At 37.8% G+C, this 134,957-nt stretch overlaps 6 protein-coding genes across 7 annotated transcripts; 4 read left to right on the top strand and 2 right to left on the bottom strand.

Moving 5' to 3' along the window:
• Positions 1–16,481: 16,481 nt before the first annotated feature.
• LOC123667079 (GDP-fucose protein O-fucosyltransferase 2) lies at positions 16,482–18,388 on the bottom strand. Its single transcript, XM_045601072.1, has one exon. It carries the CDS (start codon positions 18,285–18,287, stop codon positions 17,091–17,093), a length of 1,197 nt encoding a protein of 398 aa, XP_045457028.1. The 5' UTR covers positions 18,288–18,388; the 3' UTR covers positions 16,482–17,090.
• Positions 18,389–30,985: 12,597 nt separating this feature from the next.
• LOC123666716 (beta-centractin) lies at positions 30,986–40,724 on the top strand. Its single transcript, XM_045600780.1, has 9 exons — positions 30,986–31,129; positions 31,377–31,441; positions 32,440–32,614; positions 34,609–34,760; positions 34,868–35,011; positions 35,100–35,265; positions 38,329–38,398; positions 39,546–39,712; positions 40,519–40,724. Exons 1-9 carry the CDS (start codon positions 31,076–31,078, stop codon positions 40,660–40,662), a joined length of 1,137 nt encoding a protein of 378 aa, XP_045456736.1. The 5' UTR covers positions 30,986–31,075; the 3' UTR covers positions 40,663–40,724.
• Positions 40,725–45,756: 5,032 nt separating this feature from the next.
• Positions 45,757–55,657, top strand: LOC123666717 (aldo-keto reductase family 1 member B1-like). 2 transcript variants are annotated; one of them, XM_045600782.1, is made up of 7 exons: positions 45,757–45,878; positions 51,125–51,267; positions 51,680–51,821; positions 52,308–52,502; positions 53,437–53,636; positions 54,458–54,613; positions 55,543–55,657. In XM_045600782.1, exons 1-7 carry the CDS (start codon positions 45,804–45,806, stop codon positions 55,586–55,588), a joined length of 957 nt encoding a protein of 318 aa, XP_045456738.1. In that variant the 5' UTR covers positions 45,757–45,803; the 3' UTR covers positions 55,589–55,657. The 2 variants fall into 2 exon arrangements, with proteins under 2 accessions (XP_045456738.1, XP_045456737.1); XM_045600781.1 differs by lacking the exon at positions 45,757–45,878 and adding an exon at positions 48,308–48,500.
• Positions 55,658–63,624: 7,967 nt separating this feature from the next.
• Positions 63,625–74,468, top strand: LOC123667027 (aldo-keto reductase family 1 member B1-like). The gene is made up of 7 exons (XM_045601036.1): positions 63,625–63,751; positions 70,348–70,490; positions 71,093–71,234; positions 72,185–72,379; positions 73,659–73,858; positions 73,940–74,095; positions 74,329–74,468. Exons 1-7 carry the CDS (start codon positions 63,677–63,679, stop codon positions 74,372–74,374), a joined length of 957 nt encoding a protein of 318 aa, XP_045456992.1. The 5' UTR covers positions 63,625–63,676; the 3' UTR covers positions 74,375–74,468.
• A 4,563-nt stretch (positions 74,469–79,031) lies between these two features.
• On the bottom strand, positions 79,032–120,274 carry LOC123667046 (glycerol-3-phosphate acyltransferase 3). The gene is made up of 11 exons (XM_045601049.1): positions 120,070–120,274; positions 94,550–94,673; positions 92,634–92,761; positions 92,338–92,474; positions 90,818–90,927; positions 89,815–90,047; positions 89,094–89,327; positions 87,272–87,387; positions 85,751–85,891; positions 79,765–79,974; positions 79,032–79,282 (listed from the first exon to the last, which is right to left on the bottom strand). Exons 1-11 carry the CDS (start codon positions 120,220–120,222, stop codon positions 79,195–79,197), a joined length of 1,674 nt encoding a protein of 557 aa, XP_045457005.1. The 5' UTR covers positions 120,223–120,274; the 3' UTR covers positions 79,032–79,194.
• A 270-nt stretch (positions 120,275–120,544) lies between these two features.
• On the top strand, positions 120,545–122,624 carry LOC123667180 (ATP synthase subunit e, mitochondrial). The gene is made up of 3 exons (XM_045601149.1): positions 120,545–120,740; positions 121,381–121,537; positions 122,478–122,624. The coding sequence occupies exons 1-3, from the start codon at positions 120,690–120,692 to the stop codon at positions 122,516–122,518; spliced, it is 249 nt and encodes an 82-aa protein (XP_045457105.1). The 5' UTR covers positions 120,545–120,689; the 3' UTR covers positions 122,519–122,624.
• The last annotated feature ends 12,333 nt before the right edge of the window (positions 122,625–134,957 follow it).

Raw genomic sequence — 134,957 nt, 5'->3', positions numbered from 1 at the left:
TGGGCAGGCCTACGTCCAGAATGGGCTGGCGTGATGATGATGATGATTATGATGAAGATGGAGCTATCATCGACTCAGAATGTAGATTCTGATTAAATTTAAATTTTGCTGTTGTTTTAAGTATTTAACCAAGTTTGTAATCTCGACTGCACCGATCAATTACTTTCGAGTCTTCTTTTCTCTTCTTTCGTTTTAGAATGGTCTATCGAAATCATCTGTGCAAATTTAGAGCCATTGAAAGCCGTTAAAGCAAAATTTAAATTAGGTATTAATAATAATAATAATAATAATAATTTTATTTCAGACAAAGTCCATACAATCAAACAGCATTATACAAACATAATTAATGAAGAAACAAAAGAAAACAAAAATAAACATAGGAAAATAATAACATAGGATATTTATATCAAATTACACACACATATATAATATTCATAACCGATTAAATTAAATTCAAGTCAATAATTTAGAAATGCCAATAATAAGTCAACCTCTTAAATTAAATAACTAATTAACACAACAAAAAAAATATATATTTTTTTTTTTAATACATACAGAAATTATTTGAAACATGCAATGCAATGTCAAATATATAAAAGAACAAGAAATTAAACTAAGTCAATTTTTTTTTTTTTTTTTGTTATTTAAATTATAATTAAAAAAAAATTTGCATGTTAAAACACAGACCGACGGTTATTTTTGTAGTCATTTTGATATATAAAAACGTTTATGTAGAATTTAATCAATAGCCAGATTGCCATGATTATGAATCAAATCAGACGAACATATGGCTACTGCCATATGCAAAAATGCCTCGTTTGTCCAATATCTTCTAAATTAATTTATTTAAAAAATTAATAGATTTTTCTCATACTCTTTAACAATTCTGTGGTAGGCTAACCTGATTACATAAACCTTCAGACCATAATGTAAATATTTACATGGCCTGTAAAAAACAAACATTATTTGCCAGGAATGAACACCACGCCTATCAATAAGTAGTACTATAAAAAACTTAAAACTTAATGAAGTGAGGGCACAGTAGTTAATATCTACAAACCTTTATACTTCTGATGTCGCTTCTTCGGTGCTGAAGGCATCACAATATCAGTTGAAGAGCTCACACTTGAATTCTAAACAAAAATATACATACACATATAAGAATTAATATGTATCTTATAATATATCTTACATATAAAATTCTCGTGTCTCAATGTTAGTTACAATACTCCTCCGAAACGGTTGGACCGACTTTTATAAAATTTTGTGTGCATATTGGGTAGGTCCGAGAATCGACCAACATCTATTTTTCATACCCCTAAGTTATAAGGAAGGGGGGGAAGATTAAGGGGATTAATAACATATATGGCAAAACATTAAGCCGTCGGTCCCGGTTGTTATCATGTACACCTGATAGCAATCGTTACTCATAGTAGGGAATATGTCCGCCAACCCGCATTTGAGCAGCGTGGTGGATCAAAGCTCTGATCCTTCTCCTAGACGAAAATAGTGGGAAATAGGCCTATGCCCAGTAGTGGCATATTACAGGCTGAAGCGTAAGCGTATAGGAAAACATTGTTTGCGGGGTCAGCTAGTCTAATATATAAAATTCTCGTGTCGCAGTGTTTGTTGCCAAACTTAGCTGGACCGATTTTTATGATATTTTGTGTGCATATTGGGTAGGTCTGAAAATCGGCCAAAATTTATTTTTCTACAATATATAATGATCCCCTACATATATATATATATTTTTATTTTTTTGAAAAAATTCTATATTTTTATTTATTATGATTTTCCACTGGAAAATACATAAAAACCTAATTGGGCGTAACACTACAATGAGTAATCTTTTTTTCGTGCATGCAGTCAGCGTTCATCGATTTATTAGACGTTGTCACTTGAAAAAACTTTGGCTGAATTTGACACCCTATGCTCCAACCTACTGGGAAATTTGCTACTATGGAACACACAATACACACACATATACGAAAGAGACGCCGCGTTGGCGCAGCGGTCACAGCTATGGATTGTGTCGGTTGCGCTGGCGGTTGCGGGTTCGATCCCCGCACATGACATACATTTGTATTGGCAATACAGATGTTTGCCATGGTCTGGGTGTTTGTGTAGTCCTTGTGGGTCTCCCCACCGTGCCTCGGAGAGCACGTTAAGCCGTCGGTCCCGGTTGTTATCATGTACACCTGATAGCGATCGTTACTCATAGTAGGGAATATATCCGCCAACCCGCATTAGAGCAGCGTGGTGGATTAAGCTCTGATCCTTCTCCTACATGGGGAAAGAGGCCTATGCCCAACAGTGGGATATTACAGGCTCAAGCGAAATATACGAGAGAAAAGCATTAAATTAAACCACATACACTAAATAGCATTAAACCTAGTAATATTAATATGAAAGTTTGTAAGGATGAACAGATGTCAGTTACCTTCACAAAAAACTATCGAACTGATTTCCCAAAAACATTCCGCGGCCGGTTAATGTTTGTTTTCTTCTTACTTTAGTACCATCTTCTTTTTGTGCTGTCTTAGCTAAGTTTATTAGAATCAATGATATAAAATTATAATTTACCAATAAATTCAAAATAAATAATCATGTCAAATATTTTCAACTAACCGCAGCTTAAGCGGCTTATCCCACTATTGTACGGTCAAATACGGACCGTCTCCGGACTTATACACTTTCAGCACTTGTCATTGGCAAAATCATCGGCGAAAAGCTGATGGAGCCATAGTCTTTAAGGAAGAAGAAGAATTATTGAACTGATTGTAATCAAAGTCAGTACGCATATGATAGCTGGAGATCCATTATAACATACTAGTTTTTGTACCATCATCCTATTATGTTATCCTGGTACCTGACAACGATTGATTTTACTAGTAGTTCGAGTAGCATAAAACTAAGAAAGTAAAGCCGCGAGCTGCAGCTAGTAGTTTTATACGAAAAACTAGTCACGAGAGAGGTTTACCGCTGAACTTGGGACTGACGCTTCTGTTAGGCTGATGTTCTGTATTATCTTATAAATGGTATGTGGTGTGTGGTATAATTTAATGTCTGTCACTTATGGCTACTGAATATGTGGTACATTTATATTTAAATTTATTGTTAATAACGATAAACTGCTTTATAGCCGACGTGTGGACGTAACGGTCACAGACCTGTTGTGGCTGTTGCGCTATCGGTTGCGAGTTCAATCCCTGCACATGACAAATATTTGTATTGGCCATACAGGTGTTTGCTGTGGTCCGGGTGTGCAGTCCTTGTGGGTCTTCCCACGGTGCCTCGGAGAGCACATTAAGCTGTCGGTTCTGGTTGTTATCATGTACACCTAATAGAGATTGTTACTCATAGTAGGGAATATATAAGCCAACCCGCTTTGGAGCAGCGTGGTGGACTACACTCTGATCATTCTCCTACATGGGGAAAGAGACCTCTGCCCAGTAGTGGGATATTAGAGGCTGAAGCGTAAGTTTCTTTAATAAATATAGTTGTCTGCTTCTAAGGTAGTTTAATGTGTTTTAGGTAACCGCCAACTGCTATTTGTATTTATAAATATGTTTTTGAAGAAAATTTAGACACAGTACATATAAGCAATACAATACTCAGAGCAGGAATTTAAGCTGCAGCCCAAGAGCAAGATCATCGTTAATTATATAATATACATATTTATACTAGAGTGAAAAACAATTACTTACCCAGCGTTTTGATATATCTGAAACAAAAATTTATTAAAATTTACATTTATAATTTTAAAATATGGTTTAAGTTTTCAAAAGGTTTTACTTAAACAACACTTCTCATATACAAAAAAAAAAAACAAAAACGAGACGAGAAGATACCCAAGTATGAGAGATTGCCCCTGGAGGCTGGATGAGGCTTGTGGAAAACTGTAACGTTTGGGACAAACTTTGGGAGGCCAATTTCCAGCAGTGGACCGCGATTTTAGTGAGTGCGAATGAAAGAAAAAAGAGGCCTTAGATTAAGAACCGTCATTTTGAAGTTAGAAAGGTTAGGATTATTGTTTCTTTTTTTCGTAACAAAATTATGCCGATAAATGGTCAAATTTTGAGCTTAGATAATTCGATGGTTCTTAATCTAAAGCCTTACCTAAAAAATTTAACATCAATTTACATCTCCAAGTAATATGCACACGTTTTTAGAAAGATCTCATCCAATGGCACCACACAACAAGCACCAGCTTTACATTAAAAAAAAAAGGGATATTGGCCTCCACAAGTTCGCGCCAAAAATGGCGTGAACTTTTATGTGTTGCCCATAGTCACCACGCTGGGCAAGCGGTTTGGTGACCGCAGCGCTGGCTTTCTTGCAACGAAGACGCTGCTGCCCGTCTTCGGCCTGTGTATTTCAAAGCCAACTCTTAGATGATTATCCCGCCATCGATCGGCTTTTTAAGTTCCAAGGTGATAGTGGAACTGTGTTATCCCTTAGTTGCCTCTTACGACACCCACGGGAAGAGAGGCGGTGGCTATATTCTTTACTGCCGTAACCACACAGACGAAAACTAAATAAAGATTAATTTAAATTTACCGTTTTCAGTAAAATCCATATCATATATATCAAACAAGTAGCTCCCGGCTTTTGCTCCTTATCAGAATAACGTGATAATCGAAAACATTTTAACAATGTAGTACTCACTTCACACAAAAGCACTTTTATGATATTATAAACAATATCCTTATTGTTAGTTATTAATTTTAACAGGAATTTGAAATTATAGCACTGCAAATAGCGATAGTAAACAAATCAATGACACTCTTTTTTTTTAATTTACTTTACGCTTCGGATTCCAATATAGAGAAATTAAGAAATATGATTAATTTAAGTAGACAATGTTGCCACTTCTTAAAGATAGTTTATTTTAAAATCTCGAAATATCTTTATATAAACTGTGTACATTTAATTCTAGTGTAAATGTGCGTATACCATGTACGTGCCATAACACCGATGGTTTGTAGTTTTGATGCCTAGTACTTGTAATAAATAAAATTATTAAAAAAAAAAACTACTTGTTTTATTTTAGTTTGGTGTTTGGGCTACTTTGGGCTACAATTCAGCTCAAATTCTGCTACATTAGGTTTTAAGGTGAGAATAGTTTTGTTATATATTTGAGTTTAGGCTACTCAAGCTCTGAAAACGGCGACATAAGGTCCTGAGTTGTTGGCAGGACTGATCTTTAATCGTAGGGATATTACCAACAACTCAGAGTGGTGAGAGTGGAGCAGCGTCGTGAATTAAGCTCCGATCTTTTTTCTACACGGTGAAAGAGACCTATGCCTAGGGCTGGCAGTGGGATATTCACACTTCTTCTTAGTCGAAAAAATAGTCAATGCGTGCGTATTTTACCTATTAGTACCTGGGTGAACGAGCTTCGCTCGGTATTAGTAAATCTTGTTTTTTGGAAATTATATTTAAATACGAATTATATATTGATAAAATATGAATAATATTTTTCAATCTTACATACATACATACATAATAATCACGCCTCTTTCCCGTAGGGGTAGGCAGAGACCACTTCTTTCCACTTGCTACGATCCTTACATACTTGTTTCGCTTCATCCACTTTCATTATTCCCTTCATACATGCTCGTCGGTTTAGGGTACTCTTGACCTGGCCTTTTTTCAAGACGTCCCCGATTTGGTCTTGAAATGTCCGCCTAGGTCTACCCCTTCCAACACTTCCACTCACACTCGCCATATACACTTTTTTCGTCAGTCGTTCTTCATTCATTCTCTCGACATGACCAAACCATCTCAGCATACCTTTCTCAATTTTTGTCACTACATCTTCTTTCAGACCACACCGTTTCTTTATCTCACTATTTCTCATCCTGTCACTCAGTTTAACTCCTATCATACTTCTTAACGCTCTCATCTCAACTGCATTTATTCTGCTTTCATGTCTCTTCTGCCATACCCAACTTTCACTTCCGTACATGAGTGTCGGAAGCAACACCCCCTCATGCACAGCCAAACGAGCCTTTTTAGACACCTTCCGACTGCTCATAAAGGAGTTCAAAGCTCCGTTCACCATGTTTCCTGCATTCACTCTTCTTTCAATATCACTCTCACACTTTCCATCTCTTGTAAACTTCGAACCCAGATACACAAACTCATTCACCTGTTCAATTTGTTCATCTCCAATCACGATATTACAGTCTGTCACTACCTCATCTCTTTCAAACACCATCACTTTCGTCTTCTTTACATTCATCTTCATTCCCTTTCTAACAAAAGCTCCACTCATAGCAGTTACCATCTCCTGCAACTCCTCGGCCGAGGACGCAAGTAGTACTTGGTCATCAGCATAGAGAAGACATTTGACGAGTAACTCACCCATTCTCAACCCACTTTCATTCAAAAAAAAGCGCCCCGCCCGCCGCTAGAAACGGTCGATTGTACACGTGCTCCACGCAATTTAATTCTTTAAAATTCGTAAAAAGTGGGTTTTTGTAAGGCTACAGCCAAGTGCCGCACATCAAAAGTTGCGCCTAAGTGCGCCCTATCCGGCGGTGTTCTCCTTTTCCCTGGAAAACGCCAGAATTAAACAATATTAGTGAAAAAGTGCGAAAAAAGTGTTAAAAACGGCTAAAACCGCAAAAAAATAACTTTGTGTAACATATAAAAATTCTAGATTTTCATTCAAAATTATAGTGCTTTATGTCAAAAGATCTGTTTTAAAGTGTTCTGCATAACAGTGAAAAGAACAATAGTGAAAAGTTAAAATCTCAGCTTTCACTAGTGAAAAACCCCGTTTTTCTTGCAACCGTAAAGTTGTCAAGTGAACGCTGGGTTAATAAGATCGACAAGGTATTGATTTTAATACGTCATCGGACGGGTCTCGGTGAGACCTATCATTTGACACCCATTTCGGATTTTTTCCGCCCAAGCGCGCGGAAAAAACAGGAAAAAACCAGGAATCACGTGTTCACGTGCTTCCACTTCCCGGCGTGTGAGCGTGACGTGCGGCACGTCAAACGACGCGGCGAGTCGAGCCAAATACGGCGACACATCGAGCAAGAAAATCTAGTAAGTACTTCCAGAGATATCCGGTTTTGAAAATTTACCCCTTTTTCAAAATTCTTTATTTCCAAAAATAAAGCGACGACCCCCCCATTATTTTACTAAATTCGATAGATAATTACCAAATCTACATATATTCCAAATTTTATAAATTTCTGTTCAGTAGTTTTGTTTTTATAAATTTTTTAATTTTAAGGGTGAGCACGGGGGGTGCTCCCCGCAGCCCAATATCTCTGGAAGTATTTCCAAAAAATCGGATAAGATAAGATTAGATTATAAGAATTTTTGTAAATTTTTCAAACTAACTTAAGTATTTTTTATTGTATTTTGTCTAAATTTTTTGGTGTTTTTCCACCCTCATAAATCAGGGGTTGGTCTAAAAAATCCCATTTTTGCATGGTCAAATAGTTCTTCGCAAGCCCTTTCCAACGAGCCCAAGAACGGGTATTTTAGAGCGATCGAGGCTGACTCTGGAAATTTCAGACTTCGTGGCGGCCATTTTGACCGCCATTTGTAAAAAGTTTGATAAGCTATATCTCGGCCATTTTTCAAGCTAGAGAGCTGGGGCTTCTTCTAGATACTTTGTTGCTGAGAGGACTGTGACCTTAAGGACAAAACGACTCTACGTAGAGTTGACCCCCCGATCCCATTTTTTGGACCGGGAGAGGATACAGGAGACTGGGCCCATTACGGAGAACCCACGCACGGGACTCTGCGATCGGCGGTTCCCGAAATATCGAATTTCTTTATTTTAAAGAAGTAGCTCGGGTCTTTCGGGTTGATTAAGCCTGAAATTAGAAGATACGATATCTCGGGAACCGCTGATCGTAGAGCGACGCGGTTTTGACTATCGACTGTCCCTCCTCTAGGGCTATCTCTTTGACCAGGACTTGAGACTCTACGTAGAGTCGCACCCAAAAAGTAGAGTTTTCTCTACTTTTTGATAGCTTTAAGTTAGGATTAAGTTAGTTTTAGGACGTGAGCATATTTGCTCGCTATTTTACTTTGAGACAACTAATTAAACCTGCTATTGCAGGAATTATTTGTTTTTTTTTTATCGACAAATTTTACTAAGCGTTATATTTTATTTTATTTATAGACGTGACCCCCCAATATGTCGAGTGCTAGTGGTACGTCCCGATCCCCCGCGACCCAGGGCCGAACACCTAGGCCCCCTCCATCTCCACGGAGCAGCGTTGAATCGCATCTGTCTCCGTTAATTAGAAAAAAAGATTTAGTACCAAAGACCAGTTACTATGAGGAGAAAAGGAAGGTCTTTGCGATGTGGAGGTCAAGCGAGAGGGAAACGGCAGAAATGGCCAGGGAGGCCCTGGGATCTGCGAGAAATTTAAAGAAAGAGTACAGGGAAACTCTAGAAACTGTACTGACAGAATACTCTGTGTTGGTGGGTACAATGTTATTTACATTGGAGGCCCAGCTTGAAGATATCGAAAAATGCCAAAATAAAGTAGTTATTGAAAAAATGGAAGAGCAATCTCGTCTCCTGCTTGAGACACAGGAAATGGTAAAAACTATCCATACCAAAATGGAGAAACAGCAGGAGACGGGAGAAGCTCCCAAAATGTACGCTGAGGCAATCATAGCTGGACCACCACCAAAGCGGCCGGCCGTCCTCCACTCCCTGGTGGTGTCGTCGGAAGACGTTGAGATGACCGGGGAAGAGGTCCTCACCAGGTTGAGGGAGACGGTCAAGGCAAAAGAGGGATGGACGAGAGTGGAAAGAGTGAGGAAGGCGAAAGACAGGAAGGTGGTGATGGCCTTTGCCACCACCGCCGAGAGAACGAAAGTAAGAGAATGTTTGGAAGCGAAAGGGAAGGGTCTTCTGGTCGAGGAAGTCCAGAATAGGGACCCGCTTCTGGTTCTTCGGGGCGTTATCTCAGATAACACCGATGAAGACATACTTAAGGCCCTGAAGAACCAGAACCGACATCTCTTCGACGGCCTCGACCAGAAGACCTGCAGGGTGAAAGTCCGGTATCGCCGTAAGGCGAGGAACCCGCACACGGCTCATGTGGTGTTGGAGACATCGCCACCCCTCTGGACACGGATCACAAGCGCGGGGTACGTGCACATTGACCTCCAGAGGGTAAAGGCCGAGGACCAGTCCCCGCTGGTCCAGTGTTCGCGGTGCCTCGCTTACGGCCATAGCCGAAAATTTTGTACGGAATCGGCAGACGCGTGTAGCCACTGTGGCGGCCCGCATCTCAAGGCACAATGCACGGACTTCGCGGCGCAAATTCCGCCTTCTTGCAGGAATTGTCGGAGGGCGAAGCTCGACGAGGTTGGGCACAATGCCTTCAGCGATTCCTGCCCAGTTAGAAGGAGGTGGGATGAGCTGGCGAGATCGTCCGTTGCGTACTGCTAAGGGCGTGCTGGCGGACACAGTGGCGCAATCAAAAAAAGTCTCCACATCCCTGGCACAGAGTGCGCGAGACAGTCTGCAGGGACTCTGTATCTGGAAGAAACTTAATAGCTTGTTGCAGAACAAAGTTCCTGTAGAACAAGAGGGACATAACGCGCGTCCTCCGAATAATGTTGCAGGAGATTATGAAAGGACGTATGGAAATGACTCTGGCAGAGGAGAATAAAAGGCTCTTGTCTCATTAAAATGGTAGAATTAATAAAAGTCTCAAACTAAAATGGCGAGCAAATATGCTACAATTATATAGTTGTATATAAGGTAGTAGCATAGGTAAATAAGTATATAGAATAAGAGTTTGTTAGACATTTTAAGTAGTTTAAGCTGTAAAACACTAGAATTAAGCTTATAGAATAAGGAAAATTGTAGTAGCTAAGTATATAAAATAAGAAAAAAAAAAAAAAAAAAAAAAAAAAAAAAAATTAATGTATAAAAATAAGCCAGTAAATAGTTGTTTCTTTTACCCTGAGTTAAATAGATATAGTAATAAATAGAAAAATAAAGAGTAGCATTAGGCAAATTAGCAAGGGAACTCACCCTGATCGGCGAAAGATGATGAATGATAGAAGAAATTAGTATGAAGAATGAAAGTACGAGAGGCACGATTGATAGAACTGGTATGAAAGAGAACATTGTAGACACAGGCTCCGACCACAATATCGGGGGTTTAGAATAAAAAAAAAAAAAAAAAAAAAAAAAAAAAAAAAAAAAAAAAAAAAAAAAAAAAAAAACCCACTTTCATTCTCTTTTAACTCTGTCAAGCAATTGTCCATGAACAAGTTAAACAGCCACGGTGACGCTACACATCCCTGTCTAACACCTTTTTCGATATTAAACCATTCAGTGTATGCCCCGTTTATCCTCACACAAGCACTAGAATCCCTATAAAGAGATTGTAGTGCTCGCATGAGTGCGCCGCTCACACCGTACACGGACAATGCTGACCACAATTCATTCCTCACCACTCTATCATAGGCCTTTTCCAGATCCACGAACGCGCAATAGACCTTTTTGTTTTTTGCTAAAAACTTTTCGGCTATGCACCGCAAGGAAAAGACCTGATCCGTACATCCCATTCCCTTTCTAAATCCCGCTTGTGCATCCCATACTTTTTCATCTGTTTCATTCACAACCCTTTCAATCAACACTTTCGCATACAATTTACCGACGACGCTGAGAAGGCTTATACCGCGTTACCGACATAATAATAAAAAAATATGAACTGATTATTTAAATAAAAAATCACGGGTGCAATTAGAAAAAAAAGGGAAAAAAACTGATCTAGACGTGAGGATTTGAACTGGGGTCTTCTCGATCAGTCCCGACCGACCGAATCCCCACCTGAGTTATTTCAACTTTATAAACAATTTCGAAATTTACCTTCGTATTCTAATGATATTGTAGCCATTTATTCTTGTCTAAAAAAGGGATAAAACGACTTTTAAAAAAAATGAATCCTAGCTAGATCGCTTTTTCACCACCGAAATCCCTGGCGTAGTAAATTTCATGAAAATTGTTGGTTGTTTCCGAGATTCAGATTTTATATACTAGTGATGTGCCGGATCGTCAAAAACATATATCCGCGGATACGGATATTTAGTGTCAAGACCCGCGGATACGGATCTTTATTTACTCACTCAATCGGTGTCGGTACGTGACCTGAAAACGATAGTTGATGTCACGCCCGCCGTAACGACGGGTAGGACAGGTTTCTACTTGATTTGCGCGCGTATTTTTCTGTTAACCGACTTTAAAAAAAAGGAGGAGATTCTCTATTCGTCTGTATTTTTTTGCGAGAAACAATAATTTAGCAACCAGGTCCAGGAAACATCGAGCATCTAAAAAGCTTAATAAGCTGCGATAAAATCCGAAAAAATTGTTGCAATAAAGGAGTTATTTGTTTTTCATTTTATTATATTTATAAAAATAAAGTCATAACTTTCTATGTGTAATAGTGATCTTATAAGATATTTGATTTAGTTTAATTGAGTTCTATACTATTAGTATGGTAACTTACTAGAATATATGTTTGGTATTAAAGATGACAAGGGATTTTTATAATTATACTAATTTAAGTTATTATGCAGCATATTTATCCTGTCAATTGAACTTGTAAATTAATAAAAGATCCGTAAAAGATCCCCATGAAAAGTGACGGATACGGATACGGATACGGATCTCATTTTTCCCGCGGATATCCGCGGATACAGATATCCGGAACATCACTAATATATATATATATATATATATATATATATAACGACTCGGCAAACGTTGTCTTTCCGCTAAACGCTATTTAAAAATAGGTGTTGGTGGTAGAAGGGTGAAAATTTAGGGCTGTATGTATTTTTCAACGCCAAATCATAATAAAATAAAAAATAAATAAATTATCTAAAAATAAAAAAAAAAAAGTTGAGGGGTGGACTACCCTTAACATTTGGGGGGATAAAAAATAGATGTTGTTCGATGCTCAGACCTACCCGATATGCACACAAAATTTCATGTGAATCAGTCAAGCCGTTTCAGGGGAGTTTAACTACAAACACCGCGACACGAGAATTTTATATATTAGACAAGGATTGTTCGTTTAAAGATATTAGATTAGGATAAACTAACCATAAAATAATATTTAGCCCTAGCTTTTGATTTAAAAAAAAAACTTAAATCGCTACATCCAGTAAAAAGTTAGGAGGTAACACATATAAAAACATAGTCGAATAGAGAATCTACTACTACTTTTTTTTTAAGTCGGTTAAAATATTTGTCCGTTGTTTATCCAATTCTAACTCATCATTAACATTATCATTATTCATTAAATATAATAGCACTAAGTTGATAAAATGTGCTGCCAATAAAACTTAAAAAGGAGTCTCGGCACGATAAAGGGATTTATATAGTGTGATAGCCCTTTATCCCCCCTCGAACAAGAAAGTTCCTGTTTTAACCTGAAGGACGTGTTTTTAAAGATACTTCAAGGGCTTTCCCAACCCTTCAACTTGGAAATTAAGTGTAGTCGCGCCATCTGTTGTCGAGTATTTGAACTTCGTCAATACTCGAGCGTCATAGAGACCTATTAGGTTACAAAGCTTAGATGATAAGAAGAAAAAAATGTTATATAATATATACCTTTACATCGGTGGGGGAAGCGGCTATAGATTTTTAAATATGCAAAAAAAACTGTTGCATGGACATACTCGAGCGCGTCAGATATTGATAGCATCAATGTCCTACGTATTTTTAATAATCTACGTATGTTAATCTGATCGTTTGCACGATGCGGGTGGTTGTACGTAAGGGTTAAAAATGAAGAAAAAAAACATTTAATCGAGCGCGTCAGATTTTCTAAGGGGCCGTTATGTGCACCAAAAAAAAGCTCTTATTCAATAATCTGACGATTTCGATCTGACGCAAACTCGTGGACATTATTATAATGTGCAAAAAAAAATCGCCATTTTGAAATACTCAAGCGCGTCAGATTAAGATATAGGTACCTATATGGTTCATCTTTATGTTTTAGACGTGCTGTCTCATAATCTGATGATTATCTAGAGGGATCCGCCTAATCTGACATCAAAAAATTTTTTTTTTTTCATTTTTTATAATCATTGAACTTCATTTATTGAAAAGCTTAGGAAATAGCAAGTAAATAAATAAGTGTATGTTTTTTACGTAAAATGCTAAAAAAAGTTAATTTTTTAAAATTGATTGATTGATTAATCATCATCTTCATCTTCATCTTCATCAGTAGTTCCTATTCTGGCTAGATTTCATCCTCAGATTGCGTATTCGTTACAAAAAGTCATTAAATGATTAACTATTTTTTTATGGATAACATGTTTTTTTAATTATTGGAGGAAAGAAATACCTGATTCTGGAGTATCTTCAAGAATATCAGGTGTTATGACTACATCTTCGTGCTATTATACGGGTTCCCAGTGAAGAGTTAAAAAAAAAGATTTTTAGAAACTACAGAATTTATTTATGGGATTGAACAATATTTCTCTTAAATTAATAAAATAAAATAAACGAGAACTGGTATAAAAAAAGATATGTGACCGATATGAGGGATCCGAGCAGACTGATGCGAGGTTCTGTCCCTACTGCTTCGTTGGAGACAAAATGCTGATGCAGCATCTAAGGCTTGCATCACAGCGCAAAGAAGTGCATGTACTAGCTAAAAAAGTACGCTATCGACAATTGATCACCTGCAAACCAGATCATATTGAATTTTCTGTCGACAGCTTTCCATCCATAGTCCGTTGGTAAAAGATCAATAATTTTTACATTATGTGCATTACTGCTAAAACTTGCAATGAATCTTGTGTGTAACACTTGCTGGAGTAACTCCGATTCACAGGGTGGCAAGTTGCACGTATCGTAATTCCGGACACTCGAGGAAAAGGGTTGTGATTTGTTTTTTACCTGTACGTCCTATTGAAGATGACAATCCTGGCTTGATTGACATCGTCTAACTTTTTCAACCCATACAAGTGGTAAGTAAGACCGTATGATGTTAAAAAAATCCTGTACATTATACTCCTTTGATCCCAAATCCAGAAATGCTTCTTGGAAAATTTCAGAATTCATCAGATATTGCAAAGGTTTCTTTTTCTCTCGTCGTTACAATGCTGGGTTGAAATCGCAACCAGTGAACACATGCAAAGCTGAAAGCGCCTTCGAAATTTTCGGGCCTAATTTTTTTGTAGAGAGCGGATACGTCGGTGTAATCTTAGTGCAGTGTATTTAGCTATACTGGTTCTTATTCAGACCCGTCTTTTTTATTTTTATTACAATTTCTGTGATGATTAAAACGTATTTGTGTGAAAAGTTTGTATGGGGTTATATAATTTTTATGGTGTTACTCTGGATATGAATATATTATCTTTCATTTGACACCAAGGCATCCTCGCAGGGTTACTCCTAATAATTAAGATACCTGAAAAACACTGATATTTGTAGAAAAATGTGATAGCGTCCTTACTTTAGCGGCGAATTTTTGTTATATCGGCTTGTGGAAATCGTCAGATTATTTTTCGTTATCCTTGAATTATTTCCTTCAAAATAAAAAATAAAAATTATCTACGCTCGAGAATGTCGAGATAACGTTTTTTTTTTACAACTTTGCTGCCCTCCCCTTTCTTTACGTCACTCTCAAATTGTCAGATTAGTGGAATATACACTTTTTAGCATGTAATTAACTAGCCATGCGAACTTTATATCACTGAAAAGAAAAGAGAGATATATATCATTTTGATCTTAGGATATATATCACTCATTTAGCTCTTCAGCTCATTTAGCTCAGTGAAATAATTTTATAAAGCAACCAAAATGCAAATATCACTCATTTAGCTCTTCAGCTCATTTAGCTCAGTGAAATAATTTTATAAAGCAACCAAAATGCAACCTTATGTGGTTGTAAAAAAAATACTTTTTCGCTTGTTCAAAGCAAGACGGTTGAGTCTATGACCTTGTGAAATATGAATCGAAAAGATACAGAGCCATAACTAACTATCTCTCTCTTTCGCATGATAAACGCCATCGTCCGATCGAGTGGCTCACTAGCTCAGTCTCGTTTACTCCCGCTCAGTACGTCAGTCTCTCGAAAATGAATCATAAGACTAGTGAGCTGGAGATATATTTGAAACGTAAGTGAGCTGATGAGAGACTAGCTCACTTGAAAAGATATGTTTCATTTGTATCACTCACTCATGAGTTACCCAAGTCTATAATTAACTCACCCTACCTTAATCGCGCTCGAGAATTTCTGATGATCAATTTTTTTTTACTAATCTAATCCTTTATTCTACACGTTCGGCCTTATATATGGGACTCATATTTGGTGGAGGTACTGAACCGGGTACAAGGTATCCTCCTGTATATTAATCTGCCGCGCTGTCGTAAATCCCGAAATCCCCGCTTGGGCTCCCCTACTATAACCTGTTATTGGAAAATTTTTGTTAGAGTACAGGCTTACGTGCATATGTGTGAGCATGCATATTTGTACCAGTTAGTCGATTTGAGTTATTTTGTCATTGCACATAATTTAGATTTATTTATATTTGATATGTTGACGCAGTATCACAACTATTTATGCGCTACCAGTCACGGTTTGATTTTTGCATATGCTGTATAGGTCTTACAAATAATACTAATACATAATGTAATTATGTATTTTCTGTTTGTAATATTAAACTAACCGCTTTTTACTAAGTGCATATGGATGTATACACGGTACATGTGCCAAAATAACATTTTTTACAATTTTTGTCTGTCTGTTTGTTTCAGCTCATCTCTGAAACGGTGGACCGATTTTGACAGGACTTTCACTGGCAGATAGCTGATGTAATTAGGAGTAACTTAGGCTACTTTTATTTTAGAAATGTATTAATTTTAGAATAAATAATACTGAGTTTTCGAAATAAATATATTTAAGACTTCCGAACGAGTGCACCATTGTATTATATATTTGACGATTTGTATAAAAGAAAATTAAAAAAAAAAATTGGTTGTCTGCAAAGTTAGTTTACAGACGATAGTATCTAACTTGAAAGGTAGGCTATATTTTATTTCTATCCGGGGCGAGGTGGCGAATGTTAGCGCGACCCCATCTCGCCCCACCCAGGTGGATGACTGCTCACACGTGGAGGTTTTTTAGTCAGTAGGAGTCTGACATAACCCTCTGGCGCCCCCGCACTAGAGGGTATCCATGATGGATTTTCTTCACTTATATATTAATTACATTCAAGAAAAATAAAATAAGCGATACAAAGTTTTAATATATAAAATATTATTATATCAGACTAAATTTGATATCTTTATTATTAAAGTCACACATAATATAAAACCTTGACACATTTAGCTATGTAAATGAAAAAAAAAAAATTATTATATTATTACAAATTAAATATGTTTCCTAAATAAATTAATTACATAATCTTTGGTCTTATATTTAATAATTAATTGTGGCAGAAAATAATTAACATTATTTCTATATTCACTATTTATTTGTTATTATAATTATCTGCCTATCTTATAGGAATGTTATCAACCCTTGACCATGCTTTCTTTTCAGGGTATTGATGGTCCGATTACCGCCAGTATCTGAACGTAAAGTATATTTACATGTATAAGGATACTTATAGCCTTAGCCATTCGTAACTGAAGTAGCAAGTTATACAAATTATATGTGTCTGTAACAACTTACAGGGAAGACTTGGTAATAAACTACAACACTATATATTTTCTATATTATTTATACATTACATTTATTAGAGAAAAATATATTTATAGCACTAGGGTGCACCCAGTTTTACATTGTAGTTGAACATTTATTTATTTAAAAAGATATTTATTTAGTAAGATGACCAGAGGATGGGCTCGGCAAGGCACTTCTGGTGTTGCAGGCATGTATAAGCTACGTTAACCGCTTATTATCAGTTGAACCACACACTTGTTTATCGACCTAGTTGTATAAAAAAAAAACTTAAAACAGGTATTAAATTACCTTAGGCATTTACCACACAGCCATGTGTGTATATTTAATATATTCATTATATATTAATCAATTAGATTAAATTTTAACAAAACTTATAAACTAGCTAACTACCCTCCATTTTGAAGGTTTCTCACATTTACCACTATCTGGACATAGCCTGTTGAACGTGGTTGAACTATCAAAGCCTAAAATCTCTCTCTCTTCCTGAATCCTAAAAGTAAATGTACTTTCATATGTACCAATAAAGTATGCGGCATGAGAACAAATAATTTGATCTATGATAGCTATGCCGCCATCTTTAAAGTCATTCAACTGCGACGGAGTTGGTATAAAGAAATGTACTTTATATCCTATGCTTGTGAGTTGACTTTCAAGTTGTGTCAATTCGGAATTCTGTCCGTCCGACGCGACGAATACATTTTTTGTGTTAGGACTGTGTTTTTTGATAAAACCATCGATTTGTTTAACAGTCCCTTGTACAGATGGTACGTCATTTCTCCGTAATCGAGCAAAATCCTGTCGTCTCCAATGTACGCTGATATATGAAGCACATTTTTCTTCTTTACAATTTAAATGGTCAGCTATAAATTGTTTAGCAGTTTTAATTAGATCTTTGTTAAACTTCATGCTTTTCCGACAATCCCAGAAGGTTTTAGAACCGTAATAATCGTGCAAGGGTATTTCACCATGAGCGAACATAATAAATTTATCAGATGGATGCATGGCGACTAAATCCCATAGATTTGATATTCTACCTTGAAATTTAACACATACAATTTCTGTAACCGTAATGTTACTGTAACCCCAAAATTCGCCATCGTAATCACAATCGCCACCGATCTCCCATTTATCTTTGAACTCACCGTTTTCAAATGGATCTGGGAAATTTTGTAGCACATACAGATGATCTATGTTTAAAATATTTGTTTCCGTTTTGGTAAATATATCGTGTAGTTCAACTACTGGCGCGAAACTTTTTAGAGAATCTACATTGAAAAATTTACTCCAATAAATAGGATAATTCTTTCTTTCTGACTTCCAATGGTACAATTTATACCATGGTGGCAAAACTAATTTCCATTCGTTTTTATTCTTTTTAGCCTCCGCAAACATTATTGCAAACCTCATGTACACATCTCGTCTTAAATTAAACCCTTCCGGTGGATTAACATCGTACAAAATGAACTTTTCTTTAAAGAAATCATTATCACAAGTTTTCGTTTTCAAATCGCAGTAGCCTTCATCATTTGCATTTGTAGACAGTGCGAGAAATAGAAGGAGGAGATTAACAATCATTTTGAGGAACTTTTATAAATAATTTATTTAAACATCAATATTCTTTTTTATAATACCTATATAAAAACAATCCTAAAACTCTTTGCTTAAAACTGCTTAAAACCTGTGTTGCCAGAGTGATTTGGTCGAAAGCAGGAAGCTTGACGAAAGTTACGTTGGCATGCATGAAAAGTTACATTTGTAAACTAAAACTAGTGTTGATTTTGTGAGTGTGAATGTAGCAGCCATCAGCCAAATTTATAATTATTAACAAATGGAGTAAATAAATAATAAAATAAATAAATGCATTTTTTATAAATATTATTTTTTTAATTATTTACTCTATTTATTTGTAGTTTTAAATTTTTTAGATGTTTGCTACATTCACACATAAAATTGCTCATGTAATTTTCAGCTCATAGATCAAAATTATTATTATTTTATATTTTCGTGGACACAATAATTAAAAAAAATAAGTAAATGTATCAATTTATTTATATTACTCTATTGTCTGTGGTTGGAAGTACGCCATATTTTTTTACTAAATAAGACTCTTTCAAAAAAATAGAATATATGTGTAATTTAGTCCTATAAAAATATAAATAAATCATATGTTAACAGGAGTGCCATCTCTATTATGTGACAATCACTAATAGATTGTTGAAAACAGTTAAGTGAGTTTTTTAAATTTTCGAATGCTGCCGTAAATATTGCAATGTTCGTTCGTTTTTTTAATATTTTTTTTTTATTCTTACCTGTTTTGTAATTCTTGAAAAGTTACTTAAATTTAACTAAAATTGTTTCTTACATACATGTTACATGGACTGATCTGGCAACATTGCTTAAAGCTTCCGGTTTAACATCCGAGAATCGAGATAGGCATGGCGATCTGAAATCGATTAATCGAAGAATCGATTCCTCGGATCAAATAAATCGATTTTTAAATCGATATGTTGTACTGAATCGATTTAGTGAATCAATATTTCACCCTTGAAAATTGACATTCGATTTTTCTGTTTTGGTAAAAACCATAAAATTATTTACAATTAGCTGAATGTACTCGTAATATTAAGAATTAACGGTGTTGCCGGTTAAAGGGTTAATTACTCAAAAATTCGCGAAATAATTTTCCTTGTGTCTACTTTCTCAGTTCATTCTCTTTTTATTTGCTATAACTCACTCATCTCTTTCTTTATACACACTCATCTTTTATGACAAAAAAATAAAATAAAACATATATACAAAACAAAAATGTATGTACAAAACAGAATTATTGAACCAATGATTGATTCTAGTCGTCAGAGACTTAAACCTTTTCATTACCTCTTTTATATCTTCAACCGGGGCCGCTAAAGTCAATAACTTGTCGGCACTAGCGCTGTCATACGCAACTAGAAAGGAATTTATAAACAACAGATGCAACGATCGCGCCACCTAGCACATCGTTCGATAGTCACCTACCCTCATTCATTATATTACTCGAGTTAGTATGAAGTGTATAAAACGAACGGTGCAACCTCGGCTAAAGCAGTCTTGGCTCTGGCTCGGCACGATGCACTTGTTGTATTCTGCTAGTAGCTTAACCTAGACTCTTTTAATAATTAATTTGTGCAAACGAATTAATTGTTACATATTAGGGCGGACAACTCGAGCCGTGAAGGTGAGCGTTAATACGTATCTCAAAGGGGGCCTCCTTAAACCTACACCTAGGTCGCAAGTCCTAGGCACTGCTCTGAGTTACTTCCTCTGCCACACGATGGGCTCACCACCCGCACGGTGAACGGTGAATCCATCGGATGCTAAGAAGTTAGTCTTCACCCCCTTAACTAATAACTATCCCGCCTTCCGTGTTGCGTTACCTTTCTGTTAAGTGAATTCTGTTTCAGGATAAATTAGTGATAAATTGTGTTTACTTGTCTGTATCGCTTAGCATTTACAAGTGAAATTACAACACGTAACAAATTACTGCAAAAAATGAAGGTAGGTGTAATTTTGTAACGAAAATACGATCGGAACGATGAATCTGTCGAACGTACGGACGGATCGGATGTGAAACGCTTCAAGTCGCAGTATACACAAGTGCCTTATTTGCGGTAAACCAGGACATAGAGCGGTTGACTGTCGTTTTAAATTCGTCAAACCAACTGTGCCTTCCGCCAATAAGGGACAACCGCCATTTCCGCCTGGAACCAGTAAACAAGTTATTTGTTTTCGTTGCAGCGAAAGCGGGCATAAAGCGTCCAACTGTCACGTGGCAACGCGGGCGCGGGCAACTTAACCTCAGTGGGCCGTACTGGCCATAGCAGTGGAGGCGGCGCTGTAGCGAAGCGACGCGATGTGGATGTGTGAAGAGTGACAGGCGTTTGTGGTAAATTACAACAGCCCGGTGAGTCGTACTATTTTGATTCCGGTGCCGAATGCTCTCTGGTTAACTAAACTGTTAGCCGTAATAGGCAACGTACATTCACGATTATTCATTTACAGGGTATAGGTTAACCTACCCCACCCCAGCCTGCAAAATAATGATACTTGTAATAAAAAAAATACATAAAAGTATAGTTTGGAACAGCTCCACTTTCCTTAATTTTTAAATAAATATATATAGTTTCAACAAATAAAATAATGATATTTGTAAAAAAAAATTGTATATACATATATAGTTTGAAAATATTGATAAATATTTTTTTAACGACTTTATTGATTTTTAATTAAATAGTTTAAGGTGAGCAATTTAAAAGGACAACGTAGTTGAATTGAGCTATTGAAAATCTATCGATTATCATTTTTTTTTTTTACAAATATCATTATTTTATTTATTCAATCTATTTATATTTATTTAAATATTAAGGAAAGTGGATCTGTTCCAAACTATACTTGAGGAACTTGAGCAGTTTTTTAACGCTTTAAGCAATTTAAAATATTGTATACATCAAAAGATATAGGAGTTTTAAATTATTGATAAATGAATATTTTTCAGACTTTTTTAATTTTTAATTAAATAATTTAAGGTGAGCAATTTAAAAGGACAACGTAGTTGAATTGAGCTATTGCAAATTTATTGATTAGTATTTTTTTAATACAAGTATCATTATTTTGCAGGCTGGGGTGGGGTAGGTTATAGGTTATGCTAATGTAGATTGTACTGAACAAGTTCTTTGCGACGTGTTGATTAGTGGTAGTCGTTATTCGATTCTACTTTGTGTTACCCGATGTTTGAAATATAACGTAATTATTGGTCGAGAAATTTCAAAACAAGGGTGTAAAACAAAAATCTGTTCCTACCTATACTTACGGACCGAAATTCATGTACAGTCTTAACGATATGGACACAGATTTTCTGAATAAAGAACCTTTGTTGTCCTTGCTTAAGGAATTTTCTGACGCTTTTATTGATTGTTTACCCCACAAGCGTGTCACACCTAGTGAACTGATAATTAGACTTTATGACCCGAATAGTACCGTTTACCGTACTGTTTATCGTCTTACAGGCTCAGTCTGGACGAAAGGCAGATAGCGCGTTCTAAGGTTGGAGAGCGGCATCATTCGCACCAGTCTGTCTCCGTTTTCGGGTGGGTCCTGTACTACTTGTGAAGAAGCGTGACGGATCTGATCGTGTAGTGGTGGACTGTCGCAAACTGGGCTCTGGCTTGGTGCCCTTGCCCTTGGTGGGTTCCCTTTGCCTCTTATACCGGAGTAGGCGGCTAGGAGCATAGAAAATAGATTTCACATTCGACAAATTTAGATTTGATAAAATAAGGTTAAAATTGTAGAGTTTGAGATTGGTGACTTGGTCTTAATTCAAACGAAGAAAGAAATCAAACAAGCTAGCTTATCCTAAATACAAGGGACCGCTTAAAGTTGTAGAATTGCTTGAAGGCGATCGCTATCTATTAAAATAGTTGTCTGGTAATAGAACCTATAAGTTTGCTTAAGATCGCTTACGAAAGATTCCTCTTACTGATGTACTTGCTGAGCTAGATTTGTTTAATATGGATGATGGTGATGCGGGAACCACTACTAGTATATAGAGCACATACCATGGCTATTTGGTCACACTGCACGCACTAGTCTGTAGTCGTAACTGTAACTCGCTTGGGTTGTTCAGGGCGCGATGGGCAGCTAGTGGTGTGGCGGGGACCGGGGTCTCCTAGGACACTATTGTTGTGTCGGTCACGTATTGACCTGAGACTCGTAGAGTCTAGATAAAGTGTTGATCGTATCACATGAGGTGATGACGATATGGGTGGCAATAGTAGTTGTCACTAGCTGGTGAGCCAGCCGGGCCATGAGCGTTGTATGTGATCTTACTGTATCAATGATAAAACTTTATTTTTTAATGACAGTTAGAGGAACCTTTCGTCTGTGAACGAGTAAGATATATTGGTAGTTTTTTTTTGTGTGATTAATGTTAACTAATAAGTAAACAATGTAATTTCAAGTTACGGTCAGGCTGGCCGAGATTTTAAAGATGCTTCAGTTTGATCGTCTTGTTACAGATAAACACGTCCGTGAGAAACACGAGCGATATGAATTTAACTCTGGCGGAGGTCGTGGTGTATGGAGAGCGTTGTGAAAGAGTAATGTGATTGCTCTTCGGCAACACAATGCTTGAAAACAGTATCATTTAGCTGTGATCTTCTGTAAAGTCGAGGTACTACCCTAGTCAGACTACTGAATATTTTGAGCAGGAAATATCCTTTTTTTTTTTTTTTTTTTTTTTTTTTTTGCAGAGGAACCCATTTACGGATGATATCCAGGACACCCGGGTAGGCAGTCCTAGACCGTCGTAGTGTCAGCTTCAGCACTTGGGGGTGCAGTACCGACCAAACCCCTGTGGGAGCCTTCAGCCGCTTTAATTGGAGGGTCGGCTGATCTTGGCGAAAAGGCTAGACTTCCCCTCTATGGGCACTATCCTGCTCATCTCTGAATAATCCCGACGACGCCGGGTTTAGCAGGACCGGGTTCCCTTCCCGGCCCGACGCGAGCACAGGGGCGTTACTGGAGGCGCATTAAGTAGCGCCTCCTACGCACCCCCGTTCGTCGCTTGCGGACGGAGACTCCGCTCTCTGACATCCGCTCATCGTTCTCCTTCTGGGACATTACTATAGAAGAAGAATAAGAAGAAGAAGAAGAAGAAGAAGAAGAAGATAGAAGAAGAAGAAGAAGAAGAAGAAGATAGAAGAAGAAGAAGAAGAAGAAGAAGATAGAAGAAGAAGAAGAAGAAGAAGATAGAAGAAGAAGAAGAAGATAGAAGAAGAAGAAGAAGATAGAAGAAGAAGAAGAAGATAGAAGAAGAAGAAGAAGAAGATAGAAGAAGAAGATAGAAGAAGATAGAAGAAGAAGATAGAAGAAGATAGAAGAAGAAGATAGAAGAAGAAGATAGAAGAAGAAGATAGAAGAAGAAGATAGAAGAAGAAGATAGAAGAAGAAGATAGAAGAAGAAGATAGAAGAAGAAGATAGAAGAAGAAGATAGAAGAAGAAGATAGAAGAAGAAGATAGAAGAAGAAGATAGAAGAAGAAGATAGAAGAAGAAGATAGAAGAAGAAGATAGAAGAAGAAGATAGAAGAAGAAGATAGAAGAAGAAGATAGAAGAAGAAGATAGAAGAAGAAGATAGAAGAAGAAGATAGAAGAAGAAGATAGAAGAAGAAGATAGAAGAAGAAGATAGAAGAAGAAGATAGAAGAAGAAGATAGAAGAAGAAGATAGAAGAAGAAGATAGAAGAAGAAGATAGAAGAAGAAGATAGAAGAAGAAGATAGAAGAAGAAGATAGAAGAAGAAGATAGAAGAAGAAGATAGAAGAAGAAGATAGAAGAAGAAGATAGAAGAAGAAGAAGATAGAAGAAGAAGAAGATAGAAGAAGAAGAAGATAGAAGAAGAAGAAGATAGAAGAAGAAGAAGAAGATAGAAGAAGAAGAAGAAGATAGAAGAAGAAGAAGATAGAAGAAGAAGAAGATAGAAGAAGAAGAAGATAGAAGAAGAAGAAGATAGAAGAAGAAGAAGAAGATAGAAGAAGAAGAAGAAGATAGAAGAAGAAGAAGAAGATAGAAGAAGAAGAAGATAGAAGAAGAAGAAGAAGATAGAAGAAGAAGAAGATAGAAGAAGAAGAAGAAGATAGAAGAAGAAGAAGATAGAAGAAGAAGAAGAAGATAGAAGAAGAAGAAGATAGAAGAAGAAGAAGATAGAAGAAGAAGAAGATAGAAGAAGAAGAAGATAGAAGAAGAAGAAGATAGAAGAAGAAGAAGATAGAAGAAGAAGAAGATAGAAGAAGAAGAAGATAGAAGAAGAAGAAGATAGAAGAAGAAGAAGATAGAAGAAGAAGAAGATAGAAGAAGAAGAAGATAGAAGAAGAAGAAGATAGAAGAAGAAGAAGATAGAAGAAGAAGAAGATAGAAGAAGAAGAAGATAGAAGAAGAAGAAGATAGAAGAAGAAGAAGATAGAAGAAGAAGATAGAAGAAGAAGATAGAAGAAGAAGATAGAAGAAGAAGATAGAAGAAGAAGATAGAAGAAGAAGATAGAAGAAGAAGAAGAAGATAATGATGATGATTTTAAATGATGTCGAGCAGCAGAAAGTGTTCTTTTAGGAAGGAGTAAAAAAAAATTACGACAGTTAAAAATCATAACTTTGTAGTTCTTTTAAGAATTATTTAATTAACAGCTTCTCACACCCACAAATGTATTTACAAAAATAATTTTAAAAAAAAAAAACCGACTTCAAAAAGGAAACTAAAAAGTGAAAAATAAATTTACTTAGTACAAAGTAATTCGTATTTTGATGTAGTTAATCAGAAATGATTAAATAAATATTTTATAATTTTGAAGTCGGTGCCAAGTAAAACCATAACTACTCTAGTATCTACTCATAAGTTGTATTCAGTTTTCTTTCATAATTTGTTTCATTGACTATTAGGTTGAATACTGTTATTATTCTGTTATTGTTTTGACATATCTAATAATATTTTTTGTACTTGTTTGTTGTGTGTGTGCTGTTTGTATTTGTTATTGTAGCCAGGTTGTTGTAGTATTTACTTGGCACCAACTTCAAAATTATAAAATATTTATTTAATCATTTCTGATTAACTACATCAAAATACGAATTACTTTGTACTAAGTAAATTTATTTTTCACTTTTTAGTTTCCTTTTTGAAGTCGGTTTTTTTTTTGTTAAAAATTATTTTATTTTACAATTTTTAGTGATGGGTAGACCTAACAAGGATGCTTTTTCTCTTATGTCGGGAGTTCGGAAACATACACAATACACAAGCACAAACACCCAGATCATGACAAACATCTTATATGGCCAATACAAATGTCTGTCGTGCGCGGGGATTGAACCCACTAACGCCAGCGCAACAGCCGGCGCTGTGACCGCTGCGCTAACGCGTCGACATACTATGAGTAAAGTTCGCTATCAGGTGTACGTAATAACAACCGGGACTGACAGCCTAGCGTGTTCTCCGAGGCTAGGTTGGGAGAACCACAAGGATTAACAACTAGACCAAAAATAAATATTTATATAAACATAAATATCCACTCCGAGCTGGAATAGAACCCGCGACCGTCGGTGTTTAGGCGCCGCCGACACGGCACATGCACCATTATATCAAAGCGGTCGTCAAACAGCAAAAGGTAACTGCTGTAAATTGTTGAGAAATTCCCTCGAGTGTTTATGGGCTCTATCATCAAACCTGGTCCTGCGAGACAGATGATCACACCGCAGGTAATTGCTATAAATCGTTGAAAAGTTCCCTCGACTATCTTTCGTATCCATCATCAGACTGAAATAGCACTTATAACTCATATATATGCAAAGTTCTCATCAATAGAAACGAATTAAGTTCAAACAGCAGGTAATTGCTATAAGTCGTTGAAGAGTACCCTTGACTATCTTTCGTCTCCATCATCAGACTGAAATGGCACTTATAACTCATATATATGCAAAGTTCTCATCAATAGAAACGAATTAAGTTCAAACAGCAGGTAATTGCTATAAATCGTTAAAGAGTTCCCTCGACTAACTTTTGTCTCCATCATCAGACTGTAATGGCACTTATAACTCATACAGGTGCAAAGTTCTCATCAATAGAAACGAATTAAGTTCAAAAAGCAGGTAATTGCTATAAATTGTTGAAGAGTTCCCTCGACTATCTTTCTTCTCCATCATCAGATCGACTCCAGACCTTTATTAAATAGTAGTGCTTTATAGTACTTAATGAAAACATGATTAAATTTACTAGTCACCCTTACGATTTTTGAAAGTTTCCCTCAATTTCTCTGGGATCCCATCATCAGATCCTGGTTTCCTTATCATGGTACCTGAATATCTCCTTTCCAACAAAAAAAGAATTATCAAAATCGGTTCATAAACGAAGAAGTTATCTCCGAACATACATAAAATATATATATATATATATATATATATATATATATATATATATATATACACGGTCGAATTGAGTAACCTCCTCCTTTTTTTGAAGTCGGTTAAAAAGGATAATTTTCGTGCTTTTGCATTAGCGACATCTTTAACAATGTCACTGACTTCAATTTTGATTTCATGTTCAATACTTATTAACGATAAAGTCAATGTATTTTGCAACAATTGTAGCAACATATTATTTAAGTTCTATAAAATTTGTTTTTTAAAGTATGTTATTTGGTTCTGTAATTTAAAATAATAAGTACACGATTTTATTACGATTTTATTCATCGCTGTAGGCGCCCGCTGCCGTAACTCGTAAGCCGCTGTTGCGCGGGGGGACAATTGGACACTGCCCATCATCCCATCATGTACCGCGCATCGCATGACCATTTTATTGTTTTTTTTTAACCGACTTCCAAAAAAGGAGGAGGTTCTCAATTCGACTGTATTTTTTTTTTTTTTTTTTTTTTTTTTTTTTATGTATGTTACATCAGAACTTTTGACCAGGTAGACCGATTTCGACAAATTTTGTTTTAATCGAAAGGTGGTGTGTGCCGATTGGTCCCATTTAAATTTATTTGAGATCTAACAACTACTTTTCGAATTATATCTAATAATGCGTTTTTACTTGACGCTTTTTTCGTCGACCTACGTTGTATTATACCACATAACTTTCTACTGGGTGTACCAATTTTGATAATTCTTTTTTTGTTGGAAACGGGATATCCCTAGTTTGGTACCATGATAAGGAAACCAGGATCTGATGATAGGATCCCAGAGAAATCGAGAAAAACTCTTGAAAATCCGCAATAACTTTTTACTGGGTGTATCGATTTTGATGATTTTTACTTTAATCGAAAGCTGATGTTTATCATGTGGTCACATATAAATTTTATTGAGATCTGATAACTACTTTTTGATTAATCTTTGATAACGCGTATTTACTTGACATTATTTTCGTCACCTTACGTTGTATTATACCTCATAACTTTTTACTGGGTGCACCGATTTTGACGTTTCTTATATAAATTAAAAGCTACTATTCGTCACGTGGTCCCATTTAAATTTAATTGAGATTTGATTCGTAATTTGTGAGTTATATCTAATATTGCGTATTTACTTGACGGTTTTTTCGTCACCCTACGTTGTATTATACGTTATATCTTTTTACTGGGTGCACTGATTTTGATCTTTTTTGTATAAATCAAAAGCTAATACTTGTCATGTCGTCCGTTTTAAATATGATTGAGATATAATGAGCAATTTTTGAGTAATCTTTGATGACACGTATTTACATGACGATGTTAAGACGACTGTGGTCATGTTCAATACTTTGCCACAACGCCATCTATCAAAATGTAATGAAATTACTTCGTTCACTATCGATCAAATTACAATATTCCACTAGAGTAGAAAGTAGCAGTTTATTCGTTATAAATATATTTGAGCTTTTAATTTTTGAGTTATCGCTAATACTGGGTATTTACTTGGCTATTTTACGTCGACCAACGTTATATTAACCTCATTACTATTTTACTGGGTGGACCGATATCGATGATTCTTTTTTTAATCGATAGGTGGTGCTTGTCATGTGGTCCCATTTAAATATAATTGAGATTTGACTCGAACTTTTTGAGCTATATCTGATATGGCGTATTTACTTGACTGTTTTTGGAGTTTTCTCCTTAAGAATCGATTTTCATTTAAGGCCCCGGAATGAAAAAATTGAACAGTAAAATATACTGAACGAATGACCTTGTTAGAGATGGCGTTCAGACGTTTTCTAATAACGCAATTAGGTTCCGATAGGTGGCGTTATTGCATTCATTTATTTACAATTTGATATAGTAATAATATATTTCTTAGACTAGTAAGCCTTTTTGTGCCTATTTAGACAGTTGATCTGAAGGGGTAAACTCCAGTCGTGCATCGGAGCTGTGTGAAAACATGAACATTACATATTTTTAATAAAAAATACATAAACCGTAATTCAATATAAATCCGCTTCAACTAAAAAACCCGCCGTAATAAGCGATGTCAGCGCTTCGCGCGAATAGACGACGGGCCTTTTATGAAATTTCTGCCTACAATCGCTAACAAAATGTTAGAAATAACAGTAGAACATTATATAATTCTACAATTTTATAATGTCGCGTTATATGGAATACGAACAAAGTATTACTATTTTTTCGTCGATCTACGTTGTATTACTCTTCGATGTAATTGAAGTCGGTTTTTTTTTCGTTTGCGAGCAAACACAATTATCATCTATACGATAGGATGCCGCGCGGCTCACTCGCACCGTCGCGCGTACGGCTCCCTACGTAGCAGACGCCGACGAAATTGAAACACAACATAATTGCATCACAAAAATAATAATTAACGCCCAACGAAGTGGGCACGGGTCGGCTAGTATATATATAATATAGTATATATAGTAGTATAATATATTAATACGCTAAGGTTAAGGTAATGTTTGCCTCCCTTTTTAGAAAAAACCTCACTATTACTCCACATAAATTATATATCATTTTATAGATAGCTAGCTGTGCTCGTGACTTTGTCCGCGTGGAATTTTACAAAACTTATTGCTCATATAAAATAAATCAATTTCTAAAATAGAAGTAGCTTATGTTACTCCTTACTACATCAGATATCTACCAATGAAAGTCCTGTCAAATTGGTCTAGCCGTTTCAGAGATTAGCTGGAACAAGCAGACAGACAGACAGACAAAAATTGTAAACAATTTGGTTCTAGTATATGTATCGTATATACATCCATGTGCATTTAGTAAAAACGGTTATTTTAATATTACAAACAGATAATCCAATTTTATTTATTTGTATAGATTTCTTGATCTACCAATCTCCACAACTAAAATAATAATTAAAATAATTTTTGTAATTTTGTAAAGTGATAATTATTATACTTATTTCGTGCGAATTATTCGCACTGGTATTGGTAATTATTTATTACTAGCTGACCTGGCGACTTCGCACAGCCTTATTTTTTTTATTGAGTATAATAATTCATCATTCATCATCATCATTCCAGCCTATCGCAGTCCACTGCTGGACACGGGCCTCCACACGTTCGCGTCAAAAATGCGTGAACTCATGTGTGTTGCCCATAGTCACCCTGCTGGGCACGCGGGTTGGTGAGCGCAGGGCTGGCTTTGGCGCACCTAAGACGCTGCTGCCCGTCTTCGTCCTTTGTGTTTCAAAGCCAACAGTTAGATGGTTATCCCGCCATTGGTCGGCTTCTTAAGTTCCAAGGTGGTAGTGGAACCTTGTTATCCCTTAGTCGCCTCTTACAACACCCACGGGAAGAGAGGGAGTGGCTATATTCTTTGGTGCCTATACGTAAGTATACTAGTAGGTACATATTAAAGCACTTTAACTTACCGTTGCGTTGTTTGTTCCTCACTGCGCTAGGATAAACAAATCGAAATCTTAGATAGGTATACCTAGGTTAGGTGTTTATCTTCGATATCACTATCACTCGTTGTTTAATACAGCCGAATTAGCTAATAGCAATGATTGTCGGCGTGTTTTCAACGAAGATGATACTTAATTCGATGCATCAAGGCTTATTCAGCAAAACTACGGTGAAGCGGTAAAAAAAATTGCGGCACGCGTACACAAAACCTTTGAAAATGACCACCGCAACGTCCCTGGCAATTTGAATTTGAACTTCATAGTATTCTAATACAGCCGAGTTAGCAATGATTGTCGGCGTGTTTTCAAACGAATCAAAACAGGTGCCGGTTCCTGCCTTCGGTAGCGATGCGATACTACGCCAATATAATCTTTAGTTATCTGTTTTAAGACTGATTTTACGTTGAAACAAAAGTTATTGTGTAGAGTAGGTAAAGACACACCTTGTGGGGGCGCGCTTTGCATTGTTGCCGCGCGCCCGGCATCGGCCGTAACACGGGCGCAGGGTCTTTGAGAGCGCCGGTGCTGCGAGAGACGCATCTTTGGAGGTGTCGCATTAGAGGGCGCTCAGCGACCTAGACCCGGTGCCAGTGTGCGCCGAACACCCAGCACTATAGGTAAAGACGCCTCTGCATGTGGTCTAGATCTCTAAAAGACTAAGCACGCTCGTTTTCATGTTTTTTATTAAAAGAATATTTTTTATTTTTTTTTTAAATTAATAGTTATTGAAAAATATTTATATCAATATATTAAGATTACATAAGCATAAATATAGAGTAATACAGTAATATTAATAAATTGATATTAATATTTTTTCTAAGTACAAATTATTAAGTTATTGCAACACTAAATATCTGATGTCATAGTTGAAAGCAGTCCGGATGAATATTTTAACACAAATTAAATAATAAAGATCTCATATTATTTATTAATTATAAGGTTTTATTGATGAAAATGGAACTCAACGATGTCATCGTGAACCAGCCTGTGGTTATAGACAATGTAAATAAATTATTTAAAACATATTTTTTCTATCGATTTTTTTTGTCGTATTGGCGTTACATTTTTTCATAATTATTCCATTATCATGACTTACAATATTATAAAAAGATTAATAATAGCTTACAATACACTATTATGTGAAATCAAGACAAGAGAATAATAACTATTTAACAGTTTTAACGAATAGTGAGTCATACCTTTAGTGATTTTGAAAAATAGTTTTCTTATACAAGTATGTAATTTTCAGGGTTCAGGAGTGATTAAAGCTGGATTTGCTGGTGATCAAATACCAAAATGCAGGTTTCCGAACTAGTGAGTAACGGTCTATGCTAATTTTTTCATTGTTGTCCTAATTTGGTTTCATAGTAATAAATTTAGTATTTCCCATACCATGAAGCTGGGTAGGCAAATTAATTTCAACACAAATATTATTTTGCTTCAAAACTATGGAAACAATATATGTAGAAAACATCTAAGCTATTCTTTATTTACTATAATTTTGAATACTAAAGTCACACCATTATGACTTACTTGTATGTTTATTATTTAGCTGATAAATATCGTATTTTTTATGTCTACTGTAAAAAAAAAATGTTTTTAAATTGTTACATATAAGTAATACAAGGTTTTATATATATACTAGCTCATCCCGCAAACGTTGTTTATCCATATATGTTGTTAACCCCCCTTTATCCCCCCTCCTTATAACATAGGGGTATGAAAAATTAGTGTCGACCGATTCTCAGATCTACCCGATATGTGTACAAAATTTCATAAAAATCGGTCCACCCGTTTTGGAGGAGTATGGTAACTAACATTGTTACACGAGAATTATAGAAGATATTGTAAGATACCACTAACATTAAAATAAAACTTTTATTTTTGTTTTCTGAATAAAATAGTCACACATACTGACAAAAAGAATGACTACATTATCTGTAGTTAGAATAAAGTTTTACTTAACTCTTTAAAAAAATACCTAATTGTAATGAAAGCTAATTATATGCAAAAGAAACGAAAGTCCATTTCTTACTTTCATTTTGTCTCATACTCTAATTTTTCTAGTAATCTTTAATTGTTACCCATGGATGCATGGAATATGCATTTTTGAATAAGATTATACATTAGTTAATTTCTGTTTTAAATGGTGTATTCAAAATCATAAATGGTTTTAACCACACAATTGGCGACAGTTTTTTTTAATGTGTTGATGATTTATTACAACTTATTTATGTTTTTAATTATCTATATCATATAATTTCAATCTTGATAGATACTTCACAAATAAAAATGTTTCTATTATTTTTTAGTATTGGACGTCCGAAGCACGTCCGTGTTATGGCAGGGGCTTTGGAGGGGGAGTTATTTGTGGGCCCCCGAGCTGAGGAACACAGGGGCCTGCTTAGCATAAAATATCCCATGGAACATGGTATTGTAACGGATTGGAATGACATGGAACGGGTCTGGAATTATATTTATAGTAAAGTGAGTGTACAATATTTAGTGATTTACTTATTAGTTTGTGCACCCTTTAAAATTACAGTGTACTAACTCTCTTTCTTTCTTGAGCACTGGCTACCTTACTACAGGAACACAACACTAGTTAAGCACAGTATTATTTGTCTGTGATATGAAAGTTACTTAAACTTATATTTTACTAAAGTAACTCATACTTTCCCAGTTTTTCTAGTCCGGATTTTGAGTGAGTTTCTTCTTCCCTACGTCGATAAAAAGATAAAAGCCTATAAGTATTCAATATAGATGAAAGAAAATTGTCTGTAACACTGATCCACTGTGGATTAAGGACATCCATAAATTATGTTACACCAATTTCATGATTTTATAACTCCTACCCTTCTCACCGTTGATCACATTTAAAAAAGCCTCTCATCCCTCCTACCTAGTGTATCATCACCACATTTTGAAATTTTACATCTAGAACTTATTAAATTAAAACATCAGTTTCTATCGAATGTGATTACAACAAATTGTAAAAAAAAAAATTAATTTAAAAAAATTAGGATTCCCAACCTCTTTCACCCAATGTCACACTTCGACAATCGCCTACCCTCAACATGTGCCGTAATTTTTGGATGGCCCTTTAGGAATTTTTTCCTACCATTAATAATCAAGATCAACAATATACTTGCCCTCTGAGGTCAGTCAGCCAGCCAGCCAGCCAGCCAGCCAGTCAGTCAGTCAGTCAGTCAGTTAGTCAGTCAGTCAGTCAGTCAGTCAGCCAGTCAGCCAGTCAGTTAGGTCAGTCAGTCAGTCAGTTAGGTCAGTCAGTCAGCCAGTCAGCCAGTCAGTTAGGTCAGTCAGTCAGTCAGTTAGGTCAGTCAATCAGTCAGTCAGTCTTGCCAGATAGCTAATTCTGTGGGCTATGTCGGTTACTTTTGTTCTCTCGCGGATAGTCTAATTTCTAATACTATCTCTGAGAGAAATCCCATGCATACCTCGTTCCATTGCACGTTAATCGTCCTATCGGCCTCCTTCTCGAAGTTGTTGCGCCCTAGTTGGATGGTATGGCCTAGGTAAATATTGTTACGTGTTAGGGTTCGAAGGATTTGGAGAGAAAAACCTGCTGACTCTTTTCAAGACTTTATTCACTAGCACTAGGTTCAAACACTAAGCACTAACGATGTCCTAAGTCGTAGCCAATGTCGTAGGATTGTCGTAGGTCTGTCTTTGTGTGGTTTCAATGGTTGCCGCTAGATGGCGCTAGTTTCTTTGTGTGATCGTAACAATATAATCCTGCACAATTTAGAGAAGGGTACCATCGACCGATACCGGTGTCGGTATGACTTGGTTGTTGAACATAACTTTCGTTTGTTTCGTTGTGGAGGACTCGTTTAGGCCGGCCATCATTAGGCCTAGCTCATCCAACGTTTCCGCAAAGATGACGATATCGTCGGCGAAACGAAGGTGAGAGATGCATTCGCCGTTGACGTTGACGCCTCGTTCCCTTCAATTGAAGGTCTTAAAGACATCCTCCAGCGCAGTGGTAAACAGTTTCGGTGATATTACATCTCCCTGTCTTACCCCACGCCGGAGAAAATTAGGTCTTGTTCTCTGGTCCTGGATAGGAACGGTCATTGTCGCCGCGCCCTGTCCCGCCCTCTGAGGTATGGAGTGTAAATTGCAGACCAATGTATGTGTCTAACCACTATCTATACTGATAAAGCATTGGCTAAAAAGTTTGTTTGTACAAGCTAATCCCAAGAGCTACTGGTTCAAATTGAAATATTCTTTATTTTGGATAGTCCATTTACCGGGGAAGTCTAGGCTATATAATATTTTGCTACGCTTTTTGCTTAAATTAAAGCGGGTGAAATCGCGGGGCACAGCTAGTGCGTATTAATATGTAAAACGTGATATTTATAATATTTGTTGCTGATTATATTGAGTTCCATTCCACTTACTGCATATGGACATTTATTTTATTTTATTCTATTTTATTTATCACCGCCTGTCCCCAGGACCAGCTATCGACATTCTCCGAGGAGCACCCCGTGCTACTAACCGAGGCTCCGCTCAATCCTCGCCGGAACAGAGAGAAGGCTGCCGAAGTCTTCTTCGAGACGTTCAACGTACCAGCCTTGTTCCTGTCGATGCAGGCCGTGCTTAGTTTGTGAGTATTTGTTTACAAAGCCAATTTCATCTGTATTACTTATTTATTTTTTTATAGACACTACATAGATAACTTATATCTTAAAAATAAATAAATTTTCCATTTAGATATGCAACAGGTCGTACAACAGGTGTGGTTCTGGACTCCGGAGACGGTGTCACCCACTCGGTACCAATATACGAAGGCTTTGCGATGCCTCACAGCATCATGAGGGTAGATGTCGCTGGGAGAGATGTCACCAGATACTTGAGGTTAGTTTGCTACGAGGAAATATTGCGGTATTTCATAACCTAAAGCCTCAATAATTGTGATATCTGAGTATTCCGTTACGGTTTCCAGACTGCTGCTCCGCAAGGAGGGCGTGAACCTTCGCACGTCGGCCGAGCTGGAGGTGGTGCGGGCCGTGAAGGAGCGCGCGTGCTACCTGTCGCCCAACCCGCTCAAGGAGGAGGCGCTGGACGGAGAGCGCGCGCACTACGCGCTGCCCGACGGCACGCAGCTGGAGGTGAGGGGGGAGGGGGGGCGCTGGGGGGGTGAAGGAGCGCGCGTGCTACCTGTCGCCCAACCCGCTCAAGGAGGAGGCGCTGGACGGAGAGCGCGCGCACTACGCGCTGCCCGACGGCACGCAGCTGGAGGTGAGGGGGGGGGAGCTGGGGGGGTGAAGGAGCGCGCGTGCTACCTGTCGCCCAACCCGCTCAAGGAGGAGGCGCTGGACGGAGAGCGCGCGCACTACGCGCTGCCCGACGGCACGCAGCTGGAGGTGAGGGGGGGGGAGCTGGGGGGGGTGAAGGAGCGCGCGTGCTACCTGTCGCCCAACCCGCTCAAGGAGGAGGCGCTGGACGGAGAGCGCGCGCACTACGCGCTGCCCGACGGCACGCAGCTGGAGGTGAGGGGGGGGGGAGCTGGGGGGGTGAAGGAGCGCGCGTGCTACCTGTCGCCCAACCCGCTCAAGGAGGAGGCGCTGGACGGAGAGCGCGCGCACTACGCGCTGCCCGACGGCACGCAGCTGGAGGTGAGGGGGGGGGGGGGGGGCGGGGGGGGTGAAGGAGCGCGCGTGCTACCTGTCGCCCAACCCGCTCAAGGAGGAGGCGCTGGACGGAGAGCGCGCGCACTACGCGCTGCCCGACGGCACGCAGCTGGAGGTGAGGGGGGGGGAGCTGGGGGGGTGAAGGAGCGCGCGTGCTACCTGTCGCCCAACCCGCTCAAGGAGGAGGCGCTGGACGGAGAGCGCGCGCACTACGCGCTGCCCGACGGCACGCAGCTGGAGGTGAGGGGGGGGGAGCTGGGGGGGTGAAGGAGCGCGCGTGCTACCTGTCGCCCAACCCGCTCAAGGAGGAGGCGCTGGACGGAGAGCGCGCGCACTACGCGCTGCCCGACGGCACGCAGCTGGAGGTGAGGGGGGGGGGGGGGGGCGGGGGGGGTGAAGGAGCGCGCGTGCTACCTGTCGCCCAACCCGCTCAAGGAGGAGGCGCTGGACGGAGAGCGCGCGCACTACGCGCTGCCCGACGGCACGCAGCTGGAGGTGAGGGGGGGGGAGCTGGGGGGGTGAAGGAGCGCGCGTGCTACCTGTCGCCCAACCCGCTCAAGGAGGAGGCGCTGGACGGAGAGCGCGCGCACTACGCGCTGCCCGACGGCACGCAGCTGGAGGTGAGGGGGGGGGAGCTGGGGGGGTGAAGGAGCGCGCGTGCTACCTGTCGCCCAACCCGCTCAAGGAGGAGGCGCTGGACGGAGAGCGCGCGCACTACGCGCTGCCCGACGGCACGCAGCTGGAGGTGAGGGGGGGGGAGCTGGGGGGGTGAAGGAGCGCGCGTGCTACCTGTCGCCCAACCCGCTCAAGGAGGAGGCGCTGGACGGAGAGCGCGCGCACTACGCGCTGCCCGACGGCACGCAGCTGGAGGTGAGGGGGGAGGGGGGGAGCTGGGGGGGTGAAGGAGCGCGCGTGCTACCTGTCGCCCAACCCGCTCAAGGAGGAGGCGCTGGACGGAGAGCGCGCGCACTACGCGCTGCCCGACGGCACGCAGCTGGAGGTGAGGGGGGGGGAGCTGGGGGGGTGAAGGAGCGCGCGTGCTACCTGTCGCCCAACCCGCTCAAGGAGGAGGCGCTGGACGGAGAGCGCGCGCACTACGCGCTGCCCGACGGCACGCAGCTGGAGGTGAGGGGGGGGGGGCTGGGGGGGTGAAGGAGCGCGCGTGCTACCTGTCGCCCAACCCGCTCAAGGAGGAGGCGCTGGACGGAGAGCGCGCGCACTACGCGCTGCCCGACGGCACGCAGCTGGAGGTGAGGGGGGGGGAGCTGGGGGGGTGAAGGAGCGCGCGTGCTACCTGTCGCCCAACCCGCTCAAGGAGGAGGCGCTGGACGGAGAGCGCGCGCACTACGCGCTGCCCGACGGCACGCAGCTGGAGGTGAGGGGGGAGGGGGGGAGCTGGGGGGTGAAGGAGCGCGCGTGCTACCTGTCGCCCAACCCAGAGCAACCTCAAGTGCTTTCGCGGCCTCTTGAAGCAAATCTGTGTCACTCCCGCCGAGAAAAATATCCCCTTCACGGCCGCACATCCTCTGTGTTCTGGCCTCCAATTCGCTTTCAACCCCACCCATCACTGGAACCCAGCTACTTAGGCGATGGGTTCCGAGCAGTCATCACCAGTTGGTTCAGGGTCAGTCTATTAACTTGTGTGCTTAAGCGCCCCTCGTTCTAACTCCTCACCCTCAACTCAACCCATTAGTATCTATTCCTGTGTGGGGTCAGGAAACACACAAAACACGCACAAACGCCCAAACCACAGCAAACATCTGTATCGCTACACATCTGTACAAATGTATGTCGTGTGCAGAGATCGAATTCGCGACCACCAGCGCAACAGTCATAAGCCAATCAGCCGTTGCGCTAACACGTCGTCAAAGCAATAACAGATTAAGAGTAATATTGTTTGACTGTTTTGTAAAATTTGATGTACTTACTCAGTCGGGCTGCTAAAGATTTTGAGCAAGACATTTCTTCCTGTGCACTTACGCTTCAGCCTGTAATATTACACTGCTGGCCTCTTTCCCTATGTAGTAGAAGGATCAGAGCTTAATCCACACTGCTCCAACGACGGTTGTAGGCTGTATTTCCTACTATGACTAACGACTGCTTATCATGTGTACATGATAACAACCGGAACTAACTGCTTAACGTGCTCTCCGAGGAACGGTGGAGAGACCTACAAGGACTCTGTGCACTACCATATAAGTAAACTATTTTGAGATAGGTGATTGATCAATCTCCAACCCCATTGTATGACTATTAAGGGTACTTAATATAAAATGGAAATTGACTATTGCAACCCCTTCTGTACGCTTGAAATACAATATTTCATCGTTGTTACAATCTTTTATTCCAGTGTTATTGTCCTTCATTCCATTAAACAACTGTTTTTGAGGTTTATCTCGAACTGAAATGGTCATGTGAGTTTTCTTTATTGTTATTATAATCTTTACACTAAAATATTGCACTTTTTTTATCTACCAGTTCCATAAAGAAACGGAAAGAAAATCAAAAATTAAGGCCGAATTTTCATGTTTTTGATTGTAGATTGGACCAGCGAGATTCAGGGCTCCGGAAGTCTTGTTCAGACCTGACCTCATAGGTGAAGAATGTGAAGGTAAATAAATTAAATATAAATAAATGATAAGTGTAATATGTAGCTATGTTAGTTGACTGTAAAAAACAACTAAGTCGGCAAACAAGCGTAAAGTTCACCTGATGGTAAGCGATTACTGTAGCTTATAGACGTCTGTTACACCGGAAGCACCGCAAAACCGTCGCCAACCTATCCCCAATCCCTACCAGGTACTCTGGTCACCCCTACTCACACAGGAACACAACACTGCTTGAAAGCAGTATTATTTAGCTGTGATCTGTAAGGTTTAGGTACTTCCCCAGTCGGGCTGCTCTAAATTTGAGCAGGTTATTTTTCTGTGCCCTACCTCCGTTGTATGTCATCTACCTTAGGAACAGATGAGCGTGTTGTCAGTTATTTATTAAAAAAATTTCCTATTATAATTCTATCAGTGTAAGTTTCTAATCATATTCATTTATTTTTGTTATTTAATTTCCATGTTTCCATGGGCCTTAAGGAACATACAAAAAATAAATTAGCCGAATTGGTCGAGCCATTCTCGAGATATGCGCTTAGCAACATTCATTTTTATTTTTATATAAGATTAAATATTTAAAAAATCTTGTGTATGAGCTAGCGTGTACATTGATCATTTTACTGTCCGCTTTTTTACGCTGACCCCAATTTAGTAAAAAAACCTTATAATTTAAAATCTTTTAAAAATAAATTAAATTACTCATTACTAAATAGTATAAAACAAAGTCGCTTTCCGCTGTATGTATGCTTAGATCTTTAAAACTACGCAACGGATTTTGATGCGGTTTTATTTACTAAATAGAATGATTCCAGAGGAAGGTTTATGTGTATTATACATGCATAATATAGTAGAGGAACACTGATAGTTTTAGAGGTTTCTAATGTAATGTCGTAAATAAACACATTTCTTTGCGCTTACATTGCAAATATTTATTTTATATTTAGTATCAGCATTGCACCCGGGCGAAGCCGGTGCGAGTCGCTAGTTACCAATAAATAAAACTTGATAAAAAACGAGGTTTTACCATATTTTTCGATTGATTCAAACAAATCATGTAAATGATTTTTAACATATCTAGTAAGTTATTATTATTCCTATCCAGAAGATCTTAATTTTATCACAAACATACAAAATTCCTTCTAAAATATCCAGGTCTCCACGAGGTCCTAATGTTCGCCATCCAGAAGTCGGACATGGATCTCCGGAAGGTGCTGTACCAGAACATCGTTCTCAGCGGGGGCTCCACCTTGTTCCGAGGGTTCGGAGACAGGCTCCTGGCCGAGATCAGGAGGCTGGCGCCCAAGGATATGAAGATCAGGGTATGGGACTCCAAGATATCCAATTTTTTACACTTCTGCCTATCGCTGTCCATGTCTGGACATAGGCCTCTCCAAGCCTTCTGTTTACCTGTTCTCTTGCCAAACAACCTGTTTCTCCGCAATCTCACTCTTTTAGCAGTCTTACCAAGATCGTCGGTCCAGCAAGCCGGAGGCCAATTTCTTTACTTCACTTGTAAGTGCAGGGGCGTTCGATAATTGAGATTTCATGGGAAAGTTAAAAGACTCGATAGCACTGTGAGCAATGCTAGAAGTATATTAAATATTCATAAGTATAAACGTGCACCGTCACAAATTTGACCTTAAGGTGCCTGACAAAATATTTAATAATAATGGCAATTCCCTTATTTATTGACTATTATCGCTTCAGCCTGTAATATCCCACTACTGGGCATAGGCCTCTTTCCCCATTTAGGAGAAGGATCAGAGCTTAATCCACCACGCTGCTCCAATGCGGGTGACTATTATCACTGCTTCTAAAATAAAACACCTAAACCCATACTTGAACTCAAGTTAAGCCTGATGCTTCAACAACTAATGATAAATAAGCATACGGCTCACCTGATGGTAGACGGATACCGTAGCCTATAGAGGCCTGCAACACCAGAAGCATCGCAAGCGCGTTGCCGACTCATCACCCAATTCCCTCCAACTCTGAGCTCTGGTCAGTAATCGCCAACAGAAACATAACATTGCTTGAAAGCAGTATTATGTAGCTGTAATCTTCATCAAGGTCGAGGTACTACCCCAGTTCATAAACTTGATAATTTTGTATATTTATATTTCAGATCTCTGCACCCCAAGAGCGTCTCTACTCAACATGGATAGGGGGTTCAATTCTCGCCTCATTGGACACGTTCAGAAAGATGTGGGTCTCGAAACGGGAGTACGACGAGGAAGGTCACAGAGCTGTACATCGCAAGACATTTTAAAATGCATATATATGTATATATAGTTATTACTTTGCTATATTTAAAAGACTTACTAGCTTAAACTGCTGAATCGTTTTTTTTTTTTTTTAATCTGTCATTCCATATTAGCAGTTTTTTTTTGTAAGTGGCAACCCTACTTCACTATATAATAATATAAATTATTCGTTTATAAAGAAACCTTTATAAGTATATTTAAAAGTTACATAAGTTATCTGTGCTTTTTTATACATAATGAGATTAAAAAACTTGAATCTAAATAACAAATGGTGTTGCTATCATACTCACTTAACAATCTTTATTACCAGACTAAAAAAATTAAGTAAATATAAAATGTATTTATATTATCTTTAATTAAGATAAAGACATCTCGTGGCTTTCGCACATTTACCAAAAAAATATTTTGCTATTTAAAAAAACATCCCTTCTATAAAATTAACCCCTTAAATGGGCAGAAAGGGCTATTAGGTTGAAATCTTAATGGACAAGAAATCACCATTAATATGTGATAATGGGTCAGAAGAAGAAATTACAGAAAAAATATCAAAAAATATTTAAAAAAAATAATAACCCAAATCTGCATTTGGTGGTTGGATTTCTATTAAATTCAATAGTATTCTTCAGAGGATTCAGTTGATAGCGAATAGGAACTCAGTTATTGACCGATGCGGCACAAGAGGTATTTTTTGCCATTCTCTTGAAGTACTTCGAAGATTTGGGTCCAACATTCTTCCAGTCAGAGCTATTGACATTTCCTTTGCTTTTCTTTTGAATGGCTTAGGTCCTGTTACTTCTTTATTGTATAAGTCAGTCAGTTCAGCCTATTGCAGTCCGCTGCTGGACATAGGCCTCCCCAAGTTTGCACCAACATCCCGGTTTTCCGCAATCCTCATCCAGCCTACATCGGCGATCTTACGTAGATCGTCGGTCCAGCAGACCGGAGGTCTAACACTTTATTGCAACATTCAAATTATTATGTGGCCACAGTTATTCTCTCCATGAGGCTGTATAACTCCACTTTTGCACCGAGGAAGCTATTTTCGTTACCACCTCCCGATCATAGACCGGACTCATATGTTGGTTTATTGTGTCATTCCAACTTGAGTTTGTAACTTATGATTTTCAGAGTTCTGCGCTTAACAACACGTTTGGCGATTGATTTTTGTTCATATAAATAGAGAATGACATAGCATTTTTCTTATTTAGCTAAATAAATCACTTCGAGTTGATTTCACCGCTTATGTATAAAGTTTATCCAGCACATAGATTACGAATAGACTTTAACAGGGAGGTAGAATAGGACATTAGGACCTGTTTATCCTCAATTCTTAAACTACAACATTTTAATTCACATTTGAGAACAGAAATATCTCAAAGTAGTGGAATTCTATGTTAAATCAGAATAATATATCAAAAAAATTGATCTGTGGGATAACGTCATCCGTTAAATAGCGTTATCTATAACTGGTGGAACAGGCCCCTAAAATTAATAGTACGACAGCCTAAAATCATAGTTATTATTTATTTTGCGTTATAAGGTAACGTGTGAACTTTACATGTTCGATAATATCATAAAACATGCACTTTCATATAATCGGTAACATGTTGGTGGAGACATGCACATTTATTAAGTGCAAACGCATGTTTTAGTTTTAAGTGTAAGCGAGCGAGATAGTATTTAATGTTGAGAGATTTTTTTTTTGTATTCCAATAAATTATTTTTAACTCTTACATGTGTTTTTTTTAACCCTTACAAAAGTATGAAGTTACCAGCTGACTCGGCAAACGTTGTTTTGCCACTAAACGCAACTAAAAACTAGGGTTGGTGGTAGAAGGTTTAAATTTAGGGGTAAATGAAAATTAAAAAAAAAATTGACAAAAAAATAAATTTTTGGGGTGGGCCACCGTTATAATTTAGGCGCATGAAAAACAAATGTTGGCCGATTCTCAGACCTAATGAAATCTCGTTTAAGCCGAGGAGGGGATAATCGAAAAATCTCACATCAACTTCAAAAGATATAAAATCTTACAGTTATTAAAAAAAAATTATTTTGAGTGTTCATTTGCCCGCTAAAATAAATCACATGGCTATTAAAATCATTTAGCTTTGCTTTGAATTTTATTTAATTTAAATAAATTAATTATAGTATACTTGAGCAGTTTATTATTTCCCGTCAATCTCTATTCTACATTGACGTTAATCTCACGTAAGGGGAGGGGGGAGGGCAAGCAAATCTAACTCCGAACTGATCGAAAAATAGCTCACGTAAATAATGGATGTCCCCTAAGTATGTCATTCACTGAAAACATATACTGGTACATGTGTTTTGCCCATTGTCACCACGCTTGGCTGGCGGGTTGGCGACCGCAGGGCTGGCTTTGTCGCACCGAAGACGCTGCTGCCCGTCTTCGGCCTATGTATTTCAAAGCCAGCAGTTGAATGGTTATCCCACCATCGGTCGGCGTTTTAGATTCCAAGGTAGTATAGTCCGGCCGCTGAATACGAAGAATTTCGAACACCGACCCCTTATCTTTTGTCTTTGTCGCTCGCGTATAAACATATTGCCGTTGCGCTCACACAGGTGCAGTGACCGCCGTATTCACAGATTGTCAACCTTTTGTTCATAGACATCACAAAATAAATTAAAAAAAAATGTATAAAAGGTTTAATTTGAATGCACTAAATGAAATAAAAAATTTACTTTAAAACTTTTATTAGCTACTTATAAAGTCATTACATAATTTATATGATATAAAAACTTGTCGCGAAATTTGAATATTCGTAATACCTTAGTTCGAAAATTTTAATAATAAAAATCCATGTTGGATTTAGAATGACGTCATAAAGTGACATGGGTTAGACATAGTTACATGCATTGTCATCCAAATTGAATTGTTAGGATGCGCTCGTGTTTAGTTTTTGTCGGCGACAAGATCCAGAATCAAGTCGATGCATGTCTGAACGAGCAAAGGACATGTCAGGACAATTCAAGCCATGTAAGGAAAAAGTTTTCTCTCTTTTATTTTGCAAACGAGTGAGAAACAAAAACATTGTAAGATTCTTGTAAATAATTACGTAACTTGAAAATGTAAATTTTTGTTTATAGGGATATCATTTTGAAATTAGTCTTAAAAGAAAGGCATTGACTCAAAACTATTTTACAAAAAGATTCACGTCAATAGGGTTTATAGTTTTTTAGATATTCACGGAAATGTCTTAAATTAATAGATTGAGATAGATAGATACTTATAATTAAGATATCGCTTAGCTATTAAGATCTTTTGTTTATGATTATAACTGTCTGTTGTCAGTATACTATCTTGTTGGTGCTAAATAAAAAAATAAATAAATATTAAATGTAAATATGAAATGTGTGTTTATTGGTTTCCTTATATAAAAATTTTGAGAACCACTGACAGTAGGCAAAAAGGTCATTGTACGAAATTCTTCGTGCTCCGCGTCCGTACTATAGTGGAACTGTGTTATCCCTTAGTCACCTCTTACGACACCCACGGGAAGAGAGGGGGTGGCTATATTCTTTAATGCTGTAACCACAGAGCATACAATACAATTACAATATAATATAATTTTATTAGCTTGATCAAATTAATTGTGTGTTTATCTTCAATGTATTGAGATTCTTATCGTTATCGTAAACGTCTCTTCAAAAGTAAGCCAACTTTATCATTATTTACATTAATCAATACATATAATAAAATTATTACGGATCACTGTCTGTACATGGAAGATATATGAGAAAAAATATCATTGGGACCTTTATCAACGCAAATAGCACCCAAAACAATGATAGTTAGAATTTTTTTCTGTTTGTCTGAGCGCTTGTGCACGCTAATCTTAGAAACGGCTTATCCAATTTACATATGGTTTTTACTGCTATATTATAGCATTTAGCATAACATTTAGTATTTGTTTCATGTTAATCGCTTCGAAAATAAAAAAGTGATGCCAATTTAAATAATCACGTTGAATATGTAAATACCCAAACGACGGTGTTTACTCCAAAATAAACCAATAGATAAATAAATAAACATAGGCCCCCACAAGTTCACGCCAAAAATGGTATGAACTCATGTGTGTTACCCATAGTCACGACGCTGGGCAGGCGGATTGGTGACCGCAGGGTTGGCTTTGTCGCACCGAGACGCTGCTGCCCGTCTTCGGCCTCTGTATTTTAAAGCCAGCAGTTGGATGGTTATTCCGCCATCAGTCGGCTTTTTAAGTTCCAAGGTGGTAGTGGAACTGTGTTATCCCTTAGTCACCTCTTACGACACCCACGGGAAGAGAGGGGATGGCTATATTCTTTACTGCCGTAACCACATAGCTTACCATACAGCGTAGTGTTTAAAACAGGGATTCCAAAATGTTCATACCGTTTTCATACAATTTTTATCTGGGATGTCTGGATTCTAAATAGATCAATCTGGATCCAGATAGCTCAGATAAAAACAGATAAAAATTGTATGAAAATTTTGGAATCCCCGTTTCAAACACACAATAGCTTACAATAACTTCTCAAACAAATAATATTGTGATTATTAATTAATGTCCTTGGAATTCCTTATAAATTTTTCAATATTTTGTGATAAATTTTAATGTTAAATTTAATTGTGTTATATTTTTTATGATTTTTATAGTAAATTTTTTTTCTGTGATTTAATTTAATATGAATTTGTTTTATATAACTTTATTTGTATATTGTGCGTCTGTTTTCTTTTTGCGAATTGTGTGTAACACCAATAATTAAGGCAACACTTATACTTAATATAGTAAAAATTTATTCTTTTTCTGTTCTTGTTAGTGTATGTCTGGTTGGTGTTAATGTTAAATAAATAAAAAAAAATCATCTTTTTTTATTTGGAATTTTCAGCATGGCCTTACATGGTCGGTACGTCCATGGTTACATGGTGGCTTTAGCCTATTACTACATGTAATGAACCCCTATACCTTCAAATAATATTTCTATATTACAAAAACTTAAATAAAATATTAATATCAAATAGAGTCACATTAAAACTGTAGTTAAAATAACAGATAAAACTATGAATGCCTAAGTATTACGATAACTTAGCATTTCAAGTTTGTCAAGTGCGGGTGACGGTCGGTTACGCGAAATAATAACAATATGGCAGCTAAAGTTCCGCTCTTAAAATTTAATAATGGAAAAACAATTCCACAGCTCGGCTTGGGAACATGGAGAGTAAGTTTTTGTTTTATAATATTAAATTACATCACTCACTCACTTCAGCCTATTGCTAGTCCACTGCTGGGCATAGGCCTCCCCAAGTTCGCGCCAAAAATGACGTGAACTCATGTGTTTTGCCCATAGTCACCACGCTGGGCAGACGGGTTTGTGATTAATATGTAATAATAAATAATATTAAATTTACTTGACTTTAGCTTTATATTATAACTTACGCGTGATATTTTAGAAAAAAAAAATTGAAACTAATTTTTATTTATTAATGAACATACAGGAGCGTACGACTCTTAACTGCGTTTCTTCAAATGGGGAGATTTGTAGGTGTAGACCGTGGCGTGAAAAAAATTGCCAGGCCATTTTTAAATTTGACTTATTTTTAAAAGACAAGCTTTGATAGGCTCATGCCTTTTGTGAGTGCGTACGTACGGTTATAATTTACAATGAAAAATATGCTACGAGAAAAATAATTCGTTTCTAAGTGCGATTCCTTAGTTGTATGTGGCAGTTAGTGTTAATATTTCATTTCGTCGAAGTTTTTATTATATATTTAAGCACAAATTTAAAACCTGTGTTGCGGTGTTTAATAATATTTTGAATTTCATACCTAAAAGAAGGAAATAAAATTTACATACTTCCAACCTATGCTTCCAACCTACAATAATAACTACATATAAGAAAATCAGCCATGTTGACCGACTTTAAAAAAGGAGGATTTCAATTAGTCTGTATTTTTTTTTGTTTGTTACCAGTTACTTTATAATTTTTTACTGTGTGTACCTATGTATAATTTTTTTTTTATTTGAAAAGGGGTGCGTGTACTCGTGTAGTACATTTCATCGAGATCTGACGTGTCATTTTTCAGCTGTATCTACCATTATACATACATATATTGTACTATACTTGTCGACGTAAATTGAAGTCGGTTTTTTTTAATTTTTTTGATTTCTTTTATGCATACCACTTTAGAAAAAGTCCGGTTCGAATTGATAGTATCACAAATGGGACAATATCAAAGTTTTCTCGCGACCTTATTCGCCGACAGTAAATGGTCTTAGCTCAAATTGTAGCTGCTATGAAATAATAATAAAAAGTTAATAATTACTAAAAATATATAAGGTTCTTAACAGAATAACGATTAGTTATCTATTTTTTGGGTTTTTTTAGCATTAAATGGTCACTTACATGCTGAAGTATAAAAATATTAATTATATATATCTGTACCACGATGAGGACATGTAGGCGTAGTCGTTACAGCAACTAGAGGTAGAGAAGGTATCTAGTCTAGAGCAGAGTTTTAATGTGGAATTATTCAAGGATTGGAGTTCATGAACAAATTGACTCGCAAAATCGGCTGTCGAAAAATCCAGGGACATTTTATTTCTGCCTAGTTTCTTAATACCTCCGATGACAAATCCTTTTATGGAGTTTATGTGAAGGAACAGGCGATATCAAGCAGACGAATAGATGGACCGGGTTTTTGAACAGATTCCAATTTCAAAATATGTACAAAAAATTTTTAATTCCGTTAAAATCTGGATTGGTATATATATCTTGCACAGAGGCAGAGGGAGGAAAGGGGTCAGATTGGGTTGACAAAAGCCTTGTGTTAGGGTCGATGCCACCACTTCTCCCATCAGGAAGAGTTGAGGCGTTCCTCTCAATATTGGAGATTACCTTTAACTACCACTGGCCTTAGTCCGTCTATTGCAGAGGATTTAGACAGTGTCAGATAGACACTGTATCGCCTAGGACACTCTTCAGGAAAACGCAGAGTTGTCTAAGCTCTTCGCCACCATCTCGACCTAACTGGCTGCAAGAGTCTTTCGCATTTTAGAGCTATGCCACGAATGCTTGACGGAGACCCCATTCCGGGTTTCAAATGATATTTTCCTTCTCCAGGACCCTGATGATTTTGAGCTGACAAATAAACCTGGCTCTAACTACATACACAATAAAATCAACATCACGAAACAAAAAAAAAAAAAAACAAAAAAAAAAACAACATAGTACACAAAATATAGCAATAAACACAAAAAGTTCTATCAAATAACAAGAAACATACGTATATAGTAATTTTTATCTCTCACACCCACACCTTTATTGTAAAAAAAAAAATGGTTTTTTCATTTGTTACTGTCATAGTTTGAAACTGAATTAATTTAAGTAGTAACTAAAAGCCATTAAGCAAAGAACCTGAATTTAAGTAGCTTATTATTATTATTCTGTTTTTTTTAACGTTTAAACGTAATAATAACAAGTTATGTTTATGTTCTTGTAGGTTTAGAAGTAATATAAAAAGATTCACAATTTAAAAACTGAAGAAATTTATCGTTTGTATTCTCAATCTCACCAAACAATCTCCATTGGGCCTCTCTACCCCAAAGGACATTGGCCACAGAGTACTTTGTATTATATTGTATAATGTATACTAAGTAATTGACACTGACAGCTTAAATCCATGTAACAACAAAAAACTAAATACTAAATTGAATTATTACGTTTTCGAAGGCCTTGTAACTTCTAATAATATCAATAATAAGAGAAATGGCTCAACAAGTACCTAAAGTAAAGTTTTCAAATGGATTCGAGTGCCCAATACTGGGTATTGGGACTTGGAAGGTAACGTAATTTAATTAATAACTTTTAGGGCCTGATCAGCGGTTGATAAATTTTATCCTGCACATAAGTTATGATTACACTTTAATAGGTGAAATAAGTAATTAGGGTCTGTTTCACCTCATAAACTATAACTTAGATTGATAATTGCGAATAGAAGTATCCAATAAATAAATTGGGCTTCGATGGTGAAAATTCATAAAATTCAACATTAAGTCGTAAGTCAAACATATCTTTAATGGTAACCGGTGAAATAGTTTCTTAAAATTTTATATGTGTATAGGTAAAATGCACATGTTTAATTTATTCTGTATTTTACATTACAAATATATTATTTAACATAGTTTTAAGATAGTTACAGATTGTGTATTACAATGGGCGGATATGTGCCTAGTTAGGCGTTTCTTTCCGACAACTCAAAGCTTTTTTTGATGTTTAACATTATTTAGCTGTCTATTTTTTATTTGTACCCTCAACCTCAGAACAGTAAACAGGGATTGGAGCTTAATCGTGGCTTAATCCACCACACTGCTCCACTCTAATAATTCATTTATTGAAGCCCATTGTATTTTAATTTGTAAAATGACAATTCTAAAGAGCTTTTGAAGCTTAATCAATTGAAGAGATTTTTATTTTGTTTTTGATTTAGAAAAAAAGTATCTATACATTTTTAATAAATAAAACAACACTCAGCAAATATCTATAAACATTTTTTTTAAAACTATATTAGTGGATGTTTATGTAATTAAAAAATTAATATGACCAAGTTTTGTACCGCCTTATCTTTTTTGTTATAGATGTATCTTGTCTTTTTTTAAATTTCCTTTTGTACATATAAGCCCTGTTTTTACAATAATGAGGAAAAAAAGATTTATTCAATGTGGTGCAGTTGTTCTAGAGTTATGTGTATACATTTATTTTGCAGTTGATTTTTAATCATATCATCATTACAGCCTGTACAGTCCACTGCTGGACATAGGCCTCCACAAGTTTACGCCTAAAATAACGTGAACTCATGTGTTTTGCCCATAGTCACCACGCTGGGCAGGCGGGTTGGTGACCGCAGTACTGGCTTTGTCGCACCGAAGACGCTGCTGCCCGTCTTCGACCTGTGTATTTCAAAGTCAGCAGTTAGATGGTTATCCCGCCACCGGTCAGCTTTCTAAGTTCCAAGGTGGTAGCGGAACGGCGTTATCCCTTAGTCGCCTCTTACGACACCCACGGGAAGAGAGGGGGTGGCTATATTCTTTAGTACTGTAGCCACACAGTACATTTTAATCATATAAGTAAAAGTAATTATTAAGATTAAGTTTACACTAATTAGTGTTAAGAATTACTGGTGATCCTAAATAAATTAATAAATAAATAAACTAGCCGTGCCCGCGACTTCGTTCGCGTGGAATTTAACAAAAAAGTTATTCCTACTCCAGAGTTTAAAGTAGCCTAAGTTACTCCTTACTCAGCCTTACCTCTTATTATATCAGCTATCTGCCAGTAAAAGTCCCGTCAAAATCGGTCCAGCCGTTTCAGAGATTATCCGGAACAAACAGACAGACAAAAATTGTAAAAAATGTTATTTTGGTATATTGTACCATGTATACATTTATATGCATTTAGTAAAAAGCAGTTATTTTAATATTACAAACAGACACTCCAATTTTATTTATCTGTATAGATATGTTTTATATCACACAAAAGATAAACACCAAGGCCATATCATAAAACTATAAATGTCAAATGTTATCACTTACAAGTATTATGAAATTAACTTACAATGGCTTATCAGAGATAATATATGAATGTTTATTCCTACAGTTTTATACTTGAGTACATAATTTACAAATAAGAAATTGACTAGTCCGTTGGTGCAGTTTGTAGTGCCCTGCTCTCTGCTCCGCGGGTTACGGTTTCGATCTCGCCTGAGTCTGGGTGTAATATTTGTATTTATATTTGTTTTATTTCTATGTATATTTATATTCATCAAATAATTAAAAAAAAAAACAATTTTTGCTATAACAGTCAGCTGTTACCGATAACACAAGCATTAAGTTGCTTGCTGTAGTAACAGACAACCATGTGTGTATGTTATATTTTTTTCTATTCAGCCTGTAACGTTCCACTGCTGAGCATAGGCCTCTTTAACCGTGTCGGTGAAGGATTAATTCATCACGCGGCTTATCAGAGACAATATCAGCACTTATATTCATACTGTCTCAAGTGTTCTGTTATTTAGGACATTTATTTTATCTTGAATCAATCCACCAGTCCTATCTGCTCACTATAATTAATAAACTTTATTTCACATTTCTACTCCTATGTTATACATTTACAAAGAGAACAAATAAAAAAGATAAATACTCAAGCCCGCTGTAGGATTTTCTCCCTCGTCCTGGGGACAAACAATACACAAGCACAAACGACCAGACAACGACAATCATTACACGTCTTTATTTTTCTTAATGTAATTTTAAATGTGCAGTACAGTGTTAAATCAATAAACATCTATATAGCCGATACAAATGTTTATCATCGAACCCGCGACCGAAAGCGCAACAGCCAGTGTTGTGAACACTGCATAAATGCATCGTCTATCATAGATGTACTTGAATAAATTTGTTTAATTCCAGTCGCAACCCGGTGAAGTAACCCAAGCAGTGAAGGATGCGATCGACATCGGCTACAGACACATTGACTGTGCATTTGTGTACGGCAATGAAAAGGAGGTTGGGGAGGCCATCACTCAGAAAATTGCGGATGGAACTGTTAAGCGGTTTGATAACAATAAGTACTCTAAACTGAACTTAATCAGCCTAAAGCTGTAAATGCTACGTTTTGTCTCTATACTGGACAAAAGGCTTCTGTTTTATCATAAATATGGCAAACAAGCCAGCCTGATAGTAAGTGGTTACCGTAGCCTATAGACGCCTGTAACACCAGAAGCATCGCAGGCGCGTTGCTTTCCCCTGGGCTCATTAGCTTCAGTCTGTCCCGGTCATCACATAGGCCTTCCTAAGTTCGCGCGAAACGTCCAACTTCTCCACAATCCTCATCCTGCCTCCACTGGCAATCTTACGTAGATTGTTGCACAAGCAGGTTGGATGTTATCCCATTTGCATTTGCCAAGTCCCGGTCTCCACTCCAGGACACATAATATAAATTAATCATCAAATATATCTGATCAGAGAGGACCTGTTCATCACCTCCAAACTCTGGAACACCTTCCATCGCCCGGACCTGGTGCGTGGTGCTCTTCAGGAGACCCTGAAAAACCTCAACCTCCAATACCTGGATCTGTACCTCATTCACTGGCCTCAGGCTTACAAGGTATTGTAATGTATTTTTTTTAATCACAATTGTGACAAGCAAACGTACAGTCAACATGTTGGTAAGTGGTTACCGTAGCCTATAGACGCGTGCAACATAAAGAGCATTGCAAGCATGTTGCTGGCTCTAGCCCCCGTCGTCTTGTCGGTCCTGGTTGTTATCATGTACGCCTGATAGTGATCGTTACTCGTAGTAGGAAATATATCCACCAACCTGCATTGGATCAGCCTTGTGGATTAAGCTCTGTTCCTTCTCCTACATAAGGAAAAGAGGATTATGCCCAGCAGTAAGATATTACAGGTTAAAGCATACTCGTATAAAAAAACAATCAACTATTATAAATATAAAAGAAAAATTAACTTATAGTGAAAAAAAACATTTTGCAGAGAAGGTTTCGGCAAGAGACTCTGCAGTTACCCTTAAAAAAAACTATCACATTTTATAAATATAGTTAAGTATTAAAACTGTTTAAAATGATTTTTACAGGAAGGCGGTCCACTCTTCCCCGAAGACGATTCAGGCAAGATCATATTCTCAGATGTGGACTATGTTGACACTTGGAAAGCCATGGAGCCCTTAGTGGGTGAGGGTCTGGTCAAGAGTCTGGGCATCTCCAACTTCAATTCGAAGCAGGTGAAGAGGTTATTGGAACATGTTACCGTGAAGCCCGTTGTGAACCAGGTGAGTTGTGAGCCGGAAGAGTTCTAATGAACCAGAAGTGTGAGTCAAAAGCATTAGGAGCTAACTGTGTTATTATGAGCCATTAGTGTACTTATGAGCCAAGTAGTGTCCTTATGACCTTTACTAGAATTTAATTCAGAACTTAAAAATACTATTTATGTCAAATATCTGTGAGGATTTCAATTTCTTTTTCTGTGCTTGCATAGGAAATTATTATTAAATGTAGTATTTTTGTTCATTTTAATTTTTTCCACCAAAAATGTCATTCTATATTTGTAAAATTGGTAAAAATATCATTTTTTTTTTTTTTTTGGTATATTTAGTGCTTATACTGTTGTCAACGCTTTATCTATATATATATAAACATCATCTCAATCATATCAACTGAAATAGTGCTAGTTCAAAAAGAAAACAATAATGAATTTGCGTGTAACCCTTCTTTTTTATATTTGTTGATTTATGGTAAAATACATCCTCGTGCTAGCATTTCTATTGGATAAAACCCAAGCACAATATTACTATAGATATGCAGTCGTAAAGTATTAGATAGGGCTAAGTCTGATGTTAACTTCATTTTATCTTTATTGTCGAATTTCAATTGTATTTATAAAAAAAAAAAAACAAAAGCAAATAATCTTAAAAATTTCCGTTATTGCGAAAATAAATTATTTAATGAATTAAAAATTTTAAGATATTATTTTTTAAGAAATCTTTATTAATTTATTTTTATCAAAATCTTTATTAAGATTTTCTTTCTCCTACATGGGGACGTGCTCGTGCCATGATGACGATAGACTATATTTTATTTCGATTAATTACCGTGATATTTTTATTGCAAATTATAAAAAAATATGACGTTATGAAGTTCTCCAGATCAGCTAGTATGCATATAAAATTATATCAGTCAAAGTTAGTATCTTTATGTATGTTCCAGGTGGAGTGCCACCCCTACCTGAGCCAGGTCCGCTTGCAAGAGTTCTGCAAGTCCCACGGCATCCTAATCACAGCTTACTCCCCACTCGGCTCCCCGGACAGACCCTGGGCTCGACCCGGAGACCCACAACTCTTGGATGACCCCAAGCTGAAGGCTATCGCGGATAAGATTGGCAAGACTGTCGCTCAGGTGCTTATAAGGTAATGCTGTGATACTGTTAATTTTATTATATTTAAAATAAAAATTGACATATTTTGGAGCCGTTTAACAGATTTTATTTTATTTTATTTTTTTTTTTTTATGTCACTAGGTCGGCAACCAAGCGTACGGCTCACCTGGTGGTAAGCGATTACCGTAGCTTATAGACGCCTGCAACACTAGAAGCATCGCAAGCGCGTTGCCGACCCAATCCCCAATCCCCCCAGGAGCTCTGGTCACCTTACTCACCAACAGGAACACAACACTGCTTGAAAACAGTATTATTTAGCTGTGGTCTTCTGTAAGGTCGAGGTACTACCCCAGTCGGGCTGCTCCATATTTTGAGCAGGAAATTCCTGCTGTGCCCTACCTCAGTTAAAATTTATTTATATTTTATATTTTATTTTATTTAGGAAACATACAGTACAATAATACAGTAAATTAATAAATTCATACAGCCAATACACGAACCAGCAAAGTTTCCAACAGTAAATAATTCATAAATGAGCAAAAAGAACACATTAACAAGAAATAGTCGATAAATCACATACAGAAATATAAAATATAAATAATTCAAGAAACACTAAAGATATCGGTTAGTAGTTCATACTAGTGACGAAAACTTTTCTGACCTTAAAAGATCTGTTGGGGTTGTCGTTCAGGTCAGTTGTCTGGATTAATCCCTTTGGGATAATTTATTTAGACCCGGACAGACAAATCCGTGCATATAATAGACATTGGCGTCTAAGATTGGCGGGTATATTCCCTACCATAAGCAGTCTTTTATATTTTCTATAATATTTCGTCTATTTATATTTTTCAGATATCAAATCGACCGCGGCAACATCGTGATACCGAAATCGGTCAACAAATCTCGCATTGCGTCCAATTTTGATGTTTTTGACTTCAAATTGTCCGCTGATGACCTCAAGCTTATCAACTCGTTCGACTGCAACGGACGTTTCGTGCCGATGACAGCGTGAGTACATGTGACTACATGCACATGCATGTTTAACATGCACTTTTTTATACGACTAGATCGGCAAACAAGCGTACGGCTCACCTGATGGTAAGCGATTACCGTAGCTTATAGACGCCTGCAACACCAGAAGCATCGCAAGCGCGTTGCCGACCCAATCCCCAATCCCCCCAGGAGCTCTGGTCACCTTACTCACCAACAGGAACACAACACTGCTTGAAAGCATTATTATTTAGCTGTGATCTTCTGTAAGCTCGAGGTACCCCAGTCGGGCTGCTCCAGATTTTGAGCTGGATATTTCCTGCTGTGGCCTGCCTCATTAAATTACATGAAATTATTTAACATGTAAGATATGTACTTATTGTGCGATTGTCTACTTAGAATGTCCGTGTTTTATTTCAAATTTGACATATCGCTTTAGCACACTTGAAATGTACATAATAAGTTGTCCCCGTCTTTGCAATATTTTTATTAATCATCATCATCATCATTCCAGCCTATTGCAGTCCACTGCTGAACATAGGCCTCCGCAAGTTTGCCCAAAAATGCGTGAACCCATGTGTGTTGCCCATAGTCCCCACGCTGGGCAGGCGGGTTGGTGACCGCAGGGCTGGCTTTGTCGCACCGAAGACGCTGCTGCCCGTCTTCGGCCTGTGTGTTTCAAAGCCAGTGGTTAGATAGTTATCCCGCCATCGGTTGGCTTCTTAAGTTCCAAGGTGGTAGTGGAACCTTGTTATCCCTTAGTTGCCTCTTACGACATCCACGGTTGTCCACAGATAAATATTTTTATTAATACCCTTCCTTAATCCTTTTCTTATATTATATACCGCAATTAACTATACAAACTCTTTCATTTTACTATGTTTTTGTAAATAATACGTATGTAACAATATATGTGTAGATTATAATAAAAATTATTTTAATTTCAGATCACTCGGCCACAAGTATCACCCGTTTGAAAATGAAGACTTTTAAAATTTTATACATATTTCTATGTAGGTGTTATGAATGAATTTATATGTTTATTGTAAATAAATAAAGTGCTGCATTTTTATTTCATTTGTTTTATTATGAATTTGAGGTTCAAAAATCAAAATCTTTATTCAAGTAATAATAATTATAAAGACGTTTATTCACCAAGCATAAAAAAACAAAAGATTTCTTAGTCTAATTTACAGAGATTTTATAAAAAAATGCTGGTGAAAAGGTCGTAGACTCAGCTTATAGCTGCTTTTCAGTCCGCACCTTTACAAATGCTGCCAGCACAGGACGTTAGATTTACATTTAAAACTATAGCATTAACAAAGTATATGAAAATAGTATTTAATAATAATAAAAAAAACAGGATTAATAAATGAAGTATGTTGCCGAAGGTACAAGTAGACAAAATGGCGGGCCAAGTCAAAGTTACTACAAATCCAGCTCAGAGAGCGTTTCGTACCAACTGTCTGATGAAATGCTATAGTCGTCTATATCAATGTATTGATAGCTTCACTTTTTGCCAATTTGATTCTAATTTTTGCTGCTCAAGGGGGCATCTCTTGGTAAGGTCAGGAAATTTCGAGCGAGTTGCAGCAAATATAATGGGAGGTGGAATGTCGTTCCGACATTTGGAAGCCGCAAAGCGAAAACTACCTCTAAACGCCACTAAACACGGAGGAGGTACAATAAGGTTTGCGATACGCGATGACCGATAATTATCGGTGTCGGATGCGTTTAGCCACCTCAGTTTCTGTGCAAGTATGATGAGTGCTTTCTCAGATCAAATACGATAGTGTTCAATTTAAGAGTACGTCTATGCTTCATATTGAGTACATTAAAACTATTTAGGAAAGGGGTAATATTAGATCCACGAGGAATACTATGGCAAAAACGCATATAGGAATTTTGTACTTTTTAGATCTTCGCGTTCAATTTGTTTTAAAAGACCTGGCCCATAAACTTAACACCAAGATTTTTTACCACTTGAACTTCTGGAATAGTACAGTTATCTACTATGATACTATGATATTACTATGACTGGGGTCAGTCCGATGGATTATATCGATTTGTCTTTTTGTACCAAAAACTGTGTATGAACATTTTTGTGGATTCAAAATAAGGTCATGTTCATGAAACCATTTACTAATGGATGCCAGATCTTTATTTAAGTCATTTAGGTTTTTGCTCAAGTCTACATTAAAACCTGCAATTAATTTCATTAGGATCTGCGTATCATCTGCATATATATGTATGAAAGAATATTTAATGCAATTGACCAAGTCTGATGTATAAACAGAATATAGAAGCGGACACAAAATAGATCCCTGCACCACACCTCTATTCACTGGAATCGGGTTCGACCTAACCACCTTATTACATTTATTCACCTACCTTAAACCTTTTATAAATCTGAAAAAAAAACCTCGAAAAGCCCCGAAAAAAAAGTTTTTTTTTAATGGTTAGCGATTATCGTAGCCTATAAACACCTGCAACACCAGCAGAATCTCAAGCGCGTTGCCGACCCTCACTCCAATCCCCCCTCAGGAGCTCTGGTCACCTTACTCACCAGCAGGAACACAACACTCCTTGAAAGCAGTGTTATTAAGCCGTGGTCTTCTGTAAGGTCGGGGTGCTTCAGTCGGACTGCTCCAGATCCTGAGCAGGTTGCTATACTAGGATATCAGTATCTCAGTATCTCAGTATATGGACAAATGAAAATCCTCTTATAAGTACTTAATTAACGGTATCCATATTACTAATCATTCATCATCATTCATTGGCCTTAGTCCGTCTATTGCAGACGATTTTAGACAGTGTCAGACAAACACTGTGTCGCTTAGGACACTCTTTAGGAAAACGCAGAGTTGCCTAAGCTCTGCGCCACCATCTCGACCTCACTGGCTAGGCCCACAGGAACGACTAGTTGATACGTGTGGAGCCAGTTCGGCTGCAGGAGTCTTTCGCATTTTAGAGCTATGCCACGAATGCTTGACGGAGACCCCTTTCCGGGTTTTAAATGAAGTTTTCCTTCTTCAGGGCCCTGATGATTTTGGGCCAAGTATCCTTCGGTCGCATTTACGACCCCCACGGGAAGAAAGAGGGTGGTGCTATTCTATTCGGCCGACACCACACGACAAACTAAACTAATCATTACACAGTATAAAACAAAGTGGCTTCACAGTGGCTTACTTAGATCTTTAAAACTACGCAACAGATTTTGATGCGGTTTTCTTCAGTAAATAGAGTGATTCCAGAGGAAGGTTTATATTTATTTGTATAATACATGCATAATATAATAGAGGAACACTGATAGTTTTTGCAACCGTGCGAAACCGGGGCGGGTCGCTAGTAGTTTAATGTGATTACAATTTTAGTAATTTTACAGACGACGATGGTAAACGTTCTATTCCACGAACTGTCAGACGCATTAAAATTTGAAATTATCGTTATGTTTTTCGGAAAGAGTACATTTTTCTGGGCAGTTTCCTCCATACGATGCAAAATATTAGAAACTTTAAAACAGGCAAGAATTGGTCCAGCCGCTTGCGAGTTTTTTTTCGAACGCTTAGCAACACATTCAACTATTGTTTAAGTAAATTTAGCTGGGATCTTGTGTAATATTGTGGTACTTGCCAACTAATATTATTTTAATCGATAAAAATAAAAGATATATATATTTAATTGACTAGCCCGCCGGCGCAGTTTGTAGTGGCCCTGTTTTCTGTTCTGCGGGTTGCGGGTTCGATTCCCGCCTGAGTCTAGGTGTAATATAATAGTTGTTATTTAATTTTTTCTATGTACATATGTTTATTAAAAAAAATAGTTATAACAGTCGGCTGTTACTTGTAACACAAGCATTAAGTTGCTTACCATAGGAACAGACGACCGTGTGTGTATGTTATAAAATATTTATTTATACTTTATGTTTTATTTCAAACGCGCTTCAGCCTGTAATATCCCACTGCTAGGCATAGGCCCCTTTTCCCATTTAAGAGAAGGATCAGAGCTTAATCCACCATGCTGCTCCAATGCGGGTTGGCGGATATATTCCCTACTATGAGTAACGATCGCTATCAGGTGTACATGATAACAACCAGGACCGACGGCTTGACGTGCTCTCTGAAGCACGGTGGGGAGACCCACAAGGACTGTACAAATACCCAGAATACGGCAAACATCTGTAGATCTGTATGGCCAATACAAATGTATTTCATGTGCGGGGAACGAAACCCGTAACCGCCAGCGCAACAGGTACAAAACAGTTCCGTGACCGTTGCGCCGACGCGTCGTATGTTATAAAATAATTATTTATTACTTTATGTTTCATTTCAAACATACAACAAATATTTGTATATATCGAAAAGGTCTATGCGTGTGTACTTCTGTACAGTGTATTGTTCCAGAATCCCGATACAGGATTCACATCTTAGTAGAGGCTGATGAGTAAAATTGTTTATAAAATGTACTATATCTATCTGCCATTAATGAACTTAAAAAAATTGCAAAAAGTTTGGCTTAAGTCTAACGCCGTCATATTTGGCCCTTCACTGGGTGACTTTAGCCCATGTAGCGAAATGAAAAGTTATCCGAAGATAACGAGCGCCTATCTGGATCCAGATAGAATATATCATATCCATATCTCGAATTTAGATATCATTATCATCATTACAGCCTATACAGTCCACTGCTGGACATAGGCCTCCACAAGTTTACGCTAAAAATAACGTGAACTCATGTGTTTTGCCCATAGTCACCACGCTGGGCAGGCGGGTTGGTGACCGCCGAATTTAGATAGCCCAGATAAAAACAGATAAAAATTCTATGAAGATTTTGGAGTCCCTGTTTCAAACACACTATTGTTTACAATAACTTCACGTACAAATCATCGTTTCTTATAGGGAATTTTCAGCAGGGTGGCTTCAATTTGTAAAATTACAATACTGAACTTGTGCCCTTTCGCAATGCTCTCGGTGCTCCTTAACACCTCACACTCGGGTAGTGTAGACACTAGCACGCAGTAAAGTCGCCCCTAACTCTTCAAAATATTATTTCTTTATTATTTACTAGCGACTCGCCCCGGCTTCGCACGGTTGCAAAAACTATCAGTGTTCCTCTACTATATTATGCACGTTTTGTACGTGGGTCAAACACAAATTGCGTAATCCATAATTTCCTAAAATTAAAACATCGAATTTCGTTTTGAAAATCAGCCCTTAGTTACATTGTACTCTTTGATCATTGTTAATAATATGGATACAGATCAGTCTTACACACTTTCGCTAAGAATCACAGTTTTATTTTTATCTGTCCACAGAAAAGACTTACTTGTCTACAGTTGATAACATAAACCTTATTTAAGCACTTACATTATTACGATTCATTTGAAAAGTCTAATTAAATGTGCTCAAAACAATATTCGCTATCATCACTAAATAGTTAACATTTGATAATACGTGTATTTTAGATATTAAAAAATAATCAAAAGTTAACCACAGAAGGGACCTGTCCTTTCCTGTCGAAATTATACAGAAAAATCTAATTTTCTAAAAATAAACGTTTCATAATAATAATGTTATCGTGCGCTTGAAAACAAATGTTCAAAATAAAGTCATTGCCCATAGTAAAGAAAATAATATTATAAAATTGGTATATATTAGAAGATAATGAATAATCATCACATGTCATGTCATCACAAAGGACAAATTCCGGTAAAAATTAAAGAAAAAAATATATATTTTTATCGTCAGAATCATCTGATATGATAGGCTGGCGTCGTTTCTTTGGTTTTATTTCTACGGAAGAATTGGAAGTCTCTGAAACGAAGAGACGTACTATATTTAGGGGTCTTTGGCTTGGTAAATTTAAGTTTTGAATTAAGTTATCAGGTGTTAATCTTTCAAAGTAACCGGGTGTTATTGACTCAGTAGTAGCTTTACTAGTTCCTGGGCTACCAGAATACTGAATAGAGTGAGCTCCAGCAGGACTATTGTGATGATTCAGGGTCCTGCTTGAGAAGAAACAGGCGAAAAATTGGCCAAATGAGGCTCAGATAACACAGAATTAGTAAGGGAATTTGGGACTTTAAACTGTATTTGAATTTATCCTAGTTCGTAATGCGAACATTCTTCATGGGCTGTGCAGTTTAAACAGCTTAGTCATCTAGCACGGATAATATTTGAGTTCTGCTGCACAAAGTTTGATGTATTTCGAGCGTGCCTTTAAAAGCAGGACTATTGTGATGATTCAGGGTCCTGCTTGAGAAGAAACAGGCGAAAAATTGGCCAAATGAGGCTCAGATAACACAGAATTAGTAAGGGAATTTGGGACTTTAAGCTGTATTTGAATTTATCCTAGTTCGTAATGCGAACATTCTTCATGGGCTGTGCAGTTTAAACAGCTTAGTCATCTAGCACGGATAATATTTGAGTTCTGCTGCACAAAGTTTGATGTATTTCGAGCGTGCCTTTAAAAGGACGTGTAAGCAATCTCATACAAAACCTAATCGATTTCAGGAAACTTCGACTCTTCGGTGTTATAAGTTTCTATACCTCTACAATTTAAACTTAAACATGCCATCAAATCATCTAAATTCGATACGTCATTTCTCTTTGCAACACGACTGTCACAAATGCGCTTGATACACCTACCAACACCATCAGGTGCACCTTTTCCATGACCTCGCTTAGTAAAATGCCAATTAATAGTTGTAACGCAAAACTCTTTACTTAATAATGTAGCAAGTTAAAAAAAACATAGACTTGTTGCGGAGTTAAGGGACCATCGCTTAAAATGTGCAAAATTTATCTACAGGAAATATGTCTACAGGAAAGAAAATTGTAAATATATTAAAGATGGCGTGTTACATATTGAAGTTAGAATAAAAACAATTTAGATTTTGTAATCAGTTACTTAATATGCATAGAAGCTTAGGTCTAGTTTATTTTTAAAGAGTCTACTTACTAACATACACGCAGTACAGGAAAGACTCATCAAACATGACCAAAATCCTGTGTAACTCCTTAAATAAATATTCTTCATCGATACCAAAATCGTTTATCAGAGTTACGAAGAAATGAATACTGGAGAAGACAGTAATGCCAATACGATAAAAAAATAAATATCGGATGGGTTCCAAATTTTTAAAACATTGTCTATTTTACGTGTCTACAGAAGAAGACTATAAATATCAGAACAAATGTTTATATGTTTTTATTCGTAATTTAGGAACGATGATTTTTTAAAGAACACATATTTAAATTATTGCTTAGTTTCCAAATGTTTCTTTAATTCAAATAAGATACTAATCGATCCTTAAATATTTTTAAATCACTGTCAAACTGAAGGACGTCTTATCCGAACAGTCCACAGAAGGGGACATTTTCGCTCTAAAGAGATCCTTAAATTAATATTTTAGTTATTAGATCTGAAAAACTTTAGAAATCAAATCGTTCAAAGTTTTGCCTTGAATTTAAAAAATGCCTGCACGATAAAATAATTAATATCTATAGTTTATGTAGCCTGAACACTTTTTTTAACGTTTTTGTGTTTGACCCACATATAAAGTTTCATCTGGAATCACACTATTTACTAAAAACAGCCGCATCAAAATCCGTTGCGTAGTTTTAAAGATCTAAGCATACAGCCAGCGGGAAGCGACTTTGTTTTATACTGTGTAGTGATAAAAAACTTAAATAAAAGATAAATATCAAACAAAGTCACATCAAACACTGTAGTTAAAACAGATATAATTGTGTTTGCTCGCAAACGAAAAAAAAAACCGACTTCAATTACATCGACGTAATACAACGTAGATCGACGAAAAAATAGTCAAGTAACTACGCGTTATCAAAGATTACTCAAAAAGTAGTTATCAGATCTCAATGGAATTTATATGTGACCACATGACAAACATCAGCTTTCGATTAAATTAAAAATTATTAAAATCGGTACACCCAGTAAAAAGTTATTGCGGATTTTCAAGAAGTTCCCTCGATTTCTCTGGAATCCCATCATCAGATCCTGGTTTCCTTATCATGGTACTAAACTAGGGATATCTCCTTTCCAACAAAAAAAGAATTATCAAAATCGGTACACCCAGTAAAAAGTTATTGCGGATTTTCAAGAGTTTCCTTCGATTTCTCTGGGATCCCATTATCAGATCCCGGTTTCCTTATCATGGTACTAAGCTTGGAATATTTTCTTTCTAACAAAAAAAGAATTATCAAAATCGGTACATCCAGTTGAAAGTTATGCAGTATAATACAACGTAGGTCGACGAAAAAAGCGTCAAGTAAAAACGCATTATTAGATATAACTCGAAAAGTAGTTGTTAGATCTCAAATAAATTTAAATGGGACCAATTGGCACACACCACCTTTCGATTAAAAAAAATTTGTCGAAATCGGTCCACACGGTCAAAAGTTCTGATGTAACATACATAAAAAAAATACAGTCGAATTGAGAACCTCCTCCTTTTTTGGAAGTCGGTTAAAAAGTATAAATGAAATTAAATGAAAACGTTTATTTCGTCAAGCAATAAAATAAAAATTTATATCATAACATTGGGTACATTACAAACTTAGTTAATATTCCCAATGTTATGTGCAACCTTAACTTTGTCAAAATAATCAAAATGTTAAGTTACTTTAAATTTCTAATATCTCTGTAGTCATTACCTTTCTATTATGTCCTCGGCTTTATTAAATATTACAATAAATAAGATAAACTAATGTCCCTAGGGACCTACTCTCTACCGCTCTCGGCTTACACTAGGTCCTAGTGTAGGCCGAGAAAAAAAAACCGGAGGAAAAAACTCTCGGTACTCTTTAAAAAATTTAAAGACATATAAAAGACAAAAAATAACAGTATGCCATGAAATGGTCAGGACAAACACGAGACTGCCAATCGTGTGTGCCAAAACCACCATATGTAACCTGCTCACAATATTTTAACTATATCTATTTACAGATTGATATAATGTTAGGTATTACGATAGGTCGATAGGAATGATTTACGATAACTTCACATTTCAAGGTTGTCAAGTGCGAGTGACGGTCGTTTTTTATGTGATATAATAACAGAATGGCCGCTAAAGTTCCGCTTTTAAAATTAAATAATGGAAAAACAATTCCACAGCTCGGCTTGGGAACATGGAAAGTAAGTTTTTAAGTGCCATTTACTTTATATTACGGATGGATCCGAAACTTGTAAAATTGGTGAAGGTGGAACATTATACTTAGGATCCTTATCGACACTAGGTCGGCCTTCAGACATGACTAAATGAAAACTTCAGTAATGACAAACACCAGTTCAATTTAAGGTTGATTAATTACAGTAATCTTAGTTCAAAATCAAAATATTATGTAATCACGATAATTATAACCAATAACAGTAATAACTGTGACTCAGATGTGACTCCCGCTACGCGGTGTACGTGTTTATAGCGATCTGTTCCCACCTCTCGCCTGACTCACGGATAGCAGCGGAAATGGCGTATCGCTGCACGTGCGTACGTTTGTAAACAACATTGTTCCTTTGCGCCGACATATACTATAACTCTAAGGTGATATTTAGGAAGGGTTTTTTAATTATTAATTTTTATTTATTGATTATTAATGTTCTGAATTTCATTCCTAAAAGAAAAAAAAATTACATCCTTCCAATCTACATTAAACTACAATTAAAAAAAAAACTGTTATTTTAACAGCCTTCAATAAAAGGAGTATGCTCTCAATTCAACTGTATATTATTGTTAATGTGTGTTACCTCATAACTTTTTATTTTATTACTGTGTGTACCGATTTTGATGAATTTTTTTAATCAATAAGTGGTGCGTGTGGTCCCACTTATATTTGATCGAAATTCGACAACTAATTGTAAGTTGTCCCTAATATTGAATATTTTACTATACTTGACGATGTAGATTGTTATCGTTTTTTAAAAAGATTTTTTTTAAAAGATCACAACAAAGTCCGATCGAGTGATCCGATCGATATACCAAGATCTCTTACGGTGGCAGTAAGGCAGACTAATACCGTTAAATAAGATAGTAGGTAGTGTTGAGCTATCAACCCTTGCAATCAAACTTAGACTACCAATAATTATGACCTGTGATTTGCTTGGGTTAACGTTAAGTCGTAGCGTCTGCTCCACTCAGAAATGTTAGCTAAATCTCTGTTGATTAAATCAATTGTACTATGAAAATCTTGAAGCGTTCTGTGACGATAAATTTGGACATCGTCTGCATACATATGGTAGAGACAAAAAATTGATTGAGTAATCGAATTGATGAAGATTTTGAAGAGCAATGGACCTAGACCACAGCCTTGAGGTACCCCGACTTGAACATCATAGCATCAAAATGTGGCATCATCATAGCGTATATGCTGTCGTCGCCCCTTGAGGAAGCTCAGAAACCAGCCTGTCACCGATTGAGAGATGTTAAAAACGAGCAAGACATTCAATAGAATGTCGTGATCAATACAGTTGAACGCGTTACTAAAATCCAAAAGTATCAAAACAGTGAGTTGTTTACTGTCCATAGCCAGTCGGATGTTGTCGGTAACTTTGACTAGAGCTGAAACCGTACTATGACTAGAACGGAATCCAGACTGAAGAGGATTTAGGAGGGAATGTTTGTAGAGGAAACTATTTAATTGTTGGAAAATTAACTCTTCTAGGATTTTTGAGAGGAAAGGAAGAATAGAAATCGGTCAGAAATCGGATACAGGTAGCATTAGTTTTTTTTAGGAATCGGGATAATATGTGCATCTTTCCAGGTTTTGGGAAACTTACTACATGTGAAAGAGTAATTAAGGATGTGTAACAAAATCGGAATAATTATATCTGGGATAGGGATGATCATATTAAGGCTTAAGCAGTCTGCTCTGACGGCATTCGAAGCCACAGACAGTGCAACTCTTCTAACATCGCTTTCGGTGACAGAGGAGAAAGTAAACGAACGAAATGTTAGAAGTTGGTAGTGATGAAAGATAATTTAAAGTTTGATGTTTATCAACATCATTGAGTATCGTAGTAAAGAAGAAATGCTCATAAGCATGCTGCTATTAAGCTCAATGTCAATAGTTAAAGAGTTTTTACGAGAAGATTTACCAACTCCTAGTGTTTCGAGAAATTTCCATGTTCTAGCAATGTGGATGGATGTGGCGACGTTGAGCATCTCTACATAATTTATTGCAGCGGTTACGGATTTTTTTTATATGTATTTATCGCAGTTACGGTCAGTTTTATATTTATACTTGACTTTGTTTTTATCAGCAATTAAAGTTTTAAGCTCCTCAGACAGCCAGGGAGCCGGATGGTGCTTTAATCTCACAGGCCTCATAGGTGTATGTGTGTCATATAGCTGGATTATTCGCATATTAAACAGCTCCACCTTTTTATCATAGAGTCAGCATCTTATCAGTCTGTTTGACGAGCATCGTAACAAATATGGTCTTTATCAATTCCGCCAAAATTACGTTGCAGAAGAATTTTTGATTTGAATTTGGTGGGACGAATTTTGTATGAGAGAAAGATCAAGTCATGATAAGAAAATATATCAGCGGAATGCTGCCTATATTTGAAAACTGAATCTGGTGATGACACTATAATAAGGTCAAGAAGCGAGGGGGTACAGCCAGGAGAATGGTGTGTAGCTGATAGGGGCAGAATATGCAAATTACATGATTCTGTTATCTTTAACAGTTTTTTACTGTTTGTGTCGCCTTTCAGTGAGCAGGTGTTAAAATCTCCCATTATAACCACGTGGCTGTAGCTATGAACGAGGTTTGCTAAGATATCTTCAAAATTTGTGAATTAGTTAAAAAGAGATGAAGGGTTGTAGAACACACCCAGAAGTAATTTAGAGTTAGAAAGAATTACTACTATTTTAATTACTTCAATAAGTAAATGCTCGGCCGTATCGGGTTGAGTAGGTTGACTAGACGAACTTATGATGGTGAAAGGAATGTGGGTAACGTAATTGAAGTCGGTTTTTTTGTTTGCGAGCATTTCCTATCAACTCAAAAATAAGCTATATATATTAGAAATGTATGTTAGAAAGGAGATATTTTAAGTATGGTACCATAATAAGGAAACCAGAGTCTTTTGATGGGATCCCAGACACATCGAGGGAAACCCTCAAAATCCGCATAACTTTTTACTGGGTGTACCGATTTTGATGATATTGAATTTAATCGAAAGCCGATGTTTGTCTGTCCGTCATGTGGTCGCGTTTAAATTTCATCGCGATTTGATAACAACTTTTGGAGTAATCTTAGATAATGCGTATTTACTTGACTATTTTTTCGTCACCTACGTTGTATTACTTGTCGATGTAATTGAAGTCGGTTTTTTTTCGTTTGCCAGCATACACAATTATGTTAGTTTGTAATGGATACACTCAAAAACTACCCAACTGATTTTGAAAATTCTATTACCAGTAGAACGCTTTATTATTGCTGAATGACATAGTCTCAATCTTAACTGGAGAAAAAGTAACAATCAAAAACGATTGCTCCACGCAAATGATATCGTGGTGAAGAGTTGCTTGCCCATTTATTTATTCTTTTTTGCACGTACCAACCTCGTGATTAAACGGTCTGATTTAAAAATTCTTAGAGCAAAAAGCATGGTTACTTTGTGTACAGAGCAATTTACATTTTGGACAACAGCAGTTGAAAAACAGTTGAACCTCAGTTCAACTGTCAGTTCAGCCATTCAGGGAGACGTAGAGTGAGTTTTGAGAGATTGTATAAACAAGCTAAAGAGTATAAAGTTTATTGAAAAAGGGTACAGCAGGTCTTGTTCAATATTTGGAACAGCCCGATTGAGGAAGTACGGGTTAGGGTTGGCAACGTGTTTGAAATGCTCCTAACCGGCGTACATAGGCTACTTTTTGTCTACTTTATAGGGTATTTTTTTTTTTGAAAATTGCTTTATTATCCAAAAATTAAAATAATTAGGGTTATTTAGGAAGCTAAAAAAACATTTCGACTTCGTCACAATTCACATCTTAGACTCTATTGCCCTTTGTTTTAATTATTTCCATTGTCTTGAAAAATTTGATAAATGAAAATTGTCTCTTGAATTTTGTTATTTTATAGCAATATTGGAATCCCATATTTTGAATGTAAACTGTTCTAAATTATTAAACAGTATCTGAAGAGTTACCTGAAGAGCTACCTGCGGAGCTACCTGAAGAGCTACCTGAAGAGCTACCTGAAGAGCTACCTGTAGAACTATCTGCAAAGCTAGCTGAAGAGCCACCTAAAAAGCTAGCTGAAGAGCCACCTAAAAAGCTAGCTGAAGAGCCACCTAAAAAGCTAGCTGAAAAGCTACTTGAAGAGCCAGCTGAAGAGCCAGCTGAAGAACCCGCTCCAGATCCAGCGACAGCTGAAATTATACCAAATGAAGAGACTATTATAGAAATTGCTCTCAATAACAAAACCCTCGGAATAGAAATACTCGGTGGCAGCGATACGTTTATTAAAGTATGTTCATAACACCCACGTACAATGAAGAATGTTATTTTATTCATTTTAATTGTACAATAGTTAGATTCTTAGTAAAGTTTGAAACAAATTTAAATTTTATTACTAACTTAAAATAATATACGTTAAGGCCATGTTTCACTGGTTTTTTAAGATAGTTTTATACCATCTCACGCAAATCTAGGAAATAAAGAATCTAATTACGGTTTTATAATAAAGAAATTTAAGTAACATAAATTTTATTGGTCACAAGCATTATTTTTTTATTTTTTTATTAATTTTAGGGACTTTTGTTCTACATGGACACGCCAGTCCCACTGTAACTTATACAAAATAATCGCAGCAAGCAAAAAAAAAATTAAGACAAACAAGGGATAATTTATAAAAATCAAAAATCATTCTAGCAGATTCTGATAAGGGATCCGACATAAAATAAAATAGAACAATATTCAACAACAATATCTTAAATCAATCTATTAAATTACAAAGCTATATATATATAAAAAAAAAAAATGAACTTGTGATGTCACCAATCGGATGCCCACTCAGTAGCGTCGAGACATCATTGCCCCAGCACAGATTTTCAATGAGCGCCGTTTAGAACTTCTTCTCTATATACTCGTAAACTATTAGCTGCCCGGACAGACTTCGTTCTGTGAATAGTTAATAGTAACAATTAAAATTGTCCACGCAGTTATTGTTGTTGTTTTATTTTTTTAATTTTTATTTTATTAAATTCTTCCGTGGGCCTTAAGGAATATACAAAAGAATCATCACATCCACACACACAGTCTACTACTGGACATAGGCCTCCACAAGTTCACGCCAAAAATGGCGTGAACTCATGTGTTTTGCCCATAGTCACCACGCTGGGCAGGCTGGTTGGTGACCGCAGGGCTGGCTTTGTCACACCGAAGACGCTGCTGCCCGTCTTCGGGCTGTGTATTTCAAAGCCAGCAGTTGGATGGTTATCCTGCCATCGGTCGGCTTTTTAAGTTTCAAGGTAGTAGTGGAACTGTGTTATCCCTTAGTCGCCTCTTACGACACCCATGTGAAGAGAGGGGGTGGCTATATTCTTTGATGCCGTAACCAAACAGCATATATACAAAATAATAAATTAGCCAAATTGGTCGAGCCATTCTCGCATTATGATGCGCTTAGCAACATTCATTTTTAACCGACTTCCAAAAAAGGAGGAGGTTCTCAATTCGACTGTATTTTTTAATTTTTTTTATGTATGTTACATCAGAACTTTTGACCGGGTGGACCGATTTCGACAAAAAATTTTTTTAATCGAAAGGTGGTGTGTGTCAATTGGTCCCATTTAAATTTATTTGCGATCTGACAACTACTTTTCGAGTTATATCTAATAATGCGTTTTTACTTGACGCTTTTCTCGTCGACCTACGTTGTATTATACCGCATAACTTTCTACTGGATTTACCGATTTTGATAATTCTTTTTTTGTTAGAAAGGGAATATCCCTAGTTTGGTACCATGATAAGGAAACCAGGATCTGATGATGGGATCCCAGAGAAATCGAGGAAAACTCTCGAAAATCCACAATAACTTTTTACTGGGTTTACCGATTTTGATAATTTTTAATTTAATCGAAAGCTGATGTTTATCATGTGGTCACATATAAATTTTATCGAGATTTGATAACTACTTTTTGAGTAATCTTTGATAACGCGTAGTTACTTGACTATTTTTGATGTAATTGAAGTCGTTTTTTTTCGTTTGCGAGCAAACATAATTATTATTTATATAGATAGAGAAAAGTGTACGAAATGTCATACTCCTCCGTCCACGCAATTTTCGTAAAAAGGGGTACAAAGTTTTTGCTTCACGTTTTAATATAGAGAGATTCTGACCTTTAAGCACTGATTCAAAGTTATAACATTACTTGTATGATTTTTATTTATAAATTAATATTTCAATTTTTGAAAATTTTGTTTTTATACAAACCTCGACCTAAATATAATGAACAACGAAAAAAAAAAATACAATCTGGTGTAGAAATTTTGGCGACTGAATTTAATTCAAATAAAAGGTCAGGTGTAACGGTGCGTGTGCCGTGTCAGCGGCGCATAAACACCGACGGTCGCGTTCGATTCTCGCTCGGAGTGGATATTTGTAATTATGCAAATATTTATTTCCGGTCTGGTTGTTAGTCCTCGTGGGTCTCCCCACTGTGCCTCATAGAGCACGTTTAGCTGTCTGTCCCGGTCTCCCGGAAATAAATTTATTTAATTCCAGTCAAGACCCAACGAAGTAACCCAAGCAGTGAAGGATGCGATCGACATCGGCTACAGACACATTGACTGTGCATTTGTGTATGGTAATGAAAAGGAAGTTGGGAAGGCCATCACTCAGAAAATTGCGGATGGAACTGTTAAGAGGTTTGATAACAATAAGTACTCTAAACTGAACTTAATCAGCCTAAAACTGTAAATGTTGCGTTTTGTCTCTATACTGGACAAAAGACTTCTGTTTTATTACAAAGATGGCAAACAAGCCAGCCTGATGGTAAGCTGTTACCTTACCCTATAGACGCCTGCAACACCAAAAGCATTGCAAGCGCGTTGCTTTCCTCTGGGCTCGTTTATTTCAGTCTATCGCGGCCCACTTATGGACATTGCCTTCCAAAGCCCCAAATGTACCAGTTCTCCGTAATCCTCATACAGCTACCGGCTACCAGGCCATTTTACGTAGGTCATCATTCCAGCGACCGGAGGACATCGCTGTGTTTATCAATACGCGGTCGCCACTCACTGACACGTCGTTGTCTAAATATATAAAAATGAATGTCTTTCTGTGTGTCTTTTATTGAATCGTAAAGTGTGCATTTGATCATGTCATGATCTTCAGCAAAGTGTTTTGCGTGAACCCACAAAAATTTCTGAGTTGGTTAACGACCAAAAAAATAAATAAATAAAGCGTTGCAACACGCCCAGGGTACGGCTAGTTAATAATAAATTAACTATTAAATATGTCTGATCAGAGACGACCTGTTCATCACCTCCAAGCTCTGGAACACCTTCCATCGCCCGGACCTGGTGCGTGGTGCTCTGAAGCAGACCCTGAAGAACCTTAACCTCCAATATCTGGATTTGTACCTCATTCACTGTCCTCAGGCTTACAAGGTATCGTAATGTATTTTTTATATCGCTATTGTGACAAGCAAACGTACATCCCATTTGATGGTAAGCAGTTACCGTAGCCTATAGACGTCTGTACCAGCACCTCCCCAGAAACTCTGGCCACCATATTCACTACAGGAACACAGCACTACTTGAGAGCAATGTTGTTAGTTGTGCTCTTTTGTAAGGTTGAGGTAAATCCCTAGTGTGTTTACGGCAATGAAGAATATAGCCACCCCCTCTCTTCCCGTGGGTATCATAAGAGGCGACTAAGGGATAACACAGTTCCACTACCACCTTGGAACTTAAAAAGCCGACCGATGGCGGAATTACCATCCAACTACTGGCAACACAGGCCGTAGACGGGCAGCAGCGTCTTCGGTGCGACAAAGCCAGCCCTTCGGTCACCAACCCACCTGCCCAGCGAGGTGACTATGGGTAACACACATGAGTTCACACCATTTTTGGGGTGAACTTGTGGAGGCCTATGTCCAGCAGTGGACTTTGATAGGCTGAAATGATGACATCCCTAGTTGGGATAGTCAAAATTTTGAGTAAGGTGCACTGCGTATATAGTATAAGTATATACCTAGTGTTTATGGCAAAATGTCGAAGCAAGAAACTAGATTTTATCAACCCCGCTACACAATTGCGGGTTGGCGGATATATTTCCTACTACGAGCAACGATCGCTATCAGCCATATAGATAACAACCTCGACCGGCGGTTTAACGTGCACTCCGAGGCACGGTGAGTCTCCCCACAAGGACAAACATCGAAACCAGAAAAAAATATTTCTACAAATACAAATTTCCATCCCAAACGGCAATCGAACCCGCGAATTTTCGGTATTTTAGGTGATTACTCGCACTACTACAGCAAAACGGTTGTGAAAAACTATCATTTTTATAAATATGGTTACGTATTAAAACTGGTTTATGTGAATGTTTACAGGAAGACGGTTCAATCTTCCCCGAAAATGAGTCAGGCAAGATCATATTCTCCGATGTGGACTATGTTGACACTTGGAAAGCCATGGAGCCCTTAGTGGGTGAGGGTCTGGTCAAAAGTCTGGGTATTTCCAACTTCAACTCGAAGCAGGTGAAGAGGTTATTGGAACACGCTACCGTGAAGCCCGTTGTGAACCAGGTAAGTTTTTGGTAGTTTGGTAGTAGTAGTGTTATTATGAGCCAAAAGTGACTTTATGAGCCAGAAGTGATTTTATGAGCTAACAATATTTGTGTGAGCCAGCGGTTTTATTATGAGTCAGTATAGTTTTTGCCAGAAGTAATGTTATGAGTCATAAGTGTTTGTATGAGCCAACAGTGTTCGTATGAGTTTCCAGTTTTTTTCTTAGCCAGAAGTGTTCTTATGAGCGAGTATCATTTTTATGAGCCAGTATTGTTGTTATTAGCCAAATTTTTTATTACAAGCCAGAAGTGATGTTATGAGTACCTAAATAGTGTTGTTTTGAGCCAATATTATTCTCATGAGCCGGATTTCGGCATAAAAACTAAATATAATTTTTGTACGAAATTTTGTGAGAATTTACAAAGGAAAATTATAAGATAACATTTTATTTTATAATTTTTTCTAAAATATCATGTTTTGGTAACTATTTATTAAAGTTTTTATTGTACATCACAAATACATTAATTCCAGAACTTAAAATTGTTATAAATTAGAATAGAATAGAATATACTTTATTGCACACCACTCGGAAAAAAAATAAAAAAATTATATAAAACAGTTATTTACACATAGAGATAGTAATGTATAAGGGCAGTCTTATCGCTTAGTAGCGATCTCTTCCAGACAACCTTTAGATATAGGATAAAATGAATTGAAAAGGTAGCAGCGCAATTATCTGTATAATCTGTAAATTCAACATTATGCATGCAAACATGATGCATTTTCGTGTTATGTGTATAATGGGCGGACTTATGGCTAATTAGCCATTTCTTCCAGAAAACCCAGTTATTTATGTATTATTATTATAAAACATTAAATTATACTATATGTATAGAATCGTATTAGTCGAAGTTAGTAACTTCAGCCTGTACGGCCCACAGCTGGGCATAGGCCTCTTTCGCCCATGTAGGAGAAGAATCAGAGCTTAATCCACCACGCTGCCACAATGCGGGTTAGTTGATATGTATTATGTGTAACGATCGCTATCAGTTGTATATGCTAACAATCGGGACCGACGGCTTAACGTGCTCTGCGAGGCACGGCGGGGAGACCCACAAGAACTGCACAAACACTTAGACCACGGCAAACATCTGTATGGCCTATACAAATATTTGATAAGTGCGGGGTTTATCGACCTGCAACCGCCAGCGCAACAGCCACAAACCAGTGCTGTGACAGATGCGCCAAGACGTCGTAAAGTTAAAGTTAGTGCTATTTAATAAATATATGTTTCCAGGTGGAGTGCCACCCCTACCTAACCCAGGTCCGCCTGAAAGAGTTCTGCGAGTCCCACGGCATCCTAATCACAGCTTACTCCCCACTCGGCTCTCCGGACAGACCCTGGGCTCAACCCGGAGACCCACATCTCTTGGATGACCCCAAGCTGAAGGCTATCGCGGATAAGATTGGCAAAACTGTCGCTCAGGTGCTCATAAGGTATATCACTGAATATGGAAAATTCTCACCTTGAGAGGTCTTTTACACTTTTTTAATATTTCATGCATTTATATTTTTCAGATATCAAATCGACCGCGGCAACATCGTGATACCAAAATCAGTCGCCAAATCCCGCATTGCGTCCAATTTTGATGTTTTTGATTTCAAATTGTCCGCTGAGGATATCAAGCTTATCAATTCGTTCAACTGCAATGAACGCTTCATGCCGATGAAAACGTGAGTACATCAATCTACTTGACACGTGCATGGTAACACTTATCGTCTGCTTGTCTACTTAACATGACCATTTTGTATTTAAGATTGACGTATTTATCCAACACACGACATTCCCGTTTTTGCAATATTTTATTAATAGGGGACATAATTCCCCTCCTATTAGTGCATGCAGTAGCGTCATCTTATAAAGCCTATACTTTCATTTTATTATATATTTTTTCATTTGATTTCAGATCTCTCGGCCACAAGTATCATCCGTTTGAAAATGACGAGTTTTAGATTTCATCACCGTCATCATCATCATTCCAGCCTATTGCAGTCCACTGCTGGACATAGGCCTCCGCAAGTTCGCGTCAAAAATGCGGGAACTCATGTGTGTTGCACATAGTCACCACGCTGGGTTTTAGATTTAATGAATATAAATTATTTTCAAGGTATTACGTGTGGTATTAAATGTTTAAATGCACGATAAGAGGTACCAATTGTACGACAATCCCACTTCTTCACATTATCTTGTATCAGCATTCAATATCTGACTACCTCAGTGACGTAGCGAGTTTAACTCGCGCCCGGGGCACAATACCTTTTTAGCGCTTTCCCATTCGAAAACCATGTAATATGACCAGTAATTTTTTGTTTTGCGGTCCATTTGGCGCCACTTTGTGACTAACGTCCGGGGCATGATGATCCCCCCTTGCCCTCCTGCCCTCGCTACGGCACTGGACTACCTTCGTCAAAATCGAGGAGATAGTCGACGAAAATATTTGATTTTTAAAGTAGCCGAACTTAATATAAGTTTTTCGCGCCGATTTCTTTGCTATTAGGGTCTTTCATCATTACATAGTATAAAACAAAGTCGCTTCTCGCGGCCTGTATGCTTAGATCTTTAAAACTACGCAACGGATTTTGATGTGGTTATCTTTAGTAAATAGAGTGATTCCAGAGGAAGATTTATATGCATAATATACTAGAAGAACACTGATAGTTTTTGCAACTGTGCGAAGTCGGGGCGGGTCGCTAGTTATACAATAAAATATAATTTATCATTTAACCAAAAAGGCCGGAAAACGTTAAATTATCATCAAACAGAGAAAATAATCAAACTTCGATTGTTAAAATATAATCAAAACAAAAAATTTAAATTTGGAAATAAACACGCACACAACTTAAATACACACAAACACACCTTTTTTGACACAGACGTTCACACCTGCACGTCGTACATTGTGTTGTATGATTCTGGAATACATGGAGTGAGTGAGGAGTCACAGAGGCCAGTTTCTCACGAAACGATTTAACTTGAGTTTATGCATTTGGTAATTGTAAGTCAATTTGTGATGATCATTTGTGAGTTATTAAATTACTTTTTTCATTTATGAAACAATATGTTTATTGTTAATAAATAAAGCGCTGTGTATATTTAATTTGTTTTATTAATAACTGATAATTATGTAAAGTTAAAAACTGAAAATCGATTTTTTTTCAAGTAGGGGTCACAGATTCGATACTCGCTCGAGAATCGAATGTACTTATACAAATATTTCTCTTCGGGTTGTTGATATCTTGTGGGTCTCCCCAATGTGCCTCGGAGAACACGTAAAACCGTCGGTCCTGGTTGTTATTATAAATATCTGATAGCGATCGTTATTCATAATATGGAATATATCCGCAAAATCCGTGCCGTGTGGTGGGCCGAGTAGAATAGCACCACCTCCTTTCTTCCCGCGGGGGTCGTAAAAGGCGACCGAGGGATACCTGGCCCAAAATCATCAGGGTCATGAAGAAGGAAAACTTCATTTGAAACCCGGAATGGGGTATCCATGGTGGCATAGCTCAAAATGCGAAAGACTCCTGCAGCCGAACTGGCTCCACACTTATCAACTCGTCGTTCCTGTGGGCCTAGCTAGTGAGGTCGAGAGGGTGGCGCAGAGCTTAGGCAACTCTGCGTTTTCCTGAAGAGTGACCTAGGCGACAGTGTCTGTCTGACACTGTCTAAATCGTCTGCAATAGACGAACTAAGGCCATCGATCCGCAAAACCTACAGTGAAGTAGTGAGGTGGGTAGTGTTAAAAAACTTTAAAAAAAAAACAAAAAACAGGCTAAAATTGGTCCAGCCGTTCACGAGTTTTTTTGAACGCTTGGCAACACAGTTAACTGCTGATTCTTATTTATGTAGATTTAGCTGTAATTTTGTGCAAGATTGCGGTACTTCCCCAGTCGGGTTGCTAATATAAGCTAATAGTCGGCTGCTTACATACAAAACTAATATGTGATCATGAAAAAATGAGACAGAAGATCACAGCTAAATAATACAGTTGTCAAGTAGTGTTGTGTTCCTGTGGTAAGGTGACCAGAGCCCAGAGCCCAGGGGGTGAGGCGTGTAGATATTGGGATAGGATCTTGGTGTTGCAGGCTTCCATAAGCAACGGTAACATTGTACCATCGTGAAGTCCGTGTTTCTTTACTACCGTAGTACTAAAAAAGGGGAAGTGGGAAGCTCAATAGTCAAAAATAATAAATAGATCTTTTGTTCGAAACCTTTATTTGTTTACAAAATGTACAATTATTACAATAACCTAAAATTATATAAAAAAAAAACAAGAAGCTTCTTTAAAATCATAAAAGATATGACTATCTACATCTTAATCTAAAACTCCATCAAAATCCATTCAGTCGTGTGATTGATTGAAAACAAATTTTATTTCATATAAAAAAAGAAAATGCATATAATTTGTATTATAAATTAATTTCACAATAAATAATTACAAATAATCCATAAAACGCACAAACACTCGTAAATCACAACAATTATCACCGTTATAACGATCATTACATTTTCTTAACAATTGCAAAAATTCCACAATCATTGCAACTTTACAATTACATAATTATGATTAATAAATTACATAAACGCATTAAATGCTATATTTTCTATTACATATTTTATAAATATGTAATGTTTATTTGATACTGACAGTACGATACTGTTTTGTGTGTTTTATTATTTTTATGACAATATATTAACATAAAGAAATTTGAAATTATATTTCTCAATTTTTTTTAACTCATTCTAAAACTAAAAGAAATTTTAACATTTAACAAACACGTTAATTCTTGGTTAACGATTAATTTTAAAGACAATAATAGATATAATTTTTGGACGAATACAAGGTGTGTCCAGGGATAGACGCTAGTATAGAAAAAATAAAGTGATTTTATTTTTTATTTTTACAGATTTGACTTTCATTATAAAGATAAAGGGCAGTCGAAAATCTGTAAATATTCTTTTTTAACGACGAAAGTACTTTCGTCGGATTTCGTCGCGACATAAATACAGTCTAAACTTTACTTATGTAATATATATTAGAAACATTATGTAGACCAATTGATTACATATTATTAATTACATAATTATAATTACATAAACTACATAATGATTTTATAAAGCTGTAGTCACACTTGCGAGCAGTCTTTATTTAATCCTTTCCTTTAGGTGACTAAAGCTATACAAACGATATCGTTTCGCTAAGTTAAGCCTGTATGATACCTAAAATAATTTTTTATATGAAAATAATGAGCTGCCAATAAAAATATCCTTCTTTTTTTGTAGTTACGATATGCTAGTATGATTTAAGAGTTTTTTATAAATAAGGAAAACCAATTAAAATATTTTTAGACTTTATATAAATAAATAAAAAATATTATATCTATTTACTTAATTAAAAAAAATATTTTGTAATCAAATAAAATTGCTATACACAGATATGACACCCTAATGACACAGGCTCAATCCCCGTTGTGTCAAAATATATTTCATTTAATATTGTGATGTATCCCAACTTAATAAATTAAAATATAATAAATACAAATTTTACACAAATATTTATTACTATATAAATAAAACTATTTTAAAAAAGATTTAAAAAAAACTAGACCACATTTAAAATATTTCTGACAGAAAATTGTCAGATTTGACAAATATTATAAAACCTAAGTTTGTTCGTTAGCCCTTACATCGGGATCGACTGCTCAAATTTCTACGATACTAATACTTTTTACGGTAGAAAACTTATTTATCGAGACGGGTAATAGGCTATATAACAACATGACATAACTACTACTTATAGCATCCCGCGGCTACCTCTAATTCGATGTAACATAATTATAGACACCATTATAATGTTAAAAAAAATATATATAACAGTTTATTTTAGGAGGGGTAAAGGGTGGGGGGGGGGTAATTTTCATTTCAACTAAGTATAGCCTATCTTCATTAGATGATATAAAAGACACATAGCTGACACCCATCATGGCGTCTTTCCTAACTGTATGTGAAAGTATAAAATCTATTCTATTGCAGTCTATAGTAACTCTTCAGTATTCAAGATCTTTCTAGAAACAAGCTTCTAAGATTCTCCTTCTCTAATTATTAGCAATAAAGGTCTTGCGTTACAATGAAAAGTTTTCATATAAAAAAGGGGAAACAAGCCAGTTTAAGTTCGGTTGTAAATCCATCTCGTGTCTAACTACTGCTAGTACTCCTTCTGTTTGACTGATGTTCTGTACGTCTTATAAATGGTATATAATGACAGTGACGTAGCGAGCTTAGCCCCTAACACTCGAAAACCACATATGTCCAGCGATTTTTTGTTTTGTGGATCATTTAGCGCCTCTGCGGTGAGTAGCGTCTGGGATGCCCCCCCCTACTACCCCCCCTCGCTACGCCACTGTGTAATGTGTGCGGTTTAATTAAATGCTTCGCTTGTATCCACTTGCATATAAATTTGATTTAAAACATATTTCTTTGTAATCGAGGACATATTTACGTTTTACATCTAAATACGAAATTGACAAAATATTGCCTCAATTACAAAAAAAATATGTAATTTCTTTATAATAACAAAAAAATTATGATAACAAATAAAATCGAATCGAAAGTCGTTATAAGATATTATATTCGGATCGTTTTCATATTAAAAAAAAAACCAACTTACAAACAGGCCAATGAAACTTTCAACTCCCTCTAACTCTTCCAACTCCCTACATCGGTACAAGACATATTGTTCAGAACTTGACACTTGATAACTCTCACACTCCGTTTACTCCCCTTTCAATCTCTTACTGAACTCCTCTTGCTGTAACTCTCTCCACTCCTTCTTAGCCTTCATGCGTTTCAGTTGGCCGTCCCTGGAAAAAGTATTTTGACTTTATTAATTATATGTAATGGGAACTGTACTAGTGGAGTAGTGTGAGAAATTGACTTATTAATATTATATTAAGCCTGAAACATCCCACTGCTGGGCGTACGCCTCTTTATCCATGTAGGAGAAGTATTGGAGCTTAAGCTCCATTAGTTAAGTATAGCTCATTTGTGTACAGTCTTAGAATTGCAAATAATTTAAGGGCAAATTGTAATGATTTTAAGTATTTTTTAAATACTAAGAATAAAAAAGCATAAAAAATGCATTCCATCATTTTATACAGCTGATATTTTTTTGTAAAAGAATTTTAACTCCATTGAACTGCTTAATCGATTTTTACCCAATTTAGCTAAGAACCACCGCAACGAAACTCTCTTTCATGTAAAGAAAACCACATCAAAATCGATTCACTTATTTCGAGAGCTTCCACAAATTTATAACAACCCACAAAATCTGATAAGTACTCACCACATCAAATCCACCAGCCCTCCACGCCTAGCTATCACCGATTTGACCCTATTAGCAAAATCGACCGCATTTTCTCCCGGCTCCCTGTGCATGGCGGGTAAATACCACACGTCGCAGACTATCGCCCACGATGTCATCATGTTCAGAAGATAGTGGAGCATTCCATAGCGAGAGCTGTTCCAGAATGCATCACCAAAGCGCGGGTCGTATCTGTGGGGATGGGGCACTTTTAGAATCTATTATGGGGCATTTTGTGATAATTAGAATCTGTGGGGCATTTTGTGATAATAGCAAAAAGTAGGGTAGATTTAATTTATTGATTCACTTCAGCCTATCGCAGTCCACTGCTGGACATAGGCCTCCTCAAGTTCGCAGCAAAAATGTCGTGAACTCATGTGTTTTGTCCATAGTCACCACGCTGGGCAGGCGGGTTAGCCTGGTAGCCGCAGGGCTTTGTCGTACCGAAGACGCTGCTGCCCGTCTTCGGCCTGTGTGTTTCAAAGCCGGCAGTTGGATGGTTATCCCACCATTGGTCGGCTTTTTAAGTTCCAAGGTGGTAGTGGAACTGTGTTATCCCTTAGTCTCTTAATTAATTCTTATTGATATTTGACATGATCTCAGGGGCATTATGTAATTAAGTTAATAGGAGACTTTAAACACTTAAAGGACAGAATTTTGCTGCGATGTACGGAAATGATAGTACAGTGTTGTCACATCTATATGTATGAAGTTTTTCGCTTGGTTGAATGGTAATAATTTTATTGATTGCCAAAATGTACTGTACCATTGTCAATCATTTTATACACGCTAAAATATTTCGATGTGTTTGCCAAGTCTCAGAAAAATAAAATGAGTATACATCGAAACGTTATGTTTCATGATCAAAGTTACAAGTCTTCGATACATATAATAAAAATGTAACGGCTCGCTGTCTGTACATGGAAAATACATGAAAAAAATATTATCAGGAGCTTTATCAACGCAAATAGCACCCAAAAAATTATTGTTAGAATCTTTGTGTTTGTCTGTGTGTTTGTGCACGTGATCTCAGAAACGGCTTATCCGGTTTGTATGTGGTTTTCAGTAATATATTGTGGTAAGCGTCACATTTAGTGTTTACGCTTCAGCCTGTAATATTCCACTACTGGGCATAGGCCTCTTTCCCCATGTAGGAGAAGGATCAGAGCTTAATCCACCACACTGCTCCAATGCGGGTTGGCGGATATATTCCCTACTATGAGTAACGATCGCTATAAGGTCATTCAGTGTTTGTTTCGTGTCAAAAGGTTCGTAAATAAAAAAATTATACCAATTTAAAGAATCACGTTGTACATGCCCAATCACGTTGTAAATACCCAAAACGCGGACGAAGTCGCAGGCACAGCTAGTATATAAATTAAGTGTACAAACATTTCTAAGTAACATCATTGCATAACTTGAGAGCAAGGGCTATCAGTACTTTCATTAATATTTACCATATACACTAATGATAGAGAAAACATGTTATTAGAAGTAAGAAAAAAAAAATCCGATAACCTAATGACCTTTATTTGTATACTAGCTGTGCGCGCAACTTTGTCCACGTGGAATTTAACAAAAAAGTTATTGTTTACTTCGCAGAATTATAAAATAAATAAATTTCTTAAATAAAAGTAGCTTATTTACTTCTTATTACATCAGCTATCTGCCAGTGAAAGTCCCGTCAAAATCGTTCGAGCCGTTTCAGAAATTAGCCGAAATAAAGACAGACTGAAAAACTTTATAAAAAATGTTACTTTGGTATATGTACCGTGTAACATCCATATGCATTTAGTAAAAAACGGTTATTTTAATATTACAAACAGACACTCCAATTTAATTTATTTGTATTCAAAGCAAGGCTCGACTGACACATAGACTAGCCAGTTAAGTAGTGTGCCTTGTTTTTTGCTCCGAGATTCTAGATTCGATTCCCGCGCCGTATATTTTTTTAACTAGGAGCTTAAGCGCGTAACTTAGGAGCAGACGACCGTGTGTGTATGTTTAAACTTAGTAGTCTTTTTATCCTGACATATTAACATTCAGTGTTTCTGGTAAAATTACGAGACGCATCACTAGGTCGGCAAACAAGCGTACGGCTCACCTGATGGTAAGCGATTACCGTAGCTTATAGACGCCTGCAACACCAGAAGCATCGCAAGCGCGTTGCCGACCCAATCCCCAATCCCCAGGAGCTCTGGTCACCTTACTCACCAACAGGAACACAATACTGCTTGAAAACAGTATTATTTAGCTGTGATCTTCTGTAAGCTCGAGGTACCCCAGTCGGGCTGCTCCATATTCTGAGCAGGAAATTCCTGCTGTGCCCTACCTTAGTTAAAGTCAGTCAGCTAGTTGCTTGTATAGTCAATAATAACTTGGCTATTATATACATATATGGCAGTTTTATATGTCAAAATGTCTGATACATCAAACTAATACAGTCATATAATCATTAGCATCATTTCATTTAAATATCTATTAAATAGTCAATTTGGAATTTTATTCATTAAATAAATATTAATTTTTTGACGTCAACATGGAAAACCACGATTATTAATTATGGAATTAGGGTTAATTACGCTTACGCTCTTCAGCTTGTAATATCCCACAGCTGGGCATAGGCCTCGTTCCCAATGTAGGAAAAGGATCAGAGCTTAATTCAACACGCGGGTTCCAATGCGGGTTGGATTACACTCAAATTTTTTAACAGAGTCGCTTGTTCCTAAGTTATTTTAATGCCTTTGTTATAGGTAACATTTATCCTAATAATATTATCAAATATTATCAAACTCTTTGAGACAAAAACTACAGAATTTATTGCAATGAAACTCGGTACGTAGATAGCTGGAGATCCATAGTAAAACATAGGATACTTTTTATCTCACGGGATCGAAAAATAATTGCGAATGAAGTCGCGAGGCATGGTTCACTTCAGCCTATCGCAGCCCACTGCTGGACATAGGCCTCCCCAAGTTCGCGCCACACATCCCGGTCTTCCGCAATCCTCATCCAGCCTACACCGGCAATCTTACGTAGATCGTCGGTCCAACGGGCCGGAGGACGTCCCACACTGCGTTTGCCAAGACGCGGTCTCCACTCTAGGACCCGTCTACTCCAACGGCCATCGGTCCTGCGACACAGATGACCAGCCCACTGCCACTTCAACTTGCTAATTCTGTGGGCTATGTCGGTTACTTTCGTTCTCCCGCGGATAGTCTCATTTCTAATCCTGTCTTTCAGAGAGACCCCAAGCATAGCCCGTTCCATTGCACGTTGAGCGACTTTAAACTTGTGGACCAGTCCCTTGGTCAGTGTCCACGTCTCGGCTCCGTATGTTAACACAGGCAGGACGCATTGCTCGAAAACTTTTGTCTTCAAGCATTGCGGAATCTTCGAAGTGAAGACTCGACGGAGTCTGCCAAACGCCGCCCAGCCCAACCGAATCCTCCTATCGGCCTCCTTCTCGAAGTTGTTGCGGCCTAGTTGGATAGTATGGCCTAGGTAAATATAATCCTGAACAACTTCGAGAAGGGTACCATCGACCGATACCGGTATTGGTATGACTTGGTTGTTAAACATAACTTTCGTCTTATCCAAGTTCATACAGAGACCGACACGTCGGGAGGACTCGTTTAGGCCGGCCAGCATTTGGCCTAACTCATCCAGCGTCTCCGCAAAGATGACAATATCGTCGGCGAAACGAAGGTGAGAGATGAATTCACCGTTGACGTTGATGCCCCGTTCCCCCCAATCCAAGGTCTTAAAAACATCCTCCAGCGCAGTGGTAAACAGTTTCGGTGATATTACATCCCCCTGTCTTACCCCGCGCCTGAGGGAAATAGGTCTTGTTCTTTGGTCATTGACATGAACGGTCATCGTCGCCGCGTCGTACATAGATTTTAGTACCTCGATATATCGCCAGTCGATATGACATCTCCGCAGAGAGTCCAGGACAGCCCAGGTCTCGACGGAGTCGAAGGCTTTCTCGTAGTCCACAAATGCCATACACAGCGGTTGATTATATTCTTCCGTCTTTTGGATAATCTGCCGAACAGTATGGATGTGGTCCACGGTGCTGTAGCCATTTCGAAACCCAGCCTGCTCTGGTGGTTGGAATTCGTCGAGTCTTCTGGCGAGACGATTCGTAACGACCCTCGAAAACAGCTTATAGACGTGGCTCAGAAGTGAGATCGGTCTGTAATTCTTTAACAGAGACTTATCGCCTCTCTTAAAGAACAGCACCACCACACTCCTGGACCACGCCTCCGGCGTGGTACCTCGGTGGATGACGGCGTTAAATAGTCTTGCCAAGGCTTTCAGGACAGGTCGCCCTGCGGCTTTAAGGAGTTCAGTGGTAACTCCGTCATCCCCCGGGGCCCTTCCGTTTTTAAGCTGCCCGAGCGCTGCACCAATCTCATCCTCTTCGAAGTCCGGGATACACTCCGAATAATGGCGCAACAATGGTGCCCGTGGATCTTCGGTGTCCCAAGTCGCAGGCTTGCGTGCGCTCGACGAGTACAGCTGTCCATAAAAATTCTCAACCTCTTCTCGGACCTGAGGGCGAGAGCAGACGGTTCTGCCATCTGCCGTTTTAAGCTTCGCAAGAAGGCTTCTCCCCAATGGTCTTTGGAAAACTTTGGACCCCCTATTCTGCTCAATCAGAGTAGCAACCTCTCTCGTATTTGAGCAGCGGAGGTCTCGGCGAATAATTTTCCGTACCCTCTTGGAAAGAGCCCTCTGTTCTGGCGAAGCAGCCGGCAACTCGCGCCTCTGCCGCATCAGATCCAAGGCTTCGGGAGAAAGTTTGGACTGCTTCGTTGGCTTTGTTGGTGGAAAGTGCCTGCGACCCAGTGTACACACCGTCTTCACCACGTTGTCGGTTATCTCGTCCACGTCGCTAGTAGTTTCCAGCGAATCGAATCGGTTTTGGAGTTCCAACTGAAACTGCTCGGAGCCACATAGTATTTGGGGCAGCGTAGGTCGGAGAGTAGATTTCATCAAGCGGGTCCGCTCCTTTCGGAGACATATATTCAGAGTGCCCCGTACTAGCCGGTGGTCGCTGCCGGTGTTAAACCTGTTAACCACTGAGACATCTCTGAATATATGCCTTTTATCCGCTATGATGAAATCTATCTCGTTCCTCGTCACAGTATCGGGGCTTTGCCATGTCCACCTCCTTTGGGGCTTCTTCTCAAAAAATGAGTTCATCAAGAAGAGCCCCTCCGATTCGAGGAAGTTGACAAGCGTCTGCCCCCTGTGATTCCTGTGCCCCAATCCGTGTGGTCCGATGCTCGATCCGTCGCGGCCTTGTACTCCCACTTTAGCGTTGAAGTCTCCCATAACAACGCTGTAGAAGGTCGAAGTAGTGCCATGTATAGCCCTTGTAATATCTTCATACAAGGCTTCGACTTCATCGTCAGAGTGTGCCGAGGCATGGTTAGTAATATTTAATTTAAAAATAGATATTCACAAAATCAATATTAGGGGCGGGAATCTGACCAAAGACCCCTGGGGCAGAAAGGTAACTGTGAAATATACTAATGGATTAGTTAATAATAATATCTAAGTAACATAACAATACACTTTATTGTACACCAAAAACAGAAATAATACATATCAGATTCATTTTATCAGAGTGTCATAAGGTACAAAGTGCGGCCTTATTGCTGAAAAGCGATCTCTTCCAGGCAACCTTGGGGCAGAGGAGATGGTACTGTGTCGGTGTAGGTGTACAAGTTGTGACATAGACGTGTGAATATATTTACTTTACCACATACACATATAAGTACATACATAGATACATACACACACACACACACACATATATATATATATATATATATATATATATATATATATATATATATTATGTATTTGGCGAGGGGTCGATAATCTCAAATATAAATTTTTATCAATTAATCAGAAATTAGTCATTGAGTGTTTTTATTTTTTAATTATTCCTTACTTGATAGCAACTGGGTATATCGTGCCTCCGACTTCGAAGCTACCCTTCTTGAACTGCATCACAGACGTATTGTTGATGCAGGTACCCTCAGGGAAAATTAGGATCGGTGGGTTATCGGCTACCGATATGTGTTCTTTTAATCTGTGGAAATAAATTATTTTTATTATATTTGAGAAACATATAATTTATTATTAAGTTAAGTACTATATATTAGGAGAGATTATAATAATTGAGATCAGTAAAGTTTTCAGTACTATCCCTCTAAATCAAACAGCAGTATAGCAATGTATGAAAAATATTGTTTAATAAAATAAAAAAAAAACAAAAAACAAAAAACAAACAAGAGTGGTTGGAAAATAATTGTGTTTGCTCGTAAACGAAAAAAAACCGACTTCAATTACATCGACAAGTAATACAACTTAAGTTGACGAAAATTAATTAACAAACGCACTAGTCGTCGCACACGATTTCTCTGGGTTGCCATCATCAGATCTTAGTTTCTTATCATGGTACCACCCTTGGGATAGCTCGTTTCCAATAAAAAAAAAAGAATCAGCTAAATAGCGCGGTAATCATAGGCCATATTTTATTCCCCTAGGTCAGGGGTTCCCAAAGTTATTTTGAGCCATATTTTAATTAATATTAGTTGGTGTTCACAAGTTGTAGTCGAGAGTCGAGAGCTCAGTCGATGTCTAAGAGTCCTTATAGATTAAATTACATATCACCCCCAAAAGCATCTACGCAACGCCACTTTGGGGATGTGAGGATCACGTCGGAATAGGGTGTGATCACGTCGGGGTCACCAGTTTGGTGATGTGTGAGGAATCACGTCCGCCATCGAAAAGGGAGGATCCTCCAACCAGACGGGTGTTGTGTCTGGTGGGCTACTGGCCCAACGGTTGTTATCGGGATCTTGTATTGATATACTCAATCACTTTTGATAACTTTGATAGCGCGATGTAGGATACGTCAGTTTTCTCTAGTTTTTGTATGCCGCGCGATAGATGGCACCACACCACTATTTTTTTTCTCTTACTCTCTTTCCCTTTAATACTGCAGCGCCCACAAGGGGGCGTATCGATCACTTTGGGAAAGGCTGCCCTAGGTGATATCCGTATGGCAGAAAAACTTTTGCCGGATCAGCTAGTGAATAAGTGCATAACTTTGGTAATAAACTCAAAAACTAAAAAACGATTTAAAAAATTCTGTTACAAGTAAAATGCTACATAATCAGTAAGTGACATAGAATCATTACATAGTATAAAACAAAGTCGCATCCCGCTGTCTGTTTGCTTAGATCTTTAAAACTACGCAACGGATTTTGATGCGGTTTTCTTTAGTAAATAGTGATTCCAGACCATAATATATATAGTAGAGGAATACTGATAGTTTTTGTACCCGTGCGAAGTCGGGGCGGGTCGCTAGTATATTTTAAAAGGAGAAAACGTAACAGATAAAGTCTTGTTATCTACGCAGGCGAAACTAGTTTTATAAATTATACATAAAAACTGTTTTTCTCACCTCCTCGCCACCGCGTGCCTGTCCTTAACCTCGGACCTCTCAAACCAGATATGGGGCGAAGCCCGAGCGAGGGCCCTCTGTAGGAGCCCTAGAAAACCATTGTGTCTCTGGCCGATCTGAAAGCGTTATCCTCATCACTTAACTTACTGACTCATAAACTTCATATAAGAATAGCTAATAATATAAGAATCTTATACTATTAGACGAGCAATTCTTGTATATATATATATATATATATATATATAATCTGAATCTCGGAAACGGCTCAAACGATTTTCATGAGATTTAGTATGCAGGGGATTTCGGGGGAGATAAATAAATCTAGCTAGGATTCATTTTTACAAAATTTCGTTTTATCCCAGTTTTTAGGCAATGAAAAAGTGGCTACAATATCGTTGGAATACGAAGGTAAATTTCGCACTTGTCAATAAAGTTGTAATAGCTCAGGGGAAATCGGCCGGTCGTGATCGACCGAAAAGATCATGGTTCAAATTCTCATGCAACAAGATCATTTTTTTTCTTTTTTCTAATTGCACTCGATATTTTTTATTTAAATAGCCAGTTCATATTTTTCATTATTACGTCGGTAAATTCGAAAAATATTATTCATATTTTATTATGATTTACTAAAATTACCGAGCTAAGCTCGGTAACCCAGGTGCTAGCTAATAATACGAAAAAAAATGATTTCACTACGGACATTTGCCGTATTAACAATGTATTTCACGACTTATTGACAATGTTAACTGGGGTAGGGCACAGCAGGAATTTCCTGCTCAAAATATGGAGCAGCGCGACTGGGGATGTACATTACAGAAGATCACAGTTAAGTAATACTGTTTTCAAGCAGTATTGTGTTCCTGTTGGTGAGTAAGGTGACCAGAGCTCCTGGGGGGATTGGGGATTGGGTCGGCAACGCGCTTGCGATGCTTCTGGTGTTGCAGGCGTCTATAAGCTACGGTAATCGCTTACCATCAAGTGAGCCGTATGCTTGTTCGCCGACCTAGTTGTATATTTAAAAAAAATGTTATTTTCATATGCAAGACTATTTTAACAAACATACATACAACAAACAAGTTGTAAAATTAAATTACTTACGATTACGGTTATTTTCAATAACTCGATAACTTAGTATTTTAAATTAGTTTGTAACATGCATTTTTAGTTTTATCTACTTTCAATTTATTAATAAACTGCCCCGAAATAAAAGTCTTTAAACACATAGTGCCCCAGTTTTTATTATGGATTTATATTACAAATGCACCATGAATGTGTGTGTATGAAAATGAAATTATATAACTTTACATGCATTCTCTAAAAGCTACATAATCTTAGTACAAAATGGACTTCACATTATCCCATTAGTGTTAACAAAACTTACCGTTTAACTTAACCGGTTTAATTTAAAACATTCGTAAACTGCAAGGGAATCGTCGTTTATTTACTTTTATTCAGACATTAATGTTATCGATATATTAATGCTTAACGAGCTTTTTTACGAATTCTTTATCAGAATAAACTCAGTATTTCAGATATAAAATCACACTTTTAATATGCAAATTCATAATACACGGACCAATGAAGTAAAATAAAAGATATGCCTATTGCACCGAATCAAAAGTAATTAGAGTGTATTTGAAAATAAAAGCCTACAATTTTTCTTTTGAATTATAATGGCATGCGGTGGTACCAAATATTGTTTTGTAACAAAAATTTACGACAAAAATTCCTGTAGATCGAAAGAAACCATGATATCAATAAACCCGCTACCGTGCACGCTACTAAGTCTTTCAAAATAAAAAGATTACACACACAAACTCACCAACGAATAGCAGCTATCGCACATCAACACCAAAACGTCGATGGGGCTCGTGTGATTCGCGACACATATCCCGCTACGGGGCTTATGATCGCTGTTGTGATACGTTATCACGGCCGATATGCACCGAGACAAGAAATTGAAGCAAACTAGCGATAGCGCGTTGTTCAGCCTTTGTTTTAACTTCCCGTCCGGTAATGTACCAACGCACGCTGTACATACGATCAACCACCACACCTATGGTAATGAGGATGGAGCATGACATGGGGCTCGTTATCGTTCGAACTTGACGTGGGGCATATTGTGTTTATGGTACAAAATGTGTCACATGGGAATACTTTTGGGGCGTATAGTAACCAGTAGTGGAATTTGTTGTTTTGGTCAAAGTTTCCAATTAAAACTACGGTTACAGATCTGTCAAATCAATTATTGATAGGTATAATACATGGGGCATATTGTGATATGAAGACAAGTTTACGTTAAAAGAGGGTTTATTATAAAAATTGCTTATTGTAGTTGGAAGTCAGTCAGTCTTGCGTTTAAAAACAAACTTTATCAATTTATTTTTGATCGTTTTAAAAAAACTATATTCTTCAATTTAAATAAAAGACACACACATGCCCACATTTCAAGTCCGACATATCAACAGCACAACTTACATACTAAAAACATTTACAAGCACATCAGCCCCAGGCTGGCAACTTTTATAAATAATATATCCTACCAATGAGAAACAGGTGTTGATACTCAAAACGCCGACGTCGATCGGACTCGTGTGGTTGGCAACACAGAAGCCGTTCGCTTGGGGCATATATTGTAAATCGTGGAAATTTGTAACACAGGACATTCCACGCATTAGCGTTCTTATCGATATTTTATATGCGATCGCTCCGAGGAAACGACGTAGCTTGCACTCTGGCAACAGTCCGATTAGCGTCATTGATGTTACCATGAAGACTACCTGTGTTGCCATGTACATACATAGAAACATTTGAGTACACATTACAAAAATACGTAAAAATACAAATTATACATACATCGTGAATAAATGTGTCTTGTAGGATTTATGATTCTGCTAAGAAGAATCTTAAATCTGTTTTCTATAAATTAATTCTAAGAATATTGTAAACACAGATCACTTTGAAAATTATATTTTCGTCAGCTCTGGTCTTGGAAAACTGGTAATTTCGAAATACAAAAAATTTTGCTCAAATCTTTTAGACACTTTTCCAAAGTATTGGGACCAGAGTCGTTAAAAACGATTTAAATTTTGTCCCTGCTTTATGAAATAGTCAATTTCAAATGAGTTTTCTTTCAAACATTGTCGGGAAATTGCAGGAAAGTGGTCTAAACTAGTTTTGAAAATGACATCTTGAATAGTATTATTATTATTATTTGTAAATATTGTAATTATTAATTAAGTATATTTAAAATTGATTTTATTAAAGAAAATTAAAATCTACCAAATTTTTTAATGTTTCAACACATACACTGATGTCCTATAAAAATATAACTACAAATTAATTCTTGAATATTGAAAAAAAAGGTCATAAAATTGTAAAATACCAAAAACAAAATCATTTCGATTGCTGATAAAGAAAATTCTAATAATACTTGTTAATTAACTTCAAAATTAGCCTTTTTCAGCAAAACTTGAGCACTTAACATTGCCCAAATTTTGGGAATTGGCAACACTCGAAAAAAAAGTTAATAAAAAGTTCTTCAACTCACCCCAATAACGAAGATCAGAACCCTCAAGGGCAGCAAAAAGAAGTACCTCACCACGAACCCCATCGCCCATATTATCGTTAAACGCCACGTTAGAAATTCGTATTGTCTGAAATTAAAATGTTTAATATTTTTATAGTCCGCCAACACGCAGTGGAGCAGCGTGGTGGTTAAAGCTCAAATCCTTCTCCTAGATGGAGAAAGAGGCCTATGCCCAGCAGTGAAATGTTACAGGCTGAATCGATATTTTAGTCTATTCGAGTTAAGGAAAAAGTGACACATCATCATCACGTCATCACCATTTACAGAAAATTACTAAAAAAAATTGTTTTTTACTCTTTATTGGGAAACAAACAGCACAAAGAATACAATTAGTTCATGAGACATTAAAAAAAAATAATCAAGCCAACAAAGTTTCCACTTAAAACTATGAACAAATATACTACACAATACAATAAATATAATTGTACATACTACACAATACAATAAAATATAGTTGTACATAGGACGTATATATAACATTAAAAAAAACAAAAACAAATATACATTATAAAAATCGAATACTACTACAAACTGTTTTAAGCATTAATTCATATTTCGATTAGTTTTTTTTTCCCCCCTTTCAATAAGTATTTGTACTTATTGAACCCACTGCTGTGAATTTTTGTCATATTTATCCTGAACGATAACGATTTATTAATAAAGATTATTTTATTATTATATTATATAGTTAAATTAAAATTTTCCTTTCATTTCATCATAAATTAAACTTCAAGTTATCTATACAAATATAAATGAATGTTGCTGAGCGCATAACTCGAGAATGGCTCGACCAATTCGGCTAATTTATTTTTTTTGTATGTTCCTTAAGGCCCAAAGGTTTTAATAAAAAAAAAAAAAAATACTATTAACTTTTGACAGAACGAAGTCTGCCCGGGCAGCTAGTTTATAAAATAAATGTACATTGTACAAAATAACGAATAATGAATTTTTCTTAGTTTATAAAATTACTGTTGATCAAGAAACATAAAACAATGAATCAATAGTACGTATATTATATCGTAATTTCATATTGTAGCCTATTTGTTATTTTAGATCTCCAGTTTTTTTTGTACTGAGTTTCATTAAAATCGGTCGAGTAGTTTTGATGAAAGAGTAAAAAACATACATTTATAATATGAGTGACGACTCGTTGGTGCAACGGTCACGGCACTGGTTTGTCGCTGTTGCGCTGTCGGTTGCGGGTTCGACCCCCGGACGTGGTAAACATTTGTATTGGCCATACAGATGTTTGCCGTGATCTTGGTATTTGTGCAATCCTTGTGGATCACCCCACCGTGCCTCGGAGACGACGTCGAGCTGTCGGTCCCGGTTGTTATTTTTTACACCTGATAGCGCCCCTATTAGAGCAGCGTGGTGGATTAAGCTCTGATCCTTGTCCTACAGTGGGAAAGAGGCCTATACCCAGGAGTGGGATATTACAGGCTGAAGCGTTGGTATAAAAAAATTGATAGCCAACCTGTTAGTCCTGGTCAGTAAGTTCCAACTCCTGAGCTCCTCGGCTTCAAAGACGGATGTCACCTGGTCTTCGATGATAGACTCCATGCCAGCCTTCACCAGATCCATGCAGTGGTGGAGATGGAACTCGAGGTTCGTCTGAAGATACAAAACGTTTATTGTTAATATGGAGCATAAAATTTTATTATCTCTTTCCGTAACCTTGACGATAACACTTGTACTACTCTGCTATGATTAAAAGTCATTTCATCAACAGAACAAGAGAATTAAACAATTGTTGATGGTCAACAAACTCACCTCCAACTTCCCAGTCTGATCTGTTCGATGGTCATTCTGAACTCTTTCCTGACTGGAACTTCTCTTGTAGTTAAGTTCTGGAGACGGTCCCAGGATCTCCTGACGTTCTATCACGCAGGTCTTCGTGCCTGGATCAGACCGAGACGAGGATTTAGTACTAGAAGTCAAGGTCCAAATCTATGATAGTATTATAAAACTGAAAAGTATTTTTGGTTTGTTTGAAGGCACTAATCTAAGACCTACTGGTTCGATTTGGAAAATGATTTTTGTGTTGGATAGTCCATTTACCAAGGAAGGCTAAAGGCTATACCCCAGTTAAGTACTATTTTTCCTCAAATTAACGCTGGCGAGACCGAGGGCACAGCTAGTCTTCTCACCTTCAAAAAAAAAAATGTATGATTGAATGTTTTGGTAAGCACAATACTTGAGAACCACTGGACCCTTTCCGCCAATTTTTTTTTCAAGCTTTTGTTTCACTTTCGGTTTTTACAAAATAAAAAGTTATGAAGCTGTGCAGAAAATATGAAAATTTCAGAAAACGTAACGATGATTTAAGCTGGACGATTTTAAAACTACGCGCTATTGTCTTCTTTTATCGTCTATTTTTTATTTTTATTTTTTTTTTGTTTTTTTATTACTCACATATTGTATTAGACCTAAGACTTATTGTAATGCCTGCCTCTGATGTTATATGTATATGCATATATTGTGTACGTTAGGAACAGTGTGTTTTGCAAATAAAGTTATTATTATTATTAAAAGTTCGCAAAACATGACGTCTGTCAAGTCAACTAGTAGTTAAACAAGATTAAACTGAAAGAGACTAAAACGGCTTGTAAATCAATGATAAGCAATGGGTAACTTTACTACATAGGACAAGAACTAGTTCGTAATCCACAACGCTGCTCAACTGCAGGTTAAGGGACATTTCATCTAATTCCTCTACCAAGAATCGATCGCTATCATGTGTCTGATAATAGCTAAGGACGGTTTTACAAGCTCTTCGAGATACAAACGACAAACACTAAAATCAGAAATAATATCCAAATATCTGCGAATGCTGGGTGGTTACGGCATTAAGAATATAGCCACCCCCTCTCTTCCCGTGCGTGTCGTAAGAGGCGACTAAGGGATAACACAGTTCCACTACCACCTTGGAACTTAAAAAGCCGACCGATGACGGGATAGCCATCTAACTGCTGGGTTTGAAATACACAGGCCGAAGATGGGCAGCAGCGAATTCGGTGCGACATAGCCAGCCCTGCGGTCATCGACCCGCCTGCCCAGTGTGGTAACTATGGGCAAAATACATGAGTTCACTGCATTTTTGGCGCGAACTTGTGGAGGCCTATGTCCAGCAGTGGACTTTATTAGGCTGAAGTGAGTGAGAGTGAGTGATCTGCGAATGGGGATCAAACCCTTGACGCCGTGGTCGGTAATGAAACGTTTCGGACAACTAAACCAGAATGGGTGTCATAGACAAAGAATATATATAGTGGGTAGCATAACAGCGCATCAAGAATTAAATCCTTGTGTTATTCTAATTCTGTTTTTCTTTATTTGAAATATGGGTTCATTGGTATTTTAAGAAATATAACCCGCAGAAGATGTGTAATAAAGATGTGTTGACCTTTCTTTTGAGGTAGGGCATAGCAGGATATATTCTGCTCAAAATTTAAAATAGTCCAACTGGCGAAGTACCTCGACTATACAGAAAAAGACAGCCAAATAAAAAAAGCTTTCAAGAAATGTTGTGTTCCTGTAGTGAGCAAGATCGAGAGCTCCTGGGGAGGATCGGAGGTAGTCGGCAACGCGCTTGCGATGCTCTTGCAGGCGTCTATAAGTTACGGTAAACGCCTATCATCAGGCGGACAGTACATGCTTTCCATCGTATTAGTATAAAAAATCAATATTACCATTGATACCATTTTCTTTGATGATAGCTGATGGTGGCTTATCATCAGGCGTTGGAGTTTCTTCCTCGTCGGAACTATCGCTCCTTTGCAGCTTCTTCGCAACTTCAATGTGTTGCCTTCCATACTGGAAATAAAAGAGACAGATAGTTAGAAATATTATATATAACTTCCTTTAGTTGGGTTGTCTGGAATAAATGGCTAAATAACCATAAGTCCGCCCATCGTACTATACGGTCTGTAACTATCTTTGAATATTTTTAATGTGTATTATGTGGTTGTGATATATAGTACGATTCCCACTGCTGGACATTGCTCTCCATTAAGGAGACGGATTGGAGCGTAGTTCATCACGCTGCTCCAACTCCCAACAATATTTCTTACTATGAGTAACGATCACTATCAGGTATTTCCGAAAACAACCGGAACTGACGGCTTAACATGCTCTCCGAGGCACGGTGAGGAGACCCAAAAGGACAGACATCATCATCATCAAAATATTCATACCGAGCGGGTATCGAACCTGCAAACCGTCGGTGTTTTAGGCGACTACTCTCACCCCTACACCAGAGCGGTTGTTGTAGCGGATGTCTGTACGTAATATAATATTAATTAACATTAATAAAAATTTATTGCTTCGTCATCGCTTAGTATTGAAATCAAAATATTTAATTTTATGTACATAATTATGGTTTTACTTTGTTTTTGCTTTCTCGTATTATACTGTTTTAAATTTTTTTTTTTTTTTACTTGCACTTAACTTTTTCTCTGATTACTGTAAAATACTGTTAATACTGTTTTGCTTTTCAAAAGAGTAACTGCAGAGTTTCTTGTCGATTCTTCTCAGCGGAATCTACATTCCGAATCGGTGGTAGCGTCACTATTAAAAATAATAATCACTTTTTGTAAAACGACGATACAAAAGTGCTTTTGAAGCCTATTTGAATAAATTTATTTTAATATGATTTGAGAATTTTGTAACTCGAAAATCACGTGTATTATTACCTTTAAATACGGGTATAATCTGATTACATTTCGTTTTTTTTTTATATATACAGGCTTGCGTTTGACTGCTATTTCACGATGATATCAAGTGAGAATGCGCTCTACGGTGGAGCACGCTTTAGGTAAGCATGTAATCTATTCACTCGCGACTTAAAGATCCCCAGGATATAGTTTTCCGGAAACACAAAAAAAAATTAGGGTCGTGACAAAAATGTCCAGACATTAAGGTTGCAGGGTGTTTATAGCTTTTTCGTTTGGTTTAAAAATCTCAAGTTCAACGAAAAATAATTACACCCCTTACCACCTCGTGATATTTCGTGATTTCTCCGAAAACGCAACCCCGCCCCGCTTTCGATACTCACGCGATTAATGGACGAACCCTAACACGAATGTCATACGTGAAGTATCAGAGCTTAATCCACCACGCTGTTCCAATGCGGGTCGGCGGATATATTCCCCACTATGAGTAACGATCGCTATCTGGTGTACATGATAACAACCGGGACCGACGGCTTAACGTGCTTTCCGAGGCACGGTACGAATGTCATAAAGCGAGTATATCAACGCTGATCGCTTAGTGTTTATATAACGCGTATTTAATAGGTAAATAACGGAATTATTCCACGACATTGGCTTATAAATGTATGTATGTACCTTTAATCTTTTATGTGTAATGTGTATGACTCGGTATAAACTGCGTCTTAGATTTTAACGATTCATTTTATCGAAGTAAAACTTCTTTAAGCACGCTCGACTCGAGGAGTAAGCTGGTGAATGCGTGACGAGAGCGTTACGAAAACTGTGATCGAGTGAGGCGAACGGAAGTTAAAAAGGAGATATATGTTAGATGGAGCTAAAGAAGTTTTACTTGAATCGTGTGGTTCTAAGGCACACTTGTTTTTTTTATTTATGAACTGTTTTAAATGGTGTATCAAACCTGCAGTAAAGGAAAACGATGGATTATGTGTTATTAAATAATTGTGTTTGCTCGCAAACGAAAAAAACCGACTTCAATTACATGTGGTCACATTTAAATTTCATCGAGATCTGATTACAGCTTTTGGAGTAATCTTTGTTAATGCGTATTTACTTGACAATTTTTCGTCTACCTACCCGACTAGAAAAAAGGTCAGGCTCAACCAGATCATGTATCTGGACCGGATCAGGATAGAATGAGGCATGCCAGATCCGGCAAGCTCTATAATATAATCAAGTATGGTAAGGTATACTGGATCAGGATAGCCTGATGTAAAATATAATCAAGTATGGTAAGGCACACTGGATAAGGACCCTTTTTTTTTGGTATCGCAGGGTAACCCATTTACGGGTGATATCCAGGATGCCCGGGTAGGCATTCCTAGACCGTATGTCGGCTTAGCACTTGGTGTACTACCGACCAAAACCCCTGCGGGAGCCTTCAGCCGCTTTAATTGGAGGGTCCCGGATCTGCAGGCAACAGGATCCCTCCAGCGACAGGCTGGCCTCGGCGAAAAGACCAGACTTCTCCTCCATGGGGACTGTCCGGCTCACCTCTGAACAATCCCGACGACATACTGGATAAGGACCCGGTCCGGTCCAGATCAGGATAGCCTGATGTAAAATATAATCAAGTATGGTATTAGGGTCGGCAACGCGGTGCAATGCTTCTGGTGTTACAGACGTTTATAAGCTACGGTAATCGCTTACCATCAGGTGAGCCGTACGCTTGTTTGCCGACCTAATTGTATTTAAAAAAAAAAAACAATCTAGTCGCTCCAGATGTCGAGCGATATAATTACCTCAATGAAAATGTTTTTAACTATACTGTACCACTTTTTGTTCTATCATTTTTTTTTCTATTTATATACAGGTACACTTAAAACCTGTTTTTTCTCTGTTTACTGTTCTAAGTCCTTCAATATTACAGCTATTAAGTCAGCTGATGTTATAAGTGTAGTGACGTAACCAAAAAACGAGGTTCTTTTGCGTTGTTCAATATGTAACCGGTTTTTTATTATACTAAATTTCTTAAATTTATTTTTAATATTGTACCTTCTTCTTGTATGTATCTTCTAATTGTGTGTATCTTCTAATAGTGGTCTTAAAGTTTGCGAATTTGGTTCCCATTTAGGACCTTTTAGGACGTTGATAAAATTTATCCAACACATAAGTTACGAATAGATTTCAACAGCAGGAGGTAGAATAGGCCATTAAGGCCTACTGCGCCTCAATTAAGAAACTAAAGTTTTTATTTTATTTTTTTCATTTTTTAAATAACTTGGTCGGCAAACAAGCGTACGGCTTACTTGATGGTAAGCGATTATCGTAGCTTATAGACCTTTGCAACACCAGAAGCATCGCAAGCGTTACTGACCCTATCCCCACTTCCCCCCAGGAGCTCTGGTCACCTTACTCACCAATAGAAATATTTTGAGCAAATTTCCTGCTGAGCCCTACCTCGGTTAAAATATTATTATTATTAAGTTATTAACAATTGCATGCCATAAGAATAGTGGAATTCGATGGTAAAAAATAATAATAATAAACAAACGCTTCACACTCAAAGAACTCCAGTAGGATTATCTCCTGTGTCGGGGGTCCGGAAACACTCACAATACACAAGCACAAACGCCCAGACCACGGCAAACATCTGTATGGCCAATACAAACGTTTGCCATGTGCGGGGATCGAACCCGCCAACCGCCAGCGCAACAGCCACAAACCAGTGCTGTGACCGTTACGCTAACTCGTCGTCAAGAATAATTGTATATACTATATTTAAGATATTTAGTGCTGCTTGTCGTGTGGTACCATTTAATTTTGATTTTATTATTGGAACGAAGTTCCTTACGGCAGGCTTGACATTTGGCTGGGCGACCGAACTGAAAAAAATGTAATACTAAAACCGTAAGAAAAATATATAACGGAAGTGACGTAATATCAGTCACACGACTGTATGATATGACGTCTGTAAAACTAAAATATTACTAGTAAATTTTTTTTAAATTTTTTATGTAATTTTATACTGTCGACAAAAATAAATAAAAAGAATATGTTTTTTTATTTCACTTAATAGTTTGAATTATTATTTTGTTAATTTTACAGTATTTGTTATTTTCTAAAAAACTAAATTTCCTAAATACTTTTATGTACTTAATTAAAAACCAATCAACAAAATTAAAAAAAAATCAAGAACTAGACAATATATATAAAATTCAAGTTTTTTTTTTCCTAATTGTGTTGCTTCTATACCTACTATCAGAAGGAACTTCGTTCCTACCTAGTGTCCCATGACACCACATAATCTTTTTATTTCTTTATCAACTACATATTTACTATACGAATAGGAACTAGGAATTAGGAACAACAAACGTGAATTAAAGATTTCAATAAAATCTGCGGCCGAAGTGACGATTACGATTACGATACGATTTGATTCAGCCTGTAACATCCCTGGGGGGTTAGGCCTCATTCTCCATTAGGAGACAGGTTCTCGGTTATATTCCCTACAATAAGAAACTATCGCTATCAAGTATTCATGATAACAACCGGGACCGACCGACCGGTGTGATACAATCATATATTTCGACCGCCTCATAATGTGATCCACGTGTATCACGTGATAACTAAGTGAATTTATTTATTTTTAGTGCTACTTCAAATTAATAAGCCTCGAACTTTGCCCTTCCGTCGGACAGCCGTCGTATCAAGTGCACGCAACGCTCGACTTCGGACATTACAATCAGCGTGTCGTAATAAATTAACTTACCCGATATAAATAGTTACTTAGAACTTTAAACGACCTTACAAGTAACTATGTAAACAAATATTTTACGTAGTACAAATGGCGCGGGCAACTGTATATAGTGAAAAAAAAAAAAAAAAAAAAAACAAGCATTTGGCCACCTTACTCAGTCCAGGAGATCAACGCCACTTTGAGAGATCAGATCAGAAATTTCGGCGTAGCCGATGTCCATACATAAAAAAATATCCCTAAAACTGAGAACATCCTTTTTTGACGTCGGTTAAATACAATGTAATGTACGTAATATGTTTATTACGGAAGGTCAAAGATTATAAAAACAACTACGGACCGTATCAAAGCAGTGACCATGATTTATGAACTAATTCAATCAGAGACAAATACGGTAGGAACAGTTGGAAATATTCTGATTAAAATATGGAGCATCCCAACTGGGGTAGTACCTCGACCTTACAGAAGACAACAGCTAAATAATACTGCTTTCAAGCAGTGCTGTGTTCCTGTGGTGAGTAAGGTGACCAGAGCTCCTGGGGGGATTGGGGATTGGGTCGGCAACGCGCTTGCGATGCTTCTGGTGTTACAGACGTCTATAAACAACGGTAATCGCTTACCATCAGGTGAGCCGTACGCTTGTTTGCCGACCTAGTCGTATATAAAAAATAGATACGTATATTACCCATACTGAAAATAAGGGCATGTTTTACCGGTCGCCGTTAAAGATATTTGACTGTATCCAACAGATTAAAGTTGACATAATTCTTTTTTCACCATCAATCTCTAATTTATTTATGGTAAGAAGTAGTTTATTGAAGTGAAAGAGGCCTAATGGCATATTCTACCTCCTGCTGTTAGAATCTATTAGTAACTTATGTGCTGGATAAACTTATCAACTACTACGATGTAAGTTACGATGTCAAGATGGCTATGAAAAAAAAATTATCGAACCAATACAAACCCATCTTAACGACCCAAGCCAGTGGAAGTGGGTTCGATATATAAACAAATATTGGTTTCTGGTAGGTGTATGCCCTTCTCCGGGGCGAGATGGCGAATGCTAGCGCGACACCATCTCGCCCCACCCAGGCGGACGATTGCTCATATGTGGTGGTTTTTAGTCAGTAGGAGTCTGACAAAACCCTCTGGCGCCCTCGCGCTGGAGGGTATAGATATATGATGGATTTTCCCCACGTAAAAAAAAGGTGTATGTCCTTCTGGGACACTTCACTATTCCACGGAGAACACGTACGACCTATGAACGATCGTCGATCCAGGTCATTATGCCGGGCCGGTCAAGCTAAGAGTTTTTTTTTTGGTTTAAACGCGCTAATTTCAGAAACTACTCGTTCGAAATGAATTAATTTCGTGTTCGATAGCCCATTTACATATTAACGCGTACGAAACCGCGGTCACCGCTAGTAGATTTATATATTTAAGCCAATTAAAATGATAACTGCATGAGGGTATCCTGTATAATAATAATAATAATAATAAATATCTACACAATACACACACGGTCGTCTGTCCCTAAAGTAAGCAACTTAATGCTTGTGTTATAGGTAACAGCCGACTGGTATAGCTACATTTTTTTTTTGATAAACATACTTGTAAATAATACATATATAAATATATAAATAAATATATACATTACACCCAGACTCAGAGTGGGAATCGAACCCACAACCCCCGGAGCAGAAAGCAGGGTCACTACAAACTGCGCCAACGGGCTAGTCGATGTATAAATATATATGTATATGTAGGTATATATATCTCTCACGGTCAGTTTTGGACTCACCATCGAATTAGAGAAAATAAGCAATTAAGCTATAGTTCGCAATTTGAAGCATTGTTGAAATTAATACGCCTCAACGTTTTGAAAATTAAAATGTAAATAAAAAAGGCGTGGGCACTCAAGAGCTCATGGATGTTAAAACTTATAAATATATATTTAAAAAAAAAGGGTATCCTGTACTATACGCTATCACTGCGATAATACAGTACATACGACCTCACACCTAATTACAGCGATCAATAAGATATAACACGGTATTACAAAACAACATTGATATATAAATCTAATTTAAGGTTAATCACTTAACCTACTTCAAAATAAGGAAGGGGATCTCAATTTGTTTTTTTTTTCTAATTCAGAATTAATGTCCCTTTTTCTCGACGTTTCCAGACCCCCGACACAGGTGAAAATCCTACTGGGGGCGGTTGGGTTTGAATCGTTTATTTTTTACGTGTCTGTATTCTCAACGCTTTACCGGGTGTACCGATTGGACACCCCCGAGTGCTGAAGCCGACATACGATCTAGGACTGCCTACCCGGGCGTCCTGGATATCACCCGTAAATGGGTTCCCCTGCGATTACAAAAAAAAAAGAGTGTACCGATTTTGTTAATTCTTTGTATATTCAAAGCCGGGTACTATTTGATTGAGACCTGACGAGCAGTTTTGTGATTTATCCATAATAATTAGTATTTAATTGACTATTTTTTCGACTACCCACATTGTAATTACTTGTCGATGTAATTGAAGTCGGATATGAATTGTTCAACTGTGGTTGGAGGGCACAGCAGGAATTGCCTGCTCAAAATCTGGAGCAGCCCGACTAGGGTAGTACCTCGACCTTACAGAAGATCACAGCTAAATAATACTGTTTTCAAGCAGTATTGTGTTCCTGTTGGTGAGTAAGGTGACCAGAGCTCTAGGGGAATTAGGGGTAAGTTCTGCAACGTGCTTGCGATGCTTCTGGTGTTGCAGGCGTCTATAAGCTACGGTAATTTCTTACCATCAGGTGAGCCGTACGCTTGTTTGCCGACCTAGAGATATAAAAAAAAGAACTACTACAATATATACTTTCTAAAACTTTCTAATTTTCTATCTACCTATATGACATACAAACACGTTCGTCTGTTCCTATGTTAAGCAACTTAATGCTTGTGTTATTGGTAACAGCCGACTGGTATAGCTACATATATATATATTTTTTTATTGATAAAGACGCAGAAAGTATGCAAATCAAAATGAAAAATAAATTTATTTAAATAGACTTCAAAAGCACTTTCGAATCGTCATTTTACAAATTAAAATTTTAAAAGTGAAGCTACCACCGATACAGAATGTAGACTCTGCAGAGAAGAATCGGCAAGAAACTCCGCAGTTACTCTTTTGAAAAATAATATATAAACTGTGTTTTAATACAAAATTAGTAATATCTTGCATGAACAGCGTTACTAAGTCGATACATCTTTATCAACTATGTAATCTTGCACCGAATAATACGATTTATCTATTAATCTATTTTTAATAATAACTTTAAATTTATGTTGTCAATCCTAAAAATTTTTGTGGGATTTTATTATACATGCGAATACCATAACCCAGAAAGGAAACGTTTACTTTGCGCAGTCGGAAACTTGGAGTAACAATTTCGTTATTCCTTCTCGTATTTACAATGCGATTATTACTATTTACTTCAAAACAATGAATATTCTAGTGAACATAAATAATACTGTTATAAATATATTGCGACGCAATTTTTAATATTTACCTTTGGAAAAACACCCCGATCGTATCCTAATCGTAAATGCCGTGTATCGTAAAGCCCTTTTTTTACCAAATAAATACAGACTCAATATCTGTATTATTACCTCAAAGACTGTAAAGACGTAAAGACCGTAACACTATGGAAATAGGTAAAATATATAATATACTAGCTGATCTAACGAATCGATTCGTACCATATATATAGAACAATATCAACAAAGACTTGGCGGACGGCGTATCATCCTTAACGCACAGGTACATTATCCGTGATATCAACCTCAATACGTGACACAAAGAAGTTTGTTCGAAACAATGAAACACTTTAAGAGAGAATGGACTTGGTATCTTTGACTGATAACAACGTTAGATTTTCACTATTAAATTATTTTTTACTGCGGTAATCCAGCTCCTAAATCTGACTAGCCCGTTGGCGCAGTTTGTAGTGGCCCTGCTTTCTGTTCCACGGGTTGCGGGTTCGATTCCCGCCTGATTTCGGATATATATGTATTATTTCTATGTATATTTATAAAACAAAATTGCTATAACAGTCGGCTGTTAGCTATAACTCAAGCATTTAGTTGCTTACCGTAGGAATATACGACCGTGTGGGTAAAAAAATCTTCTCTCATATGAAGAACAGGCTCTTGCCCAGCAGTGGGATTGTTAACAAGCTGATTGCTAAAATATTACTCTTTACGACACAAAATAAAACAAAAAAAATGAATGTCCGTTAGACCACACGACTGAAGTAAAACTTACGAAACGTAACTCTCTCTCTTTCTATCTTCACTAACGTATATCTCCCTCTCAACTTCCGTTCGCCTCGTCCGATCACACTTTTCGTAACGCTCTCGTCACGCGTTCACCATACTCCCCAAGGCAAGTGTGCGTAAAGAATTTTTACTTTGAAAAAGAAATATCACAATCACGATTCAGCTTGTAACATCCCACTGATGGGCATCGGGCATCATGATGGACATCTCCATGTAGCAGAAGGGTTAGAGCCACGCTGCTCCAGCGGGTTGACGGATATATTCCCCTTATGTTACGGGACGTCCCACTTAAATGTGGCGGCGCGATTGTTAAATAAATTTCATCTATGTAAATTTAATGTTGGTATAATTAAAAAAACATTTGTCAGATCACACTTCCGCAGTGACCAAGGCAACGTGTGGTAATCTGTCGATATTACTGTAGGGGCTAAGGAAGATTTACTTCAGTCGTGTGGTCTAAAGCGAACTCGTTTTTAATTTACACTATTTAGGTACCTATACTAGTGGTCGAAATTCGGCCATAATTAATTTAATTCTAACATATAAAATTCTCGTGTCATGGTGTTAAACATTGAACTCCTCCGAAACGGCTCGACCGATTTTAATAAAATTTCGTCGGCATATCGGGTAGGTCTGAGAATCGGCCAACATCTATTTTTCATACCCCTAAGATAACTTATAGGGGGGGTTAAGGGGTTAAAAACATATATGGCAAAACAACGTTTGCGGGGTCAACTAGTTACATATATTATTATGCTTTTAATGAATTTATTACGTTTATGTTTGACATTCAGTATACACAAACAATATTAATCTATATTCAATTCTCAATTTGACGTCATACTTTAACAATAACAAAAGATTATATATGCGTGTGTGTGTGTGTGTGTGTGTCAAATACATGGTAGTGTGTGTAATGACTTTTTTTTATTAATTTCTGTATGTATATTTATTGTATAATTAAAAAAAAATATTAGCATTCTGCACTCCTTCTCTATATAAACTATATGTGTGCGAAATTTCACACTCCTCCGTCCGCGGAATTTTCGTAAAAAGGGGTACAAACTTTTTGCTTCACGTATTGATATATAGATAATTTAATTTGTAATGTAAGATAGCTTAGAATACGATGAGCTTGACATGCTAGATGTTTATTAAAATTAATAAAAAATCCTGAAAAATCGATATAAATAGAATAAAAAAAAACCTTAGAATTAACCCCTCCCCCTTAAAGCGTATTTAATGAACGGACGCAAGAGTTCTTTCAACTCGTCTGTTTAATATTATCACCATTTAAAAAGTCAAGGTCAATAAAATGTGACGTACCTGTAGTAAAAAATAATAACAATAGAATAAAAATACATTGTTCACAATTATAGTAAAACATATAAGCAAGAAAAGTTTCGTTCACACACCAACTACTTAAACAAAAAAAAAAAACAAAACAAAAATTAATATGAGAAAAAAAACATAGGAAAAAGCGTGTGTACTTATGATTGTATAATATATATAATAAATTAATTTAATGTATTTTGTATGCTCAATTTATAAATAAATATTAGCATTCTGCACTTCGCTATATAAACTACTAGCTGTACCCGCGACTTCGCTTGGAATTTAAAAATAAGCTATTTTTCAGTTCGCAGAGTTATAAAATAAATAAATTTCTAAAATAAAAGTAGCCTAAGTTATGTTATTACACCAGTTAACTGCCAGTGAAAGTCCCGTCAAAATCGGTCAAGCCATTTCAAAATGTTATTTTGGTATATGTACCGTGTATCCATATATGCTTTTAGTATAAAGCGGTTGCTGCTGTGTGGCTACGGCACTAAAGAATTTAGCCACCCCCTCTCTTCCCGTGGGTGTCGTAAGAGGCGACTAAGGGATAACACAGTTCCGCTACCACCTTGGAACTTAAGAAGCCGACCGATGGCGGGATAACCATCCAACTGCTGGCTTTGAAATACACAGGCCGAAGACGGGCAGCAGCGTCTTCGGTGCGACAAAGCCAGTACTGCGGTCACCAACCCGCATGCCCAGCGTGGTGACTATGGGCAACACACATGAGTTCACGTTATTTTTGGCGTAAACTTGTGGAGGCCTATGTCCAGCAGTGGACTGTATAGGCTGTAATGATAATGATGAAAAAGCGGTTATTTTAATATTACAAACAGACTCTCTCATTTTATTTATTTGTATAGATAAGTGTGTGAAATTTCATACTCCTCCGTCCGCGCAATTTTCGTAAAAAATACAAAGTATTTGGCTTCACGTATTAATAGACAGATTATAATTAATGTTTTTTTAGCCATATCGGGCTTAAAATACAACGCACACAAAAACACACACATTATATTACTATGTATAGTTTCGCGGTCAATAACAATTTCTGTTATCAAGTCCTAAGTACATTAGAACTAAGACCGATAAATGTTTATAATCGTATAACATTGGGATTTCTTATCAGCGCCCTATCAGCGTGATTACTTACTGATTTAAGATTTTTTTATATGACACGATTTTAAATTTTGCCTTTATGTTTAATTATTTGAAATATTTTGACTGTTAATTCTTCATCCTTTTGATTGTTCCTTTCGTTTGGCTATAAACGATGGAGAAGATACGCTCGTGACGGACAAGAGCTATGGCGAAGGACAATCTGACAAAAGAACTGGTTGCTAAAGTCGACAAAAAAAATTATTTCATTATGTAGTGGTTTTTAAAATAAAGCTATTAACTATGAGTAACGATCGCTGTCAGGTGTATATGATAACAACCGGGACCGACGGCTTAACGTGCTCTCCGAGGCACGGTGGGGAAACCCACAAGGACTACAAAAACACCCAGACCGAGGCAAACACCTGTATGGCCAATACAAATGTTTGTCATGTGCGGGGATCGAACCCGCAACCGCCAGCGCTACAGGTACAATCCATGACTGTAACCGTTGCGCCAACGCGGCGTCCAATTCCCACTTGTATTTATTTTAATGAGTCATTTTTTTATACAATGATGTGATGGTAAGCTATAAATCATGGAGCGCGGAGAGAAGGAGAACGATCGCTGTAGAAAATAGTGTCCCGGAAATATCGACAAAATAGCGTAGCGCTGCAATCGCTAAATTGTCTCAATAAAAGCGCCGGCTGTTGTGCGCTAATTTGAAATGATCTATCAACGTTTAGTCCGATCATTTTATTAGACATTCAAAGGTGCATAAATTCCCAACAAACTGAAAACTATCAAAAAATAAAAATATCATCTAAAAATAGTAAATTCACAGATACTATTTACCGACGGTAGCGCGACTGGTGGCTGAAAAATGAACTATTAATTCTACAATTATGTTACAGACAGGCGGGCTAATGCTTTATACGTAGTGATCGTACTCCTTCTCTCCAAGCTCCATGCTATAAACAATTGCAATACCAGTGTTACCGTCCCTACCCCCTATCCAGGAGTTCTCTACCTTACACAGGAACACAACACTGCTTGAAAGCAGTACTATTTAGCTGTGACCTTCTGTATGGTTGAAGACTTGAGGTACTTCATCGGCTGCTCCAGATTTTAAGCAAGAACATTCTTGCTGTGTTTTACGTCGTAGAAATATAATGTCATGTGTTATATCATCTGTCTGTATCAATTATTTATTTATTTATTTATTTATAAAGTATACTAGCTGACGCTGCAAACGTTGTTTTGTTATATATGTTATTAGCCCTCATAATCCCGCTCCCTTATAACTTAGGGGTATGATAAATAGATGTTGGTCGATTCTCATACCTACTGAAGGTACTGAACTGAGGTAGGGCACAACAGGAATTTCCTGCTCAAAATATGGAGCAGCCCGACTGGGGTAGTACCTCGATCTTACAGAAGATCACAGCAAAATAATGCTGTTTTCAAGCAGTATCGTGTTCCTGTTGGTGAGTAAGGTGACCAGAGCTCCTGGGGGGATTGGGGATTGGGTCGGAAACGCGCTTGCGATGCTTCTGGTGTTGCAGGCGTCTATAAGCTACGGTAATCGCTTAGCATCAGGTGAGCCGTACGCTTGTTTGCCGACCTAGTGACATAAAAAAAACCTACCCGATATGTACACAAAATTTCATAAAAATCGATCCAGCCGTTTCGGAGGAGTATTGTAACTAACATTGTGACACGAGAATTTTATATATAAGAAGATATCCAACTATGAAGTTTAATTCATAGTGGCGTTGGCAGACACCAGGTAGCAAAGGCGTACAAAATTTCTTCACGCTCGCATACACGGCCAACCCAAATCTGTCTAGCCTGGGGTTAGAACTATCGAAATCGTCCGGTTTTTACCTGTCTTGATAGCATGCGCTTCGTCATAAAAGTGTGTGTGTACTTTTTTTTTATGTCACTAGATCGGCAAACAAATACGCGCGTAAGAAGTTATACTTCATTGGCTAGCTAACTTCACGTTGCTAACTTCTTCTTCGTTGACTGGCTAACTTCAGCCTGTCGGTTTTTTGTGACGGTGTGCGCGCTCATTTTGAAAAGAAGTATAACTTCAAAACATTTAGCTTTTACAATATGACGAAGGCCTGGTTTCCCTCGTTGCCCTGTTTCTTATTAATTAATGTATAAATTAAATTTGATGACCTTTAACTTTAATCATTAATATTCTATTATATTAAATCAATGTTTCTTGTAATTATGAGTCATCGTGACTTACATATTTTACGTATACAATGATTGTATATAATACATGTTATTGATATATGTATTAAGGAACTTACCCTATATTGTGTTTATATAAAAGTAAATATATGTATATTATTACACTGTAAAATTTTTTTGTAAAATTATCATTTTTTTACTCAACATGAGATGGCTAAATTACTAATCAGTGTGTATGAATTCAAATTATAACACATTTTGAGTAATTTTCCAAGACATATGAGAAAATTTGCTAAGATGCGCTTTAATTTTACAATCTTAGAGTATAAATCTTACTTGTATTGTAATTTCACGGAACACTTTATTAAATTTTAATAACAAACTTTGAAGATTTACCAAAATTTTTAGTAATTTGAGATACTATATTTTTTTGTAAAATTACCAAATATTTTATAATTCGAATTACTGTGAAGTGTTTAGAAATTTACAAATTTTGTTATTATTTTTACAATTTGAACTGTAAAATTACACAATACATTGTAAAATTACTAAAAAATACTATTTGTCTGTTGCCATGTATAATTTTACTAAACAAGTTATCGATTTTCGATACCAAGCTCCTTAAATTTACTAACATTGTTTGTGTTTTGAATTACTAATTTTGTTGTAAATTTACAAAACAATATTGTAATTTAAACTACAATCAAAGTATTGAAAATTCAAAAAATTTTTTTGGTATTTTTACTATTCTTATTGTAAAATTACACAATGTATTGTAAAATTACTAAAAAATACTACTTGTCTGTAGCCATGTTTAATTTTACTAAACATGCTGTCGACTTTCGTTTCCAAGCTTCGTAAATTTACAAACATTGTGCGTATTTTAATTTAATCTGTGGTCTAGTAAGATTGTGAAACAATAGTTAAATTCGAATTCTAATGAATTCATTGGAAATTCAATAATCTTCTCATTAATTTTATTATTTTGACTGTAAAATTATACAGTGTTTTGTATAATTAACAGTATAATAGGGTAACTACTTTTTTAGATGAACCAAAATTGTTAGTATTTCGGTTTACCATAGTTTCTTGAAAGATTACAAAAAAATATGTTTATTTACATATTATTGAAATTATTAAAAATTTATCAATATTTTTATATCATATTTATATGTAAAATTTTGATTTGAAAATTATATATAGTAAAGTTATGATTAATAAAGCATTTTTAACTTCCCTCTAAAAAAATTAAAAATTTTTTTAAAAATCGGGAAGTTATTGGTTTTACCCCGTTTTTCGAAAGTCGAGTTTTCATCATATCTCGACGTTTAAAGGCCCTAGAAAGCTTCCCTGACTATTTTTACGAGGGTGTCTGTATGTCTGTGTGGATGTGTGTGTGTACGCATGTAAACCTCTTATAACTTTTGAACGGCTTGACCGATCGAAACGAGACTCGTGGCATTCGAAAGGGTTCCACTCAACTTAGACTTCCTGAAAATTTGAAATGAATCGATTCGGTAGATTTTGAGAAATTTAAAAAAAAACCGCGAAAAAAATTTTTCGAAAATGATGTTTTTTTAGAATAACTTTTTGGCTATTGCACCGATCAATTCCATAACCTAATCAGCTCTTAAGCTCAAAAAACGACGTCGAATGCCGTTTTGCAAATCAAAATCGGTTCATTCGTTCGTGAGATATCGAAAACCAAAAAAATCGAAAAAAATAAAAAACAAGCGTTTCTTAGAATAACTTAGTGACTTTACGTCTCATCGGTTTCGCTCTCATTGTAACATTTTTACGCCTCAAAAAACTGCGTCGATTGCCGTCTTGAACATCGAAATCAAACCACGCGTTTTGCAGTTATGGCATTTCAAAAATTCCAAAAAAAACGTTTTTTCAAGATAACTTTGAAATTTTGAGACTTATCGATTTTGTTCTCTTCACAACATTTTTAGTACTCGAGAAACTGCGTCGAATAGCATTCAGAAAGTTAAAATCGGTCAATTGATGCGTAAGATATCGTTGTTGCAAAAGTTCTAAAAAAAATTTTTGAGCTCGAAGAGCTCAAAAATCATTAATGTTGAAGTGTTGATGAGCTCGCAGAGCTCAACAAAGCACTCCTGAACTTACTTCGGCGCGCTTCGAGTGTAGATAGCGGGAAGTTGCAAGGATGGCCTTCAGGGTCATCCTCTTTTCGAATTTTTTTTTAACAAGTTATAAAGTTAGAAAATGTTGGTGAATTAGCTGGTTAGAAAATGAATTATCGAATACTTAATTTTTTTCCATTCAATCTTAATATATGTATTTAATTTTTTTCTTGCAGTTAAAAGTAATGATTCTTTTTCTCAGTTAAAGTTCTAATATAAGGAGAATAATTGTGTATAAACTATCATTTAAAATATTAAATATTCCCTGACGGTTTTATGGGCTAAAAGTTCTTAGTATGCATAAAAAAAAATCATCGGTAAAATCATTTGATCTGTTATTTCTTTCTTAAACACTCACTTTTTTCATTTAACTAAAAAAATATGTAATCCATGATTTTTTTATGTTTACAAATAATTTTAATTATTTCGAATAAATCAGTTAAATTATTAAACTCAACATGATCGTGGAAATATTATAATTTTTTTTGTACGAATTCAAGTCTCAAGCAAGGTTTTTATTGAAACCGTGATCATTGATGTTCAATATAAGTCGGTAGCATGAGTTGCACTTTTTTGCCTAGCGTCAGGGAAAGCCAGGTTCGAATCCTAATCAAAAGCAAAGATTATTTTTATTTTATTTTATTTCGAATTATTACGTAAAATTTTTATTAAATTGATGATTTTAATTTTCTGTAAATTTTTATTTTATTTTGTAACGCGCCTACTATAAATACGGACGAGAACTTGCCTATAGATTAGGCCCTAATGCGTGGTAGTCTGACGTTCAACGTCTGACTACCACACTTTTGCGGCGTGTGCGCGGGGATTGGCCAGTCGTTAGTCAGTCGATCCGAACGCCTTCATCGGGGTAACACGTACATCTATTCATTGAGGCTATTTTTAGAAATGTTACTAAGTTTCGATATAGTTCATTATTTATAATTAGTTTGTTATTGTTACAAATTTGTACCTAATATAAATTAATAAGTAACGACCCCCGTTACATCTGGCGTCCCAACGTGTGGCCTTACAAGAATCGCTACCGTTACATCTGTCGTCCCAACGTGTGGCCTTACAAGAGTCACTACACGTTACATCTGGCTCCTAACGTGTAGCTACAAGTTTCGCTGAACATTACGGCATTACGACGAGATATTTCTACGCAAAATGCCGCCGCGTAAAATACGTACTCGTCAAGATAGTGATGCAAGCAGTCATTCCGGTGATGAAAATCAAGACTCAATGCCCTCACCGTCACCAGTGCTCATGTCCGAGGACCAGCTGTCGACGCTTCTGGCCGCTTTATCGAAATCGCAGGCCGAGGCGAACCGACAACTCGTCGAGTCCCTTTTGACATCGCATGGTTTGGGGAGTGGATCGACGTCTGCCACTGCCACCGCATCACCACCCCCGTCGGTTTCAACGTCTACGTCAACTGGTAACCTCTCGAAGTGCATGGCGCGCTTCGACGGTACTTCACGTGATCCTGAGGCCGTGGAGGCTTTCATCGACTCAGTAGAAATATTTAAAGAATGTGCATCAGTTCCCGATGATATTGCACTGCGGGGCTTACCGATGCTCATGCAAGGAGAAGCTGCTGTATGGTGGAGAGGGGTCCGGAAAGAAGTTTCCTCGTGGCCTGACGCTCTCAAGCGATTACGCTCGATGTATGGTGTGCCGCGCCCTGCGTATAAAGTGTTACGAGATGTGTTTTCTGCCGAGCAAGGTGATGAACTCGCAGACAGTTTTATCGTAAAGATACGCGCTATGTTATCCAGGCTGCCTTATCAGTTACCGGAGGAAACCAGGTTAGATATGATTTATGGGTTATTACATAAACGTATACGGAAAAGAATTCCTAGAGATACAGTGATGACCATAGAATCTCTCATCGATAAGTCACGTAGCGTGGAGGAGTCGCTCATAGAGAGCATATCACCAGCTACTGGAAAGGTATCGACAACGTCGCAGTCGCACAAGGCGTCACCGACCGTTTCCGACGAGCATGCTGTGGATCACGCGTCGACACGTTCGAACGTGTCGCGCGTCGCCGTTCGCGGTTCCCGCGCCTACGTAGCGGCGAGGAACGCGCCGCCATTACAGTCGTCGTCCCTGCATAACGCGAAAAGTGATAGTGATAGTGATAAAAAGTTATTTTGTGTATATTGTAAGTCGCGTGGACATGTCCGCGATACATGTGTTAAGAGAATTAATAGTAATAAGACTGTATCATGTTATGGTTGTGGTGAGAAAGGTTTTGTTAAGAGTAATTGTCCGAAATGTAAAATTAATGTGAGCCCTCAGCCTAAAGGTTTCTATTCGATTAATTGTGATAAGTTTTCAAATTTGTATTCTAATGTTAAACAGTCGCTAAGTCGACCCGTGCTAGACATAAGTATCCAAGGTCAAAATGGTATCGCTTTGCTTGACACTGCGGCTAAACGTAGTATCGCGGGTTACACCCTCTACGCGCTTCTCAAACGTTTAGGTACGACGTTTCGCGCCGAAAATATGTCCGTTAAACTCGCGGATGGTTCCGTTCGTAATACGGAAATATTATTAACATTTGTTAATGTCGAATTATGTTCGTTAATAATACCGATTGAGTTTATTATATTTCCCGATGCTTTGTATAATGAAACATTGTTAGGCATCGATTTCATTACTAAAGCACAATTAGTGATAAACTTTTCTAACATGACTTGGTTCACAGCGATATCGCCTCAGGACATTCATCCTTTGTCGTGTGAGAGTCCACGCGAACCGTTAAGCTGCGCGTCGGTCAATTTACTACGCGATGATGAGGGAAGGTGCTTAACGGAATTAGAGAGGATACGTCTGGCGGAGGTTCTCGGTGAGTATGCTGATATTTTTGAGGAGGTCGGGGAGCCGACTCCTTTTGCGGAGCATCGTATCGACACCGGTGATCACCCTCCAATCGCTGTACCTCCGTATCGTCTGACGCCGGCGAAAAAGGAAATAATGCGCGCCGAGCTCGATCAGATGCTAGCGGCGGATGTTATAGAGGAATGTGAGTCTGCGTGGTCAGCACCATGTGTCCTGGTACCCAAGTCTAATGGTACGTATAGGTTTTGCGTTGATTATAGGAAGCTGAATGCTGTCACGAAGACCGATTCCTGCCCCATGCCGCGTATCGACGAACTTCTTCAGTTCACTAATAAAGGTTGTGTGATGACCTCGCTCGACCTCCGAAATGGCTATTGGCAAGTGATGACCTTGGACAGAGATAAAACGGCTTTCGTAACGCCCTTTGGTACGTATCGCTTCAAACGCATGCCGTTCGGCCTGAAGAACGCCCCGGCGACGTTCCAGCGGTTAATAGACCGATTCCGAAGTGGTGCTTCTCTCCAAGACGTTACTATTTTAGCCTATCTCGATGATTTACTGGTCATATCTGACAGTTTTGACAAACACCTTCTAGATCTCCGTGCGGTATTCGACCGTCTCCGCGTATTTAAACTACGAGCAAACAGAGATAAGTGCGCTTTTGCTCGGGAGCAAGTCAAATACCTCGGTCACGTGATCTCACGGGAAGGTATATCCCCTGACGATGATAAGGTACGTGCTGTATTGGAAATGAAGGAACCCAATAATCTTCAGCAACTTCGTACATTCCTTCAAACTTGTTCGTGGTTCCGGAAGTTTATCCCGGATTTTGCAAGGGTAAGCGAACCACTCACTCGTTTGACAAGAAAGAGTCAGACCTGGATATGGGGCTCAGAGCAGGCAGGTGCGTTTGAGTCTCTCAAACGGCTCCTTACCACGGCTCCTATTTTGATACAGCCCGATTATTCTAAACGGTTTATCCTTAGGACTGACGCCAGTAACTTTGCACTGGGTGCATGTCTACTCCAGGGGGAGTCACCGCCTGCTGAACGTCCGATTGAGTACGCCAGCCGTCTCCTGACCTCGGCGGAGCGCAACTACTCAACGACAGAGCGAGAGGCGTTAGCAGTCGTCTGGGCCGTTGAGCGGTTCAGAGGCTATATTGATGGGCATCAGGTATGTGTTCGCAGTGACCACCAGCCCCTGAAGTGGTTGTTTTCACTTAAGTCCCCAAGTGGACGGCTTGTTCGATGGGCCTTGAAACTACAAGCATATAACTTACAATTCGAATATACTCCCGGGAAGGCCAACGTCATAGCTGACACGCTTAGCCGCCCAGTACTTGAATCCGGTTCATCAGATGACTGTGGAGTCTGCCCCGTGAGTGTCGACGTGCCGCACTGGGATGCCACCACTACCCGGGATGCACAGTTGTCCGACCCAGAGGTGTCAAAAATCCTCACTGACCTGGAAGGTACCGATGAGTTATCCATTTCTAGGTGGACCGAGCGAGGGTACCTGCTCGCTCAAGGTGTCTTATATAAATACTCCGAAGATTCCGAGTCGGAGGAACCACAACTTGTTGTCCCCGCGAGCTTGCGTAGCAAGGTGATGTTCGAGTGTCACGACTCTCCCACCGCTGCTCACGGAGGGATCCAGAGGACTATTCATCGCATCTCGCAACGATTTTACTTTCCTGGGTTAAGACGGTATGTTACAGATTATTTAAAAACCTGTATAGAGTGCCAACGGTACAAAGCATCAAATCTAAAACCGGCTGGTTTGCTCCAGACTCCAGTTCCAGCTCAGCGGTTTGAGATTATTGCAGTCGATCTCTTTGGACCTTTACCTAAAGGACCCCAGGGTGAGAGGTGGATATTAATTGTCGAAGACACCGCAAGTAAGTGGGTCGAATTATTTGCTCTCACCGAGGCCACTGCTGAGGTCTGTGCCAAGACCCTTGTTGATGAGGTTTTTATGAGGTATGGGTTACCTCGTCGAATGATTTCCGACAACGGAGTCCAATTTGTGGCTGACGTCATGCAAAAGGCAATGTTCGTCTTAGGGGTAAAGCAGAATCTCATTCCCCTGTACCATCCTGAATCCAATCCGGTGGAGAGGAAGAATCGGGATCTAAGGGCTCACCTGGCTATTTTGGTGGAAGGACGTCACCAACAATGGCCCGAGGTATTGCCTTTTATTCGATTTGCCTTTAACAGTTCTGTTTGTAGTTCGACTACACATACACCAGCATACCTTACCTTCGGCCGAGAGCTCCGATCGCCGATCTCCGCTCAGGCTGATCTTCGTACGGTGGTAGAAACTGAGAACTTTGTCCCTCAGATAACTCCGTACTTACTCAAGCTTGCCGACACAATTTCGGACACCAAGGAGCACATTGAACGGCACCAGGATATCCAGAAGGAGCGCGTTGATGTCAAACGTGCTGATGCTCCCCACTTCGAGGAAGGAGATCTTGTCTTGATGAAATCGCATGTGTTGAGCAATGCTGGTAAGGGTATAACCTCTAAGTTGGCCCCTAAGAGGGATGGACCGTACGTTATTTCAAGGAAGGTAAGCCCTACGTCGTACCTCCTAGCTTACGAACCCTCTGGTGAAGTATTCGGCAAATACCATGTTTCCGATCTGCGACGTTACCACGCAAGGGAAGGTGAGTGTCCTGAGCCGGTAGTCGTAAAACGTCGTAGAGGTCGCCCGCGTAAATCGAGTTAGCTTCTCATTTTCTTTCTGTTTTCTTTCCGTTTCGCCGCGTTTCTTTCGTTTGACCCGCCCGTGTTCACCGCCAGGTCAAAAGGGGGAGGGTGTAACGCGCCTACTATAAATACGGACGAGAACTTGCCTATAGATTAGGCCCTAATGCGTGGTAGTCTGACGTTCAACGTCTGACTACCACACTTTTGCGGCGTGTGCGCGGGGATTGGCCAGTCGTTAGTCAGTCGATCCGAACGCCTTCATCGGGGTAACACGTACATCTATTCATTGAGGCTATTTTTAGAAATGTTACTAAGTTTCGATATAGTTCATTATTTATAATTAGTTTGTTATTGTTACAAATTTGTACCTAATATAAATTAATAAGTAACGACCCCCGTTACAATTTATAAATTATTTTATGTTTTAAACTGAAAAATTGTGTATGTGTATACTATAGAGTAAATAATCATTTAATCTACTAAGAAACATAAACTCGTTTAATCGGTCTTGAAAAATGCTCTTGATTTGAGTGTCGTTATTGTTAGTATATAGAAATTTGACACTACACCGTCTTCCTCGAAAAAAAAATAAATTTAAGTGTTTGTAAGTATACGAAGGTTACACCAGATAGTTTATTAAAATATTTTGTAATTTTATCAAACCCAATTCAAATGAATTGGTTGGTGTAGTTACGAAACTGCGTAGTAAATTTACTAAACATTTTTATGATCAATTATTGAATAAAATTACAAAACTGTATAGTAAAATTACTAATCAAATTTTCTGTAACCGCTTGGTAAATCTCCAAAAATATTTTGCAATTTTATCAAACTCAATTCAAGTGAATTAAGTAGTATAGTTACAAAACAGCATAGTAAATTTACTAAGCATTTTCATGATACATTCTTGAGTAAAATTACAAAACTGTATGATAAAATTACTATTTAAATCTTCTGGAACTGCTTGGTAAATTTCCAAAAACATTTTGTAATTTTCTCAAATTGAGTTGAAGCATTCTGTTTAGTAAATTTACTAAATTGTTTTGCGTTAAAACTTCCCACACATTTTTAGTAAGTTTACCAAAGAAATTTTTAACAGTGTAGTATGTAACCATATTATAGCATTAGAGACAAAAAAAATGTTTTTTTTTTATTATAATATTTTATTACCCACCTGCCCAACGTGGTGACTGGCAAAACACATGAGTTCACGTTATTTTTGGCGTAAACTTGTGGAGGCCTATGTCCAGCAGTTGATTGCATAGGCTGTAATGACGATGAGTGATAGCTGAAGAGTTTATTTGTTTGTTTGCTTGAACGCGCCAGTCTCAGGAACTACTGGTCCGTTTTTAAAAATTCTTTCAGTGTTAGATAGCCCATATATCATCACGCTAAGACCAATAGTAGCGGGAAGTCGTGAGCAAAAGCTAACTATTGTATATTAATAGATTTTTAATATATATTTAAATTGAGTTTTTTTTTTTCGGTTTCAAGTAAGGGGTAGGGTAGATATATAAATAAGTAAGATGTGAAATTTATAAGAATTGATAGTACTTTAAGAAGAATAACTGCATTTTTATTTATGTATGTGTATGTATATCTGTCTATAGCAACCGCTCCTGTGTAGTGCGCCGATACGGCACACGCACGTGCCGTAGCGGCGCCTAAACACGGGCGCGTTTTGCTTTTCGATTCCCGATGCTGGGCAGGCGGGTTGGTGACCGCAGGGCTGGCTTTGTCGCACCAAAGACGCTGCTGCCCGTCTTCGGCCTGTGAATTTCAAATCCAGTTGGATGGTTATCCCGCCATCGGTCGGCTTTTTAAGTTCCAAGGTGGTAGTGAAACTTTTCCCTTAGTCGTCTCTTACGACACCCACGAGAAGAGAGGGGGTAGTTATATTCTTTACTGTCGTAAATACACAGCACTTCAGCTATATAATATTAGTATAGATAATCTACGTATTTATGATAAACATATTTTTATTACAATGTCATTACACTCGGCAACAAAAACTCTCCCCAAAAACAGAACAGTGACGTCAATACTAAATTTCATTATCAAATATAAATTGCCTGATAAATGCACATATCAAGTAATTCATATCTATAATTAAGCGAATGAGTCATACGAATATTTTTTATTTGCAAGAATTCAAATTCTTGATGACGACCCTAGCCATTCCCTGATGATTTTCATTTATAAAAAATAAAAAAAAATAAACATAACATAACATAATGAGGCATTTAAAGATCATTATGGTACTGCTATATACCACCTACATACATATAGTATAATTGTGAGTTGCCAGAGACTATGGATGTCTGCAACACCAGTTGCTGACCCTACCCCAAACCCTCCCTAAGAGCTCTACCTTACTCACCAACAGAACACAACACTGCTTAAAAGCAGTATTATTTAGCTGTGATCTTCTGTAAGGTCAAGATGCTTATCTTCTTGAACTAGTCCAGATTTAAATCAAGATATTTCCAATCATGCCACAACTCCCAAGTAAACCCCATAAAAATAAATAGTTATATTATAACTGTTTTACATATTCACCATTTCAAACATTCAATTTAAAAAGGTTGACTACGTTATCAATACTTTGTGATAAAAATACAATACTATGGACGATGCAAAAAGTTTACGAGACTTATAGAACAATGGATACAGTAAATTGTTTTAAATATATATATTTTTTCTTTTATATAATCTCAAGATATATATAAAATGAATAGCCAATTTTTTTTCATACAACTGGGTCTACAAGCTCACCTGATGGTAAGCTATTGTTGTAGCTTATAAGATATTCGTAACACCAGAAGCATCGCTGATCCTACCCCCAATCCCTCCTAGGAGCTCTGGTCACCTTACTCACCAGCAGGAACAAAACACTGTTTGAAAGCAGTATTATTTAGCTGTGATCTTCTGTAAGGTCGATGTACATCCCCTGAAGTTTTACTGGTGTTTCCTGAACTTAGTATTAAAGTACGCGCATAACTTTTGGTCAACTATCGCAAACTGAATAATTCTTTTTTTTTTTGTTGTGTTCCTCGTTGTCAGGACAAGATTTGTGCATTAGAAATTTAAAAAAAATTATAATAATGTGATCTGAAACTCATCGGTTCAAATACAAACTGAATGTAGCATATCTGGTTTATTTTATTTTTGAAACCCTGTCCCGGCTTCGCTCGGATGCAATGCTGATAAAAAATTTGCAATGTAAACGCAAAAAAAAGTATTTATTTACGACATCATATTAGAAACCTCTAAAACTATCGGTGTCCTCTACTATATTATGCATGTATCATACATATAAACCTTTAAAACAAAATTTTCCAGACCTCAGAAACATCTGTATGACCAATACAAATGTATGCTATATGCGGGGATTGAACCCATGACCGCCAGCACAAAATGGCTATATTATTACAGGGATTAAATTGCCTACCTGTACCAGTACCTTAGGAACAGATGTCTATGTGTGTATGTTTAAGATATTTACTATTATTAATATAATTATTTAATAATAATATCAGGATAATTATGAAAGAACTAGATGTCTCACGCAGTTTCACCAAGATTAAATTTGAATGTTTATCAAATGTGACATGTATAGTTGACACTCCGTTATCAAATCGTAATAAATTTAGGATTACACTTTCTTCAAAATATCCACCATTTACACTAAAGTTTTGTTCGAAATTAAGACTTAAATTTTATTATTTTAAAGTTTAATTTATAGTATTAGATAATATTTTATTAATAGAAGATGATACTGTATGAAAGATCAAAAACTGTTGTGACTAATACGCCAATTTTGATGTGTTTACACACATTTTGTGTACATATGATTATTTTTTAGTCGTCACCCAAAAAAGCCTTGGGAAGCCTGATAACCAATAATTATTTATATGTTAATTTTTTAAGTTTAAAACAAATAAGTTATCTTGTGCCCCAAATTTGAGAAATTAGATCAGAATATAACTTCAGTATTCATAAAATGTAATGAGTCACAACACCAAATTTCTTTCAAAAGTAAGCTATCAGTTGCAAAATGCGGGTGATTATTTTAAAATTACATTTATTATAGGATATGACTTACCTCGAAAAGTTTAAGTAATATGTTCACATACAGCCGTCTGACACCCAAAGATTTTCCAATAGAGGCGAGAAATATCACACATATTATTAGAAGAAGAAACGGCGTGTATAATATAGACACTGCGACCGACACAAACGCCATCACTGACGCCATTTTGCCGACTGATTGATTGAAAATTCCGTATTATCAATCGTTTATGAATGACACGAATGAAAATGTGACGTAGTTTTCATTGTGACGTCTCCATTCATATATGACAACGGTTTTGTCAAATTTTGAATAGAAGTTGCCATGCTTAAAAATATTAATTTATTTTTTTTGTATATGAATTAATTTAAATACAATTTATTATTTTAATATAATTAAAATTTATATTATAACTAAATTTTAAAATACATAACTATTTATTAATGTACATAAAATTGTAGATATATTTTAAAAACTATTTCAAGTTAATTTTTGTTCCAAGTTTGCTAAGTTTCGAAACCGTAGTATTTTATCATTTATGTGGCTAGTAACATTATCACTTTATAACCTCCGTGCTGAGATAATAATTAGAGATTTTTACTAAAAAAAAAATCCTATTTGGATTTTAATTCCCGCAAAACCTAAAAAAAAAAATGTCGGATCTTCCTTACGGCCCCCCAGTGAAAGTATCACCTTTGATCAGGGTACGTAAATTATTACATTTTTTTTTTATAAAAGAAATTATGTAATAGTGTTTTTGAAGTAATATTCGATTTTTGAAACAGTAGTAGCTCTTTAAAAAGCTAAACTTAAATCTAGACTTCTCCAGCCAGTATTAAAACGTTTTGGTTTATCATAATTAATAGTTCAATTTTTAATAACCTAACTATACTATGGACAAACTTATCTGCCTTTGAATTTATCATATTTAGTATTTTATTTTTATTTTGTTCAATTTATAAACCCAATAAAAATAAATTGTTATCATTAATGAATCGTTGAGATATTTATTATTAAATTGCGTGCTTTATTTCAAATAGTAGGACATCTCTTAATTGTGGTCTCTTGCATGTCCTAAAAATTATAAAATGGTATGAAAACATTTCTTTTAAATTAAATTTTTGTTTTCGATTTAGAACAAAGCTTAAGATACAAACTTGAAAGTTAATCTCCATGAATTAAAATATTACAATTTTAGACTGTGATCACTATAATAGTATCAATTATCAGTGGCGAACCGTAAACCCCATGTTTGCAGCCTAAGACCACGACTTTACTTATAACAATACAGAAATAAAAGAAAAAACCCCATATAATAAAAAATATGTTATATAAATTTTTCAGTTTGGTCGCTGGTCATTCCTAACAGCTGGTATCCTCTATGGAGCCTTCCACCACAGCAGGCTCTCGAAGAAGGAAGCCCAGTTCCGTGAAATCGAAGCCAAAGAGAAAGTGATCAGGGATGCAAAAATGAAGGAAGAAAAAGCAAGAGCATCCGCTGGTCTGTATACTTTTATTTTACTTTTATTATGAGTAAATGGCATAGAAAAGATAATTAAGGTTATAGTGTGTGTGTGTGTGTGTGTGTGTTAGCAGTGAAACATGACTGGGATTTTACTCTTTAAGAACAATAACCTTAATGTTTAAATATTTATCCCTTTCTCGAAAGAGGCGTGGTGTAGTAAAACATCACTGTGTGACATTTCACTTACCATTTTTTTAACACTCCAGGCCTTATATTGTTTCTGGACAAAATTAATAAAAAATATCAATCAGAAATTGCTCATCTATTTCATGGAAATAGTCAGTAAGTTACCTAATATCAACATACATACGTTTTGTTCCTACTGATCATTCGATGAGTGTTTTAAAGTAGCTAGAAATACATTGCTGGCTAAAGGGTTTGAGGGAATAAGGAGTTTATGATTTTCGGGTATCAAATTACTTTAGGAGAGTTAGCGCTAGTAGCCGTTGTATACCATTACTCAGTGAGAGTTTGGTTACCATAGTCAATTTTGTCATTTTTTGATTAGTTAATAATCTACAGCTAGAATCAAGTACCAAGAAAATTATTTATTCTGGTTAATTCTTCATCTCCTATTATTTATTTATTTTTTTTGCATTTTGATATTCTGTTTGTGTGTTGAAATAAAAAAAATATAATACTACTGTCATGATTCACCCTGTAACATTCCACTGCCAGCCAATATATGGCTCTTCATGTAGGAGAAGGTTCGGAGCTTAATCTACCATGCCATCTCCACATAGAAATTTATACAAATATCTATCCCGAGCGGGAATCGAACCTACAACGCCGGTGATTGGGCGCTCACATAGCACACGCACCGTTGTACCAGAACGGTATCAAAAATTGGTATACATGAATATAATAGAAATATTAGTAGAGATGGTTACTAATAATTTATTTATTTATTTTTCAGCCGAAATGAAAGCCTTGGAAGAAATGATTTCCCAGAAGTAAATAGTAGAATATTACATCCTAGTTGTAAGGTGATAATGGATACCATCTGTGTTGCCATATAAAAACGTAACCTTAAAAATTCATAATACATCCAACAGATTAAAAATATGGTTTTGTATATTTTGTTATGGCAACAATTCCATCTTTATTATAAATGTATTTATGAAATATAGGTGATTAAAACTATTTTTGTTTTTTTATTTACACCTTTTATTTGGAGCCAATTTCACCTGTTGCCGAGAGACCGGAAGTAGTAAAACTGGTCCTTATTACCTGTTTCACTTTAACTGAGGGTTTGATGGTGTATTACATCATCAATTACTAATTTCATCAATTCTTCACCCACTTTTTGAGTACTCACTACACTCGTACCTTTTTTTATATTTTCGCACCATGATTCTGCAATAAAATATTAATTGTTAGGTTAACTGAATAAAAATATTTAATTTTGTTAGAAGTAGAATCATTACATAGTATAAAACAAAGTCGCTTCCCGCTGTCTGTATTCTTAGATCTTTGAAACTACGCAACGGATTTTGATGAGGTTTTCTTCATTAAATAGAGTGATTCCAGAGGAAGCTCATATGTATAATATAGTAGATGAAGACTGATAGTTTTTCCAACCGTACCGTGTAAAGTATGTGCTGTCTGCACGATAATTTTAAAAGGCTATATTTATACTATATTTTATTTTATAAAAATGAAATTTTGATGTACTGCTGGCTAATGAAATCTAAATGGGAGCATTCGTACGCGGACGAATGTGCCCTGTCTAGCTGTTCGAATGTACCTTATGCCTTCTTCAAAATTAAAAATACAACTTTATACAAATTCTAATTTAGATTGAGAAATATAACAATTAATGCTTAAAGTAAACATTGTGTCATCACCATTTCGTCAAAAACATAAGAATTTGACTTATAATTACGGACTAAAGTTAGGTAAAAAATTTATTCACCGCTTGCAAAAAACACGTTACGTCTTATCAGCTGATACACCGTAGCGTATTTTATTATTATACTCTTCGCATTAGTGCAACTGGTGCGACACTCCGCTTGCAACATAATGGCCGGTATGTCTATGCACACAAGCAAAGGCGTGTTTATGTGTTATACTAACTGTACGAGTGTGCCCAGCGTACAAATGGTGATCACTTTTCCCCACCCTATCTTTCTATCTTCACTTGCTTATACCTCCCACTTAACATCCGATCACCTTTTCGTATCGCTCTCGTCACACATTCACCAGCTTAGTCCCCAAGTCAATCGTGCGTGAAGAAGTTTTACACTGTAGAGTGTGTGTGTGTGTGTGTGTGTGTGTGTGTGTTGTCTGTCGGACAAAAACCTCAAAATCGGTTTCATGTCATTTTATGACTTTATATAAAACCGAAAATAAAATTGTCAGTTTAAAACGAAGACAGGAAGTTATCAACTATTTACGCATCCGTAGGATATCTGGAGTTACGGATAGCAGTTTTTATAGATTAACTATTAGATAGCTATAAAATTAAATCCATACAAATACTTCGTATACTCCCTGTGGAAAGAATCTCATAAAACATAGACAAATGCAGACCAAATTCTCATACCGAGTTATAAGAATCTATCAGATCTCATAGACTCTCGCATTTGTCCATGTTTTATGTGATTTTTTTCCATAGGGCTGCTCTCGAGCGGTGTTGTATTCCGGTGGTGAGTAGGAAATCAGAGAGCCTAGGGAGGGTCGGCAACTTGTTCAATATTTCCGACGTTGTGGGCATCCATGGGCTGTGGTGTCCGCTATTCAACAAATAGACTGTGCTGTTTGCCATATCCTTGTGATATAAAAAAAAATATTATATATTATTACGTAATATACTAAAGACTGATTTTATTACATCTTAATGCAGTTATGGTGACTGTAGAAATATTATTATGTTTTGTCTCACATCAAATAACTGAACGTACAACCTTCCAAATTTTGTGCCAAGGTTCCGAATATCCACAATCGTTAGCTTGCGCTGGTGATCTTAGGCAGTTTGTGATCGGCGTGCCCAATTGTGACACAGTGAAAATGAAAGATTAAGAAGAAATTGCCTAACTTTTAAGTACATATTAAACGACGATATAATATTTTTTTTTTTATTTTTTTTTTTATAACTTGGTCGACTAACAAGCGTAAGGCTCACCTGATGGTAAGCGATTCCCGTAGCTTATAGACGTCTACAACACCAGACGCATCCCAAGCGCGTTGCCGACCCTATCCCCTAATGCCGCCAGGAGCTCTGGTCACCTTACTCACACAGGAACTCACACATTTAGCTTCTGTAAAGTCGAGGCACTACCCTAGTCAGATTGCTGAATATTATGCAGGAAATATCCTACTGTGCCCTACCTATTTTTTATTTAACTTATTTAATTACTAGCTGTGCCCGCGGCTTCGCCCGCGTTGAAATTAGTGTGTCACAAAGTTTTCCCGGCACACTTCCAGTGAAACTCTCATCAAAATCGGCTTAGCCGTTCCGTAAACCTTCTTCTTGCCAATGGTGGCGCCCTCTCTCCAATGGTGAAACCGCATAAAAATCCGTTCAGTAGATTTCGAGCGAATGGATCACATACACTTTTGGGGACTTTGTTTTATAAAACACTAACTGTTCCCCGCGACTACATCCGCGTGGTTATGAAGATATGCATTACTATTAAGATGTTTAACGCAAATTATTTTTTTATTTCAGTCACTTGAAATGCTTATCAAACTGAGTAACTTTTTAAAAGGCACAATTTAGTATAATTTAATAGCTATTTTTATAAAATCTCTCTATACACCACATTTTTAGTTTTATTTTTAGGCTGTATATGTTTCATACAAACTATCAACCCCCATTAAACCCCCTTAGCGGTGGTATATCATATAATCCGTTCTTAGCGGACGTCTGCTAACTATAATCTACCTCCCTGCCAAATTTTATCTTTGTCCAACCTGGATGGATAGACCATCCAGCGATTTTTGAGTTCTCGTGATGAGTGAGTTAGTGACCTTTCTCTTTTATATTACGATGCATTATTTGGACACCTCCTCACCATCTATAGAGCATACATTTTAAATTTCAAGTCTCTTACTTCAAAAACATAAGACTTTCATACAAACTTCCAACCCCCTTTTACCCCCTTAAGGGTCGAATTTCGTAAAATCCGTTCTTAGCAAATGTCTACGCCCTATAAGGAGCCTATTTGCCAAATTTCAAGTTTGTAGGTGTTATAGTTTCGGAGATTTCGTGATGAGTGAGTCAACCTACCATCCCCCGTTTTAACCCCAAAAGGGAGTTGATTTCTAAAGATACATTATTTGGACACCTTCTCATCATCTATAGAGCATACATTTTAAATTTCAAGTCTCTTACTTCAAAAACATGGGACTTTCACACAAACTTCCAAACCCCCTTTTACCCCCTTAAGGGTCGAATTTCGTAAAACCCATTCTTAGCGGATGTCTACGCTTTATAAAGAGCCTTTCTGCCAAATTTCAAGTTAGTAGGTGTTATAGTTTCGGAGATTTTGTGATGAGTGAGTCAACCTACCATCCCCCGTTTTAACCCCAAAAGGGAGTTGATTTCTAAAGATACATTATTCGGACACCTTCTCATCATCTATAAAGCATACGTTTTGAATTTCAAGTCTCTTACTTCAAAAACATAGGACTTTCATACAAACTTGCAACCCCCGTTTTACCCCCTTAGGGGTCGAGTTTCGTAAAATCCGTTCTTAGCGGATGTCTACGTCCTATAAGAAGCCTACTTGCCAAATTTCAAGTTTGTAGGTGTTATAGTTTCGGAGATTTCGTGATGAGTGAGTGACCTTTCGCTTTTATATATATTATTATAGATTATAGATAGATTGAGAATATTTATATGTCTATGCCATTCATCAGCCCCTTCAACGACATGCCACACGCCGCCCCTTAATAGAATATAAACATATACTGCTGGTATTAAAGATGAAAGCAAAACACACATGCTGACTGTAGACCAGAATTGCTAAGGAATGTGCTGGAACTCTAGCGCTACTTTTGACTGTGACCAGTGCGTCAAGCTGTTGTTAAATTATCAATGTTTATGTGATTTCAATTTCTCCATCGAATCCCACTTTACCTATCAGATAAAGTGGGGTTCTATTCGCAAGCTGTGAAAGAAGTAGCTGTTTTTAGTTGAGAAGTAAAGAGGCTTAACGCATTCAGCCTGTAACATCCCACTGCTGGGCATAGACCTATCTTCATGTAGGAGAAAGATCAAGGCTCAGCTCTCCAAACTATTCCACTGCGGGTTGTATATATTCCCTACTATGAGTAATGATTGCTATCGGGTTTAAAACCGACGACTTAACGTGCTGATGGTTTTTTAGGCGACCCTCATCACTACACCAGAACGATAGAGTTAGAGAATAATGGTTGTTAGAGAGGATCTTAGCTTCTAAATCCTGAAAATTAATCCTACGCGTGAATAAGTCAAGGGAACAAACAACAACCTACGTTCGAAATGAAAAAGGTTTAACATGTACCTAATAACTAGCTGCCTAGACTTCGTTCTGTCAAAATATATAGATTAAAAAAATTAAGTTTAAAACTTTCCGTGATCCATAAGGAAAATACAAACAATATATTTGCCGAATTGTTCTCGTCGAGTCATTCTCGAGTTATACGCTTAGCAACATTCAATTTTATTTATATAGATAAATAGATATACATAATAATTTTAGTTTCGTTAAATTACCTGTAAAATATTATTACATACCTGTACAGTTGCTTGGCATGATGTTCAAAAAAAAACCTTTTAAAAAAAATAAGACAATAATTTGTTCACGGAATATTACACAAAAACCGTTTCATAAATATATTTTAATACATACTATAAAAAATAGGTAATAAAAGTTTACCGCAAAGATGGAAGCGTGGTGTATGACGAATATCCCGTTTTATTCATGTTTCTTGAAATATCTTGATATACGAGTACATGTATAAGGTAGACATGCCTCGCGGTTTTAGCTGTGCTTTTTATTTATTTAGTGCTTTCTTACGATCTACGCAAGATTACCGGTATAGGCTGTAGTATTACCTACATTAGGCTGAACTGACTGACTGCCTTTATTATGCTGAATTCTTAATACAATGTCATAAAATAACATTAGCCCCTAAAATTCAAGAGAGTTTGTAATCTCGACCGCAACGGTCAATTCGTGCTACTCCATTTTACATGACTACGGCGAAATCATCCGTGCTTTTAAGGCGCTAGTGAATGCGTGGATGCCATTAATCCACATTAATCCTAATGAATGAATGATATGATTTACAGGTATTTTTGAAAGGTTTGCAATTTAAATGTTAAATGAACTCATAATTTTTCCTGTTTATAATTAAAAGTATAAATATTTAGACGTATTTTATGATTCGCGATGTTTTTTTGACATCTTTGACTTTGAGTGTGTCATGTCCCGCTCAACTATTATAATATAATAATATATAGAAATAAAAAACGAATATATTGTCACAACTTCCAGTTAGAGAAAGTCGGATAAGCTGTCAGTCTTGGCGGCCTTGTATCCACAATTACCCACAATTTACAAAAAATTGTTTACAATGACGATGCTATTACTTTTTGTTTACTCATTGTTGTAAATTATTTTTTGAGTTGTTGTATAGTTTCATTTTTGTCACTGACTACTGTTATGTCCCTATGATAAATGGCAATGTAATAAATACTATTATCGTATTACCCATATCTAATTTATAAATATACTTGCTGCTGCCCTACGCTATACAGCACCAAAAATATCTACGATTATACCTTTTAAAATAACATTCATTTACCCGTTTCTTTTTTACATTTCATATCTACAGAAAAATCTCATAGATGGCGCCGCTTTAAAATTGTCTTGTCTACTTAAATTCATTTAATTATGTTTATCGGCTTAGTTACTTATATTGCGTGATTTATATAGTGTGAAGCTAGCTTATATAGCACGGTTATTAACATAATAACAACAACATTCAAATATGCGTCGTTAGATTACACGTTGTTACAGAATGCGTTGAGGAAATAAAGGTTCACTGCTCGTTCCCGGTAGGTGATAGCATAATATTATGTAGCCTATATGTTGACCCGACTTCTTAATAATATTCGTGCCAAATTTGAAGTAAATCCATGCGGTACTTTTTGAGTTTATCCCGGACATACATACAGACAAACAGACAAAAATTCTAAAAACTATATTTTTGGCTTCGGTATCGATTGTAGATCACACCCCAAGTATTCTTTTAAAAAAATATTCAAGGTACAGTTTTGACTTTCCTACCATTTTATTATATGTATAGATGTTAATTGTAATGCACATGTTTCTAATATCTGTTCGCTGAAGAAATCTGTAAATGTTTGGTTGAAATAAAGAATTTATTATTATTATTATTATATTAATAATAATAATGATGACACGATTTTCAAAATTATCTAAGTCCACTTGCCATAATGTAAATATGGCAACATTTGAAAGTTAACTTGTCTTTTATAGACTATTTTTAAACAAGTAGAAACTAAAAATTGTGCTTTATTATTTCATGCTGTATACTTGATTTGAAAAAAATCACAAGACGCGTTAGCGCAACGGTCACAGCACTGGCTTGTGGCTGTTGCGCTGGCGATTGCGGGTTCGATCCCCTCACATAGCATCATACATTTGTATTAGCCACACAGAAGTTTGCCGTTTTCTTGGCATTTGTGTTTGTGGATTGTATGTGTTTCCGGACCCTCGACACAGGAGTTAATCCTAGTGGGGGCTGTTGAGTGTGAGCCAATTATTTGTATAAAGAAAATTAAACTGATTCCAATCCTCAGTAGCACCATATGCATTTTGCATTTTTTTTTTTTAGATTTTAATTTGGAGATTAAAACTTTTGAAAATATTACCATGAAAACTCTTTCTCGTTCTTATGCAACTGACTGAGGAAGTACCTCAATGTTACAGAACATCAAACCTAAATAATATTGCTTTAAGGCAATGTTGTATTCCTGTGGTAAGTAAGCACCCACAGTCACAATCACAAGCACAATCACCCAAACACGACAAACAATATGGCCAATACAAATGTCTGTTGTGAGCGGGGATCGGACCCCCGACTGCCAGTCCAACAACCAGTGCTCTGACTACTGCGCCAACAACTCCTCAGTAAGTTATAAATCTATCTACTTTTATTTTAGAAAAGAAAATACATAGAAGTCGTAGTCGAAACCGCGGGACGCAGCTAGTACCAACACACTGTTTATCTCCGGCACGGTGATAAATTGTCTACAAAAATAAACGCACGGAATCGAACTCGTGTGCGATCTGTCAATCACTGCGAGTATGTTTTCCAATATCGAAAGATACAAAATTATTTTCTCAAGTACTCGGAAAATTCTGAAGAAAATGTTTTCTTTTACATCTACTTTGGAATATCTATATCATGATTATAAATCTAATATATAAAATTGTCGTGTCGCGTCGTTTGTAGTTAAACTCCTCCGAAACGGCTCGACCGATTTTCATGAAATTTTGTGTGCATATCGGGTAGGTCTGAGAGTCGGCCAACATCTATTTTTCATTCCCCTAAGTTATAGGGGGGGGGGTTGAGAAGGTTTATAAAATATATGGCAAAAAACATTTGCGGGGTCAGCTAGTAATAGGATAATATCTACGGATTTTATAGCTTTTGCCTGGAAATAGTATATGTGAAACTTTGTTGTTGAATGTAAGCCGAAAAGCAGGAAAGATTGAGTTTTCTATGAGTGTAATATTCAGGTGGAGCATGGCAGAAAATGTCGCACTCAAAACCTGGCACGGCCTATTTTTTATATAGTTAGGTCGGCAAATAAGCGTATGGTTCACCTGATGATAAGCGATTACCGTAGCCTATAGACGAATGCAACATCAGAAGCATCGCAAGCGAGTTGCCGACTAAGCGGCCGATTTGGGCAGGATATTGCCTATTATACCCCAGTTCAATGATATGATCTTAAAAATTACACAAAATATGCTTCATCAGCTATCTTCTTCTTTATTTTCAGCCTATCACAGTCTACTGCTGGACATAGGCCTCCACGAGCTCGCGCCAAAAATGGCATTGAACTCATGTGTGTTGCGAATAGTCACCAAGCTGGGCAGGCGAGTTGATGAAGAGGCTGCTGTATCTTCGGCCTGTGTATTTCAAAGCCAACAGTTGGATGGTTATCCCGCCATCGGTCGGCTTTTTAAGCTCCAAGGTGGAACTGTGTTATATCTTAGACGCCTCTTACGACATCCACGGGAAGAGGGAGGGTGGCTATATTCTTTACTGCCACAGCCACACAGCAGCATAAATATGCTTGTTAGCTTTTTAACGAACGATTTTTAATAGTTTTCAAATTCCTAAAACATTATTTTACCCACAATTTGTTCGTATTGTCACTCTATCCTAAAACTTCTGACGTATAACGTCTAAACACATTACAGCGATCCGATAGTCAATATATCTTGTTTGCTTGTTTTTAATTACAGCGCAATAAAACTTTATGTGACCGTTAAAATGCCGTCGAAAACAAATGAATACTTTGAAAAAGAAATTTATGGCGAAATTTGTTTGGGAATTTTTTTATATGATCCTATTTTTGGGCCCCTGGAAATTATTGATCGTTTCTGAGAAAGATACTGTTTAGGCCAAATCGCGCCTTAGAGCGATTGCCTTAGGGTTTAGTTTAACCGTGGCTCTGTCATTTATTACTTACGATTTTGTAATACCATTTCGCTGCGTTAGCGACGCTTTTTTCTGTATGGGCTTCATCGGTGATATCGCCAGGTGGCACGGCCCCACGCTGTCGCCGTCGCCCGCGCCGCTTAGCGGCGAACAGTCTCGAGTCCGCTCTCACGGTAGCGGACGTATCGCTGCTCGATACGGCGAATAAAGTCTCGCGTCCGCTCTGCAAGGTGTGGCCGTATCGCTGCTCGACGGCCGGCCAGTTCCTATTGTTGGACTTATTGTTTTGCGCGTGCCTCGTGGTTTATTAACTGCTTACTTACTTACTTTACTGCTACCGTTTTAATTGCTGTACTTATAACTTAACTGTAAGGTCTCGAGTTCGCTCTGCACGAATGCAATTTTCTGTGTAGCTTTGTGAGAACCCCAATGTTGGGTTTGGACTCTTTGCTGGCGTGACCGCACGCGGTCCTGTGAATATATCTAACGGTTTATTTGGTAACTGTAAATATTTGTTGCTGTGCTTGTGACTGTAACTGCTTGTGTATTGACTGAGTTATTTATTTCGTTATAATCAATTCTGTGACGTGTCTGCTGGCGAGTGACTGGGAGTGTCTACTCACTATCGAAGTCTGGGGGCCTGGGGCCTCCTTCTCGGGGACTGTCAGGACACCTATCTTACACTTAACGTCACACCACACCACACGACCTATACACGTTCTCTGGCGATCTTCGATCCCAATAGACCCTAGCTGCCCTTCGAAGGTAAGTGCAATTTCCTTCTTATTTTTCAACCCCTTTTTTGTATTGGATTGCTCACGCCGCATATCCTGATCACCATAGGTATTCCGTACCCGACCCTAGGCAGTCCGCCGGGAGGTCGCTGATGGGCCCCGACCTCTGAGGCTCTGCTGGACTGGCTAGGGCCGTAACATTTTGGTAGCAGAGCGTGGTTGCCGTAACATTTTGGTAGCAGAGCCCCCCACGCCTTGAGCTGCGTGAGTTTAACTGATAGGGGTTATATTTGTTTAGGGTATTTGTATTTGAGTAGCTTCGGGTAGGTTTAGCCTGTGTGGCACATCCCTGTTTATATTTTTTTACTGTTTATATTTTCTTACTGTTATTACTGTAATTATTGCTGTGATTTGTATCTGTATTTTTTATTGTTGTATTGGTTGTTGGAATTTATATCACTGCATTTGTTTATCGTTATATATGATGCCGTCTCACAAGCAACCCAAGGCACCTGCGCTGATAATTCAGGAGCAGCTGCGCTGGGCGGCGCATGCCCACACACTGATCGGGCGCGCCGACCGAGTGTATAATTTAGCGCAGCGGGCGGATCAGGTTCGGGATCGACTGGCCTTGGTCGAGAGCGCATACACTGAGCTTTTGTCTGCGGATGTGGAGAGCGGAGTCAAGGACTCCGCTCGTCGGGATTATGAGCAATTCGTCGACTTCACGGACGACTTGGTTGAGGCAAGGGGCAGGCTGGCGCATGAGGCGCGTGAGAGCCAGATGGAGGGTCTGGCGAAACTGGAGTCTCCGCGGCGGAATCCAGCTCAAGCTGAGCTATTAGGTAAGTTGCCCACATTGGACTTGCCCAAGTTCTCGGGTGCTATTGGTGAGTGGCTGGCCTTCATAGGCCTCTTTGATAGCTTAGTCCACGCCCGGGGGGACTTGTCCCTCGGTCAAAAAATGGCGTACCTGGTCTCTTCTCTTGAAGGGGAGGCCCTTGCGGTCGTTGGTCACTTGAAGTTGGCCGACGACTCCTACTTGATCGCAAGAGACCTCCTAGAGAGGAGGTACGCAAACACCCGGCTGCTGGCTGACGAATATGCCCGACAGCTTCTGAATCTCCCGCTACTGACTGACAGGACGAGGCTACGTCAGGATATTATTAATCCTGTCGTAGTCGCGTGCAATTCGCTGAGGCGTCTGGAGCTTCCGGTCGACGAAGGGGCCGGAGGATCTTTTTTGTTGCTCCACCTCGTACTGTCCCGCCTACCCCTCAATCTGCGGATCCATTTTGAGGAGAGGTATGGCGGGGACGGAGCGGATCATATCCCGTCTTTTAGAGACCTGCTGCTCTTTTTAGAGCAACGGTGTAGGCAGGTCGCAAACGCGGCGGGCGCTGCTGGCACCTCCAGGGCATCTGAGGGGCTCAACCCGCCCGGGAGGTCATCGCCGACACCGCGGAAGGCAGCTGGAGCTCCTTCCGGAGGGCGCCGCCCTCTCCCTACATATACAGGCCTAGTGGCCAGGGAATCTCCTCCTCCTCCTACTAACTGCAACTACTGCCGCGGGTCGGAGCACCGGGCCGCGGCTTGCCCTAAGCTGCGGGCTAAGCCCGCCAAGGCGAGGCGGAACATAGCTCGCGATCGCCGCTGGTGCTTCTCTTGTTTGGAGCGGCACTTGCAAAGGGACTGTCCGCACCAGCGGCCCTGTCCGCACTGCTCGGGTCCTCATCATGAGGTCTTGTGCCTGGGCCCGTTCAGAGCTCCTCCTCGCGCCCCTTCCGACCGCGCCGCTGCCACGGGCGGGGGCGCTAGTCAGCCCCCTCTGGCGCGTGACGCTTCTCGTTCGCCCACCAACCACTGCGCCCCAGGTTTGAACAGGGGACATTCCCCTGAGCAGTTGGGGGGTCACCATGCCAGGGGCGGGGGGGTCTGCAACCCCCCTCCTCAGCGGGTCGAGAGAGAGTTCGCCGCCACTCAGCTGTCGTCAAGACCACTGTCTCCTCCCTTAGCTAAGTGGCCGCGATTGGAGCGCCACCCTCCCCCCCTTGGTCGGAGTCGGCGACCTTACCAGGTCCCTAGGACCTCTTATCTGTCCCGGCCGGCTAGGCCGGGGCCCTCTGAGTTCCGGGCCTCTCCGCTTAGCGCTACCTTGCCGCCGGTGGTCGAGTTGTCACCTGACTGCCGCTACGAGGACCCCCGGCGCGAGGACTGGTCCAATGGAGGCAGCTCCAACTAGGTAGCTGCCGCCCTATCTCCCACCACGGCCACCTCCACTGAGCCTTTAAGCTGTCAAACTGTCCTTTTGCAGACAGCCTCAGTGCAGGTGTACAACCCGAAGGGCGACTGTCTAACATCTCGCGCCTTGTTGGACTCGGGTTCACAACATTGTGTGGCCTCTATTTGGTTGGTGGGAAGACTAGGGCTCCCCTGGAGCTCTGAATCACGTCGAATGTTTGGCATCGGAGGCCTGGAGCCTCCCGCTCCTAGGGGAAGAGCTGAATTAATTTGCTGGCCCTGTCTTAGGGCCGACGCACCATCCGGAGCGTCATCTTTAAATGTATCCCGTGCTACAAACTGAAGGCCGCCATTTCTCACCCTATGATGGGCGACTTGCCAGCCGATCGCGTCACTGCCATCCGACCATTCGCTGGAGTCGGAACTAATTTCGCTGGCCCTGTCTTAGTCAAGTCGTCCTGCTTTCGTAACGCGTGCTCACATGGAGCCTACCTGTGCGTGTTCGTGTGTCTCTCCACTAAGGCCGTTCATCTGAAACTTGTAAGTGCCCTCAGCACTGAAGCCTTTGTGGCCGCACTTAGCTGTTTTGTTTTTGCCGTGGGGTCCCTGACCTGATCCGATCCGACCCTGTTTCGTTTACCGATTTGCTCGCGGACATAATGCCCTTCTGTCCGGGACGGGGGATTGTTTAGGCCAAATCGCGCCTTAGAGCGATTGCCTTAGGGTTTAGT

Source organism: Melitaea cinxia, chromosome 27 (assembly GCF_905220565.1).
Source record: "Melitaea cinxia chromosome 27, ilMelCinx1.1, whole genome shotgun sequence".
Classification (NCBI taxonomy): Eukaryota; Metazoa; Arthropoda; class Insecta; order Lepidoptera; family Nymphalidae; genus Melitaea; species Melitaea cinxia.
Note: the sequence above shows the minus strand (reverse complement) of the source record. Positions and strands in the feature narration are given on the sequence as shown.

Excerpts from the sequence above, each read along its gene's own strand:
- LOC123667079 (XM_045601072.1), bottom strand. The coding sequence starts at position 18,287 with ATGATTGTTAATCTCCTCCTTCTATTTCTCGCACTGTCTACAAATGCA.
- LOC123666716 (XM_045600780.1), top strand. The coding sequence starts at position 31,076 with ATGAAAATGGAACTCAACGATGTCATCGTGAACCAGCCTGTGGTTATA. Across the intron at positions 34,761-34,867 it reads ATGCAGGCCGTGCTTAGTTT|ATATGCAACAGGTCGTACAA; the intron begins GTGAGTATTTGT and ends TTTTCCATTTAG. Across the intron at positions 35,012-35,099 it reads GATGTCACCAGATACTTGAG|ACTGCTGCTCCGCAAGGAGG; the intron begins GTTAGTTTGCTA and ends TACGGTTTCCAG.
- LOC123666717 (XM_045600782.1), top strand. The coding sequence starts at position 45,804 with ATGGCAGCTAAAGTTCCGCTCTTAAAATTTAATAATGGAAAAACAATT. Across the intron at positions 52,503-53,436 it reads TGAAGCCCGTTGTGAACCAG|GTGGAGTGCCACCCCTACCT; the intron begins GTGAGTTGTGAG and ends TGTATGTTCCAG. Across the intron at positions 53,637-54,457 it reads GTCGCTCAGGTGCTTATAAG|ATATCAAATCGACCGCGGCA; the intron begins GTAATGCTGTGA and ends TATATTTTTCAG.
- LOC123667027 (XM_045601036.1), top strand. The coding sequence starts at position 63,677 with ATGGCCGCTAAAGTTCCGCTTTTAAAATTAAATAATGGAAAAACAATT. Across the intron at positions 63,752-70,347 it reads TCGGCTTGGGAACATGGAAA|TCAAGACCCAACGAAGTAAC; the intron begins GTAAGTTTTTAA and ends ATTTAATTCCAG. Across the intron at positions 74,096-74,328 it reads CGCTTCATGCCGATGAAAAC|ATCTCTCGGCCACAAGTATC; the intron begins GTGAGTACATCA and ends ATTTGATTTCAG.
- LOC123667046 (XM_045601049.1), bottom strand. The coding sequence starts at position 120,222 with ATGGCGTCAGTGATGGCGTTTGTGTCGGTCGCAGTGTCTATATTATAC. Across the intron at positions 92,475-92,633 it reads ATCAGACTGGGAAGTTGGAG|ACGAACCTCGAGTTCCATCT; the intron begins GTGAGTTTGTTG and ends TTGTATCTTCAG. Across the intron at positions 89,328-89,814 it reads TCAACACCTGTTTCTCATTG|GTGTGGTGGTTGATCGTATG; the intron begins GTAGGATATATT and ends TCATTACCATAG.
- LOC123667180 (XM_045601149.1), top strand. The coding sequence starts at position 120,690 with ATGTCGGATCTTCCTTACGGCCCCCCAGTGAAAGTATCACCTTTGATC. Across the intron at positions 120,741-121,380 it reads AAGTATCACCTTTGATCAGG|TTTGGTCGCTGGTCATTCCT; the intron begins GTACGTAAATTA and ends TAAATTTTTCAG. Across the intron at positions 121,538-122,477 it reads AAAAGCAAGAGCATCCGCTG|CCGAAATGAAAGCCTTGGAA; the intron begins GTCTGTATACTT and ends TTTATTTTTCAG.